Below are 116,555 nucleotides of genomic sequence, written 5' to 3'. Positions count from 1 at the left end.
CACCTGTTCAATCACTGTTACTACAAGAAGTTTCTCTCATATAATGTAAGTAGGGGGTAGAAGAGTATGGGGGAGTACCTGTTAGTCCTCTCCTAGCTACACCGATTCTGGGAGAAAACTGCCCAGTCCTGGGGCACACTCAGTGAAGAGACCCTGCTAGTTTGCAGGAGAGCTCAGCAAGCAGGAGACTTAGAAGAATGGGGAGCAGCCAGACAGCCAGGGTTCTGCAGGGACAGAAAGGATGTTTTTTCCTACACTTCCAGGGTGGGTTTTGTAGGTGTTGAATCCAGGCAGCCTGGGACAAGTTGCTGGGCCAAGAGGGAGCCTGAAGGAAAGATATTGCCATGAAATGACACAGGAATCACAAGGCAATCTGCATATAAACAAATGCATCTATTCTTTCCCATCTATCTTCTAGAACTATTATCTCATCCAGAATACTCTGTTTTAGAAAGTTCATCATTCTAGTTTATGATCTCATAAAACTAAGAGTTTACAAATCCTTGTTAGTGTTCGTGGTGCAATTGCTTTAAGAAACATCATAGGCAAACACCTTCCCTTCCTCCCAACCCCTGAAAGGCTCTGATCAGAGTCCTATCACAACTGAAAACACCAGGTTTAGTGCTGCAGTCATTGCTGGGTAGAGGACATGACTTCAGGAACAGCTCTGTCCCCATCACCTTTATTTGGGCTTGATGCTGAGGAAAAACTCTCCTTAAAGAACCACTGCCACCAATAATGCAGATTCATATAAACACTGGAGTTGTCTGGATGTTGCACTCCTGCTGCTGAAGAATAAGTTTCATTCTCTTTCACAAGAAAGCTCTATAAGATGTTTTAGTTTAATGTGAATCATGGTCAGATACCTCAGAACCATGCCAGGGAATACCGCATTTTTTTGTAAAAGGACTTGAACATGGTGTATGGGATGGTACTTCCTACCGGTCAGGCACCCGTGACAGAAAGCAGCTGTTGCAAATGTATTACTTATCCAGCATTTGGCACCTTTTTTTGCTTTAATCTGGAGCCAGAGACTCAGAATGTCTTTACTGAGTCACTGGAGAAGCCAAGTTGCTCTGTCTCCACTCCAAGGTACACCACACGACTTAGCAATTACCTAAGCTTTAATACTGGCAGTCCATGGGGAATTATCATGGCTAAGAAAGGAAGATTAGATATTTTTACTGCTTTCACGATATAATTTAGACAAGAAAAGGTGCAGACACATGTCCACTTACCTGCATTCCTAGCCGGGCAGACACAAGCCAGTGTCAGGCAGACACAGGGTGGCTGTGGCATTAGCAGGGTGTTCAGCCCTCGCTCAGTCCTGCCTCTCCCGTACCTCCTGTGCCCAAAGCCACTCCTGCTCTCACAAGTCACTGTGCTGAGGCAGTTGCAATGCTGCAAGCGGAAAGGCCGGGGAGCAACTGAAACCACAGGCTCTCCCCTTGTCTGCAATGACAAACTCCAGCTGGTCTGAGTATTTAACCTACTGCTCTGCGCCCGTGCGCTGCAGCTCACAGTTACAGACCTGACTCCTAGTGCTTGGAGTACAGATGAGAATAAGGTCAATAAAAACAATGAGAAAAAAAATGAGGGAAGATATCAAACTGGAACTGAAACTGCCAGGTAATGATGCACCAAATTAATTCTGTGTAGAGAATTGACATTACGGTTTTCAGCAGCTCATGGAGTTCATAGGCTTCCTGTCAGAATTGCACTTGTCTGATTTTATAGAGTTAGTGCATTGGAAGTCTGTGGTGCTCATACATTTTATAAAAGACTCTACATAAACATTTTCTGGTGTACATTTCAGTTCCATGAGCATATTTCAAATCAGACTTATTACATCCCAGATTAAGAGTCATGAAAGGACTTAGGCACCAGAAAAGAGACTTGGAGAGAATTTCTGCATAAAAATCTGTGACTGACTTACCCCTTCACTCGGATATATGGAATGCATAAATGCTCTAATTTTCAGCACTAAAGCTTAGCCTCTTTGTGGAGTTAGTCCAAAGATCACCAGGCATATAAAACACAGGTTTTCTGAAATGATACATATGATTCATAGTGCCCAGGAAAAGGCAGCTTAGTCCCACAGATAATTTACTACTCTGCTGTTGCTGTCCTTGCTCCTTGTAGTGTTTGAGCCCCTCACATCTATTTCCGCTACTTATTTCCACACCACCTTTCACAAACAGCAGTGTAACGATGCTCAGTAGTTTTAAGCATAAAGAGAAAACATGATACATTAAAAAAGATTTACAACATCAAAGATAGGGAAGAGTTTGAAAAATATCCTGCTATCTGTTGTTCCACAAGCATCAGGGTGCTTCTAAAAACCTTAACAGGAAACCAACTAACTTGGGGTTTTTTGTGTTTTTTTTTGTTTGGTTTTTGTTGTTGTTGTTGTTGTTTGTTTGTTTGTTTGTTTTGTTTTTTTTTTTTTTCTTTTCCTTTCCTTTAGAAAAATATCATTATAAAAGATTTACCCAAGACCAGAGAGCTGCCTTGGAGAAGGGAAGGAACTGTACCACTGTCATGTCAGTCTTTAAAAATGCACCAAAACCCAACCAAAAAACACTCAAAGGGAATTAGAGAGTAATCATAATGTTATCTCTAAAGCAACTGTATTTATTTCTATGAGAGGAATTTGTTCTGATTTTTGTTCTGATTTAATATATATTTCTGGAAATTATTAACTTGCTAGCCATGAGTCTAGTTCAGTAACAAACAGTAACAGGATTAAATCCAGGCAAATATGTGTTTAAATCTTTGCAAATAACTGTCATGTTGCTTCACACACTTACAACTTTAACAACCTCTTTATGGTTTTTGGTGGGTTAATTCTGATCTCTCATTCATTTTACAATAGTGTAATTATATGCACTTTGCGGAGTTAAGTGTGGCTTGCATAACCTAAAATAAATCTGATTAAAACAAACCCAGTGACTATTTCCTCTTTATAGGAATAGACCTATCTTTTAATCTATGACTGAAACAATCATGCTTGACAAGTGATTACTCCTTGACAAGCATTATGCTTTCTTTAGCATAAAAATAGATTTTAAAAAAGAATAATTGGGTAATAAAGTAAATTTGAATCTTGTCTACTTTTTAATCATTATGAGTTATACACCTACACAGTCTGTTCTGTCCTGTTTCAGCTCTGACAATTATATACAATCAAACTACAATTTAAGAGCCTTTATCAAAGTAAAAGGTAATGTTTATTAACATGGGTGAGGAATACATAATAAAAATAAAAGCAGCTTAATAGTATGTAATCAAAATAATCAGTACAGTAAATATATTTAAATGGTGTACACTAAAGGCTTTCATTCACAGGTGAATAGTAGTTTACTTCACATTTCTATAAAAATCAAAGTTGTATTCTTTCAGGGATGATTTCCTTTCCCAGAGCCTTTACTGACTGTTTCTTTCTTTTCTTCTTGATTTTTATTAATCTTCTTTCGCCCTTTTTTTTATTGAATCCTAAAGTTAAAATGAAGAAAGTAAGATTAGATGCTGTATGACTAACACACCCAAGATTATCAAAAATAAGAGACAAGTCTTGTTTTCAAGAAGTATTCTTCGGAAAAAAATAACACTGTCTTACCTAAAGTCTTCATATGCCTGACCAATGCCATGTTGTCTTATTTCTGTTCTTGTGCACTGTATTTTACTGTCCATCTTTCTTTCTCTAGCTCTGTCTCTCTTCTGATTTCCATGTTCTCTTTTCTAAGACTTTCAACTATTATGTTTTATCAGGCCAACACTTACTACCAAAAGTTGCAAGAATGTTTCAGCCTGCATAATACTTACTGTGACAGTATCACTTCTCATACCTTTCTTGCAGATCCTCAAACATGACCTTCTGGAGGTGAAATTATTTTCATTTCCACCACAACCACTGTAGCTAAATGGGCGACATCTTCCAGTTGCGTTGTTGTAGAAAAACCTTAGCTCTTTGGCTCTACAAAGTCCTCTGTCCATAGGGGTCATGCACAAAGAAGGGGTAGAGGGTGGTTCTGGAAACACCAAGAAAAAGAAGGTTAGAGACAACACTGCAGTTTACTGGTTTTGTCTCATGTGGATATTATATAGGAGAGTTGAAGCTCACAGAACTTTGAAATTTATATGACATTTACCGGCAAATTTAATTCTGCCCTTTCAAAAGTCCAGGATACCTTACATAAACATCTGGGTTTTTATGGCTACAAAAAATATCATTGCAAATGTTATTGTCTCTCTGAATTCCAAAAGCCAGCAAAATCTTACCTGAAAGCAAGGTTTGTTTCCTACACATTTAATGATAAAATTGCCAATTCTGTGACAGGACATAGTATTCAAATTGAATTAGAGAAGTTTAAGTGAAGTATTTGTAGAAAATGAAATAAATTAAACTTGGACAGTTTTAAGAATATGGTAAATATTTACAATAAATAACAATGTGATTTTTTTCTAATTACTGCTGGAAATCAAGTAGAAAGTGAAAATACCCAGCATTAAAAAGGTAAGATTCAATACCTTAATACTGGGTTTGTTATATGAATACAGAAAGCTTGACCTAAATAACAGAAGTCAGTCTACTGGCAAACACTGAGCAATTATCAGGAAATAGCTTGTAACTTGCAGAATAACAAAGGACTGAATGTGACAAATAAGTGCACAGAGTGACTGAGGTGCTGGTGCTTTAGTGCTGCTGTTGGGTTTTTACCATTCCAAGGAGTAGCCTGATGGTTTGTTTCTTCAGTGTCGCTGCAAGTGAGAGTATGAGAACTGAAACACTGGAAGATGAACCTGAGGTATCCGAAGTACCTGGGCACTGGAACAAGTTCAAGAAGCAAAACCATGCCACAATTCCCAAACCTGGAGAAACTGCATCATCTATCACCCTGGAGTGACTCATATACAAAATCAGAACTGGTACAATTGCTGCACAAGATGCGTGAGACTGAGTGTGAGACATTATATCATCAGTTATGAGGGACCTAAAGGAGTGCCATTCTCCTTCAAGAAGCACAAGAATTGAGATAGTTGAGGTCTGAATGCATAAATGGAAACGTGAAGCTAGTTGGATGGCCTTTGTGAAGTTACAAAGCTAGGTAGAAGCGGTTCAGAGAAAAAAAGCAAGTAAAGCTTTTAGGGAATAATCCGAGTTACAACAGAGTTGAAGACATCCTGTTGTCACAAATGTGGGAAGCAGATGAGTTGCCAAAATCAAGAAGTTATAAATTTACTCGGGCAATTCAAGTGGCTGACAAGAAAATATCCAAAAAAACCATGCTACACCTTACGTGTCTTAGATATATTACACTTGCTGAAAAAGTTTCATCTGCCAAGTATAATAGCTGAACTGGCATGGTGAAAAAGTATGAAAATTTGCTGGGAAAGAAACAGAATGGTGGTTTATGGAAAGTTAAGACAGCAAAATGAAATTAATAATATATTTGAAGCTGTGTTAGCAACACCATACTATTCAAAAGAATCCTTACATACAAAAACTGAGTCATGAGTTGGTTTTTGAAGATAGATTAAGTTAGTTTCAGGTTATAAAATGAGCACTACTAAATTTCTTTTTATAACTGTCACATTATTGTAAGGGTAAGGTTCTCTCTGGATCCAGACTAAGAGCCCCCAATGTGATATAATTTATATTAAATCTACTGTTTTATTTATAATGAAGATGGTAGTTAATTAATGCAATGCTTCTGGTACCACTGTGAGAACTCTTGTGTCTAGAATGAACTTCATCACTCTCTAGCTGAAGAGGATATTAGCTTTCAAAGCGTAAGTTCAGCAACATTAAAAAAAAAGAAAGCTTACTTATTTTAACTTGATAATTTCTAAACCTAAAAAGAACAAAGCAGAAAGGCTTGCCAGTGATGAAAGGGCCAAAGAGCATAGGTTTCTTAACTATATAGGAGACTTTAAATATATAGTTTGTAATGTAAATTACTTATCTGGTATGTAGAATTTCCAGAGACTCCACAGTGCCCTCAGGAAGGGGTTTTCACAACCGTAAGCTTTAGGCGAGCGATGGAGTCAGTGACGTGGTTATTGGTGAATAAAGACTACCTATGTACATATAATGCAACTGGCAGAGCAGCATCCAAATGCTATTCGGAATCCCTCCTTGTGCTCCTTCTAAAACTTCTGTTGTTCTCTGTCTAGATAATTACTAAATAAATGCCCCAGATACCAAACACTATTTATCTTCAGAATATCTGCATATTCTTTACACTCACAGAAGCAACCAGCCCATGAAGAAAACCTCTGAATTTTGACATATAGCTGCCATTTTTTTCAACAAAAGAGTATATTAAAATGACATCATAATTTCCTGTCTGATGAGTATGATAAAAATTATGAATTAATTTTAATATACTGATCACTAAAAGGCCTCTTAACTTTAAGTTACTGTAAATATAAAATATGTACTGTGCCATGCCTAGCCTAACATCTCTATTGTCAGGACAATCTGTAAGCCTGTGAGACACTAAGTTAACACAGTCACTAGCAGTACTAGATCCCCGTAAGGTTTTTCTGTTCAGTCCCAGGTTCTAACGCTGTACTTGTGTATGTGATGTTACAGTAAGTTTAGTTATGATGCCTGTTCTTGAGTTTCTCTCTCAGATGTTTTGGTTTTACAGCCTCCTTTTTCTGAGAGTTGTTGAAATGTTTTATCTCCTGCTTTTTCTATGAAGGAAAAAAGAAAAAAAGAAGCAAATCCCACAACCCACAAAACTACACAGAGAGAAAGGGATACACACTGAAAACAATAATAAAAAAAAAAAAAAGGCAATATATATCCCGCTATCAGTACTGTTTTTCCCTAATCTGGTCATTACAGTCTATGAATTACAGACACCAGCTTTATTGAGAGACTACTTGAGACAGCAGTGCTGGGTTTAACTCTACTATTTTTCCTCAATTTAGATTACCATTTTAGCAATTATATTTTTTTCACAGTGCAAATAGCATTACTCATTACATTACATAACTCATTACATGTTAACATCAAGTGGATTATATGAACCTAAAAATGAGTGTCATTAAACACTTTCTAATTTTTTTTATACATGCAACTACATTGCCCGTGCTATGGGCTTTGATGCAATTTCTACAGAAATCAACTGGTTATTTAGATTGACAGCAACAAGCTATAAGACTCTGGCTTCACCCTTATCTTAATGCTATTCTATTTATCCAAAATATCTGATTTAAACAGGTTTCATATATCCAATAGCAAGCTCATAAACTTGGATTTGCTATGTATATTATTTGCCAAAAACATGAAACACGAGTCAGTTCATGGACAGGCATGGGAAAAAAGAATTTACAATTCATACAGGCAAAGGAAAAATGAAAGCTTCCAAGCTGAGAGAGTCAAACATTTCCAGGTGTAAAGTTTTTTTTTCGGAAAATGTCGATACAATGAAATAGAAAGTGTTCCTCGGAAACATGCTAATTCCATCAAAAACTTTTGGAGGAAATTAGACCTTGGAACCCATCTCAAGTGGAGCTTAGGAACTGAAACTCCTGCCACCAGCTCTGCAGGAGCTTCTCAAATGGGTTTCAGGCTTTACAACAGCAAAACACAGCGTAGATCTTTCTGTTATCTTATTATTTTGTTAATCCTTTTTACCTGATGATACAGATGTTTGGACTGATTTTGTTTTGGTGAGAGAATAAGACCCCGAACTGCAATATTTGATATTTTGTTTCTGAGAAAAAGTAGTAAGCTAATTATATGAGATAAGCAGTAGACAAAAACGGCTATTGTTCTTACCTATAAAAATACTATTGTATCTTACCCTTCACTGCTACCTAAACAACCTTTAAATGTGTGTGGTTTAAGATTGAATTTTGATAACAGAGTCTTTTCTTGAATCCCAAGATGACATGATCATACTTCAGAATCTCTGCAACATGCATATTCAGATATAGAGTCATTTTTACCAAAAATAATCCCAACCCTGCATTGCAACAATAATCATTATCCCTCAGATTTAGCTGGGCTTGTGTGAAAATGGACTGTTAATTGATCACAGTACAAAAGAAGTTTGAAATTATCTTGGGAGCTGGAGGAGAAACAATGCTTACTGCATTCTCCGTCCCTAGACACGGGTGTGTGACATTCACAAAGCTTCAGGTTTATTGCCAGATTTTTGATATATGCAGGCTTCAGTATCTCATTTCTAGTTGCAGCAAAGAGAAAATAAAAGAATCTTCAAGTAGACAAGCTATTACAAAAATAATGAGTCATCTGCACTTGACAGTACTCCATAGGTATAAATTGGTGCAAATCCATTATAGCGAATAGAAGTGTGCCAATTTATATCAGCAAAAGATATGTCCCTGACTTTGAGAAGTAATAACAGGAACTGCCTTTGTGTGCCATTCTGTATTTGCTGAGTTGAAAATTGACTTTTGATCCTGCATCCCACTCAGATCTCACAAATCAAATGTAGAGTATTGCACTTGTAATTTCCTACCATAGATCACTTTGTATAATCTAAAAATGAAAGGTGTGATTCTTGGCTTCACTTTCTCTTAAGTTTTCCAGAATAAAAGTTATTTTAGATCTTGCAGCAGAGTAAGTCCAGAACAATCTTCACTCTCTGCAGAAAGTTCCTTGCTGAGGGATAGCACTAAATTTTTCATGTTTATATGTAGGGGAAAAAAAAAGTTTGCTTTGTTTGGTCATAGAAGAGTTTAATATTCTGAAGATCAAGAAATTTGTTGGAAATCTATTAATCTGATATCATTACAGAGTTATACATACCACCGATAATACATATTTTTTTTCTTGAAATTAAGATGAAGTAGCATTTCAATTGTGAGGTAAGGTAGTCTATAACAGACAACTCCTTGCAAAATTATTTGTTAATCATGGTCGTGTATGTAGAAACAAAGATGATACATAGCCAAGCCAATATGCATGCAAAATAGATGTTACAGTGGCAGACCAGCTACTTTGTCTGTGCTTGAGAAGATGGGCATCAGCCTCTCCATCCCAAACAGTCCGTCCTGACCTCATATGTGCACAGCCAGATCCTTGTCCCTCCCTGAGGGTCACAGGTAGTCATGGTGTGTGTTTGCACGAGATGGCTGTACCTTGCAACTTCAGTTACACCTCTACCTCTAGTAATAGCAGGAATGGAGGCTTTGTTCTCCACACCTCTGTGGAGAAATCAGCTGTCAGTTTTGGCCCTACCCTTTCCTGCACCTGCAGGGGGATTGCACAAATGCACAGGATTTTAGCCCATCCCAACAGCCTGAAAGGGACAGGCTGATAGGTGGCTGCACAGGGCAAGCTAGAGCAAGACACACAAAGGTTATACAGTAGGGAAGGACCTGGAGGGTCTTCAGACTTTCCACGGAAACACACTGGTCCCTCCAAAGTCGTTTCTTACCTGACCCACCCAGCTACATTGACTTCACTCACCCTTGTTCCCTGACCCTTTCTTCTACCAACCTGCAAGTCTTCTCTTCCTTTTATGTTCACCTCTCCCTCCCAACATCCGCTCTGCCAGAAAATTCGCTACTACTGACACAACTAAAAACCTTTCTGTGTCCTCTGAGAAAACACAACGAATCATGCCCCTTTGCTTGTATAGTTTAGCTGTTTTGAGGATTTGGGGATTCACATTATGAGTAAAAACCTTCAGGGAACGTGTATGCTCTTATGTACCTAGACTTATTACCAGGCCTTAAATAAGTCACATATTTTTCAGTAAATTAAGTTGCCAAAAGCTTTACTGCTTTGCATTCAGTCATTTTAATAACAGTGTATTGATGCTTTGTATGTGCTAAACAAATAATCCAACTATCACAGAAACTTACCTCAACCCAACAGTACATGTGGATCACAGTGCCAGCAAAAAAAATAGAATACAACACACATTTAGGATTTATTAGACATACCATTCTAAGCAAAGAACATAGGAATGTTATTCTACATGCCTATTATCTTACAGATCATACAAAACACAAAAACCTTAATGAATCTGTAAACCATCACTCAATCCCAAAGAGCACAAGTAAGTGTAAATGCAAAAAAAAACAACAGAAATACTTGGTAAGAACGCTCAGGCTTTTTCCAACTGTTTCTTGTTTCCTCTTGCATAACTGTGGATCATAAAAATGAGATGCCTCAAATTCAATTACCTTTACAGTGTGAGCAAGTACCAACAATCTATAGTGGACAGCATCCAGCTGCAGAAACTGTTAAAACCTAGCCCTCTACAGTAAAGGTCCATATTCTCATCTGCATTATGTATTCATAGTGCAAAAACATCTTGAAGCAGAGACAAAATTAATTTGCACTTTCTATGACTCTACTCAAACCAAGAATTGAGTTTAATATGGCCCTAGTGAAAATAAAATATATTATGATAAATATACTGTGCCATATTCCAAAATCCAAATTTGGTCCTTTTTTAATGGGTAAAAAGAGCATTAAATCAGCTGCCAATTAGATCCCCACAAAAGTATTAATTTTGACTAAAAGAACTCTTCATCACTGCTTTTGCTTTTGGTCCTTAAATATTTGTATTTATCTGACCTTCTGGAAGCACACACTTTCAGAAGAGGACAAGATGTCGTCAGTCTTCCACTTTCTGATATTTATGGAAGATCTGAAAGTAGCAATATATTTCTTTGCTTTGACTTTCTCTGCTTATCAAGATATCTGACATAGATGAAAGCCCATTCTTTAGTCTCAGATATGTTGGAAAACAGGAGGAAATGGAAAAGCAATCCAGAGCACATATAAAAGACGGAGAGCCAGGAACAGCAGAAGTGAATTCTTACCAAAAAAAATGGGAAACTGGTTACGCTCCTCCGTTGCGGAGCTACTATTCAGAGTGTTAGACTTCTCACTTGGAGCAGTTGGCAACAAATTTACTAAAAGGAAAAAAAAAAATATAAAAATGGGGTGAAACAGTAAGTGACAGGTTGTCTAGATGCAACAAAGCTAGCTATGATTGGCACCCCTTTGCCTTGCTCCATGCCAGTGTTAATACCACTAAAAGGTAGCGTTTCTTTAAGTCCCAAAGGCATCAGAAACTAATGTGCTGAGGTAACATTGGGATGGATTTCTTTTTCTTTAATTTTACTGATGTAAGAGTTAAATCAAACATGGTTTGGTAAAGTTATTTTTATATTAATAGCAGACATTCTAACCTTTGCAATTTTAGGCTTTTTCAAAATACGTATTACTGTCAAGAAAATGGCTGTGAAGCTAGTTTTAACGTCACTGACTTCTTTGCACTTGTGTATTTCAACTAACAGATATCTTCAAATACATGGGAAAATTAGTGGACAAGACAAGGAACGTCTGCATTAAAAAGGGACAACTATAAACAGCAAAAGCAAATTCTTACCGAAAATCCTAGGGAACTGGTTGGGTTCTTCCACCGGGGAACTACTGTTCACAGTGTTAGGATGCTCTTCAGCTGGAACAATTGGCAATAAACTTGCTAAAAAAAACAACCAACCAACCAACAAAACCAAACCAACCCAACCCAACAGCAGTCCCCCTCGCCCCCCCCCCCCCCCCCCCCAAAAAAAAACCAACAAAAAACCAAAAAACCCCAAAAAACTCAAACAAAACCAGAAGAAAAACAATAAGGGAAAAACACTAAAACCAATTGGTATTAGATTCAATATCACTAAGGTAAAAATTTTTATCTAGTTAAACCATGGCAATGGCCCCTAATTCTCTCTCTTTCTTCATGGGTATTCATACAAATTTACATGGAGGTGTTATTTCAGATTAAAAAAAAAAAAAAAAAAAAGTCATTCTGCAACCTTCAGGCCAGAAGGTAAAAGTGGAATCAGAGCCCAGGAAGAAATACTTCAGCAAAAGTAGGGGAAAAGCACATCTTTTAAAAAATCATTGGAAAAGAACCATCACGGGTCTTTCTTATTCTCAATGTGAATAAACTCAAGATCCCCTTGCCAAAATGACGGATTATGAAAAAGTCCTGGGAAAAGACCCACAAGAAATAGGCAAGACAGAAGGGTCTGCAGGCTCCGGGTGGGAAAATGTATTCACCCTATGAATAAAATGAAGTACTTTGTGAAGGGAAGAGGAGTTATGAAGGTTACTATATTCTGATATAGAACAATTCACAGGTGCCAGTGGGCAAGAAAGCTGCCAGTCTGTGGTCAGTCTGAATGGCTGTCGTGTGGCCCAAGCTGCACTGCCGAATCATTCAGAAGTGAGGGACTGGTTTCCCACGATTCTTTGGTGGGAAAATAGCAACATACAATAAGGAAACAGTAAAGACAGAAATTCCTATATTGGCACCTCTTTTCACTACAAGACTTTATTTAAAGAGAGTATATATATATTCAGATGTACAGGTTAAAACATATATATTAGTGGTTTATGATATTTTAAAGCCAAGTAGATGGCATATTTTAGATTAATTGTCATGAGAAAAGCAAAAAAAGTAAGAGTCCTGCAATATTCATTGAAGTTAATACTACCTACCAGCTTTTTTAGTTTATATTTTTAAATTTTTGTATTTTCAGTTAAAAATATATATAATTAATGTTAATTTCAGACATAAATTGTTGCCACCTCAGGGTACCCTAAGTTGCCTTTTTTTCCATGCAAGAAATCTTCAGAACAAAACATTGTTTATACAAGAATAGACTAAGAATAATGAGGACAACAACTTACAGCTGCCTTGGCAGGTAGTCTGGCATTCTTCCAAATCCTTGAAGTTGTTCTGGTTTCCTAGGCACCCACCGTACTTGAATACTTCACATAGCTTTGTCTCTTTGTTATAGAAATACCTGGAAAAATAGCCTCGGCAGATTCCAGGGTCTTTCTCATAAAAGCAGAAGTCAGGCTTTTCTACGAACGATGGTAAATGATGAACAGAGTTGGGGAAGAAATAAAATCAACACACATACCAAGACAACAATAGAACTGGAGGAAGTTTGTAAAATAAACCTGTAACTCTGGACTAAAACCAACTGTAAAAAATCTGCTGCTTTACTGTTTTAATTCTGTATATAAGACTGCATTATTATGTTGGAGCATTATAGGGAGATTTTAATTGCTTTTTTTCTCTTTTCAAGTAGCCTGCAATTATATCCTGGAAAATGAGGGCTGATGATTCCTTTAAGTGTCCTCCTACACTGAAGCTCTAAAATGAAAGTTAGTCTTGAATCTCAGCTGGATCATTTGAATATAAGTACACATTCTTGTCACTTATATAGTCATTTTAGCCAATGTTCGTGTGAATAATACAGAAAGCAATGTTGAAATAGAAGGAAAAAGGAAATAGTTTTAAAAAAAGAACAGAAAAAAAACATCTAACAATGAATTTCATCCAGGACAGTCTCCTACTATAAAAGGATACAGGAAACTGAGAAACAGCAGCTATTCTAACTATAATTTTTCAGTCCCAGTTCCTAGTTTGCAATCAGCAACTACAATACCAACCAAGAAAAAGTTAAATGAATACTGCATAATTTGACCGAATATCAAGGCATATTATCAGAGCTTCTGGAAGAGAAGAAAAACACACAGCCATACAATAATCTTCAAGTGCCAATTTCTCACCATATTACATTTTTTCTCAAAATTATATTCTTAAAATTAAATAATAGAAACACTAATGAAATATATGTGGAGGTATTCTCAAATTCTTGCTAGGACATACTTTGAAATGTGATTCCTGACTGATCTTGCAGAGATAAGTATATTTAGCCGTATAAGACAAGCATATCAGACACATAAAGGCCTCCCTTAGCTGTGAAACATAATAGAGACTAAAACAATATACAGAGGGCTGCCATTTTAGTAAGAATTACTATAGAACAATTACTTTGAGGTCCCTAAAAATTTTCGAGTAGATTATGGTAGTGTAAATAAGTTAATCCTATTATATTTATTTTAGCCAATTATTTATTAAAAATCATGGGTAAAACAAGAATATTATTAAATTCAATTGATGTACTTCATATTTAAACATTATAAAAGCTCATAATTAGTGTTTTTCCAAGAAATAACTGTCAATATCTTGTATTTCAATTGTTCTAAAGCTTCATGAACAGTCTTTTTCAGAAACCACATGTAAAATTAAACCATTAAAATGTTCTCACATAATTAACAAAATCAACTATTTTAAGCATTCCTGGATAGCTTAATTTTGGTTTTTTCACTACAAATTTCATTCTCTGACAGTATTTCTATTCTACAGTTCAAAGATTTCATGTTTCTTACTATTCAAATGCAACACCTATTGATGTTCACAGTTTTATAACATAGACCAAGAAATATGAAAGGTATGGGCAAGGCATATGATAGGCTTTCAGCTGAGAATGGAAATAAGACAGTTATGTAGACAAGTAGTGATCAAAAATCTACCAGAGTGACATATCTATTCCATACGCCATCTATTAGGAGCTCACAGATGACAGGAGCTACAGAAAAAATTATTTCATCAAACATTGCGTAATATTATGAAATAATAAAAAAATATTATTAGATAGATATTAACTGAGAAAGGAAGGCAGATAATAATACAGGTATGTAAAGTAGACTACAGGGTTATGACTGATTCTTAAAAACAGCTGCTCTTCATTTAGAAAAACCTTGTATTAAAATGGTTCTTGCAGAAAAAGGAAATTAAGTCCAAATAATCTGAGCTCACAGCTAACTTTTATAGCCACTTTTGAAGAGACAGGTCATAAAGGCAATATAATCCTAACAATACAAACTAGCATTGTATTTCTAAATGCCACATTTTTCTCCAGAGACTCGATATTCAAGACTACATTTCTGGAAACAACAGTAAACATGTAATGATGCTGATGATAGCCACAAGTTGAATTTAACAGGATATGGTCTGTTTTGTCATTAAAAGCAGGGAATTAGGGTCAGACCTTAAAGGAAGTAGTGCCAAACATCTGCAGCATCTCTGGAAAATCAACTTTAGTAACTTCCATAGCATAGAATCACAATTATTTTTTTTAATGCATTAAGAATGGAAAAGACAGTAGAAAACAGGAAAAGGACACCATTGTTTCAGTACAAAAATATTCCAAATACCATTCTACAAAGATAAATACTTCAATTAATCTATTTCAAACATGTATGTGCAAATATTGGTATTTCTGCGAGGAGTTAAATACACACTAATTCAAGAGGAAGCAAGTGAAAGGAGGGATGAAGCAGAGAAAGAGGAGCTGACCTATGAAGAAATTTACTCAAGTCTGTATTTGGGGAACTCTGACTACAAGGATTGAGCCCAATCCAGATAAGTCATTAACGTGCAAAGGGGAAGGATGGAATAAATCTTCACAAGTTCTATTTTAAGTGTCAAACTTAAATATCCTTGTTAGGAACACAGGTTACCTCAACAGACCAATGGTGTTTGAGACAAGTGATTCTCAGAGTACTGGCTATTTAGGAGCTCTGGCTATCAGGCATTTAAGTTTCTGCAAACAATCTGCCCCTTCAGGAGTGGGAAATTTGCCCCTTTGCTTAATGAGTAACTAGGGGATCTGCCCTAACCTCTGATAGCTCCTACATAGGCAATGATTGAAAAGTTCTGTTTCAGAGTGATTCTCTCCCATTTTTGCTCCATTTGTGGAGGAAGCATATAGATTATTCTCAAAGCACGCAATAAGAGTCTCCACATCATAGCTAATTATACAATGCTTGAATCTCTACAGTCCTTCTTTTCTCTTTACTGAAGAAAGGAAAAAAAATGCCACGATGCATTTATTTTGGGGAGAGATTGCAGCTAACATCTTCAGTGACCACAACCGTCCTCAAAGTCTTTGATGAATACAGAAGAAGAATATTAAGAGTAAGAATCTGCTTTAGTCTGACACTGCTGTTTTTGTTAGGAGATAGCTTGGAACAATACATAAAAAATTAATCTAAAGAAGCTAAATCCCTTATCATTGTACAATAGTCTCAAAATATTATGTAAACATAATTACCTTGCTTAATTTTTGCTAACATCATCTTCTGAGGCAATTCTGCAATATAAATAAAAAGGAAGGTATTTAGCAAAAGCAGACATGTTAAGTCTCACCTGTGATACCAGAGTGCTTAGCAGTGATGATAAGCACTGAGGAAGAATACAGCATCTCTTCCCCTCCTCTTTATTAGAGAAGCAGCACAAAAGCTCATCCTGGAGGACTGAAGTGTCATTTCCTTTGCATGAGAAGACCTGCTCTACTGGAAACTGGAAGATATGGAAAGTACTGAAATCAAATTAAGCCAATATTGAATTGAACAGAGAAATTCCTTTTCATGTTACTGGAACTAGAATCCCATATTACCCAATCTTACTCCTCAAAGGAGGAGTAATTAGCAGCTGTAGCTACTGACACTGCTAACAGATTTGGCGCTGATCTAGTTAGCAATAAAGGCCTCTCATGCTATCCAACTCCCTTTGCTTTGCTATGCTATGCAGTGTCTGAGTAAAGTTTTCATTATGCTGTTGATGATATTAAAGCCCATTCGGCCAAGTATCTCCAACTATCTTTAGGGGCAGTATAGACAACATGTTTCCCAGAAGGCCCCAAAGCCATGCACCTGAAGGACATCACTGCAGCCCCTCTGTGACTGTGTGTGAGCTGCAGTTGCTCTGCCCACCTGGCGAGGGCAGGGGATAAAGGACTGCTGTGACCTACCTCTGCTTGGAGGTACCTGCTAGCAAGACCTCAGACTGAAACCAATTCCTGCTGGAACGTAGCGTTGCTGCTGTGCCCTTCCTTGTTATGGAAGAAGTAACAGAAGACACTTGAGCTATCTTTATCCTCACCTTTTCTGTAATTTGTAATTTTAATCAGGTCCGTCACCACCACTATTTATAACAATCTCTTCACAGTCCAAAACTGAAAGTAGTTTTAGCAGTTTATTCTCCACTCATATTGCAGAGCAAGTGTTTCTAAACCATCCTTTACATAGTGATGCACCTTCCACGGCTCCTATTTTAAGAGGTGCTGATGATGACTAAAAAGCTTTTAGCATTAGCTGTACTGCCCTTGCGTGCCATAATCCTACCACAGTTTTTTCTTTTTCTTCTGGAACCATGCCTGTGTTACATTGTCAAAGTAAGTCTATCGGGTAGAAATTCTGTCACGACACATTTTCCTTCCATCTCTGGGACAATGCAGTTGACATCCTTAAAAAATATTATTTAAAGACATGACATGGACTTCAGAGTGACGTATCATCTGTTTGAACATATTTCCAGTGCTTCCTATTAGTAGGAGACTGTGCCTTCAGCATTTAAACCCGTGACCTAAACCACAGACACTCACATCAAGCCATTTCACTAATTTTCCTCAGCTGTCCCCTTCAGGCCAAAATCAGCAATCATACTTTGACATGTGATCTCTACTCTTCTGGCACAGAACAGGAAGAATTTATTGTGAGTTGACACAGGCCTAGAATGTTTTAATCTTACTACCATGTCAACAGTGTCTTTTGGCTTCTGATTTCAGTCAAAAAGCCAAATCCACAGCTGAGTTAATTTCTTCTTTTTAAACAAAATGTATTTCTGAATAGATCCGCCGTGTAAACAATAGACATTAGAATTGCTGCCATGTCCAAAACCTTTTATCAGCAGGTATTTTCTCATGTTAGAAGCCTAAGCAGCCAAAGATACATATTCTCTGCCTTGAAAATCAGGACCTTTGCACTAGCGATGGCATTTGTGATTCTACTCATATTCACTGAACAATGGAGCATATAGGCAAACTCCTCTTAATAGTAATTTTTTCTTCCCTGAACTGGTAAATATTTGGCACATGAAACAACAAACACAGCTGATCTCTAGGAGACTTGAATCAGAACTAGGCATCTTGAATCTGAGTTTTGGAGTGGACAACCTGCAGTTGGGCTCTCTGAACTATCCTTTACTGACTTTAGTCAGTTCTGGGAATTACTAATTTCTGTCTTTGATGGCTTATTAATTCAGAAATTTTAAAAAGTTATTCTGATTTAAGGAGCCTAGCGATTCACTCATGTTGGTTCATTTGCATTTGTGCTTAATATTGGAAAAATCAGAGACTTTGATTATTCACATTATTTCTTCTGAATTTGTGTATATGTGTATATATATATATAAAACACATTACTTTTAGTTTATTTTTAGCAATCTTGACCTTCACATTCTTCACAGTGATAACTGTACAAGTATCTCAGATTTTGCTTTATTTTTAAGCATTTTCCTATCACTCATACTGTCTTTTTAGTCTGATCTCTACAGTTAGTGATTTTCCTGCAGTAATAAACACTGGAAACATTAAGTAAGATAAATATAACCATGTACTACAAGACTGCACAGACCCAGCCATATTTAACAAACATTACCTACTGAATTATATTTTTTGTTACTGAATTATGTTGGCAAAAGCAGGTTAGCTTATTAGTTTACTTTATTTTATGGCTGATGGTTGACAGCATACTGTGTGTGCCATCAAACCATTTCACCTGTTGTTATTCATTCAGAGAATGCAGAAATAATGACCCTTTATTGCTCCAGTTCCTTATAGCAGATTCAACACTCACAGATTCTTGGATCACTGTTATGCATACACCAAATACTGGACTTGGGCTGAGTACCAAGATGTAGATGCTAAGCCAGTTCTCATTTTACATAACTTCCAATTTTCTTCTATGGAGTTATGCCAATTATATGCCAGTACAGGATTTGGTCCAGAAGATCTGTTCCAGATAGTGATCAAACATGTATGTGAGAATCAAAATAACAGTATTAGTCAAAATAGCAACATTAGATTGAAAAAATAATTTTATAGATCTTCACTCTTGGCACCTGCTCATGACTTTTGGACACTTTTCATTCCAAATTCTGTATCTATCAACCCTGCCTTTTTCAGTTTAGCCCTCTGGTCTTAGCCTTTAAACTGGAATTTAAATGAAGTTGAATGCTTTGGATGAGATACTAGCAGCTGCAGTCCTGCAAACAACCCTTCTCCAAACATGGCAAAAGTGCTGGGGAACCATCTGAAACCCCAAACCAGATGTAAGGTACCAAAAGCCAGCCTAGTGACAGAAAGAGAAGAGGTATCTTCACATCCTAGATCCCAGGTCTTTCTGACAGTGAATGCTAATCTAGAAAAATAACTTTCCGTTTCTTATCTTGAAAGATTTTATTCAGTAATCTTTATGGAGCCATAACTAGAAACAGATTAATCACAATTTTCTAAACAAAACACTGTAGAAGTGAAAAAAATGCCTTTTAAGGAAGGTTGTTCTCTTAGAATGATGTTGCCAACACTGATTTTTTAAACTTACATGTACGTATTAATTGTGGGGTTCAGCAGTTTCTTTAATTTCTGTGCTGAAAATATGATTAATATGGAAAGAAACTTTTAAGATAGTTGTCCATAGGAGGAAAAAGAAAAAAAAAAATCAGTTAAATCCATGATACAAAGTTATGACTCACGGAAGCCCTATGACAAAGGAAGAACTTTAAGTCTAGAAAGGCCATTTGTCAGATAAACAGACAATTACTATGCAAAAATATTAATACCACAATTTGAATAAATTTTAACTCCTTAAAACTATATTAATCTGTCTTGAATGCTCACAAAAATATAATTCTATTCTGATAGAGACACATCTTCTGCATAACCATACAGAGTAAGTAATATTAATTAATACTCAAAAATGTGCCCAGGCTGGGTTAAGTAAAGGAGGGACATCAGTTTCTTTAGCCATAAACCTTTACAAGGGTATTGATTACTAAATGCTAAATGTAAGTCTTATACACACAATTTGGTGGGTGGCAACCTTCAGCCCAAATTGGAAGCAAGAGCAACTCTTGCCTTTTAAGACTCAAGAAATTCATAGACAGGAACAATCTACATTCTCTGCTAACAAGCACTAAAACTGGCATATTCTAGTTGGAGAAAATGACCCAGATACAGAGATATCAGAATTATCACTTAGGCCTTGATACAAGAAATCTGAAATCTGTTACTGATTATAAGCTGTGCTGTAACCAGCACAAGGCTCTTTGCTGTCCTTAAATATCATAGGGGTCAGCTCCCAAGCAGAATGAATGGCTAGAACTTTTGATAGGAGAATTTGTAGAAATGTAAGAACAAAACATCAGAGATAGAAAAGGAGCAAAATGTAATTTTTGTGTTAGTTTTATACTGATTAAGTACAGCCCTGATCTTCCATTCCTCTGTAACGAATTTCTGCTTTGTTTGATTTTCTGCCAAGAACTCTCATCTGCTCTTATCCTGTAGTTTCTTATGAAGATTTAAAAACATCACTTGAATTCTATCTTGCTTTTTAACGTGTTTTTTTTGTGTGTGTGTTTGTTTGTTTGTTTGTTTTTGTTTTGTTTGTTTTTTGTTTTTTGGTTTTTTTTTTTTTTTTTACACTCAGGTATGAAGAATCCAAGACACGAATACTATAGTCTGAAGACAGATCAATATTGTAAACAGCTTTTTTCCTAACTGATTTCTAAATGAATACAGGTATGAGTACCAAAATAGTAATCTGCACTTCTAGTAGTCTCCCAGACTTCAACATGAAAAGAAACTGAATCACTGATGTAACGGTTCCTGCCCTTCTCAGCCAGCTCAGTAGGAGTTGGCTTAAGACCCATTTCAGATCCAAGTAGGACAGAGTTTCACTGACCTTGTGTGTGCCTGTATTTAGGGCAAGATGTTTATATTCAGGAAGGTGCTTTTCTCTCTTTTTTTTTTTTTTTTACTTGAAATGCTAGATTATGTTATTTAGTAACTAGGGAAATATGATTTCCATATATTTTTCCCTCAACAGCATGTCATTTCAAGATAAACCTTATTTTAATATCATTAGCACTATGTTTACCCACCTATGGTAATGTACCATGTATTTACTCTTGTAAACAGAGCAAGACTGTGACTGATTCTTGCCACTTCTTCCCTGAAGCACATCTGGTCTCTGAGGCTCATTAGTGGATCTTGCCAGAAGCCATCAAAAGATAAGTTTCAAATTATTCCTTAGAGTAAAATGCACTGAAAAACTGCCATTTGCTTAAAGAGTGGAGGGATCTGATCTTTTTCACTTTGACAAGCTGTTAGTGAAATTTTGTAGTGTTTTTTCCATCCTGATGGAGATAGTTTTATAAGCATGCAACTGTTTGAAAGCAAAACACAATCAACATAATTGATTACATAAATAACTGAAATTTGCTTTCATTCTAGAATTTAAGGTTCATGTTTGTGTGAATTTTTGTGTTGGTTTTTTTTTTTTTTTTTTTTTTTTTTCTTTTGAGTGGATTGTCTGTAGTGCCAGGTACAATAACAGAAATGCATGGTGGCACCAGCAGATCAGAAAATGGGTGTGAATGGTAAATAATGCCTTGACTTAGTATTTGGTGAGTAAATAAAATGCCTCCAGTCTCCTCGCTGGAAAGATCAAAGGGATCAAGACCAGTGATACCTTTTAGGATGGATGGGTTTTCTCTGTTATCTGTTCTTCCAGTATTTTCTAACCAGTGAAACTTTGTGCTCATGTACAACATTTCAAGTTAAGGTTTGCTATTATTTATAAACACAGTCCCAGTGAGGCTTTGTTCCACTCAGCCACACTATTTTGGTTCACTTTGTGTAGGTAAGACAGCAACCCAGCTTTACTCTGTAAAACCACTGGAAATTGTCATACTAGAAATGTATAATAAACATATATACTCATTCTTTCCCTTGCTGCAGCTGGACTGGATTAAGAGGCAGAAAAGTCTGAGTCAAAAAACTGAATTACAGACTTGAGAAATTCACAAAGCCTACACTGGACAATGACCTATAGCTACCTATACTGGTAGCTGAAAAGTAGTATAAGGAAACACAGAATCTGCAAAACCTTTCCAGTAATTTTTTGTTTCATTTTAAACACCTGTAAATATTTGAAAAACTTGATCAACCTTGTGGAAGTGTAAATAGGTATTAAGACTATATAATATAGCATCCAGACTCTACAGGTCATACAAACAGAAAATAAGAGATTATATCTACTTGTCAAGTAAATACCAGATACCCTGAGCTGCACTCCCTGCTCTGCTTATAATATTCTATGGACTTAATTTATTTTTCTGTTACCTTACCACCTTTCTTTTTCCATCAGTAAAAGGGAAGATGATAAATTGCTTATTTACAGTACCTAGCTTATTGGTATGATCAGTTAATGTTTGCAGATTCTGAGGATTAGAAGCATTATAACTAAAAAACATTATTAAAATATTACTTAGGGTAATGTGCACATCAGTCCCAGCCATTACTCTGACACAGAGATGGGAGACAGATACTGACTTTGTCTAGAATAAATTTAGTGACACATTTCATAGTAATTTTTATCAGGAAATACAGATGTGAAACAGACAATCTAACAGATTTAAGGCCTGATCTAAATACTGCATAGATGTGAATTCTGGAAGGGATGGGAGATGGGCAACAGAGACATTTACATTTATAATAGACAAAGCACAACGCTTGTTTTAAATATATATAGTCTGTCTGGGTCAGAAAACCCAAACAGGAGCTTCTGAAATCAATTTTCTAATCTGAAATTTCTGGAAGTATTTTTTGTAACATATATCTAAACTTATTGTGTTTGCAAGTGACCTATGTTAATCCTAGAAGGTACAAATTTATATCCCATGAACCAACTCAGTGCCTATAGCACTTCAGAAGATTTGAAGTCCTATGGAAACGTCCAGGGCATTATGAAAATAGATCATAGTGACACCTACCAAGATCTGCATAGCAGTACGATGCTACCAGGGTACATTTCTCATAGGCCAGAGAGATTAAGATTTTTCATCTGATGGTGTTGCCCATCCTCAGAATAACTTGTAAACCATTCCCTGCTGTAGGATTTCCCAGCGTCACTGTCTTGAACTCAGTAACACTTGATGACATATTTTGCTGCTGGGCAAGGCATGTGTGACTGAAAAGAACCTTCTATTGAGAATGAACCCTTCTAGCTTACCTCAGAGTCTAAACAAATGAACATCCAGTATATGAATTCACTCGGGGGAAAAAAACCACATGGTTGGTATACTATCTGAAGGTTATCACACACTTTTGAGGAGCTCTTTATTCTGGATTTTCTTCTATTTCTATTGCCCCCTCTCAGTACCTCCCTCACTATCACTTCCTGTTTACATAGCCAGACATGTTCCTTCTCATTCCCATGAAAGCAAGATCCATATTAGATATCCAGAAGAAACTCTCAATAAGACTTGAATTCCTGCAGTCTCTGAAGGTATGAACTTGTCAAATTTCTAGATCCACTGGCATTAACTTACAATTTTAACAACCTTCTAACTTGCAAACACTCCTGTGGGGAGCAAAAATTGGTTACTTTCACAAGGCCGAAAGCCATAGTTAATTACAAGGATCAACTTTACTAGCAAAACCAGCATTCACAAGGTACTTTCTGTATATTCTTCTGTGTATTGTATTTTGGATCTCATATTCTTCTAATGATTAATTGATGAGGTTTCAAAAAACCCCAGATCTTTTATGACAGCTACAACAGATATTTTTAATGAGAGTTATTTACTACTGTAATTCTGGTTATGTTGAATCATAGCAGACGTCCAAGAATTTGGACAGCTTCTATCAGTTTCTCAAGAGAAGGAGAAAGTTGTGATCAAAAATTGGGTTAAATACTCTGAAAGCAATGAAGAACATCTGTGCTGCCTACCAGCTTAGCTCAGCTTCAAAGTTAGTTTCAGTTTAAGAAGTCATTCAAAACAGGGCTCTAGCTAGAAAATAAGCTTTCTTGCATTAGTCTCTCTACTCCACGGGTCCACTAAAAAAAAGTCACACTTATCTTTCCAAATCCTGAATGTTTGCTTGCACAGTGTAAAATAATTCAGATGACTACAACATAATTAGGGACATCACGTTACTGTATAAATAAGTACTGAATAGGGCCTCTGCTTCCAAAATTAATATGGTTTCTGGATGAGAAATAACAGATGGAAACGAAGACCTGTTAAGAAGACAAAAGAATGGGTACTGGCCTGTTACCACACAATTCTTCTGACATTCTTCCAGTGTCAGAAAGTTGTTCTCATTGCCATGGCATCCACCATATTCAAATATCTCACACTCACGGCTTCGAATATTGAAGTAGTAGCGCAAGTGGATTGCTTTGCAGGGACCTTCATCTGCTTTCATGGCACAGACTAAATGCCCTAGTTTCAATGGTGGCAAAGCAGCACCTGTAACACAGAGGAGAAACAGAATAACTGTTATTAAGTTAGCTTGCTTCACTGCACATCATAAGTTCAAAATGCGATTGCTTGCATCTTCTGCTAGAGAGGCACTGCCTAATATCTGTCTGTTAAGTTCTGAGCACCCTAAACACAGATGTAAAAAGAAAATCATCATCATCTGCATCGGAACACAAATTCCATTCAGTCAAATCAAATGCATGGTTTCAATTTTAACCAAAACAGCTCATATCATAAACTTTAACTCCTCATCATAAATCTCTAAATAGCTATGGATAGCAGCTTAGTCACAGGAGCTAGTGAGCAATTCTGAACAACAAATGCACTGAGAAAATCCTAGTAGTTCCCACAGACACAATGACTACTTCTGCATAAAAAAGGCAGAAAGAGGGTTCCTTGTGCTCTCTTCCACGCACTTCTCATAGTGAGCAAAGCTACAAGGCATCTGTCAGCTAACGGCGTGGGATGAACTATGCCAGACATCCCTGCAGAGGGCACCATTTCCCTCTCAGAGTCCACTTACCGGTGCCTAAACACATCCCCTGCAATAGAAAGGTCATCATACTGTCCTCTTTTCTTTGATGTTACTGTTCTTGCATTAGAGCTTTCAAGAGCTAAGAAGTACACAACTAGAAAGGTAAGGTTAAAAAAAAAAAATGGTATCTTTTCAAACCGTGTCATTTCTATATCTTTCAATATACATTATTAGGTCAGGAAATGTTTTGTAAAATTGCCATATATATTGTGAAGAAGAACTCTAAGTTTTACACTGTCAATGTCTGCAAGGAAATTCTGACTGATGATCCAGTTTGTGATACTGTTCCCTTACCAATATATGGTTTAATAATATCTTTTCCTGTGTTGATTTTCCAAGAAAGTATTTTACCCTAGAAGATGTTGAAAGCTTTACAGAGCTTGTGTGACTGCAATAGCAGCCAAAAGAACAGACCCAAATTTTTTCATTCATTCTCCCAGAGCTAATAAGAACATTGATGTCTCTTAACATGCATGTGCAAAAGTACTTACCAGTGCTCTTTGCAGAAGCCCAGGAAATGGGAGGAAAAAAAAAGGATGAGGACAAGAGTTTACATGATCATTGCTCAGCTTCTTACTACTAACTAGATTAAGTGTCCAGTTTTATTTAAAAGAATCCACAAAAATCAGGCTTTATGACATAGTAAAAAGGAAATTGGTAAAATGAATAATGACCTGCTTTGCAGATATCTTATTTTAACATATAAAATTGGCCTTATTATATAATCTTGAAATGAAAAAAACAGCTGAGACACATCCTCATAAATACTGAGGTCAATGGAAGTTTACTACTTTTATTCCATTGGAGCCACTTATAACTATGAAACCCACAGGAAATAAACAATTTTAAGAACTTAAATTTTTTAACTCATAGCATTTGAACCCTTGAAAAATTAACATTTATTACACAATTACCATCAACACAAAAATTGTAGCACACAAGTAGATCTTCCAAAAATGGACAGTTTGGTGTTAAAATACAGACTAAAATGACTAATTTCAAAATTCTTATTAAAAATTCAGTCCCTAAAATAGTTTGTGACTGTTTCCTCATTAGTGAAATTATATCTACAGATTTTGATGTTAGGAAAATAGATTTGAAAATATTATCAAAGACTGTCTAATAGGAAATGCAGATTAATTAAAAGAAACATTTTTAACAGATGTTTGATTCAGTAAACTTCCTATAGAACTCGGCTTGCCACACAGATTTCTGAATTTTGTTTCTTGCCAGTTCCTTAAAAGTCACAAGAGATCCCAAGTTGGACCTCAATGATCTAAAGTTCTCCAACAGATTTGGGAATCCTTTGGAAGGGACTTGAATAGCTCAACTTGAAAAGTTGAGAGGATACTGCATTGCAAAAGGAAACTTTGGAATTCCCCCTACTCAGTAATAGGGAGAAAATGCCTTCAAGACATCAAAGTTTTCAGTAACTTCTGGAATAACTCCTGAAATATTAAAATCAAGCGTTCAGAGCTCCACAGAAACTGATCCAACTCAAATGCGGCTGGGTTGAGGGCTGGCAGCTAGTTTATAAACAAGTTATTTTCTTGGCACTCAAGAAATGAGATCTCCTACATGACCTGTGTCACTGACCCAGTCGAGTCTAGAAGAGGTTGTAAAAACTTATTGGGTTTCCTAACTACTGGAATTTCAGACATAGGGTCGTGTCAGTTCATTGTGCTGGCTACATTATACCACACCAATGTCACGGGTTATCAAAACAGAAATAGTGTGCAAGCATAGTTGCAAAACTACACAAAGATATTGAGAAAATGGCTTAGTAGAGTTTATCTTAGGAACTTCATGGTCTCAACTCCTAGCCTATTTCCCATCAAACCCGCAGAACTAAACGATTGTTTTGCTTACCTCCTAAGGCCTTTCCGCTGCAGTCTCAGCGACATCATTACCACTGTCACATGTGCTGACATCTGCTGCAAACATAATGCCTATCTGTGTCACACTTTTTGGCAATCAGACATTTATTTTCTTAGGAGTGCTAGAAAGTTACCATGCTGTGACTAAAACCTGTACCCTGTGAAACCCCCGGGGGCCAAACTCTCCAACTTTGAACAATAACCAAGTGACTCTGAAGAAAGAAGTCTCAAAGGGATTCATGGGAACTGAATCATTCTTGTGTCTGGGAACAGTGGAAGAATTCTTCCCCATTATTTTACACCTGGGAACACTTAACTCACACAGATGATGTAAAACTAGCTTTCCTTCTCAGTTTAGAGAAGCAGATGAGAATGCAAGCGTGAGTGTTTGGCCAGTAGATCTGCAAGGATACAAATTTGCCTGTATTCACTTCATATGTGGAATATACCTTGAGGAAACTAATTCTTAGTATAAGGCCTCCTCCTCTGCTCTTGAACACTAGAACACATTATTCCTACTACATTTTAGGTTCTGTGTGAAGAGGACAGGATATGACATTTAGGGAAGATGTCTGTCAGGAGGGCCAGTAAATATTCTTCAATAGAAACATGGGAAGTTAAAACTGAAAGGAATTTTAATGGAGTTTCTCATTTAAATTTTGGCATATTTGTATGGGATAAATACCTTGAGATCTTTTCCGACAGATGTCCAAATTGTTCTTAAAAAGTTCCAGGGAAGTAAAATTCCCAGCAAGCTGAGGCAGTCAGTTCCAGGATTTTACCAACCCTCTTGCAAGACAGGCCTTTTTTTTTGTAAAATACAGCCCAGAAGTCTTTTTATTACATACTAAACCATTCTGCACTTCCTTCAGTGCATAGACAGAATAATTTAAAACCACATATAGAGTAATTTTCTTTTGATTTTCTAATCCAACATTCGCGTGCTGCAAGTCAAGGCTGCCGCAGCAGGGAGAGCTGCGGCCTGCTCCCGCAGCCTGTACTTTGGGCCCTCCACGTCCAGCTCCTTCCCCGGCTGCCCGGAGCCCTCACACTGCAGCAGGCCCCGAGCACTCCCGGCACCACTTCAGCACCCCGCCTTTGGTCTACCTTCTTTCTTTCCTTCAGAAGACTTTTGTCTCCTCTTAATCATCTCTATACTAAATAAACCCTTTTCTTCCAATCTTTTTATTGGCCCTGCTTTCTAGCCCTCTTACAACTTTCCTTTGGATCTTTGCCTGTTTGGATTGCTGTTAAAGTGTGCTGCCCAGAGCTGAACATAATCCTCTATCTGAGGCATTACTGGTGCCAAATACAGTGGAATAATTATCCTTTGGGTTTTTCTTAATACAACACAGAATTACTCGCATTTTTTTTTTTTTTTTTACAACACCGCATTATTTTTATAGTGCTCTGTAACTTTTGCTTACTTTCCAGCAAATATAATCCTGTTATACAGCTGCTTCAAAATTTATTTTCCACCTTATATTTATGAATGCGTTCATTCTCCTCAAGTATAGCATGTTGCATTTGTTGTTTTAAAAAGCAAATTAGTTTATTCCTCCACATTGGATCTGGCTCTGTTAGATATTTATTACTCATCCAATTAAGGCATCTGGTCCAAATAAACTTGGAAAATCTATAGAATTATAGGACTATACTACTCTAGTCCAAGAAAATTGAGTTTGTTTTGCTAGAAATACACTAAGTAATGATTACAGTTGATGCTTACTGCCACACAAAAGTTATTATTTGCCATACCACAACCAAAATAAAGCAAAGCAAAACTTCCTCTCCTCCCTTCACCCCACCTGCCCCCTGATATTTTAATTTAATGACTTCCTTACATCAGCCATGTAGGTTTTCATAACAGAAGACACAAAGTGTTCACTGCTCTGTCTTCATAATCTTTCCACTCCATAGCCTGTGGTAAATGCAAAGTAATGCTGATGAAATGGCTCACAATGAGCATGAGTTTAGTGCTGGTATTTTATGTCACTACCTTCTTTCTCCATTCCTTCAGTTTTCCTACTCTTGGCGACTGTCAGAAACATGACACTGGCCAAGACTGTTCCTACACAGCACAGACATTCTCATTTACTGTTATTCACATGGCAACTTTTGTGACTCAAAACATGGCTGTTTAACACACAAACAGCCAACTATTAACCAACGAAGTAATTTCATCATGAGAGCTCTAATAATCTGCAGTTAGTCATGCTGCATGCCTGAGCACATGGATCTTATTTGACCAATGCACAGCACTGTTACCACTTTACTAGTAACAGTTTAATATTACAAAACCAAAAGTGGTGAATAACGTCTCTAATCCTCTTACATTAATAGAAGTAGAACCAATATTTTTTTTTCTCCTGGCTGTAGGCATAATAAAAGACTCTACCTTGACTTTCAGACCCTTAAAGATATTCTGCAGGGCTGGTTGTTAAAATATACCCCTTTAGTTAGGAAGTGAACTGATTTCCGTATTATATCTACTGCACAATAAACATGAAAGACAACAGTATTACTGCAGAGTTGCTTTTTGGAACAGAACTATGTAAATTAAAGTGGGAAAATAAAACTTGGCCAGGAATACCTCTGACTTTTTATGTTAAATACTTTCTGGTTTTGTTTGCTTAGGTTATGGGTTCTCAACCTTATATGAGTTTCTGCGGTTACCCTTAATTATAAAGATACGCTGTCATCTTTCCAGGCTTTCTTGTAAATGTCTCTCTTTGATAAGTGATATCAATACTAAGCACCTTGTGACTAATGAATAGCTGTTTCTTCTCTCTCCATCTTTGTCAGTTTGACAGCTTCCCACCCACGCACTGTTCAGTGCTCTTCCTACCCATGTGTTTCCTACCCTTTCTTTAAGCAGTCACATTTATTCTTGATAAACTTACACATATGAATAAAAAGCACATTCAACTTATGAGTCATTTTCTTCAGGATTTCGAACATAACTAAAGTGCTCCCAACCACATAAGGTATTTATTGGTGGAAAAATTACAGGTTCTGCTGGAAGAAAACAAATTGAGAATCCTTTTTTATCCCATTGGATTTGACTTGCAACCTTAATTATTACTGTAATTTAAATACAAATAGACAACAAAAAAACCCCCTCTTGGATTCACAAAGCACTTGTACCCAATGTGATTCAAAAGTATGACTTTACAAATAGTGGATGCACACAAATTATTTTATCTCTTAACACCTGAAATTTATCGAATTCTAGGGTAAAATATGTCAATGTTTTATAACCATCTAACTCAGAAAATAGATGTTATCAGTGAAATTGCAGACTACAAAATTTCTACAGTTAAATTCACTGACACTCTTAAGAAATCACAAATGTAATTTTAGTTATCAACAACCTAATCATTTTATACAAACAGAGTATTACAAAAATTTTTTTTTTTTTGGTAAACACTGCAAGGAGTCTTCAGTAGTCATAAAAACACGGTCCTAGTTTAATTTATAAGCATCACAATTAATATTTTTTTTAGTTTGGAACACAAGTCTTAAAGTTCAGAACTGTTCCTCATACTACAGCAGTTAGTGGTTGTATAATCTTAAATGACTGGTCATAAAATAACCAGTGATAAAATAATGCCCAATAAAAAGACTATTCAATTTCCTTGAGATTATTTTTGTATTGTCTTCTATAAACAAAGTAAATAGAGGAAAAAAATAAATCCAGCAGATTTCTTGTTCTGGTGATGGTGTTATTTTAATAAGCAAGACAACTTGGCCTCCATGAACTGCAGGATTAGGCTAAGGATTTTTATAAATCTAAGATTTGCAGGGCAGAGCAAAGATAAATGTGACTTTGCTCTCAAACAAAAAGGGCACTTATGTACTTCACGGTTAAAGAGAAACAAATTAATTCTGTATAAAACAGTCTTGACTACACAACCATGCCAGGCATACGCTTAATGCAGAACAGTGCATATCTTAAGTTGTAGTGACTAATTGTGACACAGTCCTAAAGCACTAGCTTCATTTGAGGTACAGCCATGATTGGGCACAGTTAATATTTTTTGTCTCAAGGAACACTGCCGCAAAAGTCTAATAGAGAGAAATAATCTGGATGGTTATCAGACAAGACATGGACAGATTAGGTAGAGTGCCAACATAAAAAACGGTTCCCCTTAGTCGCATTCCCAGTTGGGCTTTGAAATCAGACTTGTCAAATGGGAGAAGTATCCACGGCATAGTTCTCTTCAGCTTAAGGAAGAGATCACAATTTTAAATCATTTTTTCAAAGGAAAGAAGAATATTTTATTATCGTCCAAAAAGTGTATTTTTCCCTCATCTGCTTTCTCAAAATTGTTTGGGAGGAAATTAACATGTCTTTCACAATGATATCGAGTATAGAAGTTTGATCCACTTTATGTAATTTCAATTAAGTGAAAGTAAACAATGATTTTACATTGGTAAGAATCCGAGAATCTCCACAGTTCTAACAGTCACACTTCAGACATTATTTTTCTTAACAAAAGTCTCTTTCTAACTGGAGAGTTTTTATTTATCCAGAAATATCAAATCACTTGGGACTATACAAAGAGCTTCTTCAAGGCCCAGAAAAACAACTAGGACAGCAATTGAATCATCTTTAGACCAAACTCTACAAATTAAATGACTCAAGAGAGCTGTATGCAGTACAGAGTAACATCAGCCTACAACGTTATTCATCCTGTTTCTGCCCTGTTTGCGTGGGGAGATAAAACTGGAGTTTATCAGCTGTATGTTCTTTTCCTTAAATATTGAACTTTTCTACAGGTCCTAAAGCAGGGATTTAATTGAATAATCTTGATATCTAACACAGTGTTTGATTAGGATTAGAAGTTTCAAAAAGCATGGGAACAGAAGCCTTTATATAGAACGCAATTTTGCTGGAGCTTAATGCAAAATTCTGAGCGTCTCCCTGTTAAAAACCAGTGCATTTTTAGGTTATTTCAACTTTCAGAAGTTTCCCAGAAAAATTCTCAAGTACAGCGATACACCTACAGTGCATTTTAACATACTGGGTTTTCTTGTTTGAGATAGTTTTATGCATCATTTTTATAACCTCTTACCCAGAATATCCTCCTCTTCGCTGTCATCAAAGTCAGTAGTTGCATGCCCAGTGACACAGACAAACAGCAAAGTAAAGGCAAGAGGTAAGGAACATCCCTTCTTTCTTCCTTTCATCTTTCCTGTATAACATATAAATGACAACAGAGAATTCAATCAAATACCTCAAGTGCTCTGCAAAAGTCATTAGCAGGATACCGCATAGCCCTATGGGTTGGTCTACAAACAGGGAGCTCTGGAAATAATGTGAACTTTGTTATTATAATTATATCATAAGCACAGGGAAAAACAAGACAGGATTTATAGTTGTGCTGAGCTGATGGCAAGTCTCCTATCCCATCTCCCATACAGACTAAAGGCACTGCTATTAATTTTTATTTTAAGCCACAGTTGAAATCACTTCCCAGAATACACAATGATATAAAATGTAACACTTATCCTTTTAATGTCCTGATGAGTTTTACACAATTGGCTGGCACGTCCAATCCTTCCATATAAGTTTTGCTCTGTCTGCAGACCTTAGATTCACTGCCACAAACACAAGATTCTATTTTCAACAAATATTTCATTAATTTATAGTTATCAAGTTCCTGGACTTCTGTGTAAATTGCATTTCACAGGAGTTGGTGAACTTGCAACATGGGCTTCAGTGCTTTAAGAAGTGTTTTGTATCTTGTAGAACCCTGTATTGAATATCTCACTTCATTGCAGAGCTATTATTTTTCACATTGAATCACTGCAACCCTAGTCATCCACATGAAGAAAACACTTCTAATCCATGGCAGCTGGCATGTTCAAGTTGCCAAAGATGAAGTTAAGTATGCACACAGAATGCACTTCTGGAAAACTTTTGCTTTAACTTTTTTTAGAACTATATATATTCCAATTAACTAAAAGTTCCTTAAGAATCTTTGAGTTCTAATTAGAGAATAGGCTCAATATCTCCTTTAGCTACCAACGGATAGATTCCCTTTAGGTATCCTCTTTTTTTAAAGTACAACACTAAACTTTGGCTAAGTTAATTAATGTTAATATAATAGAAATTAGAGATCCAAGGACTAGGAAGTTCCTAGCCTTCAGACACCATTTTGTCTTTAGTTTTTTTGTTTAAGTGTCTGTGACGACAGCATGTCTGCGTCACTTAAAGCAGTGAGGGCAGGGGGGCTGTGGGAGTAGGTGAGATGACCTGTCACCATGCTTGGGATACAGCTTTATAGCAGGAAGGTTAAAGAAACGATGCTGAAGTGGCAGGTGACATTAATAGAAGTCATTTTTAACAGAGTAAACTTTTCTCTGAGTGATATATCTGTCTATGAAGTCAGAAGTATATCATAGGTATGGTATCTAAAGAACCACTAGCAAGCAACGATGTCTCAGAAAGGTGAAACCTGCACAAAATTACCCAGTTTGCCACAGCCACTCCAAACTGTGCCAGAGCCAGAAGGTGCTGTTGTATCTGCAACACCAAACCAGAGCCAATTTCCCCCAACTCCCCCCCCGCAGTGTTTTCCTAACTTGCAGTGTACGTAGTAAAAAAGAAATGCATTCTTAAAAATAAGTCCCGGTGAAATTACAGACCAGACCATGAGTAGCACTAATCATTTGGGTAATTTTTTTGAACTGACAACTCCTTTTTAGAAGGCTTCAATATATACTGTAGTAAAAATTACCAAGAGATGTGGTCCTTTTTTTTTTTTTTTTTTTTGTAAAGGAACAGAATTTTGGGATCAAAGGAACTCCTGTTTTAGCCAGAAATTATGACAACTTTTTCCATCATAATGCTTTCCTGACAAAATAAACAGAAGAATGTATTTCTCTTTCATTCCTTCTAAGATGATTTTTTTAAGATTAATTTCTACATTAAAAAATCAAATCCTTTATCCATATAAAGTTTCACAAAACATTTGGCAAAGTAATTCAGATCTCATTTTGTGCTATTAATCATAATTTTTCAACACTTTCCCTAAAGAGTGTTTTCTTACTTATATGAACAAATTCAGAAATTGTTGCTTTCTACTAGAGATGTAGTAACTACTCTTGGAATAGAAAACAACTTGTTACAAATTCTGAAACATTATGTAAACTGAGGAAAGGTGCAAGAGCTACAACAAATAATTTTCAGGTATTCTTCAAAGAAATAGAAGTAGTGTCCTTAATTCGTGTTTCTAACTAGAACTCCAGTTTTACATTTTTATATTATTTTATATATTAAAACTTAATCTTATAAGGTATTATTTTTCCTTTTTCCCCAATGACAAATTTCTAGTGATCTGTTTGCTCTATTCAGTGTGAATAATTCATAAATAATTTTTCCCCAACCTCTTTACCAGAGGAATTACTTATGGGCCACTTGGCTGACCGGAGGATGTCCCTACAGTATTGCTAAAACACAGAGAAAAAAACATGGCACTACACTATGGATTTATCAGTTACCACTTCACTTGAACATGCCAGGCATTTAGACTTAATTACACTCATTAATGCCACTGTCTACATTTATTTGTGTACCCCATCTGCTCTCATCTGCCTTACTTTTTTGTCAGTCTCTTTGGAAGTCTCTTGTTTATATGTGGTAATTATGTGCTAGTCGGTTATTTCCATTTTCTAATGCCATCCTTCGCCCAGCTGTTGTCCCAATGTTATCTTGCCACTGACATATTTAAATATTACACCATTAAAGGAAAGGAAGAGTCTTTACTGATATGTTCATTGCTACCCACCAAATACTTTTGAGTTACAGCACCTGACATTAGCATGCTGTCTCTTTGAGATATTCTCAGCATTTCTTGCCATTATTCAGGTAATTTTCAATTTTCCAGTCAATCAAAGAAGAGCTATTCCCTCACCATTTAATTTTTTTTCCTGAGTACAGTACATACTATAACTTACATTGAAAGCAAAGTAACTGTTCCAGACCAAGGGCAATTGCCAACCTTGACATTACTGTCAGAGCTTCAGGAAGTTTGCCCTGAATTTGATCAACTTCTGTAAAAGTGGATGAAGTTTAATGCCAAAAGATCCACAGGAAGAGATCTCTCTGTATGACACCTGTGTCTTAGTGTCTTAGACTTCAGATGCTAGAAATAAATCACATATGTAATAAGCAAAATTTTTAACATATCAAAATAATACTATGTAAGAGTATAACACAACTCCAAAATAAACCAAGAAAACATCCTAAAAAGGAATTCTATTGACTGTATTTCTGCACAAAGTGAATAGAGGCAACGATGTTTCTTTTCAGCTTTCACAGTCCATTCTGTGATTTCCAGAAGCATAGTACCTCTTACAATGCATTTGGCCTAATACCAGACTTCCATGCAAAGCTTTCTGGTACATGGCCTTGGAAGAATTTTACTTTTTTATCCAAAGGTTACAGAAGCAGTTACAGCAAATCTTTTTATTCACCCCCGACAAAAAGTCCAGTCATGCTTTAAAAGAAGAAAATAACTCTGTATAAGGTAACCTGAAGTTGCCTAAGATTGTCTTTATGATTTGAGACACATCTGAGTTATGATATTAGTTTGACATTAAATTAAATGAAAATAAATCAGCAACTAAGAAAAATTATATCAGGACAAATATTAAGTAAAATTTTCAAACAACTCTACAAGAATAAATACCTAGCATTATAATGTAAATAAAGGTGGTGATAGTTTGACATCATCTAGACTGAATAAAAGCAGAAACACCATCAAATATACAGATTTGATAGACAGATAGTAATAACTTTCACACTTTGCCTGGCTCCTGTGAGTTCATGGGAATGAAAACTTACAAAATACACTTTTAATTTTAGTTTTTGAAATGACATGGGAAAGGGGAATGTTCTAAGCACATTGTTTTCCTTAGACATTTGAATTTGTAATCACTGGCACAGTTGTGACCCTTCATAAAGAACTTGCAAATTATCCACCACCTCAGTTGCCCATGGATTAATTCTAAATTTGCACCTGGGCTCAAATTTTCAACATTTGAGTCTTTCCAAACATGACAGCAAAACTCTCACTAGTTCAGGAAAATTCTATTTGAATTTGCTTTTGGATCACTGAAGTTGAGGCCTTTGTTCCTTCCTCCAGGAATCTGCAGACTATAGATTTATATTGCAAAATTTAGTAATCTATTTTTACTCAGTCATCCAATATTCCCAAAAGCTTTTTCCCAAGTAGAAGAAAAATGTAAGAAACAATCAGACAAAAATGGAAATCCTCAGTAAGCTTCTCCTTTTCATTTGAAAATCGAATTTTGTATATCATGACCTACAGTATATAATTGTCACTGTGTGATTATGAGAATAAATCAGTGCATTTGTAGAGAACAAAAATCTTACTTAGGGTACAGCATTTCTGTTCTTCCACTCAACTTTTACATTTCCTTTAAAAGAGTACCTCGTCCAAAGTAGGGCTTCTTGATGCTTAGACAATTTCCCAAGAGGAAAAAATTTAGGCTTGTATAACTGCATATCTGCCTTACTGCAAAGTCTACAGACAAAACATAATCTCCTTTATCTTCTTGCTAACCTCCCCTGAAGGTCACACATTCCCAGAACATTGTGTCAGGTATGAGTGGAGGTGGGATGAAGGCAGTGGAGGTTTTAGTTTAATCATTTTGAAATTATTAAATCCTTCTGTACTTTAATTATTTCTTATAATTCCTAAAGGAAGAGCAAAATCCAAGATCAAAGTTAACTTGGCACTGCTTTTTCAATTAAAAAACCCAAACCCTTTAGAAAAGTCCAAGTTTTCTGATTTAATGTTCAGCTGCCAAGTAACAGAACTTTAAAGCTGTAAGCCTCTTATGATACTGATTTTATTTCCTTTTTTAATTCGCTTTATTTTTTATTGTATTTATATGGAAAGCACAATTCAAAATACTTCACCCACGACATCTGGTTTAGTAAAATATCAAACGCACACATTTATGAAGGACTGCTATGGGACAGATAGGAAATGTTTTGAGTTTAAGTAATTCATGTTAAATGGTCTGATGATTTAGGTCAAATGGTGAAAAATCTCTGGGAGTGAATATAGCCCCTTACTCCAGAAAGGTTCTGTTTTAGGACAGCCAGGAATCATTCCAGCATTAATACTGGTTTGTCTCTACATCAAAGTGTCATTAATGCAAATTTCATAAATTCTCAAGACATCTCCTTTGGAACTGGCACTCTACTGCTTCCAAACTATATACCTTTTGAATGAGCTTTTTTATATCTGTAACTGACAACATCGAAGTCACCTGACAGAGGAGATCAAATGTCTGTGGCTAATAATTGACACATTTATTTACTGGTTTAATTAAATGCTTTAATTTGTGAATAATGCCATTAGTGTCCCTCAAGCTGGAATACAGGTAGACAAGACAGACCACAAGCAATCAAAGAGATTCCCAGTAATAGATCCTTATTACCTGGTCTTAGAACTAGGCCTGTTTTATCCTGCCACCTAAACACAGAAATACAAGAAAGCTCTCAAGATTATTTTTTTTTGCTAAAGACAGACAAACATAAAACTCCGTGTGTTCTCTGTGCAGCTTGCAGCCTCTGGAGCCACATCTTTTATGTGTGTATATACATATAATTTTTTTTTTTTTTTTTAGCATTCTCTTCAATAACAATTTCTGTAGTTACCAGAATATTTAGAAGCAAGCACTTCTTCATCATGGTATTTATCTCTAACTAGCTAACTGGAAAAAGCAAAATAACAGCTAGCATTTCCGGTAGTAGCCAAAACCAGACAGCTTTAGAAAATGGCATAAAGTAACATTGCAATGACTGTAAAAGTGACTCATTCACACTGACAGCCCAGGAAATGGAAGCACATGCACACACACACACAAAGGCAAAGGATATAAGTAAATAAAGGAATGAATAGCAGGAGATAGGATGTGTATAGTCAGAGGTTGAATTTAGCATAGCCTAAAAGATAAAAAGGTCCAGTTAGACAGGATTACAGCACCTCTGATAAAAAAGCAGGCCTTTTCTAGGTCACTATGCTTCAGAGGCATGATATTTGCCCTGTGATATCCTGTACTACCTACTAGGACTTGTATGACATTTAATTAGACGTACCTATAGCACTGTCTCACAGCTGGCAGCGTGAGTGAGTTCCCTTCAGAAGTATTTTATTACCTGTGTTATTTTGCAGCTGTTTGAAGCATCATGTTTTCTCATTTACTCTGGAATAAGTATGAAGAATTAAGTAAGTACGAATTCTATCACCTCTGCTCTGATGTAAACTGAGCAAAGAATGGGACTTACAAAGCTGGGGCACGCATCACCAGAGTCAGTGCAGGTCTGTCATTCACACTGACACCAGAGCAAAGCCTTGCAGTGCCACAGTAACCTAGTAAAAAGGGAGGCAGTATACTGTGGATGATCAGCATGCAAGCATTACTGATTGAAAGCATGAGCTATTGAAATTCCTCCCCACCTCAACTTATCTCCTTCCTGTGCTCCACAGTAGCAGCCCTAATAGTCAGTATCTGTCCTGAGACCACAGACTCCACCAGATTCCTCCAAGACCTTCAAAATTCCTTCTTGTTATGAAGGAGAATTTTGGTTGTCTACCTTCCATCATTTAACATAAATGTTGACTTGCTGATGCACTATTCCAGCCTCTTAAATTCCCAAGTAAAAACTGAGAAGTGAAGTGAAAATTAGGAAATGAAAATTTAGAGAAACAAAGATCTTAATTAGCTTTTATGCTGAAAAGTTGTATGACCCAATGTCACCATTTCAGATTTCAACTCCCACTTCGGTTTATTAAGGTTGTAAATGCTGCTTTGCAAACACAACTAATAAATGAATTGAAAAAAAACCTTGCTATGTTTTGAAAGTAACTAAAAAACAAACTAAAAACATATTAATAAGCCTACTACAAGAACACCCCTTTTTTTTTTTTTTTTTTTTCACATAGCTGTGGATGTCTCTTGCCTTTTCAATTTCCTTTGTCAACTCCTTTCACTTGTCCTTTAAAATGGTTTTCCATTCTCTCAACTTAGCCCTAAAACTTATTTATTCCCATCTCCTAGTCAGCTCTACACCTGGCACCAGTACTTTTGCCATCATGTCTCTACTCAGCTTCTCTTGTGACACTGCTCCAGACTCTAATTTCATCCTCCATTGAGCTCTCCTTCTTAGCTGGCTCTGCTGGGGCCCAACATCCATGATATCCATCACCCAAGAGCTGGGAACTCAATATATTCTGGGAGGCAGAGAGACTGTGAGAGTATGCCTTAGCAACAGTAGCCCACAAGTAATTTTCCTGATTCCCCTCAATCATGCAGTGCAGAACACATGATGCAACAGTACAAGTGAATTATGAACTCTGAAATTAAGAGTGATTTTTTAAAAATAGCTGCACTTCTCACAGGAACACTGGATGTGTCTACATCAGATCATATAACTACTAGCGATACAAAATCATTAGTCATTCTCCATAAAGGTATCTACTTTGACTAGCCATAGGGGGGAAAGAAAAAAACCAAACAAAACAAAACAAAAAAAACAACAACAAAAAACCCAACAACACATGGCACAGAATCCAACATTATGAGCTTACCATAAAGGACATGATGAGAACATAATTTAAATTTCAGTTTCCACCTCATAAAAGACTGATTCCAACAGAAATAAAGAAATGAGACAGGTATCTACTGATGTGGCAACTGCATCAATCTGGCATCTATCCCAATCTGACGTAAATCTCTATTCCACGTATACAGCCTGTTTTCATTGTGACATAGCTTTCAACAGGGGAAGGAAATATTTTGCTCCTACCAAAATATTTTTGAATGTGGACTAAACCAAATTACTAGTTTACGTAATTTCATGAAACTTAGAAAACCAAACACCAGGACTACCACACTCAAGCCTGTACTACTTGGACAGAAATTTGTAGCAAAAATATAGGCCACGTAATCCTATTTTCAAACACAGAATGCTTTCAGCATCCTGGTAATAGCTACTCTCAGAGCACAAAAGCCACTAGCAAAACAGACAAAAGCAGCAATATTACTTACTGTTTTAGGAACACAGCATGGCAGTCCCAACATAAGCATGATAAAGCCTTTAGCTGTTTTTCTAGCAGTGTGGACTGGAAAAGTATAGTGTGTTTTCAAATCTCAGATGCACATATTGATAAACAGTTATGTATTTAGAGATCAGTTAACTTAGCACAACCTTCTTTTCCAAGGGAGAGTCATTTCAGTCCTGTATATTTGTTATGAACTCAGTTGTGTGTAAGTTCACACTGTACCCACTGCAGTAACACAAGTACTCAGTTTCATTCAAGTGAATCCGTCAGTTACTCAGAGTGTAACAGGCAGGCACAGGAGGAAACTGCTGCGACACTGATGCCTCTCGTGACTGATTTTGACCATATCTGACTATTCACCTTTTGTAACTTCATCATCATATAGATCACATTTTGAACACATACAAAAGATCAAAATACAAGTTTCATTGCTTTGTCCAGCATGTTTAGCTCACCCTGTCTAACCTCCCGGCTGGAGACACCACAGAATTTTACTGCCATGGATGTATAAACTTTGAATCATCACACAGGTTAGAAACACTGTAACTGTTATCAGTGGGAATACCCAGATGCCTCAGATTATCACCCTGCAAATACTTAAAACCAAAATAAAGTAGCACTGCCATAGAAAAGGAAAGGTCATATTCCCTTCATCTCCCACCACAGCACAGATTGTGCTGCTTATGTGGATGGCAGTGCCAGCTCCTGTGGACCTAGAGCATTCAACAGATGAGTCTCAGAGAACAGAAAGCTTAAGCCTCATCTTCCTACACTACCTTTTCTCTGACTGATAAAAGTATAAATCATTGTCCAGAACCTCACTGTGTTAAAGATTGTACAAATACAGAGGAAGAAGACTGCCTCTCAACCACAGCAGAAAATGCTCAGAGAAAGTGCTAATACACTCCTGGAGACCTTTCTGCGATGTTCATAAAAACAGTACCTGCCAAGTAATTCCTTCATGTAATATCTGTATTTCTAATTTACTTGATGCAATTGCTATTTTCAATGTAAGTGTTTTAAAATCAGTTCTTTTTGAATGCTCTATTTTCTGGAAGAAGGTTGAACTTTCTTGTGTCCTGATCATATCCCGGTTCAAAGTGTTCAAATGCCTAGTCTTTTTTTTTTTTTTTCTTCTTCTTCCATAAAATAGTAAATCAAATTAACCAGTTAATTTCAGAGGTATACTGTTATTAATGTTACACGTCAGGGAAGATGGCAACAATACTAAAGATAGAAAATGAACAGCTGTATTAACAGCAACAGGAAATAATTAAAGAGTTATGAGAGAAAATTAAAAGGACTAAAAATAAGTCTATTTTGCTGTGAAAAAACTATGAGAGGAAAGGAATTATACAATTCCCCATATGGTTTTGCTTCATTCTGTCCCCAGGGACACTCTGTCCCTACTGTAAAGTAAAACCAGTTTCATAAGAGAAACACATAGAAGTAGGCATTTTGTCCCTGGTTTATGATATTTTGTTTTGTTTGGTTGGTTTTTTTGTTTTTTTTTGTTTTGTTTTTTTTTTTAAGACCGTTCTCCCTGGTTTCAGTGTGAAGAGCTTTAGATATGAAGACCCCATCTTCAATCCTTACCAAAACATCTACCAAACAGTTTTGGTTTCTTTAGAAACTGTCAGCTTCTCCTAGTTCTTGGTGAGAAAATATGACCACTCTGAATGTAGCCCAAATGAAGAGCAGGAGTAAGTACTGGAATTAGACAGATTTTAAACAGTATGCTCCAGAATTGTGAGATATGAGAGTCATGTAAATTCTTGAGGCTCCTAAGCTCTAGTGATGTTCTATCTTTCAATTTTAAAGTATCTTGTCTTGTTACTGTATGCATGCTCTGACTCCCTCTGGCAGACATTCTCAAAACATACTGAATGAACACCAGCAAAATCATGATAGTCGCAAAGCACTTAAAGCAGCTACCACTGTATTTTAAAATACAGAAGAGCTTTAGCCAGAATCACCTTTTTAAAGCAAATGTAGGTGCTAAAGCAGCTTTCCAGGATGTGAAAGGTGGTGTCAATGTCTCTTTTTTTCCAGAGGAAATTTAGTATTCGTGTTCCCAGAAATGATCTTAATCCCATTGATATATCCATGAGAGCAATCTGTGTTTTCTGCCCTAAGAGTAATTCAAGATCCACAAAGTCAGAAGAACAGCATAAAGGCTATCAGTGTCCTTGTTCTGGAGCACAGACAGCCCAAGTGCTAGTATCTGCTCCTGTTTATGCACTTGGAAGGGTTATTGGAGAAATACATAAACAGTCCTTGAATCTAGATCTGGCGTCCAGTAGTTCTCCTTCTCAGACTGTGGGTCTGGTCTAGTGAGAGCTGAAATGTCAAACTCACTGAAGGATCTGGACATGTTCTATGAAAGCCTGTCAGGAAGTTTCTTCTATTACACCTTTTCTTTGTTTCCTAGACACACAATATCTTGGACCACTTCTCCCTCAATGTCTTAAAACTTCCTCTCCAACAGAAGCTCTGCCTCTTTTTTGGTACACTTTACCTCACTGCCCTTTAGGTCTGACACTAAATCCACAAATTGTTACTAACAATTTGTAAGTTTTTACCATTAGAGTTTCAGAAATTAATGGTCAGATGAGTTTAAGGATAGAGTAATTAATGGCACTGAATTTATCTATCCGTCCTGAGAAAAGACCACCATAAATTTTTAACTTACAGTTATTCTTCATCTAAAATACTATCTAGATAAGTTACAACTGAGTTTTCAGTATCAATACCAGTAAATGTGGGGAGTGCATTAAATCGTTAAATACACTTTAAAGGTCATATAACTACACCAGGCAGTTGAAATGCTTTAAATCTCCAGATTGCAAACTATGGAATGCACAATAAAGATTACTGAAAGTCAACTTAAAGCTCACTTGGAGGTTCTGCAGCATAAAAATTATAAAAAATTCAGAGAAATAGATTTATCAAGCAATTGCCCATATGACTACTTTTTAATGAACCGTTTCACATGGGGCATATTTGACAGGAGAAAAGGCTGGAGCAGAATGTGTTTTAAACATCTTTACCTCCTCAATATTGTTCTAATTGTGTGTATTACACACAAAGTAAACATTACAATTCTCAAATTCAGTTTAAACGGTAATCCAAATTAATTTACTGTGGATATAGATACTTGCTGACTTCACAGACAATCACAAATTCTCTTGTAACAGAATTAAAGAATTACCAGAAGATTACAAAGGGAAAAGGCTGACATTTTTTCCCAAGGAGATGCCTAGTAATTCCCGCAGCATGCCTTTGCCATTCGTATCTGTACTGACAGCTGGACTTCCTGTCCCTGCGTCTGTCCATAAGACATTCAGGAAGGAAGGCTTATATCTTTACATGTTTTCCACGAAGTACTTTGATGACTAATTTCTAGAGTATAGAGTCACACTGACCTTTCACATACTCCCCCCATCCAAATTGCTACTGTTCTCTCCATCTCACTTTTCCCACTGTTACATGCCTTTTCCTCATTTGAATTTAAATTTTAGCTAACATTATTTTTTTTTTTTTTTAAATACAGACTTACAAGCTAGTATCACTGTTTCTCATTACACAGTTACCGAGAGTGAAGTTTACGTCAGTTCTTCCAAGTAAAATATTACAAAAATCACCAATAATATTCTAGGTTTTGGGGGGGTGAGGGGGGAAGAGGAGGTTGTGTTTGTTTTTTACATTGGCACTGAGGTCTGTAAGCCTCATTCACTACTCCTCACTGTGCAAGGGTTTGTAGTTTTTTGAGAATTTCAATATACATTGCAAGTGAAATTGGTTATAGTAGCATCAGCTTAATCTGATTCTCATAAAATCTTCTTCTACTTCTCAACATATTAATTGTTTCAAGCATTACATGCCTTAGAAGGATTTGAAATACTCTGGCAGACCGCTATGCCTGAATCAAGCATCCCTTGGAGCTATGGTAGTAGAGACATTGTTTTAAAAACAAGAGCTTTTTTTCAAACTCCAGCTATTGATCAAAATTAACATAGTCACCTTTAGGTTGGCTTTCTTTCAAAGAAATGTCCTGGAGCTCAAAATGCCTTACTCTGAGATTCCGACAACCAAATATCAGTTGTGTTAGTAACCATAACAGTATATTCATTGTCTTACTGTTTCAAATTTACAGAGAATAAAAGTCTCCCTTTTTGCAGCACTCGCTGCTGGACTGTGCCTCTCAACATCTGACTGCCGCATCTACCTCATTCTAAAGAAAACATAACAGTACATAGTGCCTTTTGCCAGCTAAAGAAAAACAACATCTCTCATGTAAAACTGAAAGTCTCTTACAATGTACTCACCAAACTCCTAGAAACAGTTCTTGAAGAGAGAGAGAATTCCTGAACCAGTGCTGAGTATAATCCTCCCCTACTAATGCACGTTGAAGGGGTGTGGTGTAAAACTACAAAGGCAGGATTGCAACCCAACCTTCCTAGAGCAGGCTCTGGATTAATCAACTACTCCTTGCTCTTGCTTTTTGTAGAGCACAGGGGTTCACCCTGGGCAGAAGGCAGAGGTCTGCAGCAGCCGCAGGGACACTTCCTGTGCAAAGTTTTCAGCTGTGCCTGCAGTGCAGAGCAACTGTTTTCTAAACAACACCAGCTAAAATGAAATGCACTTTTAAAAAAATGAGAGAGAGTCTGCAGGATATTCTATTCATTGTGCCTTGCAGGCTTTGATGTGGCTCGTGGGGATGCCACGTTCACTGCCTATTTAAGAGAAATATGTTGTAGTTTACTGTTGTTTTTTTTTTGTTTGTTTGTTTGTTTTTAAATAAAGCCATTGTATTTACTCTAGATCCAGACTGTATTCATCAAAGTATCTGGAGCTGTACTACAAAGACTACTCCGCCTTCAGCTAGAACATACCATCTATTTACAAATCACACTAGTATACGCTAAAAATAAGCACCATTAAGAGTACCATGACTGAAGATAGGGATGGGAACTCTGGTGGTAAGACTGAGACCTTGTAACTTGTGGATGTAGACACAGATGACAAGATTCCTCACCCTAGACAGGATGAGAGTTTTCCAGGTAATGAATTAAACAGCAACACAGACAGACCTAACAGCTGAAGACCAGTAAATTACACAGCTGTAACTAATTGCAATTATTTCTGGCCAAAGAAAAACAGGTGAGTTAAATCACTTTAACTGAAGATTTATATTCAGCTGTTCATCACCATCCTTAAATATGTTGGAAGTTTCACAGGTTAACTATCTCTGACACACAGAAGTGTTTCTGGCAGATAATTTAAATGTGTCTGTTGTTCCTCACTGTAAGAATGTCTGTAATACTTTTCAGGGCAAAGTCAGTAGTTGGTTGAGTCTACTGACTATTAACTGGGTCAATAATCAAGTGGATTAACTGTCCTGAAGTGGACTAGAAGCACTCAGAAAGTGAAGGGGCAGCTTAAATGCTGGGGATGGGGTTCTACCATACACTTACTAATTACTAACTCTTAGCTCAGATAAAATGAGGAGCAACCCAGCTCCGAAGTCAGTTAAATGGAAATGGTCAGTCTGTTATTTGTGTGACTCCAAGCCTCTGAAAAACGTATGTTGGGGGCCCATGTGTTAAGAATTATTATCTGTCAGCACTATCCATAAGTCTCTTTGAGGGTCACAAGTAAAACAGCCCAAACCAGATGTACTAAAATGATACCATGATTTAAAGAAATTAAATCTGTACATTTACAATAGAAACAAAAACAACTAGATTTCAAAAAAATGGCATATTTCTTTATCTTGCTTTTCTTGGAATGTATCTGTGTGGATGAACAGAGATAGTTTCAAACTTGGTCTACTCTGTGAGGCATTTTCAGAGGAAATGCTTTATTTTTAGCTGTACCAGATGCTGAATGGTCTGAATTTATCAGTCCATGCAAATATATTCCTAACCTAGGGACTTTGTTTGGTCAAAATTTCGAGTGGCCTTTTCCTGGTTTTAATGAAAATTTTATTTTTTTTAAAATGAACATGAAAAAAAGAACTTCCAGAGTTTATGTCATAATGTGTTAACATCATTCCTTTTTTCCCACAAAATGTCACTCAAATCACTCAGATTTTATATGCAAATTTAATAAAGTAATTCTGAAAGAAATAGTCCACACAGACATGAAAAACAAGAAAATGCTACAGTTTTAAAACATGTTTGCCTCCTTATGGTCAAATAAGTTGAGACTCACATATAAAGAAAAGTACTTTGGGGAACATATAAGAGAATGAAACCCCTTATTTTGATTAAAAGTTAGACTAATAAATCTTTGGTTAATAATAAAACAGAATGAGAGTAAAAATACCACCATGTGGATGAAGAATACATATCCAAAATGAAAGGTATTTAATTTTAAGATAAGTATTTTTGCTTTCTATTCTGTTAATGTCTCTGCAGTTCCCACTCGCAATCCTACTGATTTAGTTGTCAGAAGGGTCTCTGGACTTCTTTGCATTGTAACTATAACATAAAAGGCTTCACTTGAAATGGGAATCAGACTTTGAAGATAGAAACAAAACTGTTTTGAACCTTTAGTGGGATCAAAGAATTCCATTCAGCTATGACCTGGCCTAGACAATCACACTAACCTCTGGCTTGCCCTGAAACTTGCTGATAGCTTAAGACAGTTGTCAATAGTTAAAGGTCCACAGTGGGAAAAGTCCCTACAACTCTAAAAAACAGGGTTTTTTACCTTTTTAGAAGCAGCTTTCAAGATGAGCAAGATGAAATTTGTGAGCTCTAAAACTCATCACTAAACAGCACTTTTCTAATGTCCTATGGGAGTCTAGAAACCTCTCAAAAACTAAAACTTGCCAATCACAAAACTCACTGACCTAGCTTCTCCTTAAGAGATTACCTAAGGTTTGTTGCAATTCTGAAGAACCCAAGAATCCTGAGGGAATTTCTAACATTTAAGTATGTGACATTATCATTATGTTCTCTCTTCATGTTTATTTATAGCATGTGCTACATGAATCAATTGCCAACACAAAGATTACAATTCAGAAGATCACCGTTTCACATGATTTCTGAGGTCAACCCACAGGGTCAAGCTCTGGCCAGCTATGCAATAGTAGGAACTGTACACATTATTGAATCAATGTGAGAAAAGACCATTTACAGTACATGCATCTACAGGCTAGTTACCAAAGTCTGCGTGTTTTTCACAAATTACACTGGCATGCAGCAGGGGCAGTACTAACCTAATATTCCGGCTCCCTTTACAGACTGCTTTTTGATGGCTTATTTTGAAATTACTTGGATTTGAGAGTCAAAGGAAAGTCCAGAGAGCATTTATATGGTTCTTCTTCTATAGCCAGAACAGCTTTACTCAGGGATTACAACCTCAGAACATCAGAGACGAGAGGGGGGCAGAAAAGGCCTGGCAGGAAGGTCTGAAGGATGGTGGACAAGACCAGTGCGACTGAATGCATTCCAGGTCATTTTTATTGCTGGGAACTTCCATGAAGAAATTTGACAAGAGCACAGTTTATACTGCATTTCTGTCAAAAAACCTCAATTTACTTACAGCTGCATTTTTCGTAACCTCTATACCTCACTATGCATCAGCAAATAGATATATGCAAAAGTACAACTAAAGTAAACTAAAACAGAGGTGCCATAAAAGCCTTGCCTTGTACACTCTTGAAACACTCAAAGATAGTTTGGCTGTGGAGAGTTCAAAGTTGAAATTATTAGATTTTAGCCTTCTGACAGTGCATAGAGTTCCTATCCACAAACTGGGAGATCAGGGAGTGAAACAAACAAAAAGGTGAAGCTTTATGTGAGGGCTCAGCATCATTACAAACCTGAATAACAAACAGACACCGCTTGAAAACGCTCACTGGCTACTTTCTCACCACAAGAAAAATCCTTCCACTGCAGGTTCTCAAATAGTAGTGCTCACTGTGGAGCTCTTTCTGGTGATCGCTCCACTTTTTTCAACAGCAAAACCAGAAGAGAATATGCCATCCTGGAACACCCCTTAGCTTGGAGCCCTGTCTTGATTACTGGTCTGCAGAAGGTAGGCAAGGATAACAAATCTAATGGTAAAGGTCTCAGGATTATGAAAATGCTTACAACCCACGGGTCAAAAACAGCTCACTCTTTCTTAAGACACACCAGTGACTTCGGGTCAGATTCCCCACCCTCCTCTCTCCATCATCTGCCATCGTACTATCATAGCCTACGTTCCCACTGCACTGTGGCAAGCTATTACAGGTTTTACACTGGGTGTATTGTTAGTGCCAGCAAGACAGCAGGAAAATGGAAGACAAGGGGCAATATCTAACCCAATAGCTTCAGAGGACTGGGGCAGCATCACTATCTTCTGGAATATCTGTCCTCAGATTGCATTGGTGGTCATGCTGATACTGAAAGGGATGGAGGGAAAGACGGTGAACTGCAAATTCAAATTTTCCTGTATTGTGCATCTTTATTTGTACAAAGCAGGTGGGCTTTAGCAGAATATGTTATACTTAACCATAGTGCTAAATACATGGTGTTCAGAAATTAAAACGATGCACAAATGTCCAATATTGTTGTTGTTTTACTGTACCAGAACAGAGATAAAGCAGCACAAAACTATACAAAAAGTTTTGCGTGTGCATATTGTAGGAATATAATGGAAGATTGGTGAGGAGGATTGTAAACATGCTCAAGTGACTTGCAGCTGGGGTGTCGGACAACACATATATCATAGTAATTGTTGTTTAGCTTTGTGTGCTTGACAGGTAGAACCTCTGCATTTAGATAACATAGGCCTGCGATAGACTGAGAGGCACCTTATTGAACATCCTTGAGATTCCTGCTCTGCTGCCGGAAAGATCAAAGCACAGTGGAAAACTATGCCTGGGAAAATCCCTGATATTTACAGGCAAAAGCAGCTGAATTGAGATCTTTTCTTCCTTCTCCTCTTTCTGGCTAGCGAGGACAGAGTTTCACAGTGCTGGCGTCCCTGTTTGCTTGCCTCTGCCCAGGTGCTGCTGCGGAGATTCCCTGGGTCACGAGGTAACAAGAATAAATTTATGCTTTGCATTTCATCCATGGTTTTGAGGCTGTTCCTGCATCCTGCCTGTGTCTGCTCACAGACATATATATATATTTTTTTTTTCTTTTCTTTTCTTTTTTTTTTTTGAGGTCTGTCACACAGCTGGACAAACACAAAAGCATTTGCTTACGCAAGCTCTTCTTCGGGTCGCAACACAAATGCCTCTCAGGGAGGGTGTGATATTGCTTGGTCTTTACCATAGACGTTTTTGATGTTTTGTTGCCCCCTAGTGATGTCACTTAATTTTTCCACTGCTTAGGTCTAAAAATTCTCATGGAGACAAGAGCTTCCTGTCTCCTGCCTTCAACAAACTAAATCATAACTTAGTATTTACACTGGATGCTTGAATTGGATGCAAAAGTATGGGTATTTCTGAATCCTCATAAGGAACCAGATAGTGAGCTTACAGGAAAAATACCACCAGCATAGTTGGCTTGCCCCAGTGAGCTTAAAGCCAGAGCTAAAATGTAGCAGTCCCTGTCACCACACAGGGCAAAAGCTCCTACGAGCCTTTTCCTCAGTGCAGATGTTAACCATCTTACACAGTGCCAGGCTGTTGCTCTTGCAGAATTTCTGGAAGCACTGAAAGTTGCTGTTTCCCCTGTACAGTGGCACACCAGAGCAAACACAGGAGAGGACAGTCAGCTCCCTATCACAGACTCCAGGTTTGCACTATCAGTAGTCAGTTTTGTAGTTAGGTGTTACTTTACCTTAAAATTCTTTTTGAGACCACTGAATTATATGCCTGTTTTCCAGCTGAGGTCATCTACAAGTTGATGAGATACAACTTCAAAGCCCTAACCAGGTTCTGAAGAAGGAATGTAAGATAAGTTCTTTTTAATAAGAGTTTTGCAAATGGGTCTATTACTGTTTTATACTATATCTCTTGTATTATTTTTATTGTGGTCTTCATAGCATTTAATATTTAAAACTCACCTAAAAATACATGAAATGAAGTGAAAGTGATGGTCTTCTTCAGTGAAAGGAAGATCAGAACTTAGCAACCGGCCCTTGAAAACCTGTCTCTGTAATACACTCTTTTCCCCCTTACGGTTCTTTTTCCTTGAAACTTCCTGTTCTTATGTTAGAACCATGGCAATCTCAAGTGTTTTCTAAAGACTGAAATTAGAATTAACAGAGAGCATGACTGTTGTTTATAGCGGAATATTGAGATAGTACAATGAGAAAACTCTAAAGACACAGGCTTTGTTTCTGTCCTCACCTCAAAGGTAGCAATACCGTTAAGTAATACAGTAAGGCATAATATTACTGAAGTTGACTAATGGAGATTTAGGAACATTTTTAAGGGGGAGAGATTCTTCCAGTTTCTCATGCTTTGCACCCAAATTTATCACAGATGTCTTGAGGTTTTCTGCTTTGAAAGTCAAGAATTTAACAAGTCTAACAGGGGTAACTTGAATAAGTGGATTATCCTAACTTTATTTTAGGGGTGAGAAGAGGAAAGGAAGTGCATGATGGATGAAAGTGATTAGCAGATCAATTTCTTACCAGTTGAAAAGTTTCCCCAGCTGAGTTACCAAACATGTTTGAGAAGAAGGAAGGAATACATTCAGCACCTGCCTTTCTGATTTCCAAGCCCAGTTGTCTTATGTTGAGCAACTGGTTCTGTTGAAATTAAACTTCTGTTTTGCCCAGGAAAAGTACACTGGTTCTGCAGTCAGCTGATGCTGCTGTGCTTGTTCCTGGAAAAAAGTTTGTATTCTTAAGTTATCCTTCCATCAAATCCAGGACTGAAAAAAAAGTCCTACTTTTATTGTAAAAATTATTCTTTTCTATAAGCTGAACACTGTTTATCTTCTTCTATCCTACAGAAATCCAGTATTGGCATACTAGAAGAATATAACATTACTTGGTGGATACCCGATTAAGGGGATTTAAATACACAGTATTTTCTGTAATTTGAAAACTGCTTAAAACAGGAAGGGAGGAGCAATGCAACCGTGACTAAGACTTAAATTTTTGTTCTCTTCCTGGTATCACTTGTCAAACTGTTGCCTCCTGACAAAGGATAGGTGTGACAAACTTTTACATTTCTTGTTTTCAACTGGGTAGTTGTTTCCTTTCCAATTCTTTCAATCAGTTTTTCCTGTTCATTTCTTTTTGTTATGAGCTTACACAACTCTTATTTTTCATTCATTAACTTCTTAACAGTAAAAAAGTGCACAACTTGGAGCATGCTTTGAAGTTGAAAAGAATTAGTTTCTATTACTACCTTTTGGCAAAGCCCGGAGCTAAGCTACTTCTGTAGTACAATAACAATAATTAGAAAGTACAGAACATATCATGTAACATTTTGAACAATGTGGATATTTCAAGACCAAGTTCCAATCAAAAACCTTTTGGGTAACCAAGGAAGTAGGGGGTCAGGTCAGTACCAGATGCCACTCATTTTTAGAGCCAGAAGTTATGCAAGATTTGAATTTCATTATAAAACTCACAGTGACTTCGATCAAAACAGAACAAGTGACTTCTTATGTAAAAAGGCACTGAGTATTTTGTCACCTTCCCTACACATGGAAGGTTTCTTAATTATTTTTGGTCTTTTTATTTCATTAATCTGATAAAAATTGGAAGAACTTTACATCATACAACTGCATTTAGATCTGAGGTAGATCATATCTGAAGCAAGATATAATAGAATTATTACCTACTGAATTCTGTTGTTACTGTTAAATAATAAAAAAGGCTGGGAAATGGTGCATAGTCTTATTAAACAAATTGCCTCACTGGACAAAGCACTTGTTTTAAAATAATTTATTTCTCACTTGCCTCTACTAATGTCTAACTCTGAAGCAGATACAGGTTAATTCAAACTTTCATGTAATTTTTCTAGATTAGCTATTTATCATGTTTTGCATTCTCACGCCGTGCCTGTTTATTCTCTCAATGAGTCCAGTGCTTCACTAAGTATCTTAGTAAATCCCACCCATGTCCTTTAGCGTTCATTCCAAATGCAGATTTGCCTAGCACTAACTGCCACAGTCACTGGATGTCACTGTTGCAGCACTAAGAGTTTAGCTACTTTATCTGGATACAAAAGGCAATTATACTTGTATATATTTTATTCCTTCACTATTAGTAAAGGGTTGCATTCCTGTTCAGGCTGAAGTCAGGGTAAGTTTTATTACAGGTTGAGTATTTAGAAGTGTTCAGGCATGGGGATAATTTATGATTTCAGGGGATACTCTTCTACCAGTGGTTTTTCATTTAAGTTTTAAAACTCTGTTTCTATTTTTAAAATGTGCCCTTTCTTAGTTCTTTGTTTCTGCTGCTCTAACAAGAGTTTTATTTCTGAATATATTTTTATATATACACAGTGTACAGAATTCTGGTACTACATTTATACACACATATATACACACCAGTAACAGAATTATATACATATTTATATCTATGCATGCACATGTAACATCAATGTAAGATTTCTAAAAACATTCCAAAATAAGATTTCTTGGTAGGTGTGTATAAGCAATAAACTTAGAGGATTAATTATTGAAAAAATAAAACACCTACCCTTTGCCTTAACAAGCCTGAGGGAAAGCTAAACAGTAAGAGAAACACACCAATCAACATGTTCATAATTTTAAAAATTGATAACTTGAGCATGTGCTTACGTAGCTTACAAAGCCAGTTTTACTTCTTACAGAGTCTTTTCCAAAACCCCTTGAAATGCATTATATCAGGACCAAAATTATCACTAGAAATATACTATCACAGTATTTAACCGTTTCCAACTCTTATTCAAATGAAAAAAAATGAAACTAAATGGAACCTGGTTTTAGAGACACAACCACAAAATAAGCAGAATTTCCTATTCCTTGGAATTTTTACTGATTTCTCAGAAAGATGTGAGAATGTCGGTACTTCCTTTGTCTTGACAAATGATAAACAGAAATTAAAATTATTTTCTCTATGATGAATTTGATGGGGAGACACTAGATATAGATGCTACTACAAACAGAACCTAGGGCACCTTCTGTGCCTTTTTGGCTTTTTTAATATGCCAGATTCTCACAGGTTGGATCCTTCTCTGTGGTATGTCTGGGGAATAAATAAAGAAGGTACAGGAGGTGCTCAAACCATGACATAAGGAACAACAACGGGAGTTTCACAACATGCTTTCAGAAAAGTATTTTGAGGGTATGAGTAAGTGAAGGAGACGGCAACTGAGGGCACCACCACCTGCTGGCAGTTCTGGGAAGCCTGGGCATTTCATGTAATGAAGCACTTCCCAGCAGACATGCCAAACCCATCACCACCCCCCATCCCTTGCTGCTGCAGTGCCAGACCTGCTCCTGCTCACCCCGCCTCAGCACCGACCTGGACCCTCTTGCCAAGAGCAGCTCCAGCATCCTTGCCCCGTTGGTCATTTCTCTTCTATCACCTGCTGACTCCTAATCCCTAGCCCAGACAGAGGAAGACAATCCAAGCACATAAACAGGAAACCTGTTTCTCAACCCTACTGGGCTGCTAAAAAAGAAAACAAAGCATTGCCAACATGATAAAGACCTGCACGCCCTGGGGCTGGCTGCTTCCTCACCAACTCACTGGCTTGCAGCCTGCCAGGTGTTATTTGGAGAGGAAGAGGCTTCTCTAGGAGATAGAGAGGGCCAAAGTTGTTTGGTCAATGCCTCACATGCTTTGGCTGTCTTCAGCTGCTATCCACTGCCTAAAACAACATCTCTAAGCTCAACAGGCTCTTAAACTGTTCTCATGAGAAGTCATTAGACAACTAAAGCAGTCAGTTGCTCTTGTGTGACAGATATTGCAGTACACATGCTTATCTGAGAATGGAGGACAATTATTTATGAAGTGCTCATAACTCCTAGAAGGCATAGAACAATTGTCTGACCTTTGCCATGTTCCAGATCTCCAAGAAGCTGGGAACAATTAATGTTTCTTTTCCAGATGACAGAACACTAATCCATCTTCAGCAAGGCTCATGCTGCCTATCAGTGAGAAAAAAAGTCTTATTCTTCCAGTATTATTACTATTTTTTCCATCAATAGAGAATAAGTAATAAATAATGAGCAGGTTAGACACAGGCAGGAGGTCTATAAATATGTCTGTACTTCAATAAAGGGAGAAGTATGGGATTCAAACTGCAAAAACCCAAGACTGTTCAAAGTCCAGTATCATACTGTTTCAAAGCTAATCAGTCAAGAGAATACTATGCTGAACATGGAATAATTTGTACACTGTAATACAGAAACTCATGAGGCAATATGAACAAGATGAGTGTCACAGGTCCTGTGAGACTGCTCTAGGTCTTTACAAACTCATTAGGTAAGAGCTGCCTTAGATGACTGCTATACATCAAAGTATTCACTGGTAATATCATTTGTTCCTTTCTTTAGTAGCAAAATGACTTGAACTAAAATGATGGATTCAACACATTTCGTGTGCAACGGTTTCATGGCGCACAGACAAAGGAACAGAAAACCAAAAGAGATCCTTCTCAAGATTGCATGTCTCAGGAGATAAGAAATGGAACATAATGCCTTCCACAAGAGTTTTTCATTTGGGCTTGATCTTTTCAAAAAGAAGAGCAAACATCTGGGATGTTGACCAGCCAAAATCACTTACGTGTGCTCCTAACTCTAAACACGTAAGTAATAACACTGGAATAAGGAAGTGTTTTTAAAAGGAGAAAAACACATAACAGGTTGCTACAGAAAATTATACTTACTGCTGCATTCTTTCTGATTTTGCAAGTTCAGATATGTTGGCCTGGTCAGTAACTGCATGAATGAACCAACTGAAATGGTATCCACAATAGCTCTTTAACAGAAATTAATTAATAATAGTTCATATGAAAGATTTACTAATAGTACTACCAGAAGACAAGTATGATAGGAAACAGAGTGTAGTCAATGGAAGATTGACAACAATGTAAAGACCCTGTTTTAGTCATCAGAGAAAACAGTATTTATGGGTGCTTCATGGGGACTAAGTACATCCTTGCTACAGCAAAGTTCAACACAAATGTTCAGAATACTCACAGAAGTTGTATTTACAATGTACGGAAATCTGTGTGGCTTCTATGGAAAAATCTAAATTTAATTTCTGTAAAATCCTTGTTTTCTGAGTGGCAAATTTTTAAATGGCAAGAATCTCCTGCTGCAATATTCTGATCATATAAACATCTTTTTCATAATCAATGAAAGACAATATAAAATCAAAACCCACCATCACACTTTTGGATGCTTCTCTGAACCAAACCTAAAAGAGTATGTTTTATACAGATGAGATTTCCTTCTGATGCTGGTTTTATGAGGCTTTTTAATAATGCATCTTTTTTATTAAACATCACCATTATCAAGGGTTGAAGTCTCTCTCTGCCTTCCCTGAATTAGCCTGTTTTAAAAAGAAAACATGCAGAGAAGGAGGATTTTTCATAAAGCTCATGTGCTGTTGGAAAAAGAAGATTAAGAATTACTTTATATTTTCCTTTGATCCTCTGCAATTTCTTTCCAGCACCATACAAATCTCCTCTAGATTCTGGCAGAAGCCTGACAGCTTACTTGATTTTATACAGCACGTGGGATAGCAGTAGTGATATTTTTTGCTTCCTTACACTACAGGGTAAAAAAACCTGCCCAGAGCCAAGACATGATAATACACACACCCTGCTCTAGTATGCTGGATAACTCTTCTAATAAAAGCGTATACATTTCTTTCAGAGAATAACCCTCATACAAACCCATTGCAGCAATTGCCTACATCTGCGTTTCAAGGAAGCTCTTAATACAAACTACTTGCTATAATTCAAACACTGAAACAGTTTCAATAAATAAATGTAAGCTGAACAAAGGTTTCTTGCAGTCACCAGGGTGCTCTCTTGGACAATATTTAATTAAAGATATTTACATATTCCCCCCAACAGACTTTTTTCCTCCACTACTATTTTTTTTTTTTAATTTTGTTGCTTGTTGGAGAAATAGCTGATATATAGATATGAGATGCCTGTTTATGGTGGCTATGGAATCTAGAAATTCACATAAAATTCAACCAAATTAATTTCTCCTTCAAATACTTTGTAAGCATATAAAAATTAAAACAAACAAACAAACAGACAAAACCACTTATACAAAAATACTACAATTATTTAAATGGAATAAGCAACTTGTTTGGAAGGTATATGCAAAAGGGAGAATGTTACTGTTTGATTAAAAGATTTCGAATTTCACATTTTTTGATGGAAAGCTAGATTTTTCTTTAATATTTCCCTCCCTCCTCTCCTCCTTGAAATTCTGAAATACACTGACATGCATAGAGTTCAGCCAGGAATGAAAAGTAAGAGAAATCTATATATTCATAGACAGATTCTGAATACCAACTTCCTTTAAGAAGGCTCTGTTCATTCTGCTGTTTCTTCCAGTTTCATTTTAAAAAACTCCTTGTGAAATAAGATCATCTCCATTATGCAAATGGCTCAGAGTCTAAACTGGGTTAGTAAAATAACCAGCCAGTCTGTGTGATCTTCAAAGCAGAATATTTTAAGTTAATCTTTCTTAGCCCCCATTTGCACCACAACCAGACTCATGTTGGTAAAATTAAACTCAATGGGGCACACCGCTAGAGTCTGGAAGATTGGCACTTGTCTCAGCAGGTCAGTGCAGCAAAGGGAATGTCAGCTAAGGAAGCATAGCGAATAGTTGAGCAAGTCAATTGAGAAAAGCAGCAAAATAAATAAAGTGTGAAATTGGAAGCTAACTGGCACCACTTTTTGCTGCAAAGTAAAAGTTACCACCTCCAGCAATGAGAGATTGGCTATATTCTTGTACATCTGTCTTTATGAACTGGGATGCAACTCTGATGTGCCGTAAAGAAATATAGCAGTCAGCTAGTACATGTGTTTCATGTAAAGATTATCTTTATTCACATAAGTGTTTGCATATAGGTATGGTTTGGTTCATGTTCATTCCAAAATTAAAGGACACATCAGACAAAATGTGAATTCTTTCAAGTCTGGGTAACTTCTGTTAACTATCTTTTCTTGTTAAATGCCCACTGCTGTACGTGCAGTTTGGTGCTTCTGGGTTCTTGTATGGACTAGAAGCACCAGGTAACTACCTGGAAGAGCTCTATTGAAAGATATTGAACACAATATAGAATTCAAAACTCTCCTCTGGGACACTGTGGAGACTGTAGTACCATTCTGTACTTAGAAGGATGTCACAGGTCTGTAGTATATGAAGCATTGTAAGGACTGAGCTATAACAGTATGAAGTGTATTTCTACTTGGCCAGGGCAGAACTTCAAGTTTTGAGGATGAATCATTTTCAGAAGCTCTTTAGGTTAGTTTTGCAGACTACATTGGCATGAATACTTCAGTTCTTCTTCTTTAAAGAAATAACTTTGCTCTTTTGTATCCTCAGAAGGGAACCAGGTGATCTCTATTTGCACATAAGTACAGAAATCTTGTAACTGTACTGTTCTACCATTTCATGTATCAGCTCCACAAACTAGAACTCTATCATTTAGTCAAAAGTGTGACAAATGACAAACTTATCTCCTATCTTGTTTCCTTACTGCTGAACTGGCAAAAATAGTGGGAAGCATGGATGCTTTGTTGTCCTGGTTTCAGCTAGAATAAAGTTAATTTTCTATCTAGTAAGTGGTATAGTGCAGTGTTTTTAATTTAGGATGAGAATAATGTTGATAACAAACTGATATTTTAGCTGTTGCTAAGCAGTGTTTGTACTAAGTCAAGGACTTTTCAGCTTCTCATACTGCCCAGCCAGAGGAGGAGCGGGGCGGGGGGGGGGGGGCACAAGAATCTGGGAAGAAACATAGCAAAGACAGCTGACCCAAATGAGCCAAAGCAATTCCATACCATGTGATGTCATGCCCAGTATATAAACTAGGAAGGAGTTAGCAGGTGGTGAGCAACTGTATTGTGCATCACTTGTTTTGTATATTATTATTTCCTCTTCTGTTTCTGTCTTATTAAACTGACTTTAATCTCAACCCATGAGTTTTACTTGGATTTTTTGTTTTTGTTTTTGTTTTTGTTTTTTTCCCTGATTCTCTCCTCTATCCCACTGGGGAGGAGAGACTGAGTAGCTGTGTGGTGCTTAAGTGCCAGCTGGGGTTAAACCACAACATTTGTAAATGAAAGAGGCTTGAATAGGTTACAGACGCAGAATAGGACTAGACTTGTTCATACACTGAAAGGCAAGAAGAAGAAAATTGAGGGTTTTTTTAACTTGTTCCAGAGATGCAAAATTATGTGTACACAGGCAAATGCATTTTTAAAATCCAAGGTTTTTCTTAATTTCTGCTAGTGTTGTACAGAGAATGGAGGATGAGGTCAAATTTAAAAAGAAAGCAAATCAGAGTGTTCTTCAGAGTAATCAGCTGTTCATGAAAAAAAAAAAAAAAACAAACAACTTTGTACCATATGCACAAGAACATATATTAATTTAATTAATCATTTTCAACCTAGGCATCTTTGACTCTATTATTTTGTTTCTTAGCACAAAGACTGTTAGTTCAAACAATGCTATTGATGAGGATATTGATTTTTTTTTTTTTCAGGTTATATCAATTTTAGAAATAATGAAGAACACAGGCATTATTATGACTGTTTTGTTCCATTTAAAAAAAAAAAATCTTAATGGTTTCTGAAATGTGCTTTTTGGGTACAAACTGTAAGCAGGTGGACAGGCCAGCTAGAAAGCAGAAGGAAAAAAAATAACTCAGAAAGAAGTTACAATTGCCCAAAGCAAAAGACACATTTATTTAAAGATGAATCCCTAGGGAGGTTTTTAAGTATTTTGGAAATAAAAATACTCATGCTAAATAAGGTTCTCCCCTCAGTAAAAAGCATTTTTTTTTTTTCTGATAAATTGCTTTTTGCTAAACATAGCTGATTCACACCATCAGAAGAAGGTCCTTTGATTTTTACAAAGAATATTCACTTTTCCTATCAGTTTCTCAACTATGAATCCTTTTCCCACAACTGACAGCATAAAAATTATTAAACCTAGTATCTTTGTGAATAAAGGGCTACCAGTTCTTCCTGCTTGTGGAATTAAGGGGGCACTGAATAATTAGAGTCATCTATTGAGTAAATACCTTGCCTAGGCATAGGGCATATCAAAGGGCATGTGCTTAAAATACCAGTTAAAAGAGTTTCTTGGTGATTGATTACCGCTCTTTGGTGAAAAGAATGAAACTTCACAATATTTAATTTGATTACTTGCTAATGATCTTGCAGAAGCTTTTGTGACTTAGGTGATAGCTTTTACTACCACTACAGTGTGAAAAGTATATTTCTTCCTTCATTGTTGCATATCAACCTACTCTTTGTGCCTTTGAAACCAAAGAAAGTAACTGCAGCTCTGTAATAATAAGCATGGATGTGCAGAGTACAAGAAGCCTGGAGCTTTCCTCCTAGCTTGCACATGGACCTTTATGCTTTATGATAATGCCTGCAAAATGTCTAAAAAGAACCAATTTACCTTTTATTTCAAAGTGGACTTGAAAATGGACAGTCTGCTCGGAGTAGCTCTATCAGTAAGTGAAAAAAAATCCTGCTCGACTAGAGTATACACATCTAAGGGTAAACAGTCAAGTATGTTACTGGATGAAAATAGGATTTGTGATTTGTTTACTCACTGTCTTAACATAAACAGATTTTCTGTTTCTGGACTTTGATTTCCAAAAGATTTTTAAAAACCCACCCTGAAACTGTTTTTTTGGATTTACTTTAAAAGGTTGTCGACCTGTGAGTGACACAGCAAATATTCTGTATGAGTAGTACTAAGCAAGGGCTCCATCAAGTATATTTTTGTAATGTCTACATAATATGAAAGGACCACAATAGTACTCTGGTATTAGTGTCTACTTGTGAGAGCATCTCTCTTCCTCCAAAATACGCAGAGTTTAAGTAAAGTGGAACATTGAATATTTACCACCTCATGGGCATGGAGCTACTCCACTGTCCTCTGGCAAATCTCTGCATGTGTTCAGCTCTGGCAGATTTCAAAGTCCAGTGCTCAGAAAAGCAGCTCAAACACTAGAGGGTGGGGAGGTATTCCTGAGGGCTGGGATGTGTCAGTGCATAGTCAGTATTTTATGCAAATCATTAACATCACTGGTTTGTAACATTTGCTCAATGCTTTAAAATTTTTTATCTGAAAATCCTATACCCTCTTGGATTTAAAAATATTAATCAAATTTCAGCGGTGTTTCAGTAAACCGAACCATATAGAAACCTGTGAGGCACAATTTCTCTGTAGATACTGAGATTCTTATTAATCCCAAAGTACGCAGAGTCTCTAGCCAGTATTTACAGCACAATCATTTTTTCTGGAATGACATAAATAATATATCCTGATAAGGACCTATATTTTAATTACTGCCATTGGTGTTTGAAAACACAACCAAAACAAAACTAAAATTAAAACTTGATGACTTGGTGTCTCAACGGACTTCAGTAGTAAATAACTCACAGATTTGCTCTACATTCACAGAATGCTCTGCTCTGAATTCTGGAGCACTCAGAAGTATATTGACTTATTTAAAAAGCTTTCTAGAGAAACTTCTATATCTCTTTAGAAATAAAGCACTTAATCATTTGGTCACTATCACCAGGAAGTTATATAAAATTCATCTCCCTTACTCCTAAATTGTCTCTACATTATTATTAAAGTATTTGCAACATTGTTAATGATTTCTACACAGAGCAGGCTCCAATCTTAAAAAATGCTTCTGATTATATACATTTAATCTTTGGAATCTGTCATAGGAAACATGTCTGATGTCATGACTGACTATAAAACCACCCCAAATTAGAATTCATGGCTCTTAAAAGCACAAACAAAAATGCCACCATGGAGAACATCCACCAGTTCTTCTGACAAAAGGGGCTTTCTGAACAAACCTAATTTTGATTCTGCAAAGAACTTTTTGCATGATCAATTTCCATTAGCTCTATATGCAGATTTATACATGAAACCCCAGTATTTAGTGATCCATGCTAGTGGAGGTTATAATGTTTAAGGATCATCGTCAGTCAGAATGTTGAGCTATCATTTCCTTACAACTCTTCCTAATTTTTCCAGTATTAAGAACAGTTGTCACCAAGAGTCATCTCTCCAGAATAAGACACATCCAAGAAAACTCAGTTTAGGGAGTGGATATTATTTGAGAATAAGAGAAATTCTGGAAACACAGGCCTCCTTAGAAAGCCCTAGCTTCTATAATTTTAAGAAGTTATCAGCAAAGCTTTGAAGTAATTCAAAGGCAGAAGAGAAATCCAGATGATTAGACATTTCCAACAAGATATTTAAAGAAAATATGTGAATCAATTTTACAGATTTTCCTACTCCAGAACCAGTTGCAGAATTAGCTCAAGCAGAAGGCATTCCACCACTTTAAGTATGTTCTAGATCTATTTTTCTAGTTCACTGCTATATTCTATTATCTGTTCTGTTCAATCACTAAAGCTGCTTCACACAGAAGACACAATCATTTATTAGTCAAGGAGTAGTGAATAAAAGGTTTTGTCTGCAGTATATGTTTAGGCAAATTCCTCTTGCAAAATGGCGCTTAGCTCATTTAAATCAAAGACAACAGCAAGAAAATTCTAAATGAATACTGCAGCTAATGGGGATATAACCCATTTATGTTTTTCGGGATCAATCCACAGATCACTACTCTATTTGCCCATACATTTCATGGCTGACAAAGAGGATTTGTTCTGATTAAAGAGAAACATCTTTTCTCTTAGCAGAATGACTTTTGCTAACTGTTCCTGCCCATTGTTTTAAATCTGAAGGAGAAGAGGAAATAAATAGCTGAAAGAAGGAATCATTTTTATTTTATATGAGATGCCCTGTTTATCTTTTTCTGCTGCAGCATAAAAAGCAAAAAAAAACCCCAAACCTTTCTTTGATATAACCTATTTTCTTAGGATAAGCAACAGATAAAAGATTTAACTCTATTTTCTATTTTTATAAGAAGATCAATGAATGCTTATATTTATATTACTATCAACTCTCTTTTGAAAAGTAAAAAGAAGTGATCGAGGAATAAGTTTCTCTGACCGCTAAGTCCTCACCTTCCCCCTGCCCAGTCACTGTAATTTTTGACTGTTTTTTTTTTGGTTAGTTTATTTGTTCAGTTTTTTTAAGTCTGAATTATAACCGTACAAATTCCTTGGTTGGGGGTCAAACCTCAATTAGTTACTGAGTAATCTTCCACAAAAGACAGGCCTTTCCAGACAATCACAGAAAAAGGAAGAGATAAATAATGTAACTGAAAAAAAAAAAGCAGTTATGCAGCACCACACTTTAAGAAGCAGCAGATTAAGTGTATCATTAAATTAGAATCCATTCTGATTTATTCATGTTGCTTATTTTCAAAATGAACTCCTTAATTGTTCAAAGCTTCCAGGGATAATGCAAAAACTATATATCCTAGCTGGTAACGCAATACAGAGTTTTACAAGACTATGTAAATTAGGGAGAGAAAATTGGAAAATAAAATAACCATTGATATCAGGGTAAGACTAAAGTAAAACCACTGAGGAATTAAGAAGTTAACCCTTCGACATTATCTGATGATGTGAAAGTACAGAATAGGCCTCCTTTGCATGAACAGGATTTGAAAGAAATAACTGTACCACAGGCTTTCAGTCAGCATGGAATATGAAAATTGAAGTCATTAGTAAGCAATTTTGTTCATAGACAAAATGTGATGTAAACGGAGCTAGTCTTAAGCAAAGCAAGTCACCTCTGTCACTGTGCAGAGGGTGTGCCCGTGCACAGCTTTCCGCATGCTTAAGGAGAAAGGCCAAATCACTGGCCAAGGAATTAAGTAACTTCTGTGTCCCACAGCTCTCAAGCTAATTAAAAAGGAGGCTCATCATGGCACAGTGCTGGACAACTGCAGTAGAGCTTTAGGAAAATTTCTATTTCATTGGAATAAGATGTTGTTCATTTCCACAAACTCCATAAAGCAATACAAATACATGTTCTATTTCAGCAATGCAGAGCAGAAAACTAGGCCCACATCCCACAACTGGTTATTTTTACAAAGGATGTTTTGAACAATGTGCTCACATTGCTGGTTAGTTATTAAGAACCACATTCTTGAAACACAACAAAGCTAAAAGGTAATTTTCTTTAACTCTTTGCTGGATCCATTGCACAATTTAAGTAGAGGTTATTGTGAACTTCAATAAGCATCACATTTATGAAGTGAAGTCTCACATGTTGCTGCTTGTCAACATTAACAAGAACAAATACTTCAATCAGTGTTGAAGGAACTTTTTTGGCTGAGAACCAAATTATACAAGTTCATGATCAGAGAGAAGTATGTTTTAATTGCTAGGCATTTAACTGTAGATAATGAGTTGCAGTGATCATCAAAAAATGAATAAAGAAACATCATTGCTTGCCATGGTCTAAGAAAAGGGAAGATACTGACAAACGCTGCTAGCATAGAGTGTTCAAGCTTATGGATACAGAGTGTGGTATCTTAAATATTTCTATGGCTCATAATAGGCCAAAACCCATGATGAGTTCTACAACACAACTACCATTTTTCAAGCCTCATTAATGCTGACACATCAAACCAGGAGCAGGCCAAGGCTCCAACATTCCCCTTCCTCAGTATTGGACTACAGTACAAAGTTTATAACATGGGTCTGATCCTGCACAGGTTCTCCAGTGGGGCCCTTCCTACTCCACCCACAGCATCATCTGTTCTCAACTAGGCATTAGAGAGCTTGAGGAAAAGGAGTATTGCTGGTTTCAATTAGAAAAGTGTCATAGATTCTTGCTGGTGAATAACCTTATCCTTTTTATTATTGGTGCTTGAGGGACCATTTAAATCCCCATTCTGACTGTGTCCTCAGCCAGCATTTCAGCTGTGTCAGACATTTGTGTTCATCTGTTAAAAAGCCACAACAAGCAAGGGCTATTAATTCTTCTTTTAGTTTTTAATGGCACAACTAGATATCTTACATATTTTTGCGTTTCTTCCTTTCTCCACTGTCTCTTCAATACCTGTCTTTCTGAGAGAAGATCAGTGACGTTCACAGCAGAAACTTTTGTACAAATTAAAAAATAAAGCACAATACTATAACAGTAGCACAGAAAATAACTATAGAAACAAAGGATATCTCTGTTATACAATGCTGCAGGAACAGCTATTATAACTAAATATCACTTATTACAAAACATGAAGTTCTGCAATGATGTTTCCTCATACCATCTGGCATCAATCTTGTTCATTCTACTAAAAGGGACAATTCCTTCTACAGTTTTGACAGTTCCCCTTACTTCTGACTACAGCACATGGCTAGGAAGAACAAGTCCTCCTTTCCTCTTCTTTGTTCCCGTTTAAAGATACAGAGATGGAAAAGGTCTGTTACAGGTAGTTTATCCTCCCCACAATTTCTAATAAAATGTGTTATACACTTAAACACGTCATATGCTTGAACTGGTGCCAGTGGAAACCCAATCCTTGCTACAGAAGTAATTTCAGAATAAATAATGCAGTATGTTTAGCTGGTTTAACCATAACTCAGCAGCAAGTAACACCAACACTTCATAAGATGCAGTGACAACATAGTAGCAACAGTATAATTTAACTATAGTTTAAAAGTAAAATTTAAGCCAATGGGATAAGAAAACACTTGGGTGACAGAAGTTGGTGAGTCAAGGTGAGTCTTTAAGGTGAGTTTTCAATTATGTTTACATTTGATCATGACAATTCTAACTACTGCGTTGTTGAATATTTTGTCATTAAACTTCTAAGAAGCTACTGAAATTAACACACACAAAAGTCTGAGCAAATATGGAGTTTATAATACTTAGAGATGAGAACAAGCCTGTAATTAATCCTGGAATATTTGGAAGTAGAATAAAGGTAGTTCTTCAGGAAACACAAAGCATGTCAGAAACAAAGACAATTTCTTCCAGCTCACATCCATGGAACAAACCTTTTGGGTAGCTTGTCTTTTATCATTATTATTTAATAAAGTTCAGCTGAAAAGTTCCATCTTGCAGAGTTTTAACCTGTGTTGCAGTTTGTGTGTCTGGAATGTAATTTTCTTATTAAAATGCAACCCATGCCGCTAACTTCAGGGTTTACCTACAGTGTCACTGGACTTTGAAATTAACTCCAGAGCAAAATGCAAAACCTGAATTATAAAAAACCTTGATACTTGGAAAAGCAATACACTATTAGCTAATTGGGGTAAATTTTTTTTTTTTTTTGTGTCCTTTTTTTGCCCACAGATCATTGATCACTTCAGGTACTTTTAGCATTTGATTTACCGAAATTACATTAGAAATTATGTACTAATGCTAATTTATAACAAAAGAAATTACAAGGTCAAGAATGAAAGCTGGAATTTCAAAGCAAGGCTTAATGCCTGGCCCCATATACTATATTTCAGTATTTAAGTAGCCAGTGTATGTGCTGAAGCTAATACTGAAGTAAATTAAAACCCAGTAATCAGTTACTTTAATTTCAGCTTCAGTTCTAAATGGTATCTCATTGTGGGAGGAAGTCCATTAATTCCAGAAAACCAGCCAATGATTAAAATGCAGATCAAATGTAACAAGCACATTTTGAAAAATGCATTTACACAAGCCTTCTGCCTTCCAATGTATAAACACATAAGTAATTATTCATATAATTTCCACATACGATCCATAAATATGTTATAGATAAAGTGTATATACATAAGACTATACCTTTGAGTTCTGAAATATTATTTTATTTCAATGCTACTGTAAGCTTTGACAGGAATATCACATACTGTCTAAATAATATGTAGTTTACTATATGCTATTTCTATGTATACACCATTTCTTAAGTTAAAAAAAAATAACAGATAAAAACTCTACAAGTTATTTCTTTAAAAGTTATTTTGGAGTTGCTCTTTTTGCTTTCTGCTCAGACAAGTTAACACGAAGAGTTTAATTTATTCAAATACCTCTTATCACTTGGAAATGGTGTAAAGTGACATAAGTGTCAAAAGGAAAATAAAAATTATTTAGAATTCATCAATAAAAGTCATAATTTTAACCCCTGAGCTCCAGCTGAGATGCTTATTATCCAGAGAAAATGTTTTGTGCCTCACATACCACTTACAGTCTTAAAGGAAAGACAGTTCTAATCCCAGAAAGCTGCCTGTAAATATGTCATACCAAGAGTACTGAAGGCTTGAAATTAAAGAAGATTACCACATTTCTTTTCTTAGAACTCTGCAGTATTGAGCAAAATCTGCTAGCATAGACTGAAAGAATAAACCTGGAAACATAAAAAAAAAAACAGGAAAAATCAATAGCACCACCTTCACACTGTCTCTCTCTGTTTCCTTCTCTTGCATTATCAGATGTACCACACTTTGGCTTTTGCTTCGTATCATCCTTTTACACATTAGCAATTCAACAGTATCAGCAGAGAAAGTGAAAGACTCAGAACACCAAACACACCTGCTATTCAAATATAAAAAATGCTGTAGACACCTAAAATTTATTTGAAGCAAGTAGATGACATCAATAGACTGAAAATATGAACAGCAACTGTCATCATTAAAAATGTTGAGGTATCAGGAAAAAAAAATGCTGTAAAGGCGTTTCTTCCCTGGTGATTTATTCTGCCTTTTTGTTGACAATCTGAGCAGTGTGATAATCTCATACTTCAAAAAACCCCAACTTCCACTGAACTACTTTCACTAAAACAGTGCTGTCATTGATGAGGTCACTTAATTATTTTCTGGAGGCAGATATATATGTACCCTGGTGTAATACTACTGTAATGTCTGTCTTCACTATCCTGGTATAAGAACATGACCAAAATATAGAGGTGAAATGACACAGAAGCACGTGAATAATTCTTGCTCAAAGGCTTGGTCCCTGTAGTCACAAGCAGTTAGATCTACCTAGAGCAACTCAGCTAGTTTTCAATCCCACCATCTCCTAAGTGACAGGACTGAAACACTGGCTTTGCACCTAGAAAGCCAGTCAGATTTTACCCACATACAGAAATGATAGCAAGATTAGGCTCTAAAGCCCCATTGAAGTATACTTCTCACAGATTAAGGTTTGGGGTTTTGAGACAAGGAGTCTACTATGCCCTCCCACTGTTAAATGTTTTTATGAATTCTTTTATTCTGCTGTTTATTCAAAAAAAAATGACATGTTTAAATTCTGAAGAGTATATTGCCTCTGCTTTGCAATTGAAACATGCACCACAGCTTTTATTTTCTCTTCCATTCTGCAAGGAAAAACTTGCAGGACTGCTTTTTTGACTAGTAGATTATAAAAGCAGAAAAAAACCCCAAACAAACAAACACATTTTCACAATCTAATTTGTCCTTTTGCATAATTCTGATCACAGAATTTTGTTAATACTTTTACTCAGTTAAATGACTGGCCATACGATATTTTTGAAATACATATCTAATCTTGATTTAGAGTCTTAAGATCACAAAGAGTGTCTAATATACTTTCAAAACTATATCTCATGGCTGATTATTCTCACTACATGCATCTTATTCCTAAAAAGAATATACTACCCTTAGTTCCCCAAAACATAGCCTTGCTATGAAGTCAGCTATAAGAAATTTCTGCCACGTTATTACAGGTGGACAAAGACAACATAATTTTGTTTGTTATTAGAATACAAATTATTTCATTTCTCAATTATTCACTCATTTGCTCCACGTCCAATGACCAGCTAATAAATAAAATTACTAGAAGCATTGAGAGCAGCACCACTGCTGCTATCAAAAGCCTAATAATTTTTCAAATCAACCTACCAAAAATACAATAAAGAGCCAGACAAATGTGCTAGACACAAAATAATGTTGTAATGTCATTTTTCTTCTTTTTCTATATATGCTAAAGTAAAAATCCCTCAGAAGTCAACTACTCAAATAGCAGTACACCTTGAACTAGGGACTTCAGACCAATTCAATTTATTACAGTCCCAAATGATGTCCACTGAATGGCTGCTCTGTGACACGAGTGAATTTTCCCCAGCTGTTGATTGTCAAGATGCAGCTGACATACCACACAATAAAACAGACATGCTAACTTATTGACAGGCAATTTACCTGGATTGGAATAAAACATTAAAAAGTTACTAAGCAATAGTGGAAAGAGAAGACAGAAATATATTAATCCCTTTTGCAACTTTCACTTGGGTGCAGATTCCATAGAACCACAGAAAAGGAAAGGTATAATAATTAAAACTTCATAGTGATTATAGATTTCCCAGTACAAATCTGAAGTAATAAGACTGCTATAAGATACTGATGTTATGTTCTGTAAACAGTCTAACTTTGATTTCAGCTATTGCAGTATGTCTTAACACAAATACAGTTAAAGGGCTTACCACAAAAAGGAAATGAGGCCCTTAAAAGAACTTAGAAGAAACCTAAGAGAAACTTTCACATTCTTTGTGTATCAAGATGAAAGCTTTGTACAGCTGCTCTGCACTGTAACCTTATTAATGTTGTTCTTCTTTAAGAAAGAATGGCCCTGTAACTTAAACTTCTCTCTCTGCAAGGCTAATAAATTACATCTACATACAGATTAACAACCACCTAAAATATCATACATGGATTTAGGAAGGAAAACACCCTTTAAATCTAAATATGTTGTACAAATAGAGTTAATTTACCATGAAACAGTCTATTGGGTTTGCATGGCAAGGTTTTGGCGGGGAGTGGGCTACAGGAGGGGTGCTTCTGTGAGAAGCTGCTAGAACCTTCCCCCATGTCTGACAGAGCCAGTGCCAGCTGGCACCAAGATGGACCTGCTGCTGGCCAAGGCTGAGCCCATCAATGATGGAGGGAGCACCATGTATTTAAGGCGACGCAAGCCTTAAATTTACATTGTTTCCACTGTATTTTCATTATTTTCATCCCATTCTTTCATCATTGCAATCTAAAATAATTTTGAGGCTTTTCATTTTATTTTCTTAATAACATCATCTTAGAACAACTTGTCATCAGTGTTTTGCCTCAAGTACCATTTCCTTTTCCCTTGTTTCTATGCAAAGCCCATGGCTTCACAAAACAACCCTGGAGGATTACTGCTGATGGAATTGGTTGATACTGTTTAAACCTTAATCTAAACATGAATACATTTATCACCTGTTATTTCTTGGGGGTTTTAAGGAACGCTAGACTTTTCAGCAAATTTGTTTTAGCAAAGCAACAAACAAAACCAGAAAGTTCAAAGAGATTTTGGAACATCGACTATATACTAAGTATCTTCAAAGCACATAATATGCTAAAAAAAAAAAAAATTGGTTATACTACAACACTGCAATCCATAGATGAAGAGGCAACCTGTTGAAATTTAGCTTTCTTAGGTGGAAGCCATAGACATTATTAGAAGTCAGTAACGCAGTATCAGCTAAATACATGAAGATAACCTGTTCATTCAAAAACATTCATTAATGTAACTTGATTCTTGAAGGTAATGACAAGGTAATCCTATGCTTCCCCTACCCTTTGGTAATTAAGAGGTCTGGGGGTTTTTGCAATTTGTCTCACCTGCCTGACTCTCCCCGGAGAACTCTGAGACCTCTGAGCTTTTGTGTGGGTGCAGTGGTCAGTGCAGAGCTCACTGTGGGTCAGAGACTCAAGGTAGACTAGAAATCAGGAATTTTACTGAAAACATGGCATTGAAATTTTACCATGAAAACTAAACATGCCTGTTAATAATACAAAAAGCCTCTGAACAGTTAATTGACAGAAAAACCTTGCACTAACAGAAGTTATCTGCCTATTTACCCCGGCAGAAATGTTGTGTCATTTATTTATTTCTACCTTTTTCTGCTCTACTTGGTCCAGCTGGAGGAAGATTAAAACATTCAGGCACTGGAGAAAAGGAAACCAATTCAACCACTCAGCATAAAGGAGACCTATCTCCACCTCCGTCCCCTTGAAGAACGCTACTGAAAATATCCTTTCTTATTTTTCTAAATTTCTTTGCCTCCTCCTCTCTCTCTGAAGAGTTCATTTTCACAGAATGTAGGCACACTCTAGTTGCTCTCGTCACTCCAGAGAAGCTGCTTTTCTATATAATCCTGTCAGACTTAAAAAGCAAGGATTCCCCATCACCCATAAAAATAGAAACAGATGAAGGAAGTGCCTGAATTTAGAAACTTTTCCACACAGCCTGGAGATATGTAGCACAGAAACAAACCACTGCAGTCTGTAATTGCTTTATTTGTAGTGCTATGAAATATTTCAGCTGATCATAAAAGAAATGCTACTCTATAACAGCTACCCAAAACCTCTTCTCATTTTGGAAGATGTTTTGTTTATGCTGAAACCTGCTTCACAGGAAAACAGATGATTTCAAACCAATTATTTGGTGGGCGCAAATAAAAATAGACGAGACAAACAGACTTTGACAAATTTCACTGAGGTATTTATATCTGCTAATACAAAAGCCAAATATGATCTCTGCTTATTTTTTGGATAATGTGCTGCAGGCTGCATGGAGAAATAGACTATCAGGAAGGTTGATTTCTTTGGAGTTAGAGATGGAGACTGCTGCATCTATTTACCTGTATAAATTGGCTCATATTTGTAATAGTTGGCAATGACAAATAATAACCTGCAGTGCCTTTTCCATAAAGTTGTTTCCAACTTAAATAAAATGAAATTTTACTGTTCTACCACAGACTAAAATTAAAATCTACTAGTAATCCAACAACAGCTTTTTTGTTTGTACACTGAATGGTGTCCTTGACTGGAACGCCACAAAGTAGGGAAATAACCAGTTTACAGAATAGCATATGATATACAACCCATGCCCAGTTGTGATCACCCAGAATACTGGTCATTCTTCCTTTGTCCCCATTCACCCTCATACAAAAACTCTGCTTTTGCACATGATAGTTTGACTGGATTCCTTTAGGAAATAAGATGTCTTTGTTTCACTTGAGTCACACCACCCACTACCTTGAGTTCTAGTCTCTGGGCAGCTGGCTTACTCATTTAAATCACACAGCTTGTTATGCTGCATTTTTCTGGGTGAATGGAGACACATTACTGATGTATGGAAGCCTCATGACTTTTTTCTGGATAAAATTCAATTCCAATAAGGTGAATGCCATTTCACCTTAAGATCTTTTAGTAGCTCTGCTGGTTTTGGCTGGGGTAGAGTTAATTTTCTTCATAGTAGGTAGTATGGGGCTATCTTCTGGATCTGTGCTGAAAACAGCGTTGATAATACGGGGATGCTTTCATTACTGCTAAGCAGTGCTTAGACAGAGACAAGGCGTATTCTGCTCCTCACCCCACCTCACCAGTGAGTGGCTGGGGGGACACAACCGGGACAGCTGACCCCAACTGACCCCAGGGATCTCCCAGCCCATGTGGGGTCATGCTCAGCATCTAGAGCTGGGGGAGGGAGGAGGAAGGGGGGACGTTCGGAGCGATGCCGTTTGCCTGCCCAAGTCACGGTTACCCGTGAGGGAGCCCGGCTGTCCTGGGGATGGCTGAGCCCCCGCCTGCCCCTGGGTAGTGGGGAATGAACCCCTTGCTTTGCTCTGCTTGTGTGCGCAGCTTTTGCTTTACCAGTTCAACCGTCTTTATCTCAACCCATGAATTTTCTCACTTTTACTCTCCTGCTTCTCTTGCCCATCCTACTGTGAGGAGAGGGAGCAAGCAGCTGCATGATGCTTAGTTGCTGTCTGGGGTTAAATCACAACAGTATCAAAGCTAAAAATAAAAAGTCAGAAAAAGCTTAATTTTTTGATGGAACTCATTGTTATACTCAGTTTAAAATTTTAATATCTTAAAGGTGATGAGAAATTAATTTATCTTTTCACTTCTTGCTTGATCATAACTAGAAAGATTTGTACGCATTATATAATAAAATCTTGTCAAGATACATGTTAAACAGTCAAGGAATAACAGAATATTCAGAAAGATTATGAAATATTAAATAGCTCTTGCTTGGACCATGTGGTATCACAGTTATAATTTGTTGTGGTTTTGAAGTGAGTTAGTATAAGATTTACTTAATTGTTCATGTGGAAATTGGAGCAGAAGCATGATCCTGGAGCACAGATATAATATACCATGCTAGTAGGAAAAAAACCACTTTGGCTAGGTAATGCATGGAACAGTACTGAGAAGTATAAACTGCAGTATGAACCAAAGTCAAGTCAAATCTACCTGGCTGTATTTTGTAGAGACTCTGAGCAGTTAAGCCTAAAAAACCACCACCCTCTTGGACCTCATATCCACAAACAGATTGACAGTATCTTTCCACTCTACCATGTGTGGCACTACTTGCTTTATGTAGAAGACAGGGTGGACAAGGAACTATCTTCATTGGGCTGGAGTACAGGTTTTCTGAATGATGTGCAGGAGGTTTTACTGAGCTATATTTGACATACAGTGTATATCTCACATATTTAGGATGTATTTGGACTGTGGTAGTGTAGCAATGATTACTGGATTAACATAAATCCTCTAGTTCTATTACTACCCCGGAAAACCTAAGCAGTTATAGCAAATCCCCTAACAAGTTTTCTTCCCCTCAAGTAAATCCAGTGCTAGGGTCAATTTAGAGTGACGGTGACTCTGAAGAGCCAGTGTATATAGCATATAATATGTTGTTGGATTTCTGTAGCAATATTTAAATCACAGCACAGATTAGTTTCTAAAAATTCACTCAAGCAAAGCATCAAATGTTGACCCTTTCCCCTGCCCCCAGTCAGATTTTCTCTGTTCCAGAAAAATACAAAAGTTAATCCAGTTGAATACTTTTCACCTTAGAGCTACTAATGTGTTTTAAGGTTTCAGGTTTTGGTATACATTTTGTATGGCTTATCTGAGATGGTCTGACTTACAATTAAAACAAACAGAAAACCAAACAAAACACATTGTTTAAGCAATATGTAAATTCGAGGTACTGCACAAAATATTAAAATGAAATTCTGTTGGCACTGGCATACTAGTACATTTTCTGTTCAAAGAACTCATGCATTTGTTACCTTTGAGATACCTGGGGAGACCTAAACAACCTGAGTTCTCAGATCTTGCTCATTTAAAAGGCCAGTAATTGTACCAGTCTTACCCAATGCCAACATATGGTTCATATATGAGAGACTGGATCAAAATTGTACTAGGTACTTAGAACTCTAACATGTTTGTGTAAATTTATGGGTGAACACTGATTCTGTGTTTTTAGTCAGTAAAAACACACATCCTAAAGTACAGAATATTCATCTATGAATAAAGAGGATATTTTACACAATGAAAAACCTTCTATTTGTCTCCCAGTCCTTTAGCTACACAAAAAGGGACATAATATGGCAAAACTTACACTATTTTTGAAAACAGCATCTCATTTAGCTTCCTGTCATGCTCTCTGATTGTTCAGTTTAATACTAAATATTTCTTGAATAAAACAGAGTGTATTGTAACAATTTTTTGACCCAAGGTTGAGAATTCAAAATATTTGTAGCATCAGCTATGCAAGTGTCACAGATAGTCTCATTTCCTATAAATATAGAATCCATTTGTTAATCCTGGTCACAGATCTCATTTTCCTTTAAATACCTATAGGTGGTGCTGAAATACAATTGTTCTTTAAAAAAGTGACAATCACAAAGTAACTGTAGCAAAGCTACCCCTGAAGATAGATAGCCCTCCTGGCTGTGCAGATTTACTTCAGGGAAATGTAACTCAATCAGAAATTAGAGTGAAGTGCATTATTTGTTTTCCTCAGGTACTTATTACAAAAGATTTTTTCATATCACCATGTCTTACAGCAAAGACTGTTTCCAAGACTGAAGTTGCAAAATATAAGGGCATTTTTTAATTGTTGGAAATACCCAAAACCAACAACATAAACTGTGAAAATGTTGCTGTCCTGAATATGGCATAACTACAAAGAAAAAGAAACATAAACATGTTTCCCCAAGGATTTCCCTTTCAGGTTGCACATTTCATCCTGATAATCATAAATTTTGCCATTTGGTATAAATTATGACAATGCAGCAACTAATAATAGCTCTCTGGGCACCAGCTCAGTTTGCTGAAATGAAGCAGAACTAACTAGCTTCCCCACAAACATATAATGGAAAGAACAAAATCTTTGCCAAGCATAATTAACATGCGGTAACATGAAAATCAACACCAGATGATTCCATACTTTCTGGTTTCAAAAAAATACATAATAATTCCACTTTAGTGATTATTTATAGAAAAACTGAAGTGTTTGCAATTATGAACATACTTCATGGCAAAAGTCATGGCTTGAGACATTTCCTGTAATGCTAACACTTTACACTTAATTTCCAAGCTCTATTCAGCTTTTTGTAATTTTGAAACTTAAGAAGTTACAGTAAGAAAATAAACAACTGCACTAGTTCTAGATTTTTTTAAAAAATTATAAACAAGGGACAGTAAAAAATTATGTCAGCAAAAACTCGTATAAATAATTAAATGTTTATAAAGTTTGAGAGCAAAGTTTTATGCATATCATGTAAAAAAAACCTGAACAACATAAAACATGAAGGGGAAGGGACCCCCTAGCCCTTGAATCCAGTTCCATCCATCTCAAAATTAGTTACAAAACAAAAGTCAAAGCATGTAGAACATGACATTGCCTCTCCTGCCTCTTGCAACATAAACTGCAAGCCGCAAATGTGCTTTCCCTCAGTGCATCACAAAACCCAAGAAACAAAACACAGAAAGCTACATTTATCCCTCAATTAACAAGAAAACAGCAAGAAAGAAATTACATGGCTAATACATTAAGTTCCTAAAAGAACAGGAAATTTATTTCCTAAAAACAATATGAAAACTGAAATTTAGTCTAGCTTCCATTTAATTGCAAAGTTAAGCTACTTTCAGAAAAAAGCAGGTTGCATGGGAAGTAGAATTCACACAAAGGAAGACTCTTTACACAGTTCTTCACAAAGATGTGCACCACCCTTTCACTCAACATGTGCTTTTGATTAAAATGTAATCCGTGGTTTCTTTTTTTTTTCCCCCACCATCTTCCAGACATTAACCTCTTCCTTGTAGCTAATTTAGAAGTTTAAATACAATGCAGTATGATTAAGATATAGTAAAGCAGCACACACAGGCAGGTTTAAAATGGAATCTGAATTCTATAGAGACCATGCCACTGCTTCAGAGCTAATGCAGTCTTTTGCATGAATCATGAAAGAACATTATCAGACTTAGTTTTCAAATGAAAATATAAACAAATATCATTAAATGTGTCAAGGCCATCATACAAAAAATGTTGAAAACCTGCACAGGATGAAAAACTTAGTTATTTCTTTTGGCAAATCTTCAGCTATATTTGTCTATCTCTCCTTAGAGATCTTTTTGATTAAACGACACCTTTAGTATTCACTTTTGCTTCCTAATGTCTTCCTGAAACTGGTGTCACATATTTTAGTGGCAAACAGAGGATTACAAATTGGTAGTAGTAGAGAAAACTAATTCTTGAGAAAAACAAGAGAAGGGTAAGCAGCAAAGTCCACTAACTACTTTCTCATCTTTGACAAACTTCTGTAAATCTAGAGGCCTAAAACCGATTTAGGTGTCTTAAAGAAACTGCAAAAAAAGTGGACTTTCTCAGAATGAAAACAGTTTTAAGTTAATTTCTCTCCCAAGCAAAAAATAGACTGCACAAATCAGACTTATTGTGGTTAATGTATACACTTATACTTAATTATATTTGTATAAATAGTTTAATTACACAGTGAGCGTTTAAGGTAATACGAATGTGTCATTAGATTAGGTAGAGGAGCATTGTTTGACAACACTGAAAATTAACTGAAGTTGTTAGGAAAGGACTTCAAAACGTAGGTTGTACAGGTATAGTACTAATGAATTCTGTGGCATGGATCAATCATTTCACAGTCAGACAGCAATGTGTCAAAATGCAGACATTTGTAATGGTCTATATGTATTAATTGAGATTGTAGGTCAATTTTTTCACTAAAATCAGAAAACCTAAACCAAAACTATTCCAAAATAAAGTAAATTTCAAGCTCTACTGACTCAAAAAGATACAGTTTATCCTGATAGTTTCAGTTTACAGTAGGTATCTTTCAAAGTCTCCCAACTTGGAAGTTTGGTAAATTAATCAGTATACCACCCAGTGGATGATCTGGTCAAACCCTACCTACGTAGGGTAAGACCTTATATGTATCATTTTTTGAGAGCTGTAGAACTTAGAGAATTTGAAATTGAATGGTGAACTCCTTCAACTGTTAGGCAAAATTTACTGTGGTGTCACATTACCTCTACTTGTATGAACCTGAATTTGGGTGATAACATTTTTCATAATGGCACTCTCTCCCCTGCAATTCTGGATATATTTATACAGCATGTTTTACCAACCAATATAGATAGAAAGGTAAATCTGGCCATCCATATAATCCAATTGTATAAAAATGTGACCCACTTTGCCATAATCAATGTGGAACTTATGAGCAAAATTTAACGAAAATAAATGTTAATTTTTACAAGAGGGCCACGAAAATGATTGGGAGGCTGGAGCACCTCCCCTCTGAACACAGGCTGAGAGACTTGGGGGTATTCAACCTGGAGAAGAGAAGGGTCTGGAGAGACCTTATAGTGGCCTGCCAGTGCTTAAAGGGGACCTAATGGAAAAATGGGGAGGGACTCCTTATCAGGGGGTGTGGGGATAGGATGAGGGGTAACAAATTTAAACTGAAAGAGGGTAGATTTAGATTAGATAAAAGGAAGAAATTATTTCCTGTGAGGGTGGTGAGACCCTGGCCCAGGGTGCCCAGAGCAGCTGTGGCTGCCCCCTCCCTGGAAGGGTTCAAGGCCAGGTTGGACGGGGCTGGGAGCAACCTGGTCTGGAGGAAGGGGTCCCTGCCCGGGGCAGGGGGGTTGGAACTAGGTGATCTTTCAGGTCCCTTCCAACCCAAACCATTCTAGGAGATGTTGGAAAGGTGGTTCAGTAATGTGTTTTATCAGTTTAGCACATAAACCAACTCTGAACTGGTGGCTACATGTTCCAAGTACACTCTAAAAAGTCAAAAGCAAAAATTGGTCTGCTTAAGTAGAATATCTGCAAAAAAGCCAATTTCGTTATGTGAATTATATAAATAAGCCAAGACAATCACCATGCATTAAAATGTTTGTGGTACTCTGGTATAGCTATATACCTCATAAACATCCTGAGAGACCTTGAGGAGCCTAAGTTAACATCTTGTTTCATTTAACTGGATGTTTATAAGTTATCCTTTCTCTGACTTTACTCGCCTTCCAAATATTGCATCTTACCTGAATGATTACTCCTCATTTGACCCATTCTGTGTATCCTACCCAACTTTGACAGTGTACTACTTTTTTGTACTTCCCAATGTATTTAGTATGGGAAAAGAAAATATATGCCACATATGCAGCCATTCATCTGAGAAGTTGAGGGGAAACAAGAAAGTAACTACAACCAGATTTGAGCTATCCACACTGAAGTAGAAACTGTATCTAAACTCCCACTTTTTTCCAATTGTAAAAGAACTAGTGGTTTCCTTTGTCAAATTCTCACTGCAGACAGCTCAGATAAGATATTTCATTCACTACTTTCTTTTTCAGTGTCCCCTGAAGCTGTGTGGAACTGTAAAGAGCTGAGGCAAGTTGTTATTCCTACTGTATGCTGTGCATAAATCAGAAACTAGAGTTTAAGTCTTGCCTAGCTTGTATTGTCAAAAATCAAGTCCAGATTGCAGCTCAGTTGACACAGGGTTTCAAAACTTCTTAGGATCAACTCCACACTGGTACTGGGAAACAAAGTTTTTATTCTTGGATCTTCATACAGAAAGTAGAAACCTCAGTGAGTGTTGACCCTCTCCTTCTGGAGCTGCTTTAAAGCTGAAGCTCTCACCCTTGGCCCCCAGCTGAGCTACACTGCATCGGTATCGCAGCCATGCCTGTGCCCAGTCACCGATCCTGACCCAAACACCGATCCCTCTCTGGACCTCAGACCCACCTCATCATTATGCCACAAGCCTGGCGGTCACCGAGCTGTATCTGACCCTGGTTATTCTTTCCCGACCTGATCACAGCCCTGTGCTGCTGACTTGACCTTGCACCCACCTCATCACCCCAGACTCGCCTGATGCTCTGCACTGACCCTGGCTGCCCAGCTGCCACATCTGCCCAGCTTCCCTTACTCTCATGCTGTGGGACTGTACTGGTGAGGTCACTGCCATGCCTACCTTACTGTGCTTGGCTCCTGGTTTCTCTGCCCTTGTAGAACAACCTGCCTTTTCTGTTTCCTGACAACTTGATGCATATTTTCTTCAGGGGATGTTGCATTTTACAGCTAAAATGTATATTACAGTCTAAAATCCCTCTACCTCCAAAAGGTGGATGTCTCATTCTCTCCCAGCCTCCTACCTTTCTTCCTCTTTGTTTCCAGCCATCACAGCCACCCTTTGTTTGTATTTTCCTGTCCTTCTCACTCAACTCACTAATGCTCAGTAAAGGAATTGATAAATTTGTTCAGAGAAAAGGGAGATGATCAGATACATAGGTAGATGTGTGAGGGGAAGGAGTAGGGACTCTCCCCTTTCAGTGAGTGAGTTGCTACACTGTCTCCGCTACAACAGCGACTTCATTTTCAGTTTTCTTATTTCACAGTGTTTCTTAGTTCTCCATTTACCTTTAGTTAACATCAAATTCTCAACCTTGCAAGTCCTTATCTATCACTATAAAATCTTTTATAAACCACTGAAAACCAAAGGAAACAGCTGTATTTTAAAGCTAATCAAAGCTGAAAATGAGCAGGAAACATGCCTTTCTCACCTTCCTTTTTCCCTCTGGCACAGTAACTATGCCAGCGGGTTTTATTTCCCTTATCGCTTTCAGAAATATCCTGAAACTCTCATCTACCTTTTCTGCATGTCCCCATTCTAAAGATTTCCTATGTGACTATGACCAGCAATAAAACCCATAAGTCGTACTCCTCTCAAAAATCCTCCTGCTACCCTACCTACACCTATGCTACATATAGACAATAGCTGCTCAATCAAGAAATCTGTATCAGCAACAGCAAGCAGCTCTCAAAACATGACAGAATCAGTGCCTATTTATTTAAAAAGCATATGAAGAGATATAAATGCTATGCCATTTTCTTCTCAAAGTTCAGATTGTTTTATGATGTTATTCATGACGTGTATAAAGGGACATTTGTAGAGACAAGATATTTTGGAATTGAAAGCTCATTACTTAGGCAGAGGAATGTCAATGTGACTGTAAGAAAAACAGGCCACATTTCCAAGGTAGACTACTTGAAAATTAATTCTCTGCAAAGTTTAATCATCCTACAAACTAATTACAGAATAAAAATAGTACTGTTCAGTAGTTCAATACAAAATAATTTTACCAAATGTGAAAAAATGAATTTATTCATTCAGATAAAACTTGGGAAGATTTTACTTCCATCTAATGTGCTAATCTCAGACTGAAGTTAGAAGTCTCTTTTGAAATTAATTTGCTGACCACAATCATCTCTGTTAATGGCAAAATACAATACAGAAGTACAAGAGAGGCTAAAATTGAAACAACCATATTAATTATTATGGCAATATGTTAAAGTACACATAAGATTCTGCTCTCCAACTGTAACATAGGTATTTCTCTTGAATGAAGTTACTGCTGATTGTATTAGTGAATAAGTAATTCTTTCCACTGCTCATGGACCCTTTCTCTGAAAAGCCTTGACAAGGTCACTCCTACAAAAAGAAAACCAAATCAGAGTGAGAGAAAAATGCATCCCGATAACAGCTGTTGAAAAATCATACTTTTTTTTTTATTTTTTCTCTACAAATTCCATGTTTTAGTCAGTCTGGCCATGCCTAACATTCTGGACAGAACAAGCCATGACACCTTGTTCTGGATTGAGTGAGTGGTGGGGTTTTTTGGTGGCAGGGGAGGGGGCTATAGGGGCAGCCCCCTGTGAGAAGCTTCTCGAAGCTCCCCCAGCTCCAAGCCAGCTCCACCTTTGTTTGGGAAATTGAGCCAATCGGCTGCACCTCTGCGATAACGTATTTAAGAAAGGACGTGGTGATGAGCAGTGGGACTTGTGAGAAGGAGTTGCTGAAGCTGTGTGAACACCAAGGTCAGTGGAGGAACGGAGGAAGAAAGGAGGGGGGAGGTGTGCCGGAGCAGAGACCCCCCTGTATCCTGTGGTGAGACGGCAGGGCGGCCCCCCCCTGCCACCCATGAAGATCTACGGTGGAGCAGACATTGATTTAGGGCCTGTTGCTCCTGCTCAGATGATCAAGGTTCTGTGCCCGAAGAAGGCCGGGGTCTCATGGGAAAAGGTAGCCCCGCTGCTGTAATTCAGCACTGGGAGGATTGCAGCATGCAGGGGAGTCCCACGCCTGAGCAGCTCAGGAAGGGCTGCAGCCGTGGGAGAGAATCCAGTCCGAGAAAGTTGGTAACCCACGACAGAGCAGTGTGGGGAACGCTGTGGCCAGTGGGAGGAATTCATGTCGGAGAAAATTTGTGGAGAACTGTCTCCTGTGAGAGGGGGACCACGACGGAGCAGGGGGAACAGGTTCCAGAAGCTCCCCGCACTGAAGATGGAAGAAGTGGCAGCACTGACTGCACCCCCCATTCCCTGCCCCTGTGCCACTGTGGGGAGGAGGTAGAGATATCGTGAGCAGAGCTGAGCCCGGGAAGAAGGGAGGGGTGGGGAGAAGGTGTTCTCAAGATGTGGCAATGCTTCTCACTGTCCTACTCTGTTATGTGTTGTTAGTGTCTGTAATAAATGTATGTTCTTTTTTTCCTTCCCCTAATGAGTCTGCCTTTTGCTCGTGACCATAAAGGGGAATTTTTCCCCATCCCAGTCCTATCTCGAACCCGAAGCCTGGCTCTCTATCCCTTCTTATTGCTGGAAGAGAAGGGAAAGAGAGTGGCTGCGTGGTGGTTGGCTGCTGACCAGGCTCAAACCACAACATGCTTAAATTTGCAAAGCTTTAGAGTCACAACTGAATCAGATTGCATAAAGGGAGAGTGAAAGACTATATCAGTCCATATGCCCAGGGTTGGTCAGAAGCAATGAAATCAATGTTTATCAATTTTTATATATTTTTCTAGAGGGAGAAGAGATACCTACTGCTTATGCAGCCTATTCTATTTCTAGAGAGATAGGGAAAGACAAAGGAACAGTCACTATGTGACACCATTTACCAACTTTGTCCAGCAGAATCCATCAGAAATCTGTTAAGTGTCATTATCTAATCCCATTATATCATTTAGAGGAAGCTCCTAGGAGTGTTTCTATCAACCTGTCATTTGATCATCAGTAACCACAAAGTACAAGAGAAAGTTTAGAAGCAGTGACTTTCACAGGCTAGCCTAGAGGGAAAGGAAATTTCATGGGCTGCTTTGGGACTTACTAGTGCCACAGGAAAGAAAATTCTGAGCCTTAAACACAGTACCTGGTCAAAATTCTACGAATGGTTTTACTACCAGTCTTGGAAAGTAACAAATCCTCTATTCCTTTCTAATGATTAACCATATCCAATGCACAGTTCTGCTTAATAGCACTTACCATTCACATCTAGTCTTCCAGAACTAGATAGGGAATAAAAGTACCTCTTACTGTATATCTGATGGTATAACTGAAATTTTCATTCACTCTGTCATTTCCCATTAATCCAGACTGAAGTCAGACTGTTGTAGCTTTGTGTTTATGGACACAGAATTTAGTTTATATACTGGAAGTGGTCCTTATAGCATATTTAAAACTGCTCAAAAGTTAATGTGGGTCATTGTTTCCTTTTTTTTTTTTTTTTTTTTTTTTTTTTTTAATTCATGACATCAACACCTAAACAAAAAGGGCTTTTTATACTCAAAGCAGACCCAGTGGAAGCAGAACCATTTTCTTCTTATCTTCAAGGAGTTTATTTAGCAGTTTACATATATGAAAAACAGTTTCTGCTGTTCTAATTTATTCATATCATACTGTGATGATATCTAAAGAGGCACAGAGCAGACTTCTTTGACCTTTACCATCCCTTATCTCTACTGCAATACGTATGTTCTAGTTGCAATACCCAAGGAGCACTTCACAGTGCTGGCAGCTATAGTTTACACCCACTAATGAAAACATCCCTTTCCTTCTCCTTCTGACACTAAGAAGCTAATAGCTTTCATGAGGTACAAAGCAGGACAAAGACATTGTTTCTGTAATCACTTAATTAATAACACATTCTCAACCATACACAATTCTGCTTTCTCTCCTATCAGGATGCAGCATACACAACAACCCTGAATTATTTAAAAACTTGTGTACTTAGTATCCTCATCAGTTAAGGCACTGAACACAGCTAACCAAGTCTGTCATAGTGAAAGGCACTGTAAGTTGACCGTAACATTTCCAATATCTCAGAAATCCCCCATTTCCATGCAAACCTGACCTGAAAATGAGAACGGCACATGCAGTTCCTGCAATTTCCATCTGCCCATGAGCTGTGACTGTTCCAGTATTTCAGGCACTCCTCCACAAGCATGTATTGAGTGATGAGCAGGACCGTTCTTCTGAAAAGTATCGAGCATGTAATGGCAAAGACAACGTTTTTAGACATCTTCAAACATATAAGTGAACTACTACTGTTCTGGATTGTGATTGCACATTGCCAGGTCATGCTGAGCTCGTCCACCAACAAATACCCCCAAGTCCTTCTCCGTGGGACTGCTCTCAATCCATTAACTGCCCAACCTGTATTTATGCTTTGGATTGCCTTGACCCATGTACAGGACTTTGCACTTGTCCTTGCTGAACTTCAGGAGTTTTGCCTGGGCCCACCTCTCCAGCCTGTCCAGGTCCCTCTGGATGACATCCCTTCCCTCCAGCGTGTCACTGCACCACACAGCTGGGTGCCGTCGGTGAACTTGCTGAGGGTGCCCTTGATCCCACTGTCCATGTCACTGACAAAGATGTTGAACAGCACTGGTACCAACACCAACCCCTGAGGAATAACACCTGTCACTGCTCTCCACTTGGAAATTCGAGCCATTGACTGCAGTTCTTTGAGTGTGACCACTAGGCCAAATCCTTACTCACTGAGTGGTCCATCTGTCCAATCCACGTGTGTCCAATTTAGAGACAAGAGTGTCACACAGGACAGTGTCAAATGCTTTGCACAAGTCTAGGTTTATGACATTGGTTGCTTTTCCCTTATGCACCAGTGCTGTAATCCTGTTGTAGGCCACCACATTTGCTTAGTTTGTCTTGAGAACAGGAATGATATGTTGCCCTTCAATCCATGCCAAGGCAGGAAGACTGAGATTCAAAAAGTGTGGAAGAAACCAAATGAAAAGAGAGAGAAGCAGCAAACTGTTCTGTACACGGTTTCACCCTCCTGCACTGCCCATTGCCTCACCAAAGGGGTTGGGACAGACTGCATGTAACCTGTGGTAAAAGCAAAGGCAGCTCAAACTGAGAAGGGAGGAGGAAAGGTGTTTACCTAAGCGTTGAATTGCTTGCTTTCTCCTTTTCCATTATCCAAATCAGTGATTTGAAGTTTGTGTTAATTTGCAATAACTGAAATAAAACTTCCCCCAGTGGAGCCTATCTTGCTAGCAAAAGCAAGTGTGCCCAGGACAGTAGTTGGTAGAAAATGTGGGGCTGACACCATCTGGGATTGAAATCATTTCAGCGACTCTTAGGCTCAGCAAGAACTCTTGGTTCTGGTATTGGGAATTTGGGGTATAAGTGGTTCAGTTGTTATGTCTTGGAGGGGGAGGCAGGTGTGAACAATGTGAAAGCAAGTTGGAAATAGAGTTCAAAGAGATAATTCTTTGAAGGAAGACTCTGAGGATGGAAGAAATTCCTTCTTATCATTGCCTTCCACACCAACGTGTCCCACCCCTAGAAAGTGTGCTCAGAATTGTAGACCTCTGCTCTCAGCCTTGTTGCTGGTCAGAAGACAATGTACTGCCTTGGAGACTCTGCAGCTGTTTCTAAGGGTGAAGGAGTGGAAAGTACTGCATAAGCAATAAGACAAATATCTTGATGGCAACAAACATACTATTCAGAAAAAATAAAAGCAAGTGTTTGTGGAAATAATACATTGGTATAATGGATTTATTTAACATACTTGCTACTATCTTTCAGCTCTAGCAAAAATGGACTCTGTACTCCCTCATGGACTCTCTACAAATGTTCCTCACATTCATAACTAGTATCTGTTTACTATCATATTATAGAGATGTGAGTGAAATATATTATGCCATTCTTTATAAAGCCTGTATGCCACATAACTATCAGTTATGTCAGCTCTCATAACTCAGACTGTGAAGAGTATGCCAAAATTCATTAATTATTGTTAGTCCCAGTATTAAATATTGTATGAACATATGAATAAACAAACAAATCCATGTTATTCTTGTCTATTCAAAGTACATATTCAAGCCCTAAAGTCTTCATTTATTTTCTTTAGATAATCTTACTCAAAGTGCACTCACTCCCGTTTCCTGATTTTTTTGTGATCCCTTGAAGAATCAGTGACTTTGAGACACAAGAATGTACAGGGTGGCCACCACCATAGCTAAATTAGCCAGTGGCATAATGTAAGTATTTTCACCCTGACCAACACTTTACTGAAACTGATATTATCAACCTGGGTTTACACCTAGTATAAGCCTCCTGCTTAGTTTAAGAGTAATTTTCCTGTGTTTTTTACACACCTAAAAGAGTACAAAGAAAGGCAGGAAAGACTAATTATGCCCTCTGCAGTAGCAAGGGAATTGCCAACACTTTCCTTTCTCTGGCTGTGGGTTTGAGTCCCATATACTTAACATCATCACTTCTGCTTCTTAAGAACTGGTGGGTATCTTGAGAACTATATAATGAATCCCTAAACAGTGTTAGAAACAGTGAAGTTGTACGTTAGCCTCCAGCATTTTGAGCTGGAGCATAACACTTGTTTCGTTTCCATTAGCTTCAAGACATATCACAGTGACAAACTGCCAAAATACTACGAAACTCAAGCAGCACACAGATTATTCCAAATATGAAAATCTACATAGCTCCATGCTAATGAAATGTGTCTTAACGTTAATATCTGTAGAAGAAACAATGTGGAAATGAAGGTAAAAGAATGCTGCTACCCAGGCTGGTATTAAAATGTAAGGGCTATTTTCTAATAAAATACTAATAATGCCACATGGAAAAGACCCAGGATAAAACACATTTTTAATGTATTTATCCCCTTCCACAAGTGCAGAGCTCACTATCGCAAGAGTTTGATTAAAGCATAATGGGTAATAAATATGTTTGTATCTTTCTTTGTTTACCAAGTATTTCCAAATCACATGACCCTGACACTAAGTTGGCCACTTGTGCTGTGCTTGCTAGTTTTGACCAATTTCAGATGAAGAGTAATAAGTAGAAATGGTTTCTTTCATATCCCTTCTCAGCATGCTTGAATATTACTGCATTTGATCTGAGAATTTACTGTCTTCAAAGAGCATGTTTGTGCCATCCATACATTTTGCTGTGGGAAACATGAGTTAATGTTATTATCCGATTACTTAGTATGTCTTGTAAAAATAATGCCATCTAATTTTGTGATAAATACAACCTACATGAAGGAAGAGATAGAACTCTGTATTTTCATATTATGTTTTGAAACAGCAATGAAAATGATACTCTAAAAATGGTAGATTGGCAGTCTTGAGGAATAGAACCCCTCTGTCTATGAAGATTATGGAGGGGGAGAAGCACACTCTTCACAGTACTCCTGATCTTTGCCAAATTCTTTTCAAAGGAGCTGTTGATAGCCATTTAGTCATTATTAGCCTGTTATATTTAGACTAACTACATGAAGGATAAAATTACAGTTGTTAAAGAATAAACCATTAAACCATCTCTCCAGAAATTAGTTTTTCATAGCATGAGTGCTTGAGATAAACAATTGCTTCATTAATGTAGCCCTCAATCTTTTGCCCTTCAGTTTTGTTTTACTTAATTAGGTAAGGCTCAGACTGAATGAGGCCACCTTCTAAGGGTTCATGCCACCAGCTGTTTCATCCTTATTGGCTCTTACTGAAATCCACCTCCCAGAGAAGGCGCTGCTCTTGATTGTGCAATCTGATACACAGTAAATCTACTGATTTAGATGGTGTGTAGAAGGTCAAGCAAGTGAATATCAGAATTATTCTAGATTAGATAGTATTACACACCTCATGTGAACACATAGGGTGTATATACAGTAAAGAAACTACCTCAGACTATCCTCTGTAAGAAATGAAAGCCTTGTTAAATGGAGTAAAATAAATTTATGCATCTTCTCTCTTGTAATGTCAAAGTGAATGCAAATGAGTGCAATAAAAGCAATCTATTTATTGTCCAATATAGCTCATGCCAATTTAGTAATCTCTTTTGTTCTGTTGGCTAGTAACTGGTGATTTTCAGATGTTTCTTGGTTCTATGTAAGACCCTTTGAAATGATCTGTAACTAAAAGCAGCTAATTACGATGCATCTTGGGAACATTTGCATAAGAAGCTGGATGTATGTCAGTATACTAGTGAAAAAAGTATCCTCCATAGAGTTTTAGGGAGAGATTGAACAATAGTCTGTTAGAGTACACCTTTTGAACAACTTTCCATATGCCATAATGCTGGTATAACTTCAAATGCTTAACTAACTGTCTGACATTAGCAGAAAAATTTAGTATAATGAGTACAAATTAACATGGCTTTGGATTTATTTGTGGAAAAAATGCTGTGTGAAAAAATCATTGTTGAAAGTGATTATCAGTCACTGATAGACATTTGAAGTGAAGCAAATAATTTGAAACTAGGACAGACGGCTAGCTCAACTTTGTGCAAAATAGCTTATCTGGTATAAAACCAAATTCTGCCTAGACTGCAGCACATTATCTATTTTATCTCTGAAGTTACAAGAGGTATTATTGCTGTTGCTGAAGTTCTGCCTTTTGTCAAGGGATTTATATTAGCATTTAGAAGGTAAACATGTTGGCTTATGAGTACTGCATGTTAACAAATATTTTTTGTACTTATCTATGCACTACTTTAACTACAAGCTAAAGTAAACCAGTATTTATACTACATGAAAACAGCAGCAGCTGTATCATTTTCCATGAGGTATTAGAAGATAAGAATCATCTTCTAAAGCCTTCTCCAATGACTATTATTCACAGTCAGTGGAAGAATCCCTTTTTTCTAATGGAAAACTGCTATTATTTAATTAAAACAAATGCAAAGAAAATTCTGTTTCTTTCTTTCTCTTTCAAGATGATAAATAATGCAGTGGGTAAATTACTATTATGGTACTTAGTATGACATCAGAGACTTACTAACTGAAGTCATAATTATTTTGTGTGGGATATGACATACTTCTGCAATTTGGTTTCCTTTTGGCAAAATGAAGACAACATAAGTTTCCTATTTTTCTGATGTATTATTAGGATAATTACATTGAAAATTGTATTAAATACATCACCAACTACATTTGTAAAGTGATAATAGTGACATAAAGACTGATATATCTGCATTAAATTTATAGAGGATATGATGAATTCAGATACCATGACTACCCCAAGAGAAAGACATTTCCTAATCTTCCATGAAATCATACTGTAAAATCTCAGCAGCAGTTGCTACTCCTAGCCCAATGAGTAGCATAAAGACTTTTTGCCCAACTGTTCATAACCTTGAGAATTTCAATTGTATATTGGTTGAAATGCTTTTAATAAACACAAAATACTTCGTTGTGTATTAAATTTAAACCAGCCTACGTACACCTAGAAGGGAGCACAGTTATATGGAACAAAAAGTGTTTGGAGTAAAAAAGACCAAGTGAGTGATAAAAAGAATTACATGAGAGTCAGGCTATATAAGAATGGAAATATATCTGTATATGAATTTTCTGTCTATTAGAACATGCATCTGTGTTCTATAAGGGAACTAAAATTGGGGGCAGAGGGGAAGAGAAGTAAGGCATGTTATTAGGTTCAGGTTTGTCGATGTAAGCTACAGAAACAGAATAATTCATAAGACAATGCTTCTGTTCTATTAAGGGTATCATTTGATTTTTCTGTAGCTTATTCACTGCCTAAAGTTCACATTAATATTTCCTCACTCTTAACCTCTTTCCAGGGCAAATATTTTCATAGGCTTCTTGATAGTATCAGCAATCATTGATCCTGGCACAGTAAATAAGGAACAAAAGATTTTGTATCAGAGATGTTGCCAACATTATATTTCCAAATAAATGATATGTGATAATCAGACAGAAATGCATATTTTCAGGAATTTTAACTAGATAATTTCCCCAGGTTGCTGGGAGGTAACGTAAGATCTTTGGCTCAAAAATTACTTTTTTCCTAGGTCTTCAAAAAGAATTTTTATCTGTAGATCTTAATGCTTTTACATCTTATTAGCTGAAGTTTAACATTTTTATGCATAGGTTAATAATAGTGAACAGTCCTGTTGGATATCATGTCATGAAGAAAGGCTGAATATTGTTGCTCTTTATCTGTCAATTACAGTGTAAGAAGCAGAATGAGGCACTCCACTGACGTTTCTTACTCATTCCCAAAATCACTGATTTAGAGGTGTTTAAGATATTTTTGCCCATGGACATTGCTGGCACAAGAACAAATCAATATAAATTATATATAGTTAAATGGTAACTTAAAATTAGAAGAAATTTTTAATGAGAAGAGCAAGAACAATCTAGAAGTGCTTTCCCATAAGACCAAGAATATGGAAGCACGTCTAGATTCAAGCAAATAATTAGGATAAGTATACATACAATTTTATTTGCTGCCAGAATGAGAAGAATCAGGATTCTGCAAGACCCTGTAGTGGACTATATTTTTACGTTACTCTAGAGAGCCATATATGCAATGAGTTGAAAAAAACAATTTCCATTTTTGATAGCAGCAACATAGAAATAAGCATAATTAAGGTTTATCCTGAGCATGGAAGTTTTTTTCTCATTTTTTAGTTTGAGTGTTTCTAGGATATCGCAGGTTTAAAAGGAGACAATCTGTGATAGTCTGAGGCACTGAAACCAAACCTCATGCTCACTAACAAAAGTACGATATTAAATTCAAATAACTTTGCCTTCGATAACATAGGGCAAAGCAGTATATTTTTATTTACACTGCTCCTTTAAAACTACGTATCTAGATAAATCTATTGTAAATTTATGTAGCACATGTATACAATACATATTCGGGCCTTATAAATTATTTATCATATAACTTGGCTTTTGATAGGGATACTCATTAATGCAATCTGAGGCCTAATGTGACCATACACGAGTTGTGTAAAAATCTGTTATCTGATTTACTGGAAGAAGACGTTCTGAATCCAAAGACCAATTGGGTCAGTTTTAATAGGTGAATACCAGAAATAGTATATCTCTTAGGATGATATATTACAATTTTCTGTACTTGTCATGCATATGTTTCAAAAGGACAGAATGATTTCTGTACCTGTAACAGAGCATGATTCACTGCTAAACTTCTTGACAGCTACTGCTAGTCCATTTCATTGCAAAAAAATAACACCATGACGTTTTTAACTTTTGTTGATTTTACTTGCACCCTAACGGAGATCAAGAACTTAATTGCTCTAGTAATTGCAACTTTGATCAATAGAGAAAGAAATTAATCTGTCATTTAAAAATGTTTTTCTTCATCATACACCAAATTAAGTCATCTTGCTGTTCTGGGAAAGAGTGAGTCTTATTGCAAAGAAGCAACTGATCAAATAGGCTTTCTTATAGCTTTCACATAGTAATTATACTTCAGTATTTAATGTAATCACAGCAATTATTTTCAGTTCTGTAAAGTTATCTGTCATTCTTCTGTGGAACACTGGATTACAACATGAAGGAGTGTAGAATTTAAAATTAGAAGCATGCTCTGTATGATTAAAAAAAAAGACAAAAAAAAATTTTTTTTTTTTTTCCAAAGAACACTGGACATCACTGAGAAAGGTATAAGAGGACAATTTTAGAAGCACTAAGGTGAAACAGAACAAATGAAACATTTAGGATGAACATTAGGAATGTTTTACTATCACTGAGATCTGCTAAATTCTAGTCTCCCTGAGGACATGGCTGCAGACCATTTAATAGAAAATGAACAAAACTCTTGATAGTGTATCATAATAAACAAGTCTATATTGAACATGAGGAAAAGGTGTTTGTTCTGTTTTTAAATATCTGAGAAAAAAAGAAGAAAAGACACTCTTGAATTAGCATGTCAGAGCTTCAAGGATGGATGGAGTAGATTGATCTGCATACCCAAAAATATATAAGCTCTTCCTCTGTACTTGCATGCTTCCAAATACTCCTGTGCTTGAGGGCAAGCAAGAGTATTACAGGTCTCAAAAGAATTCATCTCAACATAACTTTCATAATTTTGTTTTGAGGAATCATTTCAGATTAGTGACTTCAAGTATCATTATATTAGGTATTTTGTAATATTATCTATACTGCAAAATTTTATCTTTCAATATAAGTATACAGTCATTAACTTCATCCAGCTATTATGCTGTAGTCTTTAATGCTCTGTTTTCTATCACAGAAAACTACATTAAAAATAAAAAATATTGAATTACAAAACTATTTAAGTGACACTTGAAAATCAACTTCCTAAAAGCAGGTTTCCACTCTGTGGTAGGCAGGTTCTGTTAAAAAGAACAGATAGAAGGCTAGATTCAAATGCTTCTTTCAAGTAAGTGAGTGTTCCTTCATTGTGTGTTGTTTCAAATAGAACCGCAATAAGTGTATGAAAAATATTTGCCATTAAAACATTATTATACTTAAGGGAAGATAGCCCTCTAACATGAACAATTATTTCTCTGGTAGTGATATTTCATTGACCCTGAGGGATGGTTTTCTTTTAATTGCACCTAATGAGCTGGCTAGAATATCAGTTCTCTCATTTCCACACAAATTAGCTCTTGTATAACAAGAATGCTGAAGGGATGAGATGGAGTGTAAACCAGCTCCAATTTCTACATCACCAGAGGTATCAGAAAACAACACTTTCATTTAGGAAGGATTTTTTTTAAATTAGAATTTTACTGTAAAATTGTAGAAAGCAACTTTAATGGGTAATTTCTCATGGGCACATTCTCAAATTTGTATGCAGAGAAGAAAAAAGGAAAAAGAAAGCTGAATGCAAGTAAAGTCTCTTATTTTTAGATGCATTTATATGTTTGTGGATGACATCTTACTGCCTCTTCAAAGCAAGGCATGCATTTTTACCATTACCCCAGTGGAGGTTTACTAACACAGAACCAGCCATGTCCTATACGGTAAAAACTTTTTACTCCAGTGAAGCTGCTCTAAAGTAGACAAGCTGAGGATATGATTCGGATCAAAAATCCATCAGAAGTCAGTGACACAGCCCTGTAACTATTAGTTGAGTTATAATATAAACATCTTGACCAAAATCACACAGAAAATATGTGGTAGCCAAGGTCTGAATCTGAGTAATTTAAACTTTACATCAGCATCATTGACATGAAATTGAAGATCTACTACTTTTTTTCTTTACTTTGCATAAAGATCAAGCAAAATCAGAATCACTAAAGAACAAGCCAAAATCTCATGCAGATCACTCTTCACTTTTCTGGGAAGTAAAATTAAACCATAATGAAAACCGTGAAAACTCTGTAGAGAGATATGAACTCAGCCACAAAAGGATCCTGAAATATAAGGGAATTCATGTAAGAAATCAAGACAAATTGTCCCAGAGACAGGTATCTTCAGATCAGTTCTTGGAAAGGATTTAAACTATATACAATAGAAATTTTTTTTTGCCTATTTCAGCAGTGGCTTAAATGCAAAGGTACCTGTGAAACACATTAATCCTGTGGAATGATAACTGTCTTGTTTTAATCAAGGCTAAGGAACTTTAAATGTTAGGTGGCTCTTGGAAAAGAGTCTGGTGTCATACTATTGATTGTTTTATTTGTGTCTTTGAGCATGAAATGAAAAGTGTCTCTCTCTCATATCATAAGTAAATCTCTGTTCATTTGCATTTTAGTTTCTGTTATTATAAGGTGTTTTTGCTCCTAAATTTCTAATGAAGATCTGCAGATGACAAAGACATTCATGGCAGCCTGCAATTTAACATCACTTCTTACAGCTTTGCGTTTTGTTAGGTATCCTTTGCCTCTAACACTTTCCTTAATTAATTTACTATGCTATTCCAAAAGCCTGTCTTGACTTGAGTATCACTCAGATTACTTAACTTCATATTCATTAAACTGTGTGTTACCAGAAGTTATAATGTTAAATATAGTACATCTAGCAAAAGCAGAGTTTGGGTAAGTATTGTCTCTTCCACCATTGTATCTTCTAGTAAAGAGGAAGAAGATCAGAGAACTGTGTTTATTCAATTAAAATACATTCTTTTTTTCCAATCATCATAAACAAATGCATGTTTTCTCTCAGAGCAGTACCTCTTGTTAGGTCACTAAAAGCCATTCTCTCTTACTTGGTATCACATGAAGACAAAACTCAGCATCAGCCATCCACTGTTCATCTGAAGCAAGCATAAAAACAATTGAAAAGTGCAATTCCTCCAAGAGTGAGATTTATATATCAAATTATATTTAGCTCTGGACTTCAGCGTAATTTTTCCTCTTGCTTTAGGATGCATCTACAACTACTTAGTGATTCTGAGGTTTATATTAAACTTTCAAATCATGTACTCATACTCTAAAATAATCTCTGTATTTCCAGGATTTGCTGGATCCATTTTAAATTTGGTTATGTCTAGTTTACACTGGCTTTCTGTAAGTAATGGCATGACATCTGCTACAATTGAAATAAATGCACAGTCTCCACCTCTATTTGATCATTTTTGCTCCTTGTTTTTATTAGTGCCTATGAAACGTAAGCCACTGATCTTTACTTTTGACTAAAAGTACTCCTCAGCAGCAGCTATCAGCTATTAGCTCTGTGCTAACTAGATACTTCATCAACACTGACTTTAGACTGATTTAGCTTTCCAACCCCCTTACTGGTATTTGCAGTACTATCTGAACAATAGTATATAGGAAGACTCTCAGATTTCTAAATTCTGATACAAATACTGCAATGCAGTTTATCATATCAAAAAATTAGAGGCATCTCCTGGGTATTAGTCTACACATGTTAATGAGGTTCTGCAGTGATCTGTTATAAAATTTTCTATGTTCATTTCTCTGCTGAATGTGTAACTTTTGCCATGCTTAATTATGTTTTATTTTAATTTACTTTTTGCTTAAGCATTATTGAAATATTCCCAAAATTTTAGTGAGAGAAAAACAATTAAACAAAGATCGGTGAAAAAAGGAAATCATACCATGTATGAAAAAAAGTAGAAGATTATTGTAAAGACTTGTTGCAGATTCACCTGTCCCTGCTAACTGTTTATGGAAAACTGCAGATTTTGAATGAGTGTGATTCAAGCTTTGGAGAAAATGAGACCATCTATGCATATATATTTGATAGCTAATGAATCAAGTGGAAAAACAGATGTTTAACTGATTGTATGTACGAAACACTGCATTAGTAAATAAGATTAGAGGTCTCGCTCTGTTTGAAGCAGACTTATCAGCTAAAATAGTCTTCACTGCAATAAGCAGTGATAAAATCGCAATCAAACTTTATCTCTTCAATTTATCAGATTTTAGAAAAAGTGGTGACATGAAGTCACTTATCAGGGAGATGAAACTTTCAGGTTAAATATATATAGCTGAGGAAGTGAATATGAATTTATTCCAGAACACAAGTCACATTATACTGGTGAAGAAATGACCTGTGTAGTGACTTGTGCAAGTGAGATCAGTGCCTGCCTCAGACATGATAATATGATATAAAACTTGTAGTGTAACATTCTTCATTTATAATGAAAAGCAGGAAAATGTAAAACAAAATTTTGTCCTGATACAGTAACCTATTCAATGCACTTTTTGGAACAGTATTCATCTGTGGTATGATATCCAGCTATAACATCATCGATGACATTTTTGATACAAGAGGCATCAAAATACATTTCCTGCCTTCACAAACTTTGGCTCAGGTTCATTCTCAGCCAGAGGTGGTGTCTTTGCAGCTATCACCCTTTGATTCCATTAATAAATCTGGGCCTTCACAGTTTAATTATATGCCCTGTGTAGCACACCTAAGACATGTTTTTCACAGTGTTCATTTCTGATGTTTGGCAGTAGCTGTACTACTACAGCAGCGCTACTATGCAGCAAAATTGTGTGGAGTCACGTAGTACCTTTCCGAATAGGAATCATTACATGTTTGGGTACTACTAGGGCAGATGTCTTTTGGGAGCATTGATGCCTCTTATTTGAACATTTTTCAAAAACCTTCACTTCAGGGACATTTACAGAAAACCTCTTACATGAGCTGCAAACTGCCATTCAAGCAAATTCTGAATCATTGCCCCCAGCTGTACACTTCAATAACTCAGTAAGACTGAATGCAGACACACACAAAAGGCTGTCACTGACTATCTGGGAAAGGGTCAAGTTGACTAGTGTCTCAAAACAGCTGGCAGAAGTCTCAAGAAGAGGGATGAACCTTGGTCTCTCATTATTGTAATTAAAATATAAAAATCACAGAATATCTTCCCTTCCTTCAAAGAGCTGATCAAATTAATGAAACTATGATTACTTCCAAGCATTCTACAGTTTATTTCTTTAAAGCTATTTTATTTTTTTTTCTTTCAAATGGAAGTTTTGAAAATCAGGTACACACCCCTCCTGTGCAGAATATGCTTATTAAAAATCAAGCTGTCTAAAATGCTCCATGTAGCTCAAAATTTCAGAACACCCTATGTGTGAAGAGGTACATTTATAAGAGCTGAATGCTCTATTGATCTGTCTGCAGAATACACAAAAGAAATTAAATGTCAGTTACTTAGAAACTAGAATTGATCAACCTCATATATAATTATATGTTGAAAATAAAAATAGGAAGAAAGCGTGCTTTTGACATTAGGTTTTGACCTGAAAAGAAGCCTATAATTAATAATAGAATTTTATTTAAAAGTCTGTTTCATATGGCACAGAAAAGAACAGGCAGACTAGATTAAGAGTCCTGTTAGTTCAACACTATGTCCAAAAAAAGATGGGCATCCGCAGGTAATGATCTGTGTTGTTAAGGACTACCAAACTTCATTTGTTTTGGATCTCCCATTAGCTAGTTTCATTTTATGCCTCTTGGTTTTTATATCTGAAAGGAAAGTAAGAGTTGTTTCCCACTCACCTTCTCACCCTTCTACTGCTAAAAAACCAAAAGTGTATATGCTATCCAGACTAATCTTGGTAGCATGGATTAAATGAATTTAAATTTTAATTTAAATTTGTGTGTGCTGTTCCTCAATATTTCTGCTTATTCATCCCTCTACAGGCATGACCTTGGCCATGAAATGCATAGAGGAAAACTTACAGAAATTCATTGATGAGAAAAACTCATAGTCATTCACTGCAAAGGTTACCTCATGTCATAGCTCATTTATGTAAACCAAGCTTTGCTGTCTGTGATAATGACAAAAGGGGCTTGCAATTTGTAAGGAATACCATTTCCTTTAGCAGCTCCCAAGAGTAGTGCTGTATTGAGGAAAGGTAAAGCTTCATCAACAGTTTCAGGTAATCTCAGCCATTCTTGGTAGGGTAGAAGATGAATTTTGTCACATTTACTAGAATAAAAGGGAAGGTTTCTCATGTTTTTCGGTCTTTTTGTAAGTGATTAATCTGTGAAAGTAAGGGAGATAGACAAGCAAAATCTGAGTCACGCAATGAGAGAGAGGCTTGCAAAGGAGCTGAAAGTAACCGTCAGTTTAAGGTTCCTCTGCCATTTTTCTATACAGATCCACTGTGAAATGGCAGCATCAGGAAGCATTAGATATGGACAGCTCAGGCCCATGTACAGTCTTGTTATTTCAGTGTATAACTGGCTTATACATATATATGAGTCCTAAATCCTCTCAATTTATCCATTTAGAGTTATTTCTATATTCTAGGCAGATAAACAACTCCACTAAAGTTGTTGATAACATTGTGCAAACAATTGCATACTTGATGAATAGGAAGACTTGTCACGAAAGAGAGAACTGACTTGGTTTCAAATGCTATTGTAATCATTTATCTTCATCATAAATCATATTTTTGATGAGAGGTGGTAGGAGGCTTGGGGAAGATCCATTCTAGGGGGACTCGTAACTAGAGACAAAAATATAAATCAAAGGTCTGTGATATACAGAAATATTTTCATAAGATATCAAAACTAACTGCTTGAGAGCGCTATTTTTTACTTTTTTTCTTTCAAAGTAGACAAATACCTTCTTTTTATTGCCACTGGGTATCCAAAAGGATGACTTGTATGCTCAGATGCCAATGCAATCAGACAGTGTTCTTGAAAGAGAGATGCTAGTTTTCTCTTCCTCTGATATGGTGTGGTAAATGGAAACAAACTTGTTTTCTAATACTTTTCTAAAATAATAAATTTTCTGGCATGGTATCAGAAGAAGTATGGTTTAGGACATTAGCATATTTATTCAGAGCATAAACAAGAAGTAAGTTTTATTTTGGATATATTCATATAAGTGTAAGGATTCAGCCTGAGAATTATAATATGTATTACTCAATTCCCATTTTATGCATTTATGTAGTGTAGGAAAAGATTAGTGAAAGAGGATTGAAAAGAGGTTAATTTACTACAGGCACAGCTTGAAATGTTAACAATAAATATGACTGATGAGGACCAGCTCATAAAGAAGCAGAACTATTGTCAGCATAGCCCTTGTGAATTAGCTTTCAGTTTCTCCCAAGAGAGAAATAGCTTTTGTGTCTCACTTCAGCCAGTTGGACTCTGAAAGCTTTACCATAAAAGTCTTTCAGGTACTCACTTTATTTTTCTTCACATATTCTTGTTTCAACTCAAAGAGATGTTTATAAAAAGAAAGCCCAAAAAATGAAAAGACATTTTAAAAAACAGTTGAGAGATTCATTAACTCAACTGCCATTTCTTGAGAGCACTGAACTGCAAATATTATAATTAGGCAATAATAATCTGAGTGAAAGTCATAAGAAACGTAAAACATAAGTAACAATAGCCACATGGCAGTTCAGAACTTTATTACAATGCACGTGCCTAACGATGCCATCTCTAAGGAATGGCTGCATTGTGTCCTAGGAAACTTTAGGAAGGCATCTTCTTGCATTCTGCCAAAGAGCACTTGGCAGGAACCAGGAGGACTGAAAATGTAAACCTTTACTTCACTTCTCTGTTCCCAGATCTATATGTTCTCACAGACTAGTTCAGACTCTCGTAGTTAGTATTGACCTGTTAAGAAGAGTTACAAAACTCTAGAAATTGTTGAAATTCAAGAACCTTTTCTCCTGCATCAACATCATAGTCTGTGGAGAAGCAAGAGAACCACCCCTGTTAACTTGTGGTTTACCCATACCAAAGAAAGCAATTCTCCAGTAATAGCTCTTCACACACATCCAAACACACCCAAACCTGGTTACTATAAGCAGAACAAAATAAAAATAGAAACAAAGTACCATCAGCTGAGAGCACGTGCCAAGAACCAGATGGTTATTTAAAAATAATTCTGAAGGCAAAAGCAACTAATTTTATTAAAAATCATTGCAAGATTATGATCAGAATAATTACTTGCATTTATCTGTAAATAACTAGAGTAATCATGCATTTTCCTTGCAGGTTAATACCACCACTCTATTTGTAGTCTTTTTGGTTTTGCTAACTGTACATGTAAATACTTGGGTTGTTTTGCAAGCATCTGCAGAATGTCCTCCATAGGTAGAGAGATACTTATTCCATTCCTTGTTTTGGTACTGCATATACAGACCTGTACAACTGATTAGATGCACAGTAATTATATTTCACTTTATTTCTTTAGCTTTTTATGAAGTCTCTGATTTTGAATAATGTCATTGAACCAATACCCTGAATCTTGACTGCATTACGTGCACTAACAACAAACAAGTACAAATGTAGCAAAAAATTTCCCCCATTACCAACAAAAAGTTGGAGACTAAGGCAATAAAATGATGGCTCAAATGTTTTTTTAAAATAGTTTTTCTATTATGTAACTAAGATTTACCTTTCATTCCCTCACCAGTTCCTAAAATGCCACTTACAGCCTTATGCTGACACAGCACCTCAAAGGCTCAGACCAGTGACCTCAGCAGGTAGGGCTACATGTTGAGTTACAGGTGTGTCACCAGCAATTGCCTCTGAGCTCTCTATGCTGAAGCCAGGTAACCACAGCAGCCCAGCAGCCCCCTAAAGCAACACGCTGGCTGATGGCCTGGACACAGAGCTACAATAGCACTCCTAGAGCAGTCTTCTCTTAGAGTGATCCTAACACCAATTCAGGCTTTAAAGGGAATGATACAAAAGAAAAGGAAAAAAGTTTAAGAGGCACCAATATTTCCTTGTCAATCCACTGAGCGTAACTCTAGCAACGGGCTTGGCATCAAAACAGACTGAGAAGAGAAAATGTAGTGTTTACCAACACCACACAGGGCTCTGCAGAACAATCAAGGATAGTCAGAATATGGTAAACAAACAGATAAACCTGAGTTTACCTTTAAGCAGTTGCTCTAGCAGTTAAAACTAGGCCTACTTTAAAGCTGAACAAGGATAAAAATTGATTTTGTGTAAACAGAAATAAATAAGAACCTGAACGGATGTACCAAGCTGAAGTGTGCCCTTTTACAAACTGTGGAAAAAAACATTGACTACTATTACACTACCAAGAGAACAATCTACAAAGAGGTCAGACAGGAAAACTCTGGGTTTTATTTCCAAAGAAAACCACAAGACTATAAAAATGGATTGCAGCAATCCTTCATCTTCAGTGAAAGACATAGAAGTAACATAATCAAAAATCTGAAAGATCAGCTTTCACAATAGGGGATGAGAATCTGTAGCGAAGTATTTACAGACTGTTTCTAAAAGGGACATATATTGTGTACAGAAGACTGAACAATATTGCTGACAGTCCATGAAGATTAAATTCTAGTACTGCAAATGAAAGACTTGCTCAATAACACATTTTTTTTCTGGCACTGTTAGGGAGTCCAGGAGCTGCTGTTCAAGCAGCATCCCAGCAGAACAGCATAGCTGGTATAAATTCTGGTGGAAATGTGTATGTGCCATTTGAGTAACTGTCCCATTTTGGGGGCTCAGAGAAGTATTTTATACTAGCATCTTTAAGGATTAGTATGTGCAAACTATCTGCATTGTCCTTGGCTTCTGGGAAAAGTGGTACAGAATTAAAAAAACCTACAAGCCTGAGTAAAGTCTTAAGTTGTGGGATTCATCTGTAACATACAAGTACTGAAGCACTGCACTGATGTGACTCATCACCACAACCATGCAATTGTCCATTTTGCAGCTTTGGTTGGTTGTTTTAAGGCAGCCACAGGTTTACTCTGTAAGTTTACATAGTTATACTGCAGCCTGCGCCATTTCAGAGAAAACTTGATTCTTCTCTGCCATAAGAGCTGCAAAACTTTTAAAAAATTAAATGCCTTCTGCTACAAAGAAATGTTACATCAGTTTGAACTGCTGACAGAACATATAAAACCCCCCACATTTTCCATGCCACTCTTCAACAACAAAGTTTCTATTATTGGAATAGGTCAGACTCCTGAGAAATGTTCAGAAAGAGCAGGAAACAAGACACCTTGGTGGTTGTAAAAGAATACAGCAAATTCACCCAGGTATCAGTACAGCAACTGCTTTCCCAATAGTTTTATATTATTTCTGAACATGTACCAGCCTGTGATATTCTTAAAGGTGTTTTTTTAACAAGTACATTAGCAGATATAACATTCATTCAATTTTTCTGAAAAAGGTACCAGAGTTAAAACAAGAAATGAAACATCTCTTAAGTCAAGAGTCAGAGAGCAGTACTCACACACTGTTAACAGAAAACAAATCCAAAAGGAAATAAAAATAATCCATCAAATTCACAAGGGAAAATTTCTGTTGACTAATGTGGGAGTTGGACAAGAAAAATATAACAAAAATACTCCAACGTGCTGTCTTTACTTTTTCCTGTGATTGTGAAAACAGCCTTTTCAGGAGGTTACAAAAGGTTGTGTTCACACTGTCTGTCTGAAGGGCAAGGCTTGACATGTGAGCTAGCTCTCATTTTCAAGCTGAACTTTTCCCATGAAGCTAGTGAAAGTGTGTGTCCAAGTTGAGCCTAAGCACACAGAACAACATACAGGTTCCTGAGATCATGATTTGCACATCAATTCAAACCTAAACAAAATAAAAGCAATTTGCATTTTTGACCTACAAAACTTATGCAAATACCTATGCACAGAAAACACACTATTTGAAGCATATAATACTGTTTAAGATAACAAAAAGGCAGTTTATTATAACAAAAGGCATTGTCTCAGCCTTTGTTATTCACCTCCAAGCAGCGAGATTGGAAAACATGTACACAGGAAGCATAGGTTGTTTTAAAAGTATTTCAATAGAAACAAAACATATATACCCATCCAAATGCCAGAATCCCTGCTGTTACGACACTCTCAGCCCTGTGGGAGAACACAGATTTTTTTCCTACCATAAGCTTTATGATTATTTTAATTGTTGACTCTTAAAGCTAATTGGCAAAATGACCCATTCTATCTTGGTTGCATTCTGAAAAAAAAATATTAACTTTAACCACTGATATACAAAGATTAAAATATCTGGGTTTTACACCAAAATTGCATGATTGCAGCTTCAGCCCTGTGTTGTGTGCAAGCAAATCTCACTGAATAAGTCTCTCAGTTTTTTTGGCAGTAAAAGATAGACAGGATTATACTCACATTGCTTTTGGAAATGATTCTACAATCTTTCTGCATGAAATAAATGAGAATCCCAATCTTTCTGTTTATATTGGTCTATTTTTTTCTCACTTTGCTCACAAAATAGGACCATGCAGGCAAGTTGGATGATATATTGCTGCACTTAAGCTTTCAAAATCATCTGCAACTTTTTTCTTCAGTTTTAAAGAGCAGACTTTTCTCCCAGATATATGTTAGCAGATTTCCCAGAAGTCATAAAAGTCAGATGCTTGCAATGGAGGTAAAAGGTTTTTGCTATAGAATGTAAGCATGCAGAATATGGTTTGTGCTTTGGAAATTTTAGATGCCTGTGTACAACTATAGTTAGTGACACTGGTGCAATATGCTTCTTGGAAATTCTATGGTCAGCTGTGCCAGATATTGTGGAGTCAATTGGAACTTGTTCACAAATAAATATATTTTTTACTTTTAAAAATATCCCTACAATTTGGAATATAAGGTTTATATTCTACACAGTTTTCCAGATACATCCCAGACTTTCTACCTAGTATTTTAAACAGAAATAAAAGAATGGAGTGGGCACAATAAAAAATAAGAGTTATTCACCCAACTTCAAGCTGGAAAATGAGACTATTTGCAAATAAAGCACACAAAATTGACCTTTTCAACCTTAGATGAACTCAAACATAAGCCCCTTTTCTGCAACTTTGAGAGCCAAAAAAACCCCAAAACTCTAAGGAAAATACCTCATAATAGTAGAATCTTATGTCCCAACTTTCTTTTCAAATGAAACACTGGCATGTTCCTCTGTTGTGCTGGTTCCTTATCTGCTGAATCCCAATTTTCTGAATAGTATCTGAGGCTTCATAAGCAGTTCAGAAAACTGAAAAGGAGAGGAGAATTTCATTTAACGTTCTATCATCACACTGAACCAGAAGTGCCTCACAATGGAATAATACATAGCTCTCACTTGACTACCTACCCCATAACTCTGAGTCTCTTATGGCTGTTAAAAATCAACAGGGACCTGAAACTGGCAGGTGTCATACTTGATATATGTGCAGTCACATTCCAAACAAATAGCTACACTCAAGAAAAAAGCTAATAATTCTTCTGAATAAAAGTATCTGAATTTGCACTTACAGTCCATTTTGGACTGCAGAAGAGATATTCCTTGGAAAGGTTGTCTATTACAGTCTATCACTTCTATTTAGACATTCAAACCTTCTACGAAATCATAGCTTGTGCTCTTTGCTGGGAACTCGGTGCAATACCAAGGGCAAGATTTTGCTTTTCATGGCACAGCACTGCTGTGCTGTAAAGAGAACTAATTGTCCAAATTTTTCTATTAGTATAATGACATTATGGTCATAATCTGACAGTAATCAGATAAATTCAGCAAGTAAGAGGAAGCTGCATCAGATGCAAGCTCTGTTCAAAAACAGCAGTTCCAGTTTGTTCAGAGGTTGAATCTCAGGCAAAACATGAACTCTAATTTCAGGTCAAGTGCTACATAACAGCTAAGGGACACTGTGGGAGGATATCCAGTACATTCCTAGACAAACTGGGAAGGAGCAGGGGAATCAACCTTCTGAAAATAAACCATTTGGCAGCTTTTCCTAAAATAAAATAAAATAGGTTCCCTGAAAGGTAACCAGGAGCCACTTTCTGTGCTACCTTACTGCATGTATCCATTCCGTTTGTGCTGTTCATTGTGCAATACTTTGGAGAACTGGCAAATACCACGTGGGAGATAACTAAAGAGTTATTATAGAACCTCCACCCTATGTGATACTTTCCAAACACTGCACTAACTCTCAGGGCTGATTGACAAACCTGGAAGGTAGTAACATTTTTAATAGCTTAAAGTACATAGAAAACTTTTAAGCTTTTATGTCTAAGATATAGCAAGAAAACAACAAAACTATATAATTTATCAGCAAACCATGTCAAAGTAATTTGTTATTTGTTAAAAGATGCATTCTAGTTCCCCAAGACACAACGAAATAAAAAAATATATAACATCTTAGTACTCATTAGGTAAGTTAAAGTAAGTTTAAACTTAATTGTATTACATTTAAGATCTGTAGCCTTTCATATAACCATTTCCACTTTATGGTTCTAAATGTAATTTCTCACATGTACAGCACAAAGAACCTTTGAAACAAAAAGTTCCCAAGTCAGGTTCAATGCTTTCAGAACACAGTTCCTTATAGGCTGATCTTCAGTGGTGCTCAACACATGACATTTCCACTGTAATTTGTACAAGCACAGGACCAGTGAATCAGATCATTAAATCTCATCGGTAATAATCTAGGAAAATTCTTATCTACTTCTATCTAAGAAAAGAATTATCAGTTTCCTATTCTCTGTATTTCTTTAAAGGGACTTTAAGTTGTAACTGATAATTCCAGTACAGGCATGGGAACAAGCATATTGACATTTATTCCAGCAAATTAATATACCTGACATCCTCAATGTATTAAGTCTTAAAATTAACCAGTTTATTTGTACTTTCTTAAAAAGTAATTGTTTTCTGTGTGTGCTTAGATATGCTGCTGTGAAACAAGCTATATATGTGGATGTACTCACTAATTCAACATCCCATAAATTTATTTTAATTTGGCTAATTCACAGTGAAGATACTCCATTCCCTTACTGACAGATATTATTATTAAATATTTAGCTCACATAGTAGATAATTGTAGTATTTCTGCTGTATGTGTTAACTTAGTCATGCTGATGATTCATGCTGATCCAGGTGAGAAAAACCGTAACTAAATTCACACCTTAAGCCACAGGAATTAGCAGCCAAATCAGAAAAAAAGACCTGCTATCTAACTCAGAGTTGTGGGGAGATGAAACACAGGCACTTAAACAATTCATCATATTGGCTTTACCCACATTTTTATTTTTTGTGTCCTTCCATTTGGGATGAACAGTACATTGTTGGACCATATCACGTTATATCCTTTTTCAAATTCTAACTATTAAAAAAAAAAAGAGATATATTGCTTAAACTGAAAGTTGACTTATGCATTTTAAATTGAAGATGTTTGGGGACTGGTTCACAATTCCACATATGACTATGTTTCATCCAACTTGTGATGCTTGGAACATGCATACAATAGCAAAGGCTTCAGGTGCCACACTATTACCTAGAGGAAAAAGCTAGTGTAGCAATATGCAAATTCTTAAATGACCTGATTAATACTTTGTAACATACCAAACTCAAATGCTCCCTACTTCAATTCCACATTTACTCTGTCTGTTTAGAGTACCTGGTGTTATAATATAGCTTGAATACATCTCAGAAAGCTGTGTCTAAGTAGTATTAGAAAATGGAATGGATTTTAATACCATAAAGCAGGAAACCAAAACATTCAGCCTACACATAGTCTAACATGCTCTCTATGGCACAGATGAATTTGTATGTTGTGTGCTAGGAACTGACATCCCATTCTCTCTCCTCAGCATACTACCTTTTTCATATTCAACTGTCATAAATGCAACAAGCAAAAGAAATACTGTAAGAACACTCCAGCCGTTTTTCTTCACAGTGTTAAAGTAAACTTTTATCTGTTCAGTATATGTTTTAAAAAAACAAACAACCAACCAACTCAGATGCATAACAGCTTAGGCAGGTGCCATAGTCTCTCTGCAAGGGGTAATGGCTCCTGACAAGTGAGGCAGCAAAATCTCTTCACCTGATACACATTTTCACGGTAGCTGAACAGGCAACTGCAATTTCATGATTTGTTCAATTTTCATGTTATATTATTCAGGGAAAATAACAATACTATATGTATTAAAAACTACAGATTTAATGATTTCTCCTAATTCTCATACTTTGCAGAAAACCAGTACTGTTGTTTGAGCTATTTCACTATAGTTTCCACCAGAAGTAATCTTGGCACAAGGACTGTGGCAAATACCTAGAAAATTCAAGAGCATGTCTGATGCTGCTTTCCATAGGAGGCTGATGGAAATAGACTTGGGTTCACTGAAATCCATGGAGTTACACTGACATAGTAGCAGTTGCACTTAGGTGGTGAGTAGTGGAACTAGGGAAAAACAAAACAAAAATCTTCCCAGAACTCTTCAAAATCAGTAATGCCATGTATAACTTGACTATCTGTAAGTTGGTACATATTTTGCTGTATGTTATTTGGAAGTGTCCATTATACCTTCTTGCTGTTTAGACACTAAAAGTACTAATTCTATGTAAATGACTAAGTGAAAACATGGCTTAACAGCACTACTTTCCATAAAGATATCAGGAACACCTCGTGTTGCTGGTTAGATGTACCTCTGTGCATAAATGCTACAAAATGAAAGATAAACACCTGTTTCTCACTTGATTCCCCTGTGTTGAACAGAAATCGATTCAGTGTTAATCTGGGTTTCTTTCAGAACGAAAGAAAAAACAAAACATTTTTAAATTGTTTGGTCGTCTGCCCTGTGCACGTTTCTTCATCCTTTTCACACACATTCTGCAGTCATGGTTCGTGAACACTGCTGAGCAACACCGCTACCATCTGCCATTTCATTTTCATTAGAAGGCTGGTATACTGGGGTTGCATAATCTTGTGTATGTATTGATTTTTTTCTTGAAGTTAACATCCTTCTATCAAATGATCATGAACCTGACTTTTCGAATTTAAATAGCTGCAGAGTCATTAATGAAAAAGTAATGCATGACAGCAATTTAAAGGGAACACAAATGGATTTTTGAATATTTATGTACCTCTCTGAACTGGAAAGTGATGATGCAGCACTCATGATTTTTAATTTGTGGATTTTTAAAATTAAGCTTCACCAGATTAAAAACCAGCAGTAAACAACAAAACAGCTGCAACTACAGCTGCTACTTTGTAGCAATTTCAGCCTGACTCCCCCCAACATGTATGTAAGATCACACCCATAACTTATAAATTACGTAAAACATTACATTAAAAAAATGTGAGAAGTTATAACTTCTCACAATTGTGGTGGGGGGAGAGAACAGATAGAAAGATAGTGCTTAAGAGCACATTAATTACTTAACAACAAATTTTCATTTGTAAAACAGCAGGAGCCAAAGGCTAGTAAAAACTGTGTAGAAAGCCGAAATGAATACAAATGTTGTGAATATATTGGAAGTGTCTGGTGGTTCTATTCTGCAGTGAGTCTACTTGACAAACCTTGCTCTGCAGCTAGCATAAAATATTCATTGGAATGAAATATTTTGTTCTGCCATATCTGAGTTATGGGCCTTTGCAAGCCTGCCTTTTAGTAAATTGCCAGTTCTAAAGCAGTACCACAGTACCAGTACTACCAGGGCCAGGTGGTGACCCCACCACATTCTGAGTTTTGCATTTTGCAGCAAAACAGTCACAAAAGAAGTTTTATAGTTTCAAGATTTAGGTTATCTTTGAACTGTATTACCATTGTGCACAATTAAAAATAAAATATGACAACTTTAGAAAGCCACATTATAAAGATGGATGCACTTTAAGGTCAACTGAAAATGTTTCACTGCAGTGGTACATGTTTAAGCCTCTTAGATAAATAAGCAACAGCAAAAAGCAAATACTATGTTTAAATGAAGAACTCTGGAATGAGATCTACTTCAGAACCTCAGGGAAGTATTAATGTGCTGGAGACATAGCACTCTCCGTGTGTTTAATACTATGTATGTCAAAGTATGACAACATATATGTCAAAATATGTTATATGTCAGGGAACTTGGATAATCTCAAAATCCATACACAGAGAATTGTGTAGTATAAAACAGCTAAAAAGGCTTTTGATTTGTTCTGACTAGAAAAATTGTTTTTCTGAGAAAAAGAGAATGAACAAAAGTGTTTAAAACACAGAAGCTGTAATGCATAACTGAAGAAAAAAGAGTGTTTGTAAGCTATGAGTGTATAAAAGAAGCAATACACTCAGAAAAAAGGCATTTCCTTGTTTTCCTCTTTCTGAAGAAAAGTAAAACTGCCTACACAGACTGAGAGATTTAACCATAAAATGAGGGAAGCAAATAGAAGAATATTTATTGTAATAAATTTTGCATACTTCAAAGTCAGCTATGCTCAGTTTTAAAGGACTGTGGTTGATTTGCTCTTGACCCTGTATTACAACTCTGCTAATTGTTCTCTTTGGAAGTGGAACTGCCTTTTTATAAAAAAAGTGAAATAACTTTTGCATGTTTCGTATTACATCTACTCTAAAAATCCCCAGCAAACTATTTCTCTTTTTGATAATTACACTCTGAATTGACGTTGGGATAGAAAATACTATACATAATACAGCAATTAATAATTAGAAATAGTTCTACTGAAGCACAGCTGCCAGAACTGCAACTCCCTCTGTGCAGACTAAGGAAAAATATATGAGTGTGGCCTGCAAAAATTAGAATAATTTTAACAAACAGTTATAGTGATAAAATGTAGAACTAAGGCATGTTCTACGCTCGCAAGCCATAAGTACAAGTTGTAAATGTACCTATATGAATCCCCTATTTAAGTAACTGCCTTGAGGAGAATGTGTGTATGAAAGAATGCATTACTTAGGTCATGAATTGTTTTCTACAAATTTGTATGCAGATGATATCAGATTTAAGAGTCAATCTCATCTGGAAAATGCAAGCCAACTTCTTGATGCGAGTTTCATACTACTACTTATTTTTCTATCCAATCTACAATAAATGTAGTCTTGCATGATCAGCTTTAGGTAATCTTCTTTTCATTCCCTACCTCAGAAGTCTTCAATTTTTGTTTTTCCTATAGTATTTGTTATAGTCTTAGAGGTTTCCAAGCCAAATTAATAGATCAATAGTTTCCTACCTCAGTATATTTGTTATCTACCTATTATCTAATACTACATCCAGTTTGAAAGATTAATATATTTTTTTTCAAAGAGCAGTTTCATTGCAAATTCAGTATTCTAGAATGGAAATTGTCTATCTCCCATTCATCCTTATTATGATTGAATTAATTTCCGTTTTCTTCAGATATGGTTATTTCCATTTCCACTAGCTATTCTGTCTCCATCTTTGTGCTCCGTTATCACCCTAACTGAAAACTGAGTTAATATATTCCTTTTAGTTCAGAAGCAATATCCTGATCAGCTCTAATCTCATTCTCATTGTCAAAGCATGGAGACACCATTTTGTCTTATGGCTCAAAGACCATTTTTATCAGTTTTAATTTCCCTCCTAACATATAATTATGTTTGTCTTTTGACAACTATTGCTTAAGTCTGATAGTCCCTCACCTTTAAGATATAGCTTTCTGGGACATATATATTTCCCCATAGGCTGCTTGGTTTTATCCTAATATAATTTCTGAGATGGTAATTCCATTTAGTATTGCAACATTTCCCTTCAAGGGTCCCTTGCCACTCCTTCCTTAACTACAATACAAAATGTGTTATTATCGATGTTATGCTCCCACTACAAATATTTTCTATGTGTCACTCATAAAAGTTTGTAATCACTCTAAGTTTCTTGACCAGATAACTGAATTATAACAGAAAAAATAGAAATATGTAAAACCCACTCCCTGAAATAATAGCAAAACAAAAATAAAAGCATGATACCACCATATCATCCATCACAAAAAACTACCATGACTCAGATGACATATTTGAGAATGAATACAGAGGTATAAAACATCCAGCACCCACTTAACAACTCTGAGCTATATTTTGCAGGTTCAGTAATGAAAACTGTTTTGGGTAAGAGTGTTGCTTTTATTAAATAATGTTTTCCAGTTTTACAAACGTGATTTCTATTAATTTTTTCACTTTGTATCAAAACACTATTCATATTAAAATTGCTATAAGAAAACCTTACAAGCTATTTTCTCTGGAGTGATAATAAATGAAAAAAAACCTCAAACCACTACATCCATCAACACTGTAATATATCTTCTTTCTTTGTTGCTTGTCTTTCCTTTAGCCATAAGGCAGCAGAAAATAACTTTGCTAAGAAGTTATTAAAATAATAATTATAAAACTAACTACAGAGTTTTGCTTTTGGACTTTATACTTTCCTCCAAAATAAAGCATTTTTACAACTCTTTTTTCTACACATTTAATCTGACTTCTGGAAAGAATATAGCAACTTGCAAGGACAAGAATTGATCAAGAGATAAGGAGAAAAGTTTGTATACCTTTTTTCCCCCCCCCCAACTGTTCTAGCTCAAATGGTATCTTCAGACTAAACAGCTCCTCTTTTCCCCTGCATGTTTACATTAAATACAAAAATTCTCTTTCACAAAACAAGAATCCTTGTGCAGGAACTGTGTACCTAAAGTCTTTAAGGAACACAAACAGCATCTCCTGATGCTTGAAAGATAATAAAGATGTTGAGGCAATGGACCTTTTGCATGTAAAATGAGAAAACTCTATTTTTTATCATGAGCGACAATGGAATAGTCCACTGACCAGGTCAGGGATATTATCAGTCATAATTGTTCTCCAAAGCTACATCTTCATAGCTACATCTCAGTGATTTCATGACTAAGTAGTGCTTGTCCCCTTCCTACAAAGGGCCAATAACTCTGAAATATCATGTACCTGATGTTGTGGCCAGCTGTATTTTCTGGCTAAAATCCTGTATTTTGCTCCTCCAAATATCTTGCAGCTACTTCACTCTAACAGGCAGTTTTTCTTAAACCTGAACCAGCCTTAGCTTTTGCATAGAAAGTAATTTCTCAGTTTGAATTGATGGTCTTTTTAATGGGTTTGCTGCTTGATTAGATTCCCAAGACAAAATCAGTTAAGATGCACAGGATATTCTACTGTGAGAAACTCTGGAAGTAGGAGTTTTTGTAAGCATAATTCAGATTTTACTGCAAGGACCTTTAGGTCTTAAATCTTATTTCATAGCTGATCTTCAGTATTTATTCCAGTTTTGTCCAAGTAAAAAATATTGCCTTGCGTGATGGGAAAAAGTTGGCTTTCTTCTTTTCGTTGTTATTTTTAACATTATGCTTGTGACTTAAATGTAATTCTGCAGCACTAAACAAAGAAAATATTGCCCATACTTTTAAAAAAATAAATATCAAAGAAGATTACCTAAAGAAGATTTTGCAAGAAAATAAATAAATATCATACGAGTAAATGCAGGAGGATTCTGTGAGTTACTTTAAAGGTCCCTCAGGTTGCATAACGACCCCCTAGGAATTTTCAGTTCTACTGGTCTCAAACCAAAATTATAATACTGCCTCCTCCCTCCTCTGCCCAGCCATCCCCATCACTGTGCCAATACAGAAACTTGCTTTTGAGAATCTATCTTTCTGATATAAGTCTCTTTAAGGTACGTTGCTAGGGTTTTGCCTCCTGTTTAGATTTTTGCCATAATAAAACTTTGTAACTTTAGATGCAGAGATGCCTTTAGTGAGGAGTTCATACCATAGGAAATAAGATGTAAACAATCGATGCATCTGCAGTAGCATTTGTTTCTTATAATTTTCAATCTTGTATTACTAAATGAACATCTGAAAGTGAAACTAATGAGAAACAGTTAAACTTGCTATTATTCTATTATCTGTGAAGAGGGAAAACAATCAATGAAGAGAATTTCGGAATTATACAGCATATATTTTTAAGCTGTTGCAAGTTTCAACGTTGAGAGACTGGGGTCTCTCTAAGCTTTTGGCCATTATTAAGAAAGAGACATCAACTAGGCAAAATGTCTGCAACATTGGCAGGCCTCCTGCCTACCTCCACACAGCTCTTAAATATCCTGCACCCCTTCAGCCCATCTTTGCAATCGACTTGCTAGTTTCAACCAGAACATATTTAGAAATTATATTATCAAGAAAATTTCAAGTGTGCTCTTTTCTTATTTATTAGAAACAAACGCGTTACTGTCTGGATTGGAATGTAAGATTTAGTTTCTAAAATCTTGCACATTTTAAAAGAAGTCTCAAAAAACAAGAAATGATCAAGTGAGCCTCAGATTAGATAAACTCTGCAGAACCTTGCAGTAATGCTTATATATGGAAATATCATCACTGTGCAGCCTGTGATAAAGAATTCTGGAATTTATTATTCTTTTTAGTCTTCCTACAACGTCCTTGCATTTTCATGCAGCCTCTATTCTTCAGAGAAGCTTACAATTAAATTAATAGGATTTCTCAAAAATCTGTGGAAATACATTAAGTTCCTACACATTAATCCATGAGAAATACCCCACAAGATTCCAGAATGCCACATTTGTTGCACATCAATACTGACTTCACGCAAGTGACTTAAAGAATGCATCGCTCACTATTTCTGAACTGAAGATTATGGCCCAAACTCATAATGACTTTATAGAGATATTCTGTTTGGTTACAGAATAACAATGATTTTCTCCGAGTTGTATATTGCAATTTTTGCTTCAGTACAGACTGGGCTAGGTAACTGTCTGTTATGGCAGTCTGTTCACTCAGCTCCATCCCTGAGAATACTGCAAGAGGTAAAAGCATGCAGGGAAGACCTAACCGCAAAGTTCAAGGTCCCTACATCAGCACACACTGATTCCAGAATTTCCAAGAAGCAGTGATGTCCCTCCCAGTGACTCAGAAGGGACTGAAAGGTTTGCTGTATTCTGGGAAGGAAATAAAAAGTTGCTAAACAGACAACAGACCCATAGGAAAAGAAATGCCCTGAAAAGCTACATGAGGCAAGAAGGAGATTTCCTTTCAAAACTTTTAAATTTTGTACAGTCCCTTTAAGAATTTTCTGTATTTTGAGATTTCTTCTTTCCAATAACACTTTTATAAATTTTATTTTTAGAATGGCACACTGAGAATTCCATGCCCCACCATATAAAATCATCCTTTACTATGTATTGGTACACATATATATGTCTATATACTTTCTAATATTTATAATGTGTATATAAATATAATTTTTGCATTTGTTTGCTAAGGAGTGTGCTTTTTCAGGAGGTTTGCACAACTGAAACAAATATTGAAAACAGAAGTCTTCTTTCAAATGATGTTTTATTTTTAGGACAGATATTCCCAAAGCCGTCTTAGATACCCTGGACTCTGTAGACACTTTATGCACCATTTAGGTGGAAAAAACAAAATTTATTTACACATCATTTACTTGCTCATCAATCTGACAACTTCCACAGATGAAGCATGCAGTGGAAAACACAAGAGCACCACAATAATGCAAAAATCTTTCTGGTTTAGTTCATTTAATGCATGTCAGCACTTTAAGTTAACTGTACATACAGTTATCTAGTTTAAGTCACATCTACCTTCTGTAAAATGAATTTGTCAACCTCAGCTAGACATCCTGAGCCATAATCTGAACCCAAAGAAGAAAAGCATAAGAAATAGTCCCTCAGTAAAAACATTCTAAATCCAGATTTCAAATGTTTGCTATATACCATCTCTTCACTCACAAATTATCTTTTCTCCTCCATTTTATCCCAAGTGCTAAAGGCATATTGGGTGCACAGATCTCATTAAGTTGGAGATAACATCTTCCCTGCTATCAGAAGTTCTCTGACACTTTAAACCTGGTACTTTTTATAGCAGTTAAACCCCAAAACATTATTCAGACCACCAAAGATACCATGATCACAAGATGGGGTGATGTAATGAATCACTGTTGAATTAAGCTGCAATCATATTCCTGTGTTTTCACACCTTTTTCACTAAAAAATTGCCAGGCTCTGACTGGCAATTGCAAACTCGATGTAATTTTTCAGAAGGTTTTCAAGGATATAGTGCACAAGAATTAAATCTCCAGCTGTTGTTTCTAAGGATTTTTATCAGGTCCCAAATACTGAAAAGATTTCCTTTTGATATGATGTTGATATCAAGTCTTAAATCTAACTGACTACAGCCTGTTGGATAGACAATATCTATGGATATCTAGGGTAGCCACACCCTAGAACAGCTAAAACTCCTGTCATTCACTAGTCATACTTCTTACTTTGCTCCCATAATCAGACACAAAGAATAAATGATGAAGAGCTGTCAGTCAATGAGAGATTTACACTGAAGCCCTGTTTCCACTGTACAACTCATGAATAAAACAAGAGTAGAATGACAAAGAAGTTAAATGAATATTATAATTAGCAGAGATCAATTATAAAGTTTTTGGCTATCAGTTTCAATCATTTCATCTCTCAAATAAAGACCTTGCTAGTGACATCACATTCAATACCAAATCTCTAAATGTAAAAATCCTGTAAAATTTTGCCTTGCTTTTAAAAGCTATTATTTTTGTCTTTACAATAAATGACAGCTTATATACCATAACACCTTTTCTTTACAATATTATGGTGGGGTTTTTTTTAAAGCCTTTTAACAGTCTAACATTTACTGTTGGGGTTTTTTTGTTTGTTGGTTTGGTTTTTGTTTTGTTTTGTTTTGTTTTTTGTTTGTTTGGTTTTTGGTTTTGTTATGTTTGTGGGGGTTTTTTTGTTTTGTTCTGGTTTTTGTTTGTTTGTTTGTTTTGGGGTTTTGTTTTGGTTTGGGGTTTTTTGGAATGTATAGATTTTATCCCAAAACTGTAAAAAAATACATCCAAATCCACTGAATTAATGCAGAACTAGCAGTCCTATGGAATTCTAAAATGCTTATATAGAGTCTACATCAAATCTGATTTCATAAAATCTTTTGAAGAACAAATAGCATAACATTCCAGAAGTAGAGGTTACAAGTAACAACTGATAGTGCTTCCAAGTGACTAACCCTGAAACCAACTAAATTATCAGTATTACATGTTTATTGCGACAGTTGGATTCTCTATTGTTGTATTTGCATTTCTTGAGACCATTACCATCTCAGAGCTAGAATACTATGGAAAAAGGGGAATCCAGTTTAAATATTTTGCCCTTGGAGTTAAATTGTGAATACAATAAGAGTGGGTTTTTTGCACTAAACTGAAAAAAAAAAAAATGCTAAGATAATGAAACTAAAGAAATGTGATGGGGCAGTCCATAACTAAACATCAGTTTCCTTTTTAAATCTTGATGGTATTTCTGGGAGCACAGAATCATTCTCAGGTTTTACATTTAATTTCCTACAATGTCTTTTCAAAGAACAATGTTCTGTCAACCAGAATCATGTACCAGATCTTCTGTACATAGAAACCATTACAGGTCCACTGACAACACAACTCTTTATATAGGTCACCCATGACACTTGCAATGGAAAACCACTGAGTTTTCTTGCGTTTCTCATACAACCTGACCTTCAGTTAGTTTGCAGAGGCACCAAGATCATATAGTCCACAATACCATATGCTGCCTTCTCTCTTGCATTTATAATTAAGTTACAGTTTTAGAAGCTGCAACAGCTTTTTTGATTTAGTTAAGCCACTGTGCTTGCTTCTGAAATTGAAGCATTGCTTTAGACTCTTCTGGTCTTTTCATTCCATTCCAGTGCCTACTGCAGCATCTCAGTGGGACGATTGTTTTCAGAGGACCTTAAGTGAAGACGTTTACAGCTCATGTTCGGATAACTAGTTCATTAATAGTCCTACGTCCTTCACAGAAAGTTGTTTTTATGTTCTAATCATCTTCCCAGAGACCAGAAACATAAACCAGGTCATTATGAGTTAATTCAAATCAATGTCCAACGACTTTCTAATTTTTATTTCACACTCGATAGCCTTGGAGTCTGCTTTTGGCAACAGTTCTACTGAAATACTCTTTTATCAGATATTTTGGGAAGTTCTTTCATCATTCTGAAACCATGTCTAATCAAGAGGGCAGCAGCATGAACACATACTGCCATTTCATAAGAAAATGCCTGGAAGTTGGAATTCTCTTCAATTTGAACTTCTCTGCTCTAAAGCTTCTCTAGGATTTACACTGAATAAATACAGGACAGAGAAATTTCAATAAACATTTAATCTTAAATTTCACTTGAAGCATGCTTTCTATTTTGTTTACCTGCAGGATTATTCTAAGGAGCAACACCATCATGAAAAAAAAAAAAAAATGCATTTATTGCTTACACAGGTAGTAAGCCTAGTCCATTCCATTCAAGGATATCCAACCTCAAAGTTTTGCTACCTACTGAAAAGAACTGGTCCTGTGTTTTTGGAATTAGAGTCTGAAGAATGGACTAGTGCACTCTGCCATTACAGCATTTTGTTTTCCTAGTGTTAAGTTGGGCAAATCCTTCCTACCAGGATTTTAGTGACTGTCATACTCCTCAAGCAAGGATATGTTAGTCTATTCTATTTGGAAAAAATAAGATTTTTATTTTGGTGGTGCTTCTTCTCTAGAATTCTCATATTAAAAGGATACCTAATTACCTATTTCTTGACATTGATTTACTAAATAATCGTTGACTGAAAAAATTACATTTTTGTGGTATACTTTGAGCTTTACCTCCAGATTTGGGGTTTGCGTTTCTTGTTTTGTTTTGTTTGGTTGCTTTGGTTTGGGTTTTGGTTGGTTTTGTTTGTTTTGTTTGGGTTTTTTTTGTTTGTCTTGTTTTGTTTGTTTTTTGAGGGGGGAGGGTGTGTTGTTTGTTTGGGGGTTTTTTGTTGGTTTGTTTGGTAGGTTTGTTTAATTCTCTCCTAGTCTCACTACAGGCTATGGAGATGCAAAGCTTTATTTCCCTGAGCTGTGTAAGTCTGATATTTCTAACTTCTGCTTTCTGGGTTCATCTTCAGAGTATGCAGGAGCTATGCATTCATAGGCTGTGTCAGCAATACGTTCCACTTTCACATTTCAAATCTTGAGAAAAACAAGAAAGTGTATCTTCAGCTTCATTACTTTCCACTGAAAGTGATCAAAGTTCTATTAAAGATCCTTGATGGATGAATACATGAACAGTTTTGCCAAGTCATACCCAAATCCTCATGCATATGATTTTCATTAACTTTTACATGAATAAATTTACTCCTGTGTGTTTTAAGGTAGAGCTCTCAGAGCTCTGTTGTACAAAGAGCTCACATGCAACACTGATGCTCACATTGTCATGCTTGTCCTGTAGTTTATCGGAGAGATAGTAAGGAGATGTACAAGTGGTTCATATCACTATGTCTTTTAAATTGAGGAAGTCATGCTATTCACATACATCTTTTCCTGCAGCATATCTTAATATTTGCATTTTCTGATCAAATTAGTGCTTTTCACCAGCTGACAGAGGAAAATTGAGGTCATCCAATTTCAAAAGTCTACTTAAAAGAAAATATCTTCCTTTTTATTTAACTTAGATCTTACTTCAGTGTCATAAACCTACTGACAGTCCTGTTCTACAGAGTTCCTCAAAAATCCATACAGATCTCTCTTTAAATAAAATAAATAACTTGGAAATTAAAAACAATTCCTCACCTACTTAGGCATCCTTGCATAAAATCATAAGCAGATCACAAAAAAAAATACTGAGATTATTATGAAATTTCTTACTCACTGACAAGTATGTAGCTATTACTTGAAGAAGATTCTGGGAAAGCAGAAGCTGAAACAAAAATGGATAATTACACTGTTCAACACAGATACCTATTTTTAATTACCCAAATTAGGAGTTTAGAATCAGGAGGTCAAAGTCTCTCTTGACCATGGATAAAGCTGTTGCTCTCAGCTGGAGAATTTAAAACCCAACATCATGTTTTGAATGTTTAGTCAATGGCTAATCTAAAGGAAAAGTGTTTGGACAGTCCTCTGAGAGCTGTGCTGAAATCTGCTGGGTATTTCAGATACCCTCTACACATCTCATTCCTTTATCTATCCCTTATTCTATTGCATTCCTGCCCAAGTCATTTCTAAACCAAAGAAATGTACTCTGTTTTCATTAATTCTATCCTTATCCTTCCAGGGAAAGCTTTAATTATTCAATGGTAGTCTGTCACTTCTATTT

General features: G+C 36.4%; 1 protein-coding gene across 4 annotated transcripts; it reads right to left on the bottom strand.

The window, feature by feature from the left end:
• Positions 1–3,123: 3,123 nt before the first annotated feature.
• Positions 3,124–101,502, bottom strand: TFPI (tissue factor pathway inhibitor). 4 transcript variants are annotated; one of them, XM_032995268.2, is made up of 9 exons: positions 101,484–101,502; positions 31,748–31,867; positions 24,045–24,245; positions 15,982–16,020; positions 12,701–12,877; positions 11,394–11,465; positions 10,822–10,914; positions 3,849–4,031; positions 3,124–3,495 (listed from the first exon to the last, which is right to left on the bottom strand). In XM_032995268.2, exons 2-9 carry the CDS (start codon positions 31,860–31,862, stop codon positions 3,383–3,385), a joined length of 993 nt encoding a protein of 330 aa, XP_032851159.1. In that variant the 5' UTR covers positions 31,863–31,867; positions 101,484–101,502; the 3' UTR covers positions 3,124–3,382. The 4 variants fall into 4 exon arrangements, 3 of the variants coding, with proteins under 3 accessions (XP_032851159.1, XP_032851156.1, XP_032851157.1); XM_032995265.2 differs by lacking the exon at positions 101,484–101,502 and adding an exon at positions 44,107–44,299; XM_032995266.2 differs by lacking the exon at positions 101,484–101,502 and adding an exon at positions 44,096–44,114.
• Between the last annotated feature and the right edge of the window lie 15,053 nt (positions 101,503–116,555).

Source organism: Tyto alba, unplaced genomic scaffold (assembly GCF_018691265.1).
Source record: "Tyto alba isolate M040663 unplaced genomic scaffold, T.alba_DEE_v4.0 Super-Scaffold_7, whole genome shotgun sequence".
Classification (NCBI taxonomy): domain Eukaryota; kingdom Metazoa; phylum Chordata; class Aves; order Strigiformes; family Tytonidae; genus Tyto; species Tyto alba.
Note: the sequence above shows the minus strand (reverse complement) of the source record. Positions and strands in the feature narration are given on the sequence as shown.

What these genes read in the sequence shown, in the direction of transcription:
- TFPI (XM_032995268.2), bottom strand. Translation starts at nt 31,862, where the DNA reads ATGAAAGGAAGAAAGAAGGGATGTTCCTTACCTCTTGCCTTTACTTTG. An exon ending in GAAGAATTGTGTGGTAACAG is followed by an intron (nt 16,021 to 24,044) that starts GCCAGTACCCAT and finishes TTTATATTGCAG; the next exon opens with AATTGCCTCAGAAGATGATG. An exon ending in GTTAGCAAAAATTAAGCAAG is followed by an intron (nt 12,878 to 15,981) that starts GTAATTATGTTT and finishes CATCGTTCGTAG; the next exon opens with AAAAGCCTGACTTCTGCTTT.